Source organism: Buteo buteo, chromosome 1 (genome assembly GCF_964188355.1).
Source record: "Buteo buteo chromosome 1, bButBut1.hap1.1, whole genome shotgun sequence".
Taxonomy (NCBI): domain Eukaryota; kingdom Metazoa; phylum Chordata; class Aves; order Accipitriformes; family Accipitridae; genus Buteo; species Buteo buteo.
Window position 1 is genome coordinate 81,725,687 of NC_134171.1, and position 144,179 is coordinate 81,869,865.

The following is a 144,179-nucleotide window of genomic DNA, read 5'->3' on the forward strand; positions in this document are numbered from 1 at the left end:
TGTTGTGGTGGAGCAGCAAGAATGAATTACCTCTTTCTTTCCCAAAATAATACCATAATTTGTTAGATAATTGCTCCTTAAACTGCAAGGGGAGCGGAGAGAAGGATATATATTACTCCCCAACGGCCAAGTTACAGACCTTTCCTTCCAGCACATTTTGGTTTCCTCCCTTCGTTCTATTTTTTTCCAAAAATAGCCCCACTAGGTTTGGACTGGGAGAATGGAAAAAGGCTTAAAGAACCTCAGCAGAAGAGCGACGCAGCAGGGACCAGTCCCTCCGCACCAGCAGCATTGCCTCGTCTCTGGGGTTGGCTTCTTCGCTCGCCAGAGCGGAATTGGGCATTTTTGGCACATTCCTCATTGCAACGCATACTCGGCAAGTCAAGGGGGAATTCGTTCCATTTTATGGAAATCATAAACCAACACAAATCACGTCGGGTTGTCCAGAGATCATCTGGAGCTGGTAGATGGGTCTGCTGAAGTTCACGTCGGAGAAGAGTACTACACAGTCTTCTCGTAAGGAGTTCCTCGAGCTGCTGTAGAGCAGTGCTGTGCAAAATGTGTTACTCATCGAAATAAGTCACCTCCCCTGAACTCATGTTGTGAATGGGCACTGGAGAACGGCACCACAGCTGATGTACAACGGGGTGACAGCACTTCTGCTGTCTGCAGTACTGGGGGCGAGAGAAGCTATATGATGATCGCTGGTGAAGGATAACCCTGGTGAGTCACAGCGGAAAAAAAAATACAGTAAATGATTCTTCATGCTTCCACAGAAAGGGGAAATGGGAGCGCTACCGGAGTCTCTAGATCAACAAACATCTATATTTGCAACAGTTTGCAATGCAGTGGAGGCAGCAGCAAGCTTTTCTGAGCGAGGCAGTTGGATGAATTGGACCTGCTTTTAGTATAGTATTTGTGAGGATTTACAAATACAGATTGGCTTGCTTATCAGCAGGGAGGTCACACGAACAGCGTTCGTGAAAACAGACCAAATGAGAAACAGCTCCCATACATTGCTAAGGTGTTACAGGTGCAAGCACAAATCACAACGGGGCTGAGCAGAACATAAACCTTCTCCGGTGCTTCAGTCTCTCCTGCTGCACTCAGGCGTGGCGTGGTAAAAAGCTCTTCTCTTCCTAAGCTCCAGTCCTACCCCCACTCGCTTCCCAGGAGCTTTCTGCTGACTTCAGGCCAAAGCTGAACCCAGGAAGGGTTCTGTAAGGAAAATTGTGGGAAAGAGCCCAGAAGGCTTTACGGCTACACAAAGACACGCTTCTCTCTCACACAACGTGAGCCCTTGTCTCGGTGTCACGGTGAGCTGATAACTCGGGAAATGGTGACACACATCAGACTGTGGATTAAGCAGAACAAACTCAATTTTGCTTTGATAGTATCTTGATAACAGTACTTAAAAGACCAGAGTTTATATTTTTATAGTTGAGTAAGCACTTAAGACATAAAATAGTAACGTAATTAGAGAGATGTGGAACAGCTCTGAAGTTAGATGTTAATGAATGTATGTTAGTTTAACAGATATTTCAACATTAGCTTGTATCAACACACCCTCTGAAACTAATACATCCGAAGCCTTACAGGAACAAAAACACACTAGGATGTCAAAGTTATTTTACAAAGGAATAAGAGTTTAAGGTAAAGGTCACTCATTACAAAACTGGTATGCACTGATTTGCCTTTATCATTTGCAGAAGTGTGTCCAACCATACACAGGGGAGCATAATAGCAGCTGAACAGAAACTGTGTAGCTGGAGAAAGTCAGCAGTCAGGGAACCTGGTTCATATTTTTTTATTTTGCTTGTAGGACTTTGCATCATTTTTGCTGTTGATGTTTTTTCAAATCAGTGCTTCATGCTTAAGTGGACTACTAGCAGCATATTCTCCACTGTCATCTGGGAAATAAGAATAACCCGTGACAAGGCAGGCACTTTCAGTAGAAGACATGAATGCCTTAACTGAGTTGTGATGCGTGAAACTCGGCTCCGAGTGTATCTATATTTCATCCCTACATTTCTGAGTATATAAAACTTCTAACACATTTTGAGTCAGAGCCAAAATATTCAGATTAAAAACCCTAACAACTTACTGAGACATCAAAAAAACCCAAACAGACTTTTCTTAATGAAATATATTTTTGAATACTCTAAAAAGAACACGTTCTGCTATGCCTTTATGTTTCTTGCACTTTTGATGTGAGTGTAATTACGTTCTGCATATCTTGAGGAGCTGCTAGAAAATTAGAGACTAATCTATAACTCTTATAAGTTGTCATAGTTCCTCTGAAATCAATGGATGTTTTGACAATTTACACCAGCTGATGAACTGCTCTGTGTATTTAATAAAAGACACACTGTTGTTTAATTACAGGGAAGTTCATAAGATGTCTCCACAGCTCAAGGAAAAGCTGGTCCTTTCAGCAATAGTCATTTTTTGTTCTTTTAAACTCATCATGAACTTAATTGTCAAAAGCCATCTTTCTGTCAATAAAGACCATAAAGGCGTCTTTAGCTGGAAGAGACAGTTACATGTATCGTAGTCAGCTTTATTTTGAAGCGCGGCCTTCGTGCTGCAAGGTAGTTTTTGAAAGGAGAAGTAGGGAGTACCTATTAAAGTGTCATCAGAACACTGTAATAACAGGTGAGAAAACCGGGAGCAATCAGAGAAAACAAAAACTCAGCATAACAACAGAACATCAATCCAAATGTTTCAATGAAAGTTTTCAAATAGTCTAGAAGTGTAAACTAGGGAGATACCGTATATTACACGTATTAATTTCTGAAAGCGTTTGCTTGCTCTGTATCATGTTTCTAAGCACAGAATTACAGGAATTGTGTTTTTGCACCTCATCATGTGCTGTGAAAATAAATACATTAAAAATAAGTGCGCAGACATTATCGTGATAGTATAGTACTTAGAATAGATAACTATGAGCATTAGAGTCTGGATTTAAGCATCTAAATAGGAGACAGATGCTGAATTTTCAGCAGTTGCCTTTCATGTAAATGCAGATGCCCCTTTAAAAACAGAATCTGATTCAAAGTCTTGTTAACTTTCACAGTGCTAAGCAGAGGTCTATGTGCAAGCACTAGGTTTAGAAAAGTAAAGCATTTGTATGTCTTGTAATGTGTGTAAACTCCAAGAAAATTTGGACAGAACAAAGCAACACTCATTTCCACTAGGGAGTTTGAAGTAAAAAAACCCACCATGAAAACAAATCAACAAAAAAAACTCCAACAAACCCAGAGTTATAAACCCAAAAAGCCATGTTTTGAAAGGCAATACTAGTTTGGGGCAAAGTACTGGTAGGTTTCATCTATAACTTTTAAACTACTGAGATAGGAGGGCTAGGCAGTGGTGATCGCCCACCCACATGGGGGGGAAATAAATCACACAGCTATTAACTAATGCAGAATTTCCACTAGCTAATGCAAAATCTGTGCTGCAGGTAAGATTCAGAAAACCACACATCCTGTGACAAGGATTTCAACATAAAAGTGGCACCTCAATACAGTGTTTTGTTACTAGAATTTCCCTTTTTTTACTGTTTTTCCCCACCCATGCTTCTTTTCTGTTTCTTGCTGTCCTATTTCCTTTCATGTATATTTTTCCCTAAAGCAGAGCATGAGAATAATATCAAGATTGGAAGGACATTCTAGGTAACTCAAGTGCCTTTGTGCCCGAGCAAGAAGCGTTCAGTTCTCGCTACTACCCAAAGGAGAGGGAAGTGAAAAATCAAATTGTACTACCTTTTTCCCCAAGGGTTGGTGTGCTCTTTTTGTTACATGAAGAGAGTTGGAGCAATTCTGCCAACTGATTTCTACACATTTCTAATAAGGGCAGACCCTGGCATAGTAAGTCTCCTGATCCTCCACTTAAAATGAATTGCTAACAAAGCAAACAGATATTGAGGCAGCATGAATCAACAGCCATGCTTCTTCATGTTGAATTCATCTAGCGTAGCATGCTCTTAAGCCAAGGATTTAAGTTCAAAGAGTGACTTCAGCATCTGAATTAAAACACGCTCTCGACGGTACGCGTAACCACTTGGCCGCCGGCCCGCCCCGGGAACATCTGCGGCAGCGGCTTCAAAGGGGCAGCCGGCTGCTCCCACCACATCTGGCGGCAGCCAAGAGCCATCCTGCGGCACACGCGCACCCCGCGGCCAAACCCTTCCACCCACGGGGACGTCTGCGGCGCTTGAAGTACAGCTAGGAGTCAAGTACACCAGTAGGAAGAGGGACAAAACAACTGGACTTGTTGTAGCAGCAGATTACTAATAGGAAGCTCTCGCACTTTTTGGTGGGTTTTGACCACTGGCACCAGAAGTCTTCCTCCTGTTGGGAAGAAACTCTCTCACTTGGTTCGGAGGTTTTAGTTTACAGCCCGACTTAAGTTCTGGTGTTCGCACGGGATGCAAGGAGGCACCCGCTCACCGCTTAGTTGTGGTGGGAACCCCACACCCAAACTTCGCAACGGTCTTTGGGAAACAAATCTCAAATCCAGAGCCAGCCATAGGTGCGAGGCGTTTGTTAAAGACCCCCAGCGAGTGCTTTGTAATTAGAAATTGCAGGAAATGACTCCGACATACTTTGATTTTTAATTCTCCCTCAGTTTCTAATTTAGCCAGAAAGAATAAATTAGTCCCCAGTTAGGAATAGCTACCATCTTTGAAACTTGGATATTCACAGAGAGCAAATAGCTCTTCCTGTAGAAGGTCCCAGCTGAAGGATGTAAATGGTAAACTGCATGGAAACCATTTATTTACACTATTTTGGAAACACGAAAGGTTGAGCTGACCCTCCTATGATTCAAATCTGAGTTTACAGCGTCATTCATCATCTCAGAATGGGTTTGTTCCAGTCTCCTTGAACAAAACTATTTTCTCCTCACATTTGCTGCACAGAATTGGCTGAATTTCAATTCCAAGGTGTATTGTACAAAGAACAGTTTTGGAGTGAAAGGTGTCAAGCTGGCAAAAATTGAAAATTAGATTGGTATAAAATCTAATTTTTTTAATATAGAAAGTGTTTAGCTTTTCCTCTGTAATACAATTTAAAGTCGCATCACAATCGTGTTTCTTGGCTATGGAGGTAGGTTTCATCTCTAGGTGGATGAGATAAAGGATTTTAATACGAAATTATGCAACAAATAGGTGGAATTTGTATCGTGTACAGTAGGAAAATACTTTGCACCTCTGAGCGCCGCACGTTTACTCGTATCCCCCCAGAGGTGGTGTCAGGGAGATCGTTTGTAACCAACTTGCTGGGTGACCTCTGCCTGATTTTGGCCATGCATTAAACCCCACCTTTTGTTGTAGCGGGTGATCTTATCGGTGACCTAACAAGAGTAGGAACCAACAAGTCTTCTAGTATTGCAATTTTCTTGAGCCTTCTTTGGCATCTGGGGATGGGGGGGGGGGGCTGGGGGCTCGAGCATTCTCCTGCTGGAAAACGACTCCTTCAACTTTTCCTTTTTCCCAGGCTTTCGGCTGCAGACTCCAGGTGTAAAATCAGAAGCTGAAAGTGGCATTTTTCCTCCCGCATTTTGGGCGGGCGGGCAGGAGGGGAGGTGGTCCAACTGCACAATGACAGATTATGCAAATCCTCCCGGGAGCATCTAATCAATCACGGCGGTGGGAGAGGAATGCGGCTCGTCTCCGAATTAGCGTCCTCGCGTGAAGCATCCCCCCTTGGTTGGAATGACATCAGAGCGGCTCCGAGTCCTTGAAAGTCTGGGGGTTGATTAGGGGGAGGAATTGGCCGCTTCTGCCAATCACCACCCTGCAAAGCCGCCTCGATACTCCCGTAGATATGAGGGAGAGGGAGGCTGACTACAGCAAACGGGAGGCACGGCGGCAGCGCCGGCAGTAGTAACGGGAGCAGCTGGCATTCGGGCGATTCAATAGTTCGCGCAGCCTTTTTTGCCGTCGCCTGCCTCGCTCCCCGGTGTAATCCCCGCGGCCAAGGAGGAAGCTGCGTTTTTTAACGGCGTGCTGAACAGAGGTTTGAATCCTTCCAGCTGGCTGCTTGTTTGGAAAAGGACAGTCTGTGTATAAATGAGATGCGACTGTGCCGGTAGAGTTCAGTTACTGGGGCTGGAGCAAGAGGAACCTTCCCGGGATGCCGCTCAGACAGCTGCTTTCAATTGAAAACTCTCCCTAGTTTACCTGGAGCCATCTGAAGAGATTTGAATAGCAGATGTCTCTTTCCTGCACCCTAGGAAGAGAAATCCTTCTCTAGGTAAGCTATTGTTCAGCTTCTGCGCCTATTGCTACGCTAAACCTATACTTCTGGCTATATATTCGTACGACTGTATAGACGGTGCCTGTACTCAGAGGCAGGAAAACAGTTCCTGGCCAGGTATAAATACCCACAGGGCACGTGAAATGCTTTGCCTAGAACCTAATTATGTATAGCAAGTACTTCAGAAAGCTGCCTGGAGCCTGGCATTCAAAGGATTATTTGAAAGTTTGAGATAGTCTTTGCCATGTTTGCATGCAAGTGCCCTTGATGTAAACGGATGCGCGCCCTCCGAGGGGAAACAGTTGTCTGACTAAATGTACGAAAGACCACAGAAGTTAGAGCATGGGAAGTTATGTGAGGAAAAAGGGGGATAAGGTTGCAATTCTTCTTTAGTCTACTCCATATACTTGGCTTTTATTTGCTACCATCTAGCCAAGTTAAGCAAAACTAGTGGATTAAAATGACAATGCAAAAGCTTTCCATGGCTATAAAGTAAACAGGCACTATTTAAAGTAAGAGTAATTGTCCTGTGAGGAAGCCAAGACCTGCAGATCTGCTCTCTTCCAGCAGTTTGATATCCAAACATCACTCGGCAACATTTGGTTTTTTTAAAACAGTATGATCATTCGTAGCGTGGAAGCAAGGATTGTTTCAGGTAGGAAGAGGTAAACTGAAGAAATCAGTGTTTGCTCTCCAGACGACTACCGAGTCGGAGCACAGCAGCAGCCCCGCGTTTTTATCTTACAGCTGACATACTGGCTCCAAGTCATTACTGCTGGGAATAAACACTCAAAGGAGAAATGTTTAGAGGTGAATAAGTCTCCTCCTACAAGCACTACACTAATGTAACCGCACATACATACAAAACCCACACTCATTAAGTCCTCTTTCCCCCAAGGAATGTACCATGTAATTTTTTACTAACTTCTGCAGCTCTTAATCACATTGATTGGACCCTCCCTCCCTGTGAATAAATGCTGCAGGATCTGGCCTACCCCCGGTAGCAGGTTATTCTGCCTTTTCTACCTGAATGTTACCAGAGCAAAAGATAAAACCAGAAATAAGTCAGTTTCTTCAGCAGTTTTCAGTTATGATCCTACAGCTATAGGATTTTCAGCTTGTGTAAGAATAGCAGAATCTCCTCGTTCGTAAAGTTTAAACAGTTGGCAACATCGCCAGGTGCTTCACTGTCTTGCCCCACCATGTCTGTATACTTTGATCAGGCACATTTTACCATCGGCCAAGCTGCACTGTGTGACTCGCTTTCTAAAATGCTGCTCTAAAGAAGGGGGGGGGGGGGAAGGAATGCCAAGTTGCATTTAACTAAGGAAATTCTTGGCTTCCAGTTTTCTTCTGAACCTTATCAATTCAAGTAATATGATCTGCTCAATTAGATTAGATGTTCCTAATGGCATTGCTCTGTGCAGAAGTTTAAGATTGTGTATTAGGTTTTGTGCTATTTCCTCAGAACATGGCCACGTTTTTTTGATTCATAATAAATGCCTGATGTCTGAAAGCCTCAAATGAAAGGAGGAGTATCTTAATGTCCTGTTGACACCACTGTTTTCTGGGAGGCTGGAGAAATGCTCCTCTAACTTTCATTTTACTGGAGTAAATCAAATCCAAAGGGTTAGATTTAAGCACAGAGCAGGATGCTTGAGTGACTGATCACTTGCACTCACACACACACATATATGCCCCCACCTATACTTCCATTGCAGTCTGAACACCCTGTTCACTCACATTATAAAGTTCTGGAAGTCCTATTAAAACTTTATGGACGTTAAGAGGTTGTGATATCTGCTATATTGCTCTTTGTCATGACACTGATTAAACTTAGCTGATGTGGCAGCATGCAGGGAATCATAAGCTTTTTCCAGAGTTCAACTATCATTCAGTATGAGTGGGAGAAAAATATGCTAATAGTAAAGATTTTCTTTTTTTTTTTTTTTTTTGAAGGCTTACAGTACAGGAATTCTCAGAGGTGTAATGAGATACTTTAAGGAAAACATGGCCACATATTGCAAACCCAGGGCAATACTGATCAAAGAAAATGCTGATGAGTTACTAGTAGTTGTGACTGAGTTTTCAGTTAGATAAACAAAAAATTACATTTAACTATATGCCACCAGGAAAAGTTTTGTTTGTCATTTTATTTTTTCTACAAGCAGTAAGGGAAAGAATATCATGACCTCTTACAAAAAAAAAAAAATAAAAGAGACCATTTCTGTTCCAAATCTTTCTGATTTAGCCCACAATCAATTTTGATTTGACTGCCTCTATCACCATAGGGCTGGCTGAGCTTCAGCTGCATGTATACACTGATGTTTGCTTCCATCAAGTGTTTGCTTTGCAAAGCTTTCATAATGCCTCCGTTTCTTAGGTGCATGAAGAAACTGCTTTCCATACCTGCAAAATGGGTTTTTCTTAACAAAGCAAACCCTGGGCTAAGAGCAGCAAAGCATTTCCAGCTAGGGCCTGGGTGGCTCAAGGAAAGGATAATTCGGAATTGTGCGGAAAGCTGCAATTTCCCCAGCCTGTGGAATCATTTCAGGAACAGGGTACTGAGCTTAAAACGAGCCAAGGGCTCTCCACACTTTCCAAGGTGAGGGGAGCCTGGGTCTGAAACCGTTTGCAAGGATTAAGGAGTACAGTGTAAGGTGGCAGTTTAGCAGATCCCTTATTCTCAGGCCTGGGATGCAGCTGAGGACCACTAAAGCAGGCTGAGGGGCTGGACTATGGGAGAGGGAGGGTCTCAGTGCTGGAAATTGCTTGGAGCATTAAGTTAAAAGTGTCCTATCTCATATTTTGAGAAAGGCTGAAGAATGCTCATATCACAGCAACAAGTCTGCTTCTCCCATTGAGATGGTAAAGCTATGCCCCTCAAGAAGTGTAAGCCACCCAGAAGAGTGCTGGATACAAATACAGAATTCATTTTCCATCTATGGCAACATTTAAATTAGAAAAATTGTTTGAGCTATTAAAAAAAAAAGAAATCAGTTGCTGGAAGAAAATGAAAACCATGCACATCAATCCAAAACATTTATTACAATGACTGTCAGTAATAATTACAATGAAATCACAGATTCTTCTGAAATTAACAGTCGCTACAGAAAACTAATACTATTTGTTCTAAATAGTAATGCCACCAGAATCACATGGCAACAGCACAACAGTGTAGAAACCATGTCAGTGTTTGATGAAGAAAACACATTGGCACATTGGCAGAAGTAATATATTGTGATGATATAATTTAAACACAATTCTGAAAGGAGCAGAAAAGTATTTAAACCTGTTTCCTCCCCTCTGGCTACAGGAAGGGTCACAATCGCTTTCCCCAAGTGCGGGCAAGTGGAGCAAACTAATCCTCCCTCCTCTGCTGCAAGGATGCGTTTTGCAGAGCCAGAGCAAATACAGAAGTACAAGCCAGGGCAGGGTGGGCTTCTTTCATGAGAAAAGAAGCAAAAAGCAAGGAGTTCCCTCTTCTTCCTTGGCAGCTGATGAAATAATTGAACTGTACTCGTCTTACTTAGCCTGGCCAAGGGAAAACCTGCTGAATCTCTGGTTTTCTTTTCACGACCTAGGGACGTCTTGGTTTTCCCTGCTTCAGCATGTCACCTGGAGGCTACCATGCAAGTTCCTGTTCTTCCCCAAAACGTGCTAAGACAAGGTATTCCATAGCACAGCCCCAAAACAGACAGCATCATGCAGACAGCAGTTTAAAATCTGTACACGTATAGCTGCTGATGCATTTGTCCCAGACCGTGGTACAGCTAAACTTAGAGAGTGCATGCTTTCGCACCCAAGGCTGCTGTTGCAGAATTTCAGCTAGGACAATCTTCCAAGTTCAGAGTTAGTCCATACGTGGCGATGGGATGAGAAGAGCATCTGCCAGCCTGTCACGGCCCACAAAAGCACCGAGAAACACGTGCCCAGCTAATGCTCAGGGCTGATGCATCTACAGCTATAGAGTTTTACTAATGGCTGGGTTTTAATCTCCCATACGTATATATCATTATCAGACACACAGCAGACAGAATAATGCGAACAGGCTCTTCCCTGAGCAGAACTGCGCACGAAACTTATCCTCCTGAAGGACTATCCACTGCTACTTATTTCAACCCACACTCTGCCAGGCTTCCACTGAAAGGATTGCACTTAGCTTTTAGTGTATAAATAAGTGTTCTGATAAATAATTAATAGTAGCTGCTGGCCATAAAAGAAGCGACTGTTTGGAAAGTTAAAACAGTCTGTCATGAAATATGCACCCACCTCTATGTTCTAGTTTCAGGGAACATTTTATCCCACATCCTTTCCTTTTGCATGGGACCATATTTTGCAAGGAGAAGGCCAGAGCTCAAGTTCCAGGGCCACAGGGTATTCTTTGAATTTATTCTCTGGCACTGGGATATTTATCACCCCCTAAACCACCGGAGGGGAGGGCAGGTGGTCAGTGAGTCACAGAGAAATTTTTGGAATGAGAGGAAGGCGCAGTAGCATTTAGGCTTCTGGGTAAGAGACAGAAAGTACACTTAGTGGTCACTTCTGATTTTAAAGTTCTCATACGTTTGGTTTGGGTTTTTTTTAATTTAAACAAAAGCAGGGCCATCTCCCTTAATACTTTTGCCAGACTACATGCACTCTACCTACCTAAATAGCTGGTATAATGGACTAGGCCATTTTTATTCATTACTAGTCAGTAAACTGTATTTGTTGTGCCATTTTAAATGGTTTCGCTATTCTGCCCTCCTACAATTGCACTGTTGAGGGTGGAACCACACATGCACACATCGTGTGCACTCCTTTCCTGCACAGGGCACTCTACAAGCCAGTAACTACTGTTAGCAACTGAGGTTTGTTTTGAATTGATAGAGCGACCATTCCTCCTTCTTAAGGTCTATCTCATTCGTAACTGAAAAGCACTGATTCTGGAACTACATCTTCTAACACAACATCAACTGCGTCTTGTCTCCCCATACCTTATTATTTCCAAATTACCTGCAGGAGCACATGTTACTATAATTTATACTTGAAAAAAAAAAAAAAATCACAATTAAAGATCAAGAGACCTCTGTGGTACATACTGTCCGCACGACAGGCGGAGCGAGCAGTGCACGCCTCAAAACACTTGACACTCTCAGACTCCCATAAGACTAACTCTTCATCAGCTTTGGAGCAAGCTCCACGTGCCAGCATGAATCAGCAGCAGTCATTCTGCATCTTCAGATTTTTTTTAACTAAAAGTACCTCTGAAAAGGCTTTCTCCTCCATGGAAAATATTTACATTCAGGCAGAAAATTAAATATCTATGAATGCACTGTCTAAAACAGACCTTTATGGATTACAACGTATCATTGTGTCAACTAATGAGACATCATTTTGTTGGCTTGTAAGCCCTTTCCAAAAACCAGAAAGTCAGGCTGGATTTCCTCTTCCAGGATGCATCCTGGAGATGCATATTAGAAAACCTAGTACAGTTGTGCCCCCAGTGCACAGGAGAGAATAGGAGTGTAAAGAAAAGTAACTAGTTCCAGCCTGGTGCAGGGGCAGTATGTTCAGAAAGATTTTGACAACAAGTTGGTTTGTTTCTTTGGGGTTTTTTTTTGTTTCTTTTTTTTGTTTTGTTTTGGTTTTTTTTTTTTTTTTTTTATTCTACCCCTCATTTCCAAAAATAAGTTAATGCCTCAGTAGTTCAATAAGCAGAGATTTTTCACGAAAGCAACAGGTTAATCAAAGCCTCGCTCTTCTATCACATAGCTCTAATGGTATTAGTTCTAGTTCCAGTCTCTGAGCTCACCGTGACTCAACAAAAAAAAATCCCTTGAATTCCCAAGTAGAACCCTTACCCTACTAGTGGCGTTTCTAAATTGAACTTTATCTAGACAAAACAAAGAATAGATCTTTTGAAAGGAAACATTTGTTTATATTTTGAACCAAAAGGAAAACAGTACCTACAGGTCACAGATGACACACCAGAAATCTTAAAAGAGATCTTGCACTTGACTGACAAAGTGGCTTTTCTCAGAGAAACCCCATAAAACAGTGATAGAAATAAACAGAAAGAAATTTAACCAGGGTATGAAAAATAAGAAGAAAAAGGAAGCAAGCACTGCAAATACATTTGACTGCACATGAAAGTATGAATTTTGCACTGGCTTTCTTAAATGCACTGTTTGCAGTATCCATTCTATATACATTTGAACCAAACATGAATCATCTTAGAACATTTTACAGCTAATGCCCATGTAAAGGTAGAAAAGGGTATTATTTCCACAACGCAGACAGGAAAACTGAAGTACTGAAAAAAATCAGTGGCCTCCAGAGGGCAATACATGATGTTGGTGGCAGAAAGAGACAGAACTGAAAGTTTCGGCTCCCTGACTTATCCTCTCACCACTAGGCATTTTTCCTCTTGATAGGCAAACAATACCCATCCAATCATTTCAAGATAAAAAGAAGTTGAATTTATATTAATATCTTCCATAAAACTTCATTGGACTATCTTGTCTGCTTGGCAGTTTCCAAAATACTTAAATACATTCAAGTGAGATATCATCTCTTGGGTATTGTAGTATTTTTAGTACATGATGAAGTTTCTCCGTCTAGATTAGTTTTACTGACAACGTGTCCAGCCATAGGTGGTTGCCACAAAAAGCTAACCTTTCCAGTTTTAAAGAACTGGTAATAAGACCCAGAATTTTCTGAAGGACTGCCTGGAACCTGGTCTAGGACTAAGACTCTAACTTATGCAATTTAAATATAGATGAAAGACAGGAGAGAGATTCTAAACTTAACTTCCTGCCCCCAAACTGTCACATAATAAAGCAGTGATAAATGCAAGTATTTCATGAGCAAGGTGGAAGCGACTGAATTTTCCTCTAGAACAATGTCGATTGGAAGTCCAAGCAGCACACACACACACACACAAAAAGAGGCATGTGGAGGGTCACCCTGTCTTCATTCTCTTTGTTCACCTCAGTTCACTTGAAAGCCTCTACATGCCATTAGCACTATTTGCTGGCTAAGACCTGCCAGGCTGTCACCAGTGCTGATGGCTTAGATGATGCTCTAGCCCACACGCCTACTCTGATCGGAGGTTGCTGGGACCAAACTCACTCACCGTGTATTCTACCCATTTTTCTACCAAATCCTCTCAATAACAACAAAACCCTTCAGCCAACGAGGATGAAGATGGGGACAGGGGACTCCAGTAGAATTTACTTAAAGAATAAATATAGGGAAGCTGCTATAATGAGAGCTAATGTACCCAGAGCTTGGAAACAGTCTCTGGCTGGCTGGAACCTGGCTTGAGTAAACTCAGAATAAACCTCTGTTTAAATTTCATGCGGTAAATGTGCTCTTCTAAGGATTTAGGTACAAAATCTTTGTTATCTGGATTTAACTAGACTTCCTTTGCAGTAGTAATAGATCATGACTATGTGACAGCAGTAGTCTCTCTGAAATAAGTTAGTGGCCTCCTTTTAAGTCCTAGCACAGATGTGACCGCATCAGACTTTCTCACAACTAGTCCCTGTGACAGGATATAGACACCACAAAACATGTTATTCAGTGAAATATCTTGTCATTGATATAAGGGTGGAGACATTTTAATTATCTTGTATGGTGGCTAACATTTTTAGGTCCCATAAAAGCAATAGGAAAACAGAAAGTGTGGGAAACTGTTAGCTACTACAAAAAAAAACGACCAAAAAAGTAGAAAGACCAAAGAGTTTAGCTTCTAATAAGCTATTCCAGAGCCTGTGACTATGTCTTGTAGGCAAAGGGCCTTTTCATTAAAAAGAGCGCTTATACACTTTTTTCGTGTGTGAGAAATCTCCAAAAAGTAAAGTTTCAATAGCTATCCAGCAAATCTGTAATCCTTGGTAAATTTTCAAAACAGATAAAGAAAATCTGCAGTTATTTAGATGCTAATAGAACTATAAAAAGATTTAATTTTTTTTTATGCCTTAGCTTTCATATATCATCAAACAAGATGTACAGAGTTCGACTATTGCGTTGATTGACTTTAAGGAGTTATAGTCAGGCAGCCATTATATTGCACAAATGTTGTCTCTCAACTGAATTCACAACACAAATCATTCTATTGAAACTGGATAGCTAATTGACAGCCTTATAAAAGTAGAAAACAGTACCGGAATAGATGGACTGTAATAAAACATCTGATACAGCATCTCACAAAAGTTTTATTTGAAAAGTTAAATGAATTCAAATTGGCTTCCATTGAAGCATTAAACTATGAATTGAAAAGTGATGAAGAGCCATTAACCAAGTGAGATCAGAAGATTTGTTGCATCAGGTCAGGAGGAATGTTTTGCAGGCTGCCTCAGGAAAACATGTGAAGCCTGCTTTTATTCACCAGCTTCATACAAAAGGGGGCAATCATAAGATGTTCATTACACCTGCACTCTCCATTAATCCCACTGGGAATGCAAAGCATCAGCCCTAAGGACTCGATCCTGTAGGTCACGCACAACTTTGTGCTGTGGCATCTCTGCTCTGTTTTCAGCCATAACTTTCTGCATTGACATTTTGGCTCTGTCATCACAGCTTAAGCAATAAGCTTCTGACACTCAGATCATCTCTGAAAACCTTCTTTTCATCCTTGGTAGTTCAGTCACTTTCCTACAGATGTCATGGTGGCTGTAAAGACACAGACCTGTTGAAGGGCATTATGCAAGAACGAGTGGCTATTGCTTCCAGCTCAGCCACGGGTCTACCAAATGGCCTCAAAAAAGTCAGGCCTGTACCCAAGAGTAATGCTATTTAGCTTTTTGGAATTTTCGGTCAGTTACTGGTAGAAAGTGATACATCTTAGTACCACCACTCAGGCAAGATGGACACATTTATTGGAAACGGCATCGAGAAGATACTTTTTTGTTTTAAATTTATTTGAAGTCTGGCCACAAAACTAAGATGTTTTGTCTGATGACATCAAAATGTTATGTATATTTTGATAAAGTGATGTTTTTTGATATCACCACGCAACATTTTTGCAACATATGGAGCTGCACAAAAGGTTAATGTGGTCATTAACACCTACCCGTTGCAATGGTGACTAGAGCCACTCTGTCAAGAAACAAGAAATATATATATAGGTTCTGTCTTTGTCCATGGCCCTCGTAAGACTATACTTAAATTATCACTGATTTCTAGGAGCTTCTACACATGACACTCAAGGAAAAATAAGCAGTCAGTGATTTCTGAGGAAATATTACAACTACTTACATTAAAAAATGCTGACATGATAGAGACTGATCAGTTGTGACAATTGGAAGAAATGTCACTGAAACCTCACAGATGGGACATTCATGTGCATTTCTGGGTGGTCCGAATGACCGTGGGACTGTTAGAAATTAACTCCTTTTTCTTCTGACCCATTGAAGCTGAACATCAGGCAACATTCACCAGAAGTGTGGTCTGGTTAAGTCTTATAAGAAATTTCTACTACAAGTTAAGCAATGTGAAGTCTTGCATATGTGCTGGAGAATCAAAGGAGGCAACAATTCCATGAGGGAGGATTTGCAGAAAGAGCAATACCTTCCTTATAGACTCATTAGTTCACATTTGTAAAAGCATCCCACTGATTCGTGTAGAATATCTGGGGGGGAGGGGTCTCATTAGCAGAGGTTATAATTACCTGCCTAAAAGCATCAATAAGAAAAAAAACACTTGGTGAGTCAGCAGCTTCAGATCACATGAATTAATGAGAACGAAATATATCTGCTTACATGCTGTTACCACAGTACATCTATTGTACGTGTTCAAGAAAGTGGGACTTGCGGCGAGTCAGTGGTGGCTATTTGCATACCTTCAGAAGCATTTAAGGAATAGAAATTGTTGCAAGGCTTTCTCTAATCGCAGTTCCCCTACTCACTCAAAAGGCAAGTAAAACACTGAAAATAAAGAAAACCACTCCATTAATATACTTCAAATCACACTTGACAATACTAACCATTATAAAAACAGATCAACCTTGGTGGTCCTGGAGCAAGACAAACTGTTAGCTTTGCACAAATCTGTCTGCAGCAATCAGATGTTATCAGTTTATTAAGAGGAAAGAGTTTACAGACTTCCTAGGTACCTTTACACCACGTTTCCCAACTATCTTATATACATAGTGGGGGGGGGGGTGTGCATATGTGAACACGCGTCTGAGAATATGTACGCGTGTAAAACCGATCTCCAGATATGCCTTTTGCCACCTTTCCACCAGGGAGCCTTTTTTTTTTTCTTCAAAGCTCCAAGTTCTGAAATCATCTGGAAAAGTTTAAAGCCAAAGAGATTGAAGTAAAAAGAGTCAAATAGCTAGCTTCCAAGTATTGTTTCATTCACAAGATTGTGCCAGCTTCCATTGAGTGCACAAGTTGAGGTATTTCAAACACTTTGCTTTATATTCATTGATTATCGACTTCAACTTCTGCATCATTTAGCTTTCTGGAATCACACAAGATTATACGGGCACTATAGACTGATCAAATTGCTGAAAATACTGAAAAATTGGTGTTTTAACTTACAGATGATTACGCATTGAAAACAAACGAAAGAGGTGAAAGTGCTGAGCAGCCTCTCCGCTCAAATTATAAGAGAGAGTTAGAACAAAGTTAGAAGACCTGCGACAGCTTTTACCAGCTGAGAAGCTGTCCTTATCCTAGGTAAAAAAGAGATTTCTAAAACTTTTTGGTAAGCTATGAGCAGCTGGCATCAACATCCCTCATGAGCGAAGCCACATTTATAAACACAAAACACACTGCAACCCTGTTAAGCTTGAAAAAGACAAAAGTTACTTTCAAGAAGCACCTAAGTTTCCTGAGCTCAGTAAAAAAGTCTCTTGGAAACTTTTCTGAGAAAAAGAGCTGGTTTTTCCTCTCCAGTGAATAGAAACCCTGAACTTTTGCTAATGGTCAACAGGAGTCATTTTTCACTCAAATCAGGTTGCTTGTTTCTGTATTGAATGAGCAGTCATATGTAAGGAGTAGCAAGTAGGTATCATGGATCATTGGGCTGCTAATAAATAGCAGGAGTCATACAAGCTTAGAAGGGAAGGAGAAAAGGAAAGAGTTTACATTAATTTTTTAGCCTAAAGGGAAGTTTCATATATAGAAAATAAAGACTTTCTGATTTATGCTGGAATAAGATGAGAGGAAACCTCTGGCCTGCCTCCAGATGAATTACCCGTCCTATTCCACACAACCTTGGACTCCAATGCAGACAGGAGACTAGAAACAACTGTATTGCCGTGATACGAGCACCCTGCTCCTCTCCTCATCAATGTGCTCTTAACCTGCTGCAGATGTGAAGTCTATTAGCTCAATCCATAGGCTGGATAAACGCAACCGCTTGCTTAACATCAGTGCCTCCGCTTTCCATGATGCTGAACTAGATCACGGATCCTTAGCCGACTTACAGGGAGACGCAAGGAAAGGACAAGAGCTTACAACAGCCCCGCGAGGCCGCGCTCCCCTGCCCTTTGGTCAGCCCACGCACCACGTACTCACCACTAACCTCTTGCCGGAGCCAAACTGCTCGCTCATCATCTCTTTCTCCTGGTAGATAATGGAAGACAGCAACTCTCACTCTTAGTGGAGTTTTCCCTATTTATCCAGGCAATGACTTCATTATTTCAGCTCTCCCTCGTTAGCAATTAACAGCTACCTTCCCATTATGTAACTGCCTGCTGCAACACCTGTATTCCCCCCACTGATTAGTTACACCTAATTTGGTCAAGATGCTTGGTAAATCACCAAGCCTTGTGAGAAGGTCTGCACATAGGAACTGGACCATGAGAGAATCAGCTTTAATTCCTGATGCAATGTTAACACATGGTATTAATAAGAGGCTGTTTCTCTTCAGTATTGTGCTATCGGTTTTAAATAGTTGAGTCCTAATCTCCCAATCAATCATCTTCAAAATCAGTATGCTTTAATCATCAATCAAACGCATTTTTATGGGGAAGCAAGAAGTATTATTTAGCAAAGAGGCAGCAGTTTTTAAGCCTCTGTTTTTCTTTGGCTGCCTGAATTAAAGAAAAATTACAGTTCCTGCAGACAGCTATGGCATCACAACAGAGTTATATTGCAGAGTTCTGCTCTATCTGGGGAAAGGCCCCATGTGTGGGAAGTCAGCTGAACGTGAGATTGAGGATCTAGTGAAGGACTAACTCTGGATGAACGTAATCTTGATTCCGTGATCAAATGTACCCAGCTTTCGGCTTTACCCCTAAAGAGTCAATGAATAGCGACCAGTGACCACAGGAACACAGGACCTCAAAGACTAGTTTCTGAAATGAAACTACATTAGTAATGCTAATTATGAAATACGGCCTATTTCCGTGTTTTTCAAATTAATATAGCACAGAAATACTCCAAAGATATTTGAATTTTGGAGCGAATATAAAGCTGTTGAACTTTAAGGGGGAGAGTTTCAAAGGCACAAACGGCACTTAACTTCCAATTATGCCTTGGAAAATGTCCCACTAATGGCTAATATAGCTGATTTATTTTCATGAACTTTAATTACTTCACACTTTTTTTTTTTTTTCTGAACAGTATAATCAGTTCAACAGAGCGGTTCAAACACAATGCGCAAACTAAGAAGATGAGCTCCAATGCCAGGTTTCCACATGCAAGTTTAAATTCCTTATCAATTCTAATATTTAGACATCTAGATAAGTGTGAATAATTGCAGTTGTTATAACACCTGCATATAAAAGATATACTAGTTTACGTTAAATCTGATTACTAATATTTTAACTGGAAAAGGTTTTACCAATGTTATTTGGATCAAATAACTTGGGATGAAAACCATGCTTTTGTTTTGGCTAGTGTAAAGTCAGGGACTTCTCATATTTTAGTAATACACGCAATAGTAGCAGCAAAGATCTGGCTCATGAAATGTATTATTTTGACAGCTTGCAGTACCACTGCCTCGGACATCCTCACAGAACAGTAAGGAAAAAATGTGCAATTTTAGGTCTCCTTGCATGCTGTTCCCTTGTGCTCCAGGTGTAGGCTGAGCTATTTGGTAAGCATTCAGTGTGAGTTAGTGGCGGGTTTCTTAGAGCAGAAGTCCTGTTTTTCAATTATTTTAACACATAAGAGTCTTAATTAGGGTGTTTCACCCGCCTTGGGGATTTCCGAGACCCTTCTGGAAAGAGCCTGCCTGCAGGCAGGGCTGTCTGCTCTCTGAGTGGAGGTGAGAGCAGGGGCTGCCTGCTAAAAAGCAAGAAAATATTGCCCTCTAGTGCTGAAAGCAAGCAGAGGATGCAGAGCCCAAGGGGGGGGGGGTTAATTATTGTTTCCAAGATACCTGCCTCTCTCACGCTAACAAAACCAAGGCTTGCTGCAATGAGTTGTTTTGTGGGCAGATTACCCACCCAGCGAGGCTGCCCTTCCCACGGAGAGCAATTCTCCGGAGCTGATAAACCCTCAGCGTCAGGCTGAGTGACTCATCAACGTCACCAAAACTGGAGCGCAGCCTGGCGGAGGATGCTTCGCTTGATCCAGTTTTATCTTTTGATAAAATCTTAACTGGAGGTTTAATAAGAAGCGAGATCCCAGCAAGCAGACAGAGCTGCAGAAGAAGGGAAGCACCAAAGGGGGGCAAATACTCTGACAATTATCAGGTTGATTTTAATTTCCTAGCGATAGCTGTGATTTCTTTTTTAATTTCTTCCCTCATAAGACATTACTAAATACAGAATGCTTTTCTCATTTCTGTTCACTTCTGTCCGAGGATAAACTACCCACCTTGCTCGCCTTTTGGCCAACTGCTGTGTGACACACAGCAGGGTCACTGATGGAGTAGCCCACAATACGGGGGTACAAAGTCTCCTAGCAAGCTTCCAACTGAGAAAAGTAAAGCACATAAAAATCTGAACCTGGCAAAGTCACAAATGCCTTCAGAAACAACTCCCTCTCTCTAAATTGAGAGCAGCAACAAGCATCTCACAAGCAAGTAGACCTATTAAGTCACAATTACTTCAGCATTCTGTTCATTGCTTGATAAGCTCCCCAAAGCAGTGGAGTACTCTAATACTGGAAGAGTGGTATACAAGGCATTTGAAACAAAATTAAAGCTTTTCACTTGCGTTTTTATGATCCTGAACTGACAAAATCAAGAGGTTCCTTAGAACTGTATACCAGAGTCATAAAATATACTAGACAAATTTCTTCAATACATTTCTTACAAGCATTTTCCAGGTTTAGGTGCAAAGCTTAAGATGAATGAAGAATTTTCAGAATTAAACTCAAAAGTGTAATTTGAGCTAATGGAGGAGGACACATCAACTGACAAGTGTCTTCCTGGAAAGAGTGTTTCTTCCTTGCAGTTCAAAAATCATCCGTTGTTTAGTCTCATATTGTTCCAATAGGTAAACAATATAAATAATTCAGAAAGGTATTAATTCCTATTTAAATCCATAGAGCAGCATGGGCTATTTATTCGGTTAGTTTTAACTGCCTCCGAGCCACACGCTTTAGTGTTATCTCTGGTAATTTTTCATGGATTTAGGTAGAAGTACCCGGAATTGCACAAGGGCTTCAGAGCCGGCCAGGCAGTCGGATTTAAGCACGTAGCACTCCTGCCATACAGCGCAGCCGGGGCAGACCAAAGCCCCAGTCCTTTAGCTGGAGGCATCACGACCCTTAGGCCCACCTGCGTGCCCACCCAGCAACTCCCTTGTGCTCCTTTTCATGCTCCGTACCACCTCCCTTTCATCCCTGGTGGAGGCAGAGGCATGCACGGCCGCACTCCGCAGTTTTAGTAGCGTACTCATTCGCTTGGAAACTCCATGCACAACCTTCATCATTCCAGACAGTCCTTAAACGGACTGTAAAGTACTAGTCCAGAATGGAAACTGGAAGGACAAGTCCTACAAATCTTTCCTCAAAGTCCTCTCATGCCTTTCACTTTGGTTTCACAGTCCAGCACAGAATTTGTTACCCCTTTCAAAATAGTTATGGAGTTTGAGTTTGACATGGAACATGGCCCGATATTTAACAAACATTTATTTGGTCCTAATTTTTTCCTGCAATCTTCAGTCATTCCCATTTGCAGTAGCAATGAATCATTTTAGATAAGAAATGTCCATAATTGGAGAGATACATGTGCTCAAAAAGTTATGTTTAGACTTTATTTTTATACCCAAAGAACATGGGAGAGCTGTTTAACACGGCTTATCTTCATCCATCAAGAAAGCAAGTGACAGTGAGTGCTCCTTGAACTGTTCTTAAACTTCCCTCGACTCAAATTACCAGTATCAATCACTGTCTTTATTAACATGTGTTTTTCATTGCTTTATGGATTTTATTTACTCTTCTTTTACTTCTCGTTGCAGATAATGTTAAGAGTCCTCTTCATTGACTATTGGCAGCTGCTGCATTCTGAGAAAGCCTCTTTCAATTTAGCTTTCCGAATCCTTTGACTTCCCGCTCCAACAGCTTTATAACCTCCCCGACAGCTTCATAAATGCACTGCAATGGTCACATGAACATCTTGGGAGGGGAATCGGCACCTCTGCATCTCCTCATTCCGATGGCACTTTAGGAAAGAGCACCAAAAAAGCAGCAAGTCCAACAGAAGTTGGAAGTCCTGCGAAAGATGAATCTAATCGTGAAGCTCCGCAGAAGTTTCAGAACGCTGGTCATTCTCCTCGCGACCTTCTGCTTGGCAAGTATTGTCATTTCTGCCTATTACCTTTACACCGGCTACAAGCAAGAAATGGCCCTCGTGGAAAGCACCGGAAAAACCGAGTGTGAAGACCTCAAGCTTCTACCATATAGGTCCGCGGAGCTGAAAACGGCTAAGCCAATTGATCCATCTAAAACTGATCCCACTGTCCTCCTGTTTGTGGAAAGCCAGTACTCCCAGCTGGGGCAAGACATCATAGCCATCCTCGAGTCCAGCAGGTTTCAGTACCACATGGTCATTGCACCAGCTAAGGGGGATATCCCCCCCCTCACAGACAACGGAAGAGGAAAATACACCATTATTATATATGAGAATATTTTAAAGTATGTATCCATGGACTCATGGAATAGAGAGCTTCTGGAAAAATACTGTGTGGAATACAGTGTTAGCATAATTGGTTTTCATAAAGCCAATGAGAACAGCTCCCCAAGTACAAAACTGAAAGGACTGCCATTACACCTTTACAATAACGTAGCCCTCAAAGACTGTGTGGTCAACCCTCAGTCTCCCCTGCTGCACATCACCAAAGCACCGAGGGTTGAGAAAGGTCCACTGCCTGGCGAAGACTGGACGGTTTTCCAGTTTAACCATTCCACCTATCAACCCGTGCTTTTAACCGAACTGCAGACCTCCAGACTGCCCCCCGTGGCATTGCCAAAGGCTGCTTTGTATGCCACCGTCATCCAAGACTTGGGGCTTCACGACGGGATTCAGAGAGTCCTTTTTGGAAACAACCTGACCTTCTGGTTGCACAAACTGATCTTTATTGATGCCATTTCTTTCCTGTCGGGGAAGAAGCTCACGCTGTCCTTGGATAGGTACATTCTGGTTGACATAGATGACATCTTCGTTGGGAAGGAGGGAACAAGGATGAACGTCAACGATGTGAAGGTAAGACAAGAATTGGGGGATACCATCCCAGATAGATGTATGTGCAAACGGGTATTTAAAGAGAGACAAAGCTTGAAAAAGCTTTCCTAGTAAAGGCTGCAGGTGTATAGCTAGCAGATATAGAAACCATAACCTGAGATTACTTTAAAAGTCTGTTTACCCACATACATCCAGAAACGCATTCTCGTATGTGTATATACATTGATACATAGGCATGGCCTCATACGGTAATGCATAAAGTGAACGTACTGGCTGCCTCTTGCTTATCTAGGTTCTGTTCAAGGGCTTCACCCAGAGCACCTGGGTAACAAAAGAGACTTTTTATACCACACATAATGGAGATCTTTCTTTAAACTAAATAAAAGGATCTCTGTGTCTGGAACAAGTTTGCTGCTGAGATATCTGAATTTTTAGATGACACCACACGTTTTACACTGGATTACTTTGGTTTTCCCTATGCACATACAGACATACACATGTACGTATGTGACATATATATATAAAATACCATTCATAGGCATTTTCTGTATACTTTCACTATTTCTGAAAAGTAGACAGAACAAGAGAAGATGGGTGCCTTTTTAAATCTCACATAACTATCACTATATTTAAAAAGGACAGAAAAAGCAAAAGGGAACAAAAACCTGAAAAAGTTATAGTCACATTTTGATTTAAAGAATTAGCAGGATAATTTTCATTAGCAGACTAGCAGATAATCATTTAAAGTTACCAGTGACACGATAGAAGCATAGCCTACACTTCAGCAAATGACATAACCATCTGATACCGTGAAAAGCCCACAGACTATTCTTCGGGGGCTCTTTTAAACTTATTTTCATAGTCTGTAGTATCCAGGGACACCATTAGATTTGTTCAGAGTAATTTTCAAAGATGTGTGCAACTTGGAAAGAATAGACAGAACTCAATAGCATGACAGTTATTTCCTTGCAATTTTCCACATGTGGGAATCATCAAATTCAGAGATTAATTGAAGTTCCTAAGCATGCAACATCACATTCTCAAGCCTTTATTCTAGCAGGTTTTTTCCTGTAAATAGCCCAATACTTTCATGAGCAATAAGCAAGCCTTTTGGTTTTAAATGCAGATTTCTATTTTGTTTCTAAATTCTTACTTCCATTTCTACACATCTGCATTCATCCGCCTCCTCATCCAGATCATTAAGAGAGGTATCAAAATACCCAGCAAAAGCGGTAGTCTCGTATACAGTGAAAACAATTTTGCACATCAGAACAGTTTGGGTAATTCTATTAGCCAAACCAGGCATATGAATGCTCATCAGGGCTGATTTCTAGCACCAGGCACTCCAAGTGCCTAGGGTCTTGAGATCTGAGCACTGCGCACAAGCTCAGCGATCAAGAGCTCTCTCTCCGGAAATATATGGTAAAATGCTCTGAGAAGGGGCTTGTGTTTAAGAGGAAATTAACTGAAAAGGCAATTGTGGAACAAGTTTTGCAGCAATAGCTTTCCGCCTGAGCATTTTTGAGAGCGTCTTTTTCTGATGTGGTTTGCTCCACTAAGGAAGTCTATTATTCTACGTTGGTTAAAAAGCCCCTATTACTATAAGAAGAGTGTCCACACAGAGTCACTTGGAAATTCAAATCATACTTTCTGACTGGAATAATCTCACTAGGCAGAAAAAAACCCAAGTCACCTCCTTTATTATCCAGCAATTGACAACATTACTATGCAAACCTTTCCACCTGTGCTTGGCAGAGCAGCCATGCTTCATTGCTCATTATAGGAGACACGGCAGAAAACTCCAGATCCAGGGGCTTGAGTAGGGCCTGGACAGCAGAACTGTAGCTGTTAAAGGCGTTCAGCATCACTTTTATATGCTGCACACATTTACCCATCTGAAAAGCGAGCAGTCCATGCTGCTGAATATCTTGAAAATAACAAGAGAAAGCATCTTCTAGGATTCAGACATGGGTTTTTAAAATTATTTTTTTAAAGGCATGTGTGGTGAGTCTTCTTTTCATGGATTATGTTTGAGTCAAGGTATGAAGGGAAGCTTTCATTCTTCCCACATTTCTCCAGTGCTAAATTAGCAGCCCACTTCCATCGCAAAACCACCGATAGTGACACTCACGGGATAAATCCCCTCTTCACCTCAAACAAGAAATCACGGCACAAACACTGACCACACGGAGAAATCTTTTGCCGGCACAGGCTCAGAACCAAGCTTCCCATCAAGCGCTCTTTTGGGGACAATAAAAAGTTTATCTGCCTTTTAGATGATGTTCACACGTAAATCCACTCTGCAACTCGACCATCCATTGATATTCTGTCCTTAACATTGTGGGTTTCATTTCAAATCAGTTACCCAATACAGGTTTGTTCCTCGGGGTATTTCAGAAACACTTGCTACTACAAATCAGTCCGTTCGTATAGACCGGACATTCCCAGAATACATTAACATTCAAAACAGGATGCTTGCTAATGAACATAACACCGAAATCAGAGTGTACTTTGGTTAGTTTACAGTAAAGGATGATTGCAGCCAGTTAGAGAACTATCTCCCAAGTCACTTGGGGAAGGGGGCAATTAAGAACCAGCGGACCTGCCTTCACCCCTTAAGGCAGAGCAGCTTCTTTGCTTGAAAGGCAAAAATAGCAAAGGGAGACGATATTTAAGAGGCTGATATTTAAGTGATGTCAAAGCATTGCCATGCATTTTTAAGCAGCGGCTGTGGCCAGCTGCTCAGGGAGGGCTGCCTTTTCACGGCAGGTGAGAGGCTGTTTCTGACACGTGGAGGCACCGCGAGATTTAGGGGCAGGTTGTGCTTGTCCTGTAAGAGTACGATAAGGGTGGAAGTGTGAATGGCTCTGATAGCTAGAGGGATTAGCACAGGCTCTGTATGTTGTTCGACAAAAACTTGCAGAATTTGGGCCATCTCCTTTCTTTCCTGAACTGCATACTACAGGTGTATTTAGCACCAAAAAACACACAACCCCTCCCCCCTCAAAAAAAAAAAAAAAAAAAAAAACAAATTAAAAAAAACCCCACAGTCCACATTTATATTGTCATGCACCCATGCACCTTAAAACTCATTCCATCTTGTCCCCTGCAATGCAAGTTTAAAACATCAGCATCACCAATATAAAAGAAAATATTTATTTATACAGTGCTTTCAAAACCAAAACAAGAGAAACATATAAAGCAGTGCTTGTAATTAAACAATTTCTCATCACAGTACAATCCACTGCATTATGCCGCATCACTACTTCTCCAATTCCTTCAGTTCTTAGCATTTCTTGCTGCAAACAGTGCAGGTTCACTTCGCAGAGTTATACAGACTCTCCATTAGGCTCTCCTAAGGTGCCACGCACACCCACGTCCCTCGGGAATACTTTCATACACAGCAGATTCCCAGGTGTATGCAAGAAAACTGCAAATGAACAGCTACACACCTCCTAAAGCGTATGAAAAACACAACCAAGTAACATCACTCTGTTCAACCTCTTAGGCATTTCCTTCCAGTGACAAACATATAACTGCCAACCCAAAGGACACACGACTAGAAATGAGTCTTCTGATAACAGTATTTGTATGTAACAATAAAAAGACAAGTAAGACTGTTCCTGTGTAATTATCAGACGTTTTTATCCCCCCACAAAGCCATTTCTCGATTAGGTGCTTCAGGAATATATATAGTTTTTTAAAGGGGGGCATCAGCTAGAGAAACAGAGATTAGAGAAGAGTGTTATTACAGGCTCTGTTTACCACAAAAGATCTCCTAGTGCCTTGTATTATAGAAGTTGTACAAGGTCATATCTGGCTAAGTAATTAAACAGGAACTCAGCAGAGCCACAGAAAGCTATTTTCCCAAGCTTTGCGGAGATCTATCTTGAGCATAGCAAGCCTCTGCAAATGAATTTCTCCCTTTCCCTCCTGCCAATATATTATCTCACTGCTTGATTTTTAGAAGACAAAAGACTCAAGAATTCATCAGTTAATTTGCAGAATTACTGAATTCATGTACTTGCAAATTATATTGGTTTCTAGCCACACAACAAGTCCAGGATCGCTGGCACCATTGATTTAGCAAAAAAACCCTAGAAACATCTGGTTATGCTGTGTCTGGGATTGCCATACATAAAGAATACAAAACTTCTACCTTTAAAGTTGCCTTTTAACTGAGCACAAACAGAGCTGCATTACCCAAACAGGTAGTAAGAACTTGGTAAAGTCTTGTTTTTTGTTTTTTGGGGTTTTTTTTTTCCTGCTATAGCGTGAGCTAGTACAATGGTTACTCCAGGAAGAGCTCAATGCAGCAACCAGCACCTTTCACAAATACACTTTCTATTGTTAATTCAAAAAACCCTGCAAGATCACAGTACAAACTAAGGCTCTTAAACAAAACCCCATTAACCTTCCACTTTCTGCCCTCCTCATAATTCTAGGACTTGTACTACAGCACAGCTTCCTTTCTATAGCCTCTTCCAGGTGGACTCTCTCAGGAGCCACCTGCTTCCCTCTCTTCCACTGCTCTCCCAGCTGGAGCTGGTAATCACAGAGAAATTGCCCGTCCCAGCACCATCGTATCACAAAGCCCCTTTCTCCAACAGCTACACTTCCCTTTTCTGTATTCCCTCTAATTGCTGCCAGAAGGGCAGGAGCATCCTTGTGCTTTCTGAGAGACTATAAAATGATGGAGCAATGCTTGGGAATGTCCTTTGTGTTACTGTTGACTGCAGTCCGTCCTTCTCCTCGCAGTACTGCATAGCCTGTCTCCATTCTCCCCACTTCTTCCACTCTGAGCTTTAGTCCACTTACTTCAGTGGAAATAAGAATTACATTAGTTTCTGACACCTCCTCAATTCCACAAGTCTGCACTTTGTCTTTGACCTTCACCATCATTAAAAAGCCTTGAACACTTAAAGGCTGTGATTTCTTGCTCACTTTAGTGTTTTAAAGACAAGAATTCATGTTGGAGTTGCATCTTTTCTGATAATTCCAAATTAAAGAGTACTGGCTCAGCAGGAGGCTGAGCTCAATAACTGAATCTCTCCAGCACATGCTTTTTCTGATCTTTCTGCAAGGACAATTACTTTCAGGTGGAATAATTGGAGATGTCTGGGCCACATCACCAGGCATGGCAGAATGATAGTAGAAAACTGCAGGTAGGCACAGGGTGGGTCCGTGCCGCTGCGTGCAAACCCTCCTCCCTCTCCATGCAAACTCTAAATGCCCTTTGAAAGAAGGAATTTAATAAACTGGTGTAGTCCAATGCTCGTTCCTACTTCAGTTCTGCTGCAATACCTTACCTCTCCTGCTGTTTGGAGTTGGTGGTACAGATCTGTGCCAGGCATGTGGTTAAGGAAGCTCTATTTAACAGACAAGAACACATTTCTGCACCCCTTCACAGAATTTGGCATCTAGTGTCACAGAATATGCCCAGCCTTCCGTAGAAACTGGCCAGCAGTTGTCAAGACCAGAATTAAGAGTTAGGGAGGATTACAGTGGACACTTGGATTTCTAACTCAGGTTTCTGAAGAGTTTCTCTGGATGTTCTATTCTCTTCTACCCATCCTGCACTCACACCCAACTGTAGGGAAGATTATGATGGAAGTTACAGCAACCCAATACCTCAATCTGCATCCGGTTATTTCCAAATGTACTCAATATCAGTCCTCAAAATCCCGGGGCTTGAGCAAAATTCGAAACTCCTGCTGCTATAAATAGGCACTAGAAACAAATCTTTTTTTATTGTTCATTCATCTGCGGCTTTTTCCTTCAGCAGAAGCTGCAAAGAGCAATCACTTCTTTGCTGATAATGTGAGATACAATAGTCATCCCTATAGCCTTTTTATAATAATAAACTCCTGCCTGTAAAGTAACCACACCAATGGGCAATACAGGGAGAAACTAAAAACGGAATAATGTATGAGCGTAGGAAGCTAGAGGAGACAGCCGAGCATTAGTCATTATAGGCTGTGTTGCCCCCATGTCACCTTTTAAAGCACTTCAGAGTGGCAGTGAAGAACACAATGAAGTGAAATTCTGGAGTTCCCACTTTTGGATGGTCTTAAAGACTTTAAAAATGAATTTAAAAAGCAGCTGAGAAGGCATTATAAGAAAAATTTAATAATCAGACAGTCTTTTTAAAAATGGGAGTGTCTACTCCATTCTGCTTCAGCAGAGATGACAGTTCCCTCAGTATTTCCCTTGTTGAGGTCTCTTGAATCACCCAATTCTTTCTGCAATAATTTGAGCGTTGAATACTGCTCAAGTGCCTTGTCAAGACACATCACGCGAAACATTTCATACTTTTTTTGTTTCAATAAAGCCTGTTCTTTCATTCAGAATTTCAGTACTGATGTAGTTAAAAAACACAATTCCTTTGCCATCAGCAAAACATTTATTTTTCTCCTTGGCGGCCTGACGGATTGACTGGCTATCTGAGTACCCTGCCTGAATTATAATAGATGTGGGATTCTCTCATCTGCCAGGTTTCCCACTGAAGATGTGGTAGGTCTTGACAGTGTTTTATAGTCTTGCCAGAAAACACATTCTGGTGGCTCTAATTTTCTAGCTCTTCCATTTCATTAGTTTAGACAATTATGTTCCTTCCGTGTTTCCCACATATTAATAGGGTACCTCTATCACATGGTCTAAGCAAGATTTTCCTGAATGTTTGAAAACTCAGTGAATGTTCTCTTGTCCCAGAGAGCAGATTGGGTTTCTATCTGTAGGCTTATAAGACTCCAAGCAGTGCAATTTGATATTGTTTGTACAAGCACCACAGAATTATCACAAATCTGAATGGGTTTTTTCCCCAAGAAAAAATTTTAATCTTTCACAAAGCAAGCAAATTAATTTTAAAAAAAAAAAAAAAGAGAAAAATCATCCTTCATTCTTCCAGCTTTTTAACTGTAAGAAATCAATAGAACTTAATTTGAAAAAAAGATTAACAATTCTGAAATTTTAAAGAACAGCATGATACCTTTTAAAATATAGAAAGGCCAGGGTTTTTTAGTAATTGGTCTAGTTCAGAAATATCTAGTGCTCACAGCCTATGCTCAGCGTCGTTGTCTTGTGACACATTCCTTTGTCTACACTTCCACTGCTTCCCTGGATTTATACTGATTTCTCGAATCCCTTCTCCAAAATAATTCCGAATCACAGGTTGTATCATACTGGAGTATATTTCCAGGATATGCTTGGTACTCTATTTAATTTAACTTCATTTAATTTAATTTAATTTAAATCATTTTCATAACATTTAGGGAATCCATAGGAGCCAAAAAACACGGCTGCTTTATATCAACCTCTCAAGAGGCCTACATTAACCTGAGTTTTGAAACAATGCATATTAGCTAAAAAGGAGCAATAACAATTGCTTCCTGTATAGCGAAGTAACACTCTATGAAATGATCAAATACCTTTCTAGAAAGGCTAGCCAATGCAGACTTAAAGAGCAGTCATAATTATTGCCTTAGAAGCACTTGATACAGCAATAAACACATTACCATGAATGCCATATATAATGCAGTTACTTTAGTAGCAGTGTTACTTAAGTAACTTTAAATATGCCTTTGTCATCCAAATGTGAGCAGAAGAAACAACACTTAGAGCAAAAGCTCAATTTAATATCATTGGCATTATTCAAATGATTTGAAAATGGCAATACTCAGAAAAAGGGTGAATAGATGGAAGATGGACAAAGAGAAGAGATAAGAGAAAATTGCAAAGAGAAAAGAAGAACTTTGAAACTTAAAATATTTAGCAATAATTAACTAGGCATTTTCTGCCCACCTCTGTATCATAATGTAGTATGAAAACAAATCTTCGCCTATGCCTGGTTTCAAATTCTTACAGATATATCTCTATATATATACATATACCTACATACGCATACGCTCACACAAATTAAATCTTATGATCTTCTTTGTCTCTTTTATGAATATGGCCATAGACCCCTTCAGTTAATGCTTTTACTTCTAATGTTACACGTCTCCACCTGTCTTCTTTCCATACAGGCAGAGTAATGTAAGGGCTTTTAGGTAAAAGTTACCAAATTCCAGCTTACGCAGAGGGCAGAATAAGAGTCTAGCAAGAGCTGCACCTCAAACACTGGGCTTGGTGTCCCTCTACAGTGCAAAATTACTTTCTCATAGATGGACACTGTCTGTTAATTATCATTCCTGAAGGTAAACATCACATACCAGCATGCAGAAGTTCAAAACTGGTAAATCATAAGCAGATTATGATACCGGATAATAGGATAACATTCAAGCTAAACCTCCTGCTTCATTTCAGAAAAAAATGCCTTTGGTCAAAATCTAGGATGTGACCATTGCCTCTAGTGAGCTGTGCATTCATCTGTGGGAAGATTTAGGGTTCCCCCAAAGGGCTGGACAATTTTCAGAAGGGTTTCCTTTTCCTCTGGACATATACAGGGTCCAAATACTTTTACAGAGACATAAGAACAAATGACCTTCTGACTCCATTGTTCAACATGAGTCATGCATAGCTTGGAACAGTTAGAATGAGTCATATATTGCTTTCAGCAGAGTTTGTCGAGAGTAGTGCTTTGCATACAAACACACTGATGCATCTGGAGAAATTCACTTCGCAAGAAACTATTTTATTTAGGAAATTTCATATGGTCTGTGTCTAGCTACTTTAATAAATAAACAAAAAAAAATGAATGACTTCATTGAACATTTGAAACCGTGACAGTTTGATAAAGTTATTTCACCACTGAAGGGGCTGTCTGTCCATCAGACTTTCTTGGGGTTTTTTGCAACGATCATAAGCACACACACAAAGAATCAAATTTGATGAGAAAATAATCCTGTCTTTTACGTTTATGTCACCAGATAATATTCTGGTGACTGGCCAAGCAAAAGAAGATAAAATTGCGCAGAGCATTCACGGTTTGCTGTGGAAGTACGAGCTGTAATAAACACTAAACGATGCATTGTGGCTTTCCATCAGACGCCGACTAGTTAGACCCGATGGTCAGTTTTCGACCTATGACTATTGGCATGGCAACTCTCCGACCCTTTGTGGAGACACAAATCAAGGCTCTCCAGTTTAAAACCAAGAGCGCCAATGGCAAGCGATGGGTAAACCCTTCATTATTTGCTAGTGTTTAAAGGGTGTCTCGGGAGGATCTGGTAGGTACACATTTGGGAGGTTTGGGCACCGAATGGTGTCTATCAGTCTCTTGCTTTATTCCAGACCCTGTGGCGATGCAGTATCACTAGGGCTTTCAAAGGAGGATGGTAAGAATCTGCAGATGATTGACTCTCCATATTCCAACCTCCTGAATAAGGCCAACACCTGCATACACCAGGTCAGCACTGCACCAGCAGTGCTGAGCGCTGATCCATTCACCTGCGTTGTCAGCTTCCAGTACCTATTATATTTTCAGCTGATTCTAAGGGGGGCTTGTTTGTCATTGCCAAGATATATAGCAGGCTGAACCAGAAATTTGTAGGAGATTGCCTTGTTCTCCATTGCTACGGCCCATACTACAGGCGCATGCCACTGCCAGCGCCCCAGGAGGAGAGGCAGCCTGCACTGTGCTCAGCGAGCAGGGCAGCGCGTGCAGCCAGAAGTATAAAGCTCTTTTTCAATTGCTTCAGTTGTTTCCAGACTAGGGTTGATTGGGAATATTTGTGCTGAAGTTATTTGGGGCTAGCAGTTTGCAGCACCCATGAAACTTCACCCATGCTCACGTGAACTTACAAAACAGTGAAAACGCGGACACCATAGTGCCGGGAAGTTCCTGAAAAAATCTTCTTTTTCCATAGACTCCCAGAGCTCCCTTGCTTAGGAATTTTATGAGATGGCTTTATTTTTTTTGCCGTGTGCCGCATGCATGCCTGGAAGCACCTGCTGGGGGATAGATGGTAATGTGTCTCCAAGGCAGCCCCCCACTTTGCTACACAGGGCACCCCGACCCCGTTAGCAGAGATCACTGTTCGCTGCCCCGCTCCTTTGAACCCCCTCACAGAGCGACTCTCACTTCTTTTCAGGCGTTTTTGCTGCCAGCACAAATTACTCGTGCGCCAGATCGGGAGAGCTCCTGTTTATTTATTGTCGCACACCCGCTAGCACCAGCAAGGTTCTCCAGTAAATCCCCCTGCTTCTTCATTGCCAGCCTATTCTCAGTGCAGTAGCAGGATGCCAACATCGGTTTTAGCTTACCTTTCACTTTCGTTCCGTGGCCTTTAATGTCTTATCCATACATTTATTAGCACTGCCATCTACGCGTCCCTTTTACGGCTCCTGTTCTGAATGCACATCGGTACCCTTTCCAAGTGATGTACGTGGATGTAGCATAGCTTTGTATCCTACCGTAATAATTTTCTGCAGGCACAAACACAATTACTACATAAATACAGGAGGTGAGAGGAATAAAACTTTGTTCCTTATGGGCCAAATGCACAAAGCAATGTTTCTACAGAGATTTTCTTAGAGATAAGAAGCAAAAGTAATTTGAGGACTACTGCCCACAGAGCACCGTCACCCACAGAGAGGAAGCCACACGTTAAATTTTTATGTTGATGGCAAACTTTTATTCTGGAAACAGTGTCCTAATAAAATAATACTTCTCCTTACAATTAGCTTTCTACCTGTGCCAGAATATACAGTGGTCCTAAAATCAAGGTTTCTAACTGTTTATGAGACTCACCTGCATAGGACCTTACAGTATAAGTGTCTTTCCATTTATTAAAATCATATTTTTTTCACATTCTTGTTTTTACTATTGAATACGGCATTGTAAAAAAAAACCTCTCTAGTTCTACAACACTTACATAAAAATGATTTTTGATTGCTATTAATTCATTTCTCAAAAAAAAGTACAAAAGAAATTTTTGGTCTCATGGGAAATTATAATGGTATAAAGTAAGACTAGTGATTTAAAAGGACCATTTCATGTGGACAAAATTCTAAATTTTTAATGGAAATATTAAATATGATAAATCATAATTTCAAGTTACAATATTTTATACAGAATATTTCATAAAGGTTAAGAATTTCTCTCAAGTAATGTCAGAATGAAAACAAAACAAAACTTTTTTTTAACCTTAATAGAATTCATTTTCAAAATTAACAAGAAAATGAAAGGATAAGTTATTCGTAATTTCCTGCAAACCAGTGTATTAGTAAAAACACTCTGGAGCTTTCTGAACAGTGTTTTTGTTCATTAGGATTTGATTTATTGCAACACATTGCATGTGTTAAAGTTTTCTGATTTAAAACTCCAGCATTTACCATTGATTAGTACAGCATACGATAAAAAGCTTTTGCATTTCCAGTTAAGGTTGGCACAGAAAGACTACTAAGGCAACGTGATGTCCTTCTTAAGAGCGACTTTGCCTGTTTAGAGTCCAGAGTTTGCCTCACCCAGGCCTGTCACCCCAGTCCATACTGCCCACAAGTGTTGTTCTGTGGGTAGCTTAAAGTATACTTGGATACACCTTGGGAAGAAAAGTAGTCAACAAGTTGAAATTCTTGAAGTTGAGTGAAACTCTTATTTTTATTTGTTTTTAATTTGTTTTTTGTGAGACAGGGTCTCCTAAATCCTGGATTCCTTTAAATAAAATAAAAAAAAAAAATCCCCTTTTTTGTTTAATTAGCAGTAAGATTTACAACAAGCTTGCAAAGGTTAGACTAGCCTGTTCCTTTCTGAGGCCATTAAGTTTGAGCGGGAAAACCGTTATCCCACCTCTGGCTCATTTTAGAAAACCAGAACCAGTGACCGGCTGTTTTAACTTTCACCTGAAAGAAACTAATGCCTCCCCATCCCCAAACATACTCTATTAGCAAAACACCACCTCACTGTTAATCTTTGATAAGATGTTTTCTTGAGGAAATAAAGCCACAGATGATTTTCTTTTCCCCTTCAAGAGCACAAATTATAAATACCATTCACCAAGCCATGACAGTTTCTCTAAATTTCTGTGAGCCTTACTCTTTTCTACATTTGTGTTATTTCTTCATATTACCAGCACTCCTTTAATCTGCTGTTCACATTCTCATCCAGACAGCCCCCAAACCGAAGTGGGATCTATGGTATGATATACACTCAGCTTCTCTAGCACATGACATCCACGCTATTTTTAACACTTCTGATTGGAGAAGGCTGAATTAGTTATCTGAGAGAGTTTTCTTTTTTTGATTGATGTAGTCATTTAATTGGCATTTTTGCATTATTTTTTTTTTAAATCACAAATTAAATATATTTCCCAATACTTTCTGACCAAGGTATGGTGAAATGCAAAGATTTAGAGAGTAGGATTCTAAGTTTTCCTTCCTTCCAACCTGTTTAGCCATTTATCCTTGGACTAAATGGGTGAAAAATCCTTCCAAAATGGCAAAGTGGCAAGGCAGGGGAAAATGAAGTTTATATTCTTGTTACTCTATCAACTTGGACTGCTCCAGTGAAAGTTTCCCATGGCAAAATGTTGATTTATTAAATGCAGAATGTTCCACTAGAATGTGATTTAAAGAAAATTATTATCTGCCAGCTCATCTGCTCTGGCAGGCTGAAGGAAAAGTAGGCAGTTTGAAGAATATTAAAAAAAAATTTCCAAAAGATCATAATTAAATGTAGCTTTGGAATTGCTGATCTTCCAGAAATTAAAAAATGCAAATAATTCACACTCTGCTGAGAGACTTTTTTAATATGAGAATATCCCAGGAAATGGGTATGTCAGGTTTTTACTGCCTCTTCATTTTATGTAAAAGCCAGAATTATTAATGTAACTTTTACGTTACAGATTAAACCCAAAATAGCAACATTTAAGCATTTTCTAAAAGTTGTCTCAATATAGTACTTGAACTGCCTCGATTGAATCAGATTGAATCAAAGTCACGGGATTCAAGGCCCTATGCTTTTCACCCCAAAACATCAGACCTTCAAGTAAAGGCTGTATAAAGAACGGTTGAATTCACGTTTTTGACAGCATCCCGTATTTGCTCGCCTTCCCCAAAACTCATGAAATATTGGCTCTTAAAGCTGTCAGTGATTCTTGAAAGCACAAGTGCTTTTTTGGTTGAGGTCCAATTGTTTTAACAGGGTAGATCTCAATCTAATTTTCCATTCCCTGGGTTTTTTAACTCCTCGGAAGTCTGCAGGTCCGTACGTTAGCCTGCTCGCTGATAGTGTAGATACAAAGCCCAGAGCAGGATCGGTTTAGTTAATGGAAGTTTTGATATTGAGATCAATATCGAGGGGGGTTGGCCTCAAAAATATTCTCTGGAAGAGCAGCTCTGAGCGTGATCTCAGGGCTGTGGGGTGCCTGGGTGCTTCCCCCACCCTCTCTCCTATAGCCATAGGCACAGATAAAATACCTAGAAGCAAAGACGAGGGGCCAGACCCCCTACCTCTGCCTGGTTTGGTGCCGTGAACGTGCCAGGAGAAAAGAAAGACAGGAATCCTCGACGGGAAAGGGGCTGTAAGATGCCACGGGCGGCAGGTTGTACCAGGGCAAAAGCAACGTGGTGAAGAACAGAAGGACAAGGGATGAGGATCAAAGCAGACACCGGATCAGGGCTACGCTCTCTCTGTTTTCCAGTCGTATTTAATCCCCAAGGGCTGTAAAGACTGACGACCTCCTTTGTAATAATATTTACTGTGGGTTTTTCAACAAATTAGCACAAATGTCTGGAAATTGGTTGAATATACATGGATAAATAAGCATTAATCTATATGTATCTATAATTAATAGAGACTAAATACTCTATAATCTTATTAATTTAGGAAATCTTTAACAGAGCTCCAGGCATAAGTGTGAGCTGCTGAGGCTATGCTCTACATGGTTAATAATAATAATGCATTTCTTTTTTAAAAAATAGGTTCAGCTGCAGAATGTGAATTCTTTAATAAAAAAGCTCTGCGTGTGTCTTCCTAGTAACATATTCCAAGATTTATGTGCATCATAAACAAATATGTCTGTGGTATTATAAAGTGTAATTCCACTGTATTTGTTATTAGGAAAGGGAATAAGGTTTCCCATATGCTTTCACTATTATTTCTCTTGTAACTGGGAACATGCTGCCAGTACGTTATCAGGAAATAAAAGCTACCCATCACTGCTGTAAATATTGCAAGGTGGGTGTTACAGAGCAGCTCTGTATTAAAGACCAGAGGGGATTTACTCTCAGCCTTCAGGCAGCAGGTACCTTTCAAAGCTCAGCAGCAAAAGGCAAAGCCTCAGCCTGGTGACACCTTGTCATTTGTTTGCTTAATATAAGGAAACATTTTGAGTCGACGGTACACACATTGATTTCAGGAGTTTAGGATGACACCAAAGGGAGGTTTAGGCATTTTCAGCATCTCGGCTGGGACTTGGATGTGAAATTACCTGTGGTGAATGTACTCTTTGTCTCTCCTTTCAAGATTGCGTGAGGGCTGGGGTAAGAAGAAACTCCCTTCTCTTCCCTCCTGTGTTGATAGTTGATACTACAGTGGACTAAGCCATAGGGGAAAAGAAACTGTCTTTAGAAAAGGGCGTTTATTACTCTTTTACGGTTATTGTCATGGTTTACGCTGGGGGCATGGCCAACAAGCCCCTGTATGTTGCACTGGGCATTCTCCGAAGGCAATAAATACAAAGTCCGTCCATCGACATGAGGGTACAACAGGGCAGCGCGGTGCTGGCCAGGCTAGAGTAAAATCGCTTGAAACTGTTTAACTGACTAAATACGTTGGGGGGAAAAATTTTGGCCGAATCATGTACTTTCATAAGTACTTGTCCTCGCTCTCCCGCGTTGCTATGTTGGGCGATATTCAGTGCTATGCCAGTATAAGAGGACCAGCTTGTAAATGTGAAAAGCTACGGTTCGTCACAGTATATATAGACACAGGTATGTGTCTGTAGATCTACATGTACGCAAAAGGCTGGAAAGAGGTCACTGCAGGACAGTTAAAACCAGTCTTCTAATATTCTTCTGACATTAAACTGATCAAATCCAGCTGATATTTGTCATATGGAAATATCCTGGGTTTAATAACCTCAGTGGCTGGTTGCTGGTGCTATAGCCTCAGACGGCAAAGGTTTGAGGTGTGTTAAACGCCAGCAGAGGAGAGAGGGGGCAAAGAAGGCGGAATGCAGAGCCCATTCCTTGAGGAATAAGGAAGATTTCCCACAGTGGAAAAATACCGCCTATCTTTTAGCTATTTCTCATCTTACAGTTGCAAATTCTTTTCAGGATTTCAATGTGCACCTTGTCAAACAACCTCATTTGGGTAGCAGAGCATTAGCCAAGTAAAACCTATCAGAACAATCCAGTATTTATGATTTTTAAACAGCTATTCCCATATAAAATCAAACTATGGCACTCCCCTACAGCTAGGAGAGTAATAGAACCTCTCACTTCAGAAATGAGCAGAAATTTAGTGTTACACCTATAAGTAAAAGGTTGATACTTTGGTGAACATGGTTTTCTCAATTTAATGATCCTAAGTTACATGGATTCATACTTTACACCGCAAGTAGCTACACAGTTTTCAACAGGAATATTTAGAGAGAAAAGTACTACCTATAATGACTAAGATCAAAAGCAATTAGATTTAAAAGTTAACTGGCTCAGTAATCCACTTTCTGCCTGCCACCAAAATGCATGTGAATGGCTTTGAACAAGGAATATTTTTTAAGCAAAAACCAAAACAAACATCCCCCCCAACCTTCCTGTGCATCTTTTGTTTTCTGAGATAATACTATGCAAGCATTTAAGATGCTGGTGAGCTTAGCTTTCTTCACTGATCCTAAGTGCTAGAAACTTATTCACCATAAAGATTGACAGCTGATGTTCTCATATTTGTGCGAACAGAGAAAAACCAAAAATTTCCACTATTGTGAGACTTATGAAAGGATCACAAATATTAGAAACACTGATTTTTACTGTATTATTATTGTCATCAGACATTATTACGCTTGGAAGACATAACCTTCTTCTAGGGTGTGGGCTGAATCTTTCACCAAAAATTATTCCCTGTGGAAGGCTCTATATACCACGGGAATGTGTTCCATACAAATGACAAGTTGTGGAAAAGTATAAGAAATTTCAAAATTATGTTCCCATTCTCTTCCAAGCAGCCAAGAAAACATGTCGTAAAACACATCAGTAAACACTCTCTGATTAAAAAATGCTTGCTAGAAATGTTTACTCTCCCTTCCAAATAATTCACTTTGTGTACTTACGGCACAGCACAGCATTCGCCCTGTGTAATTTACAAAATCCGGGATGAGGAGCTTGAAGAGAGCACCAGCATACCTTTCTAACAGGAAATACTTCACAGATGCACGATGCTTGGGGAAATTCAGTGCATTCCAATACCAAAAAAAGGTTGTTCGTCAGAAGCAGTTTTAGAAGCCCTGGGGATAAGTCGTCCCTGTCAGGAATGATTTAGCAGTATCTAGAAAGGGATGAGCTCCATCAGACGGCAGGGAATTCACCCAAAACCTCTTTTTCTCTCTCGTGGCTGAAATTCCCTGCCAGATCTCCCACTGATGGGGCGAGGGAGCAGCTACTGTCCTTGCTCAGGGTCTTTTCCAGAGCCTTTTCCAGACCGACAAGCCAGCCGGTCCTCTTCCCTTTCTGAGGGGGCTTGGGACAGGCTGGCTTGCCGCCAGCTCCTAGACAAGTTTAAGCTGGGAAGGTCAGAGGGGACCGTTGGGTTAATTTGGCGTGACAGCCTAAAGAACACAGGGCATAGAAACTCAGCCAGCAATCTGGGCATCCAGCTTCATCTGTCACAACCAGCAGAAGCCTGGACTTACCTGCCGCCCCTGGATCTGCCTTGGGTTGTGGTGCCAGGTAGAAGGGCTCCCTGTTATCAGAAGTTTCCTTCCTAGGAAGGCACTGGAAGGGCTGAAAGGCTTCATACATTTCGACAAATACGTCGTACCACTTCAATTTCTCAAGGGTGCAGGTTTGAGGGTTTTTTCCAAGTCTCTAATCCCGAGTGATCTGAAGGGCAGTACTTCAGTTTTGTTCCGAGTATAATTTCCCCACTTTTTAGAAAGGTGTGGTGATACTTTTTAACCATACATCTATGACCTGAAGCATTTCCTCTGGCTCTTAGAGAGATTTGTTCTCAATTTTACCTAAAATTACTTAGTTTTACGACAAACTAACCTACCAGAACTTCTGAAATGGTTGATTTCAAATTTGTCAGCCTCATTTGGTGATCTGGCTTGACTTTACTGGAGAACATACTGGCCTTTGATGTTTCTATTCAAGAGAATTGAGTAGAAACTTACCATGGGCATTGCCGTTTAACTTTGCAGCTTCCAGCTTCCTTCTCCGGGCAACTTACTATGCTGTCTTCAAGCTGGGAAGCATAATAAAGCAGTGGTAAGCAGGAGGATTTTCTTGGATGGAGGGATTTTGAACATGTCCTCGAGGACAAGACAGGCTTTATCTCCCCCTACTTTAAACTTGAAGGACATAGGGGTGGCAGAAGCAGTCTGACCTCTGGTAAAAGAGATGAGTGCGGTGTAAAGCACGAACATTTGCCTGGCAATTCCTTTTTCATTTTGCAGAAACTTCCAATTCCAGTTAACAAACACGATCAAAACACTGAAGTGAGGTCCCTAGATAATGCAAGACAGCATCACGAAGAAGGAAAAAGGGTCAAAAAAGTTAAGCTCTGCTAGACAAATATCAAACATCTCAAAAATATTAAAAACCAACATTAATCCTACTGATTTTTAAAGCACATCCTTACCTGTCAAGATTTTGCAAACTCCAGTTTTCAGAATAACTGATGAAAACGTGGAAGTCTCCACAGCTCCACCAGGGAAAGCTGGGTGATAGGAATTTCCTAGCAAGCCATCCTTTTATTCAAGAACAAAGAAAAATGTTGCACTGGCATAGACTTCTGCGAGCCTACTTAATTTTAGGGACTCAAGTTCTAGCACAGTTACACTTTTTACAGACTGCAGCCAGATGTCTAATTGCAATCCACTGAGGATAAAAAGGAACCTATAAACGTAGACAGATCAATTAAATACAGTTTGGGCTTTCTGTAAAACAGAAGCATTCCTAGATCATTGGAAGGAAGTGCAAAGGAGACTGTGTGGTATGGGTACGTTACCTGTAACTCGGCTGAGAAATATTCCACAATAATTTAAAAGACAGCCCTTTCTCAATCTTAAGGCATTTTTTACTTTGCCCAGAAAGAATGCCAGAAAACAGTTTTATCGCTTTGCTGCAAGGTACGCTCTCACTTACAGTACAACTAAGTGTGACTTTTTCTACCTGTTCAGGATCGACCTTCCTCTCCCCCCTGCACAGTGAAATAGATGGGCAAGGCTAGGCAGGGAAAGGACAACGACCGCCATCTGCCTTCTTGCTTCCACCCATCTCCAAAGCTTCTGGGGGCACCTCAGCACAACCATCAGTGTTTCTGGATTCCGCAGGGAGCTGGGGTTTTGTAGCTGCTGGCAGAAGGCAGAAGTGCTGTGCCTGCCCCGGCAGCCGCTCTGTGCTGCCCAGGGAACTGGTTGAGTCACCGTCCCCGGAGGTATTTGAAAGACGTGTAGACGAGGCATTTAGGGACATGGTTTGGAGGTGGACTTGGCAGCGTTAGGTTAATGGTTGGACTCGATGATCTTCAGGGTCTTTTCCAACCTAAATGATTCTATGATGCTTCTCGGTACGCCATTAACTTAGACTCCCTGGTTTCTGATTTTCACAGGGAGGGTGGGCAATGGACAGACTTGCAAGTGGGAAAAAAATAACAGACCACAGATAAAGCTGGTGTACAGGTGCTAGAAGCGATGTGAAAGGTATATGGAAATCATCTGAATGAATGATTTGAGATTCCCATTACATACTTTAGAAAGGGTTATAAAGAAAAACAGCAATTAATGCTAAGAAAGACAACAAAGTTGGAAAAGTCTGCACACTGAGTATATGAGTTTAAAAGTACCTGTTTACAGACAAGAAAATGCTGAGGAGAGCCATGTTTCTGCTCTGTCCTTCTGCATTTGGATATTTTGGACGTTCCCATTTTTTACCACTGACAGCAGGAACAGAGGAATTAGTAACTGCTGTGGTTTCCTTGTTCCCCCTCCCAGGCCAAAAGCTTTAGAAGCTCTTCATTTAAACATATGGAGGTACCCTCTTAAAGCCACTAGTTATATCCATCATCACCCAAACACGCCCATTCTGAAAACCGAAGGACAGACCTGAATTTTTAATATATCACCTCTGTTCCAATCTCTCCTTTATGATTGAAAGTGTGTTTAAAAAAAAAGCTTAATTGCACCACAAAACGTATACATCAGTTAGTTTTTAAGCAATAAATTTGAAGTAGAAATTTGAGATTGCTGGTAGGAGTTCAGAATTTTGAGATAAATGTCCATGATGAGAATTTTAAGGAATTTTTATTTTTATGACAAGGTTACCCAAGTAAATGATTTCCAAGGGCAGTAAAGGAGCAGAAAACCACTCTGATTAAACCTTAGTACATCCAAATCCATAAATTAAAGAAGATAAAGAAGGTAGCCTCCATTAGTCTAGCCGATAAATAATTTATAACAACTGAGTGCCCACCTATAACAGCTTGGGGGGTTGTGTAGTTGGGGATTTTTTGCTTAAAGAAGCAATTCTGAACAAACAAGAAACTAAAGGAAGAAAGATAGCATATGCAACTAAAAGAAAATGCAGTTGGTAATGTTACTTGTCCTTTACTATATATTTGTATTGTACCAAAGAAGGGGAGACTTTGATCTTTTTTTGGCATGGCCCAAACATTACTTGAGAAGAATTTTAAATACCAGTCTCTGTATTTTACTATTAGTGATATGCAGCACAATGACTGACACCAATACAGTTTGCTGCAACAGGATCACGATTGCCGAACATGAATTTTTTATTAATATACTATTTTAAATCTTGACGTTGTCCCTTTAAAGCCTCGAGATGCTTTTCCTGTTCATTACTTATTTTAGGGGGTTTTTTGGTGATTGAACAGAGCTGGATGATGGTTCTGCCTCTGCCCTTCTGGCCTCTCTCATGCGAGCGCTCCAACAGAATTACAGACGGACAAACCCTACCTGCTTCACATAGATGTGGATACAGGGCGAGATGCAAGAAGCATCCTTCCTTGTACTGGCCAAGTAGAATTGCAGCCATAGGGAACAAAGGAGCTGGGGCTTTTTGCTCTTTAGAGACCACACAGCCTCTGACAGGAGCAGAAAACAGCAGAAAACAGCGTAAGGCTCTACTTGGTGCTCCCCAGGCAGCAGCCAGCAGAATTATCAGACTGCAAAGAGAAACAGCCTTCATCTCCGTGAAGGGTTGGGGCATTCGCCTTGGCAGGGGAAAGGCTCTCACGGCACACCACCCAGTGGGGCTGGCTGCCTCCGTGCTGGGGGAAACAGGGACCAGCTCCTTCTCCAAACTGCCATTCCAAGCCTGCATTGGGTGAGAATCCAGGAGAAACCAGCTTAGCACTGGGGCAGCATCCTGCAGCTGAGACCTGCCATGAACTCCAAAGTCTGAGGTGGGAGGGTGTGGGAGCCCAGTTCAGAGGTAGATCCAGACACAAGACAAATAAACCATTACGTCCAAGGCGGGGAAGGAACCGGCAGAGAAAGTTGCAGACTCAACCTGTTTCTCAGACGAGCATCTCTTAATGAGGGGCCGCCTTTACTGACTCTGCCTGGAGGCAACAAAACCATTGCAGCTGAACAGATTAGAAGAGGGAGATAGTGGGGAAATCTCACATTTCAGCATATTTTCCAGCATGGTCTGCAACAACAGGAGGGGGAAAGGTTGATGGACATTACGTAGATTCTTCCGTTCCTTCCCAGAAAGCTGAGCCGTTACTACAGCTGCTAAATTCTGGCTCAAATGCTGATATTGCTGTCACATTACAAACAAGGAAGAAGGGGCCATGCCCTTGCAAGGACACCGTACCTGACTTGTAATCTCATTCAGAGAGCAAAATACTTACCACAGTTTTCCACTGAGTGGGCAGGTGGCCTGGGAGAAGATGCGAGAGCTCTATAAATGAGACTAAGTGTTCCTGATCTTCTTGTTTGTTTTAAAAACTGCACCAAAAATCCTTCATCTACAGCTGGCAGATTACCTCCTCCCGATTCCGAAGCCTGCATAGCCTTCCTTCGAGAGACTTCTTTTGCTGAAAATGCTTAAGATTTGAAAAATTAGAGTTGATAAGAAATAAGCCCTAAGCCCTTTCACTACCCTGCTGAAAGAGCCACCGGTTTCTGTCCCTGCTGCATGCAACCTGCAGGGAGGGAGCTTGGTCAGCAGCCACAGGGAATCACCGCCCGATCTCACCTTCAGCATCTGCTGTTTTATCCCTTTCCAGGATTTGTCAGCAAGATTCGGTTAGTATTCCTAAAAAAAATCCTTCAGAATCAGTCGTGATTTATATTAAAGACCCTCAGTGATTTCCCAAATAGGCTGTAAATCTTTTCAGCGGTTAACACTGACACGGAGGAGCAATCACGGCTGGTGGGTAACCGCTGCAGCGATACCCTGCTCCAGTGGTACCGGGAGCAGGGTCTGTGGCTGCTCGCTGCCTAATGCCTTTGACCTTCCCCAGCCAGGTAACGCTGGAGAATTGGAAGCAATTGCATTTACTGATCTATGTGGTCCTGGTTAAAATAGACCCTGCTTTTGATTAATGCTCTTTATTTTTAATTTATACTTTCTGCCCTGATAGACTGTCCCCTTGCTCTTCACTTGAGCTTTTACTTGTTAGATCTTCTAACAAGTACAAGATGGATAGCTATGATTCCTTCTTCCAAGAAGAGAGACTGAACAATTGCCACGGCCATTTGTTTGCCTGCACCCACACATGTGCACTTGGCCAAGGTGCTCTCTCACTGCCGGGATACTTGTGTCACTATCGTAGCATCATCTCCCCTATAATACTTAACCAAAAACCACCCTCTGAGTTCTCAAGTGATATTATTAGCCAGTTAGTCAAGAGCAGCTAGTAAATTTGGTGCAATATCCCCCCATTCAACTCATTCAGCTAAATCTGGCTGAACTTTTACTGGAACAGATGCATTCCTCTGTGCTGAATTAAATGCAGTTAGACTCCCAACGGTTTTCTGACTTTAGGACAGAGTTACGAAATAGCAGCAGAAGTAGATCTGATAAATCGGGTATTCCACTCATAAAGGAAAAATAAATTCTTCTGTTTGCAATAAACATATTACATATGAGTGCAAAACATGACTTTTTTCTCACTTCAAATAAACCCACATATCCTCTCAGACCTCACACTAAGACAGCTACTCGAGGGAAATGCTGAACAGACTCAAGTAATAGCTCTATAATAAAAAATAGATCTGCAGACAGAGCTGGCTGTGTTCAGCACCATCAGAGACCTTCCTATTAATTATTTATATGGCACTACAGATTAGCATAGTACTTCACCGAAATAAATACAAAAAGAAGCGAAGTCCCATATCTCAGGAAGGCAGGGCAATGGCCAAAGCCCTGCTCGCCTCCCTGGACGTGGCGAACGGTCCGCAGCCAGCGCTGGGTATTACACCGTTTGTATAACGCACTGGGGGAAAAGTGTCTGAAGAGGGAATGTAAATCCGCGAGGGTTGACAGTTGCCCATTGATCCGGGACCCGGTTAACAGCTATTCAAATCAGTTTTGGCATAGGGTAAATAGTATGAGTGATTTCAAAATCCCATTAAGGATTTGACTAACTTTAGACCCTAAACTCCTTTCTAGCCAGTAAGTCAATAATGTGAATTCTTTATAATTCCTACACTATAGTATCAAAGAATTTTCTGTTAAAATTCTGTTATAAGCACGTGAAGTGGGCCGAAATCCTCACCACACAGAAATCAATCACTCAGCTTCACTGGATTTATAAATTCTTCACTGAACTGTGTTTCAAGAAGGGCAGCTACAGCCGGTTTGATTGTCCCCCTTACAGCAGAAACCTGCGCTCCAAACCAAAAGCTGAAACTAAGGAACCTGGAGTCCTGGTCTTGCAGTGACCCTGCCAGTGATGTCAGGCGAGGCAGCGCTCTTTTTTAAATTCAGTTTTCCTATCAGAAAAACAGTGACTAGCCATTTCACACTGTCCTTATGATGGTTACTGTGAATATTACTATTTCATGGTAGTCCTATGAAGACTGCATTGGCTTTGAAGATTGCCAAGACCACATCAGGCATTGTCAGATTTTTTTTCCTAGCATAGATTTCAGGGAAGGAGCAAGACTGGGAAGAGGCAATCAAAAATCACATCCTGACAGCAGCTGCTTGCAGTGGAAAGAAACATTGCAGAAAGTATTCTTTGCTTTTTTTCTCTACAAATTTTCAGCTGGAAATCAAGAGCAAAACTAGTACTTTGTAGTCCTCCAACTTTCCACAGACCACCAGGAAATTGCTGTACAGAACAGCTTCGGAATGAACCTCCAGGCTATATAACTGCAAAAGCATTAAGGACAGATGTTAGGGACAAAAATGAATAAATGCATTAAAAGACTTCTTGCTATTAATAAGTATGTACCATAGAAGCCTGAGAAAACCATCTTGAAGTGGAAAATACAGGGAAAATTTTCATCAAATCTTAAAATAATTTTAGTTGGAAGGAACTTCTGGAGGTGATCTCGTCTAAGCCCCTGCTCAAAGCAAAGGTAACTTCAAAGTTAGATCAGATCATATCTCAAAGGGCAGAGATCCCCCAGCCTCTCTGGGCAACCTGTCCCACGCAAAAATCCTGTTTACTAGGCAGTGTATATAAAAATCATGTATAGAATGCGTTAATGTAAAGAATGTCTACATCTATATATTTGCACATATTTTATATCTACAGTACATATAAAAAAATAGTAATATGTATATAGTGAGCATATATATATATATATAATGCACACACACACAAAAGAAAAAAAAAAACACCTGCAGCAGTGGAATCACTACCCAGCACTAGGATCCATTCCCAAATGTATGACTTTGAGTAATGGCAAGTTAGCCCATTTTTGACAAGCTTCTCAGTCATATTCCTCAGATGGTGATGGGGCAACGTAACCTTGGCCATGTAACCCTGGGATGCCAGACACTGGTACATCCTCCCGCACCAGAAGCGCTTCCTAAAATGAGTCTGTGGAAATAAAATAATTCATGATGACAGCAAATTATAGATACACTCAAAAGCAGAAATATCTAACTTCCCCTTCTTCCCTTGATCTCCTTCCAAACTGCGTGAAGAACTAGATCCTTTCTCATCCGCCCTCCACATTGTGCAGTCCTCATGGACAGGCTATGTAGTAACTTGGGATTGTGTTTCCTTGGGCAGGTCTACCTAGTGGAGTAGTAGTAGTAGTAGTCGTCGTCGTCGTGGTGGAGGCTAAGGACCCTGGGCACCGTGACTACAGAGATCCCTGCCTCAGAGACAGGAACCCTCCAAGACCTTGAGTTTTTGATGGTTCCCAAAATTCACATTCGCAATATTGCCTCTGGAAGGCCACATGTATGACCGGGAGCCTAAATAAAACATCGGGCTTCCTGTTCCACATCGGCGTAATGTTCAGTCCTGCAAATCTTGGGTCCCTCCTAGGCTTCTCCTGATGCTCTCAGACATGTTCAGCACCTTCTGGGAAGGTCCCTGAAACACCTGCAGAAGTCAGGAATTTAGTTCAGTTTTGCAGAAATAATGTTTAGAGCTGTTATAAGGACATTTTGACAATTTGTTTTCATGCTAAACGAAGTCTATGTTTCACAAACTGTTAGGATTTTCCTCCAAAATCAGAGCTTAAGTTTTCACCAGCTGTTCTCATAGACACCGGTCTCTTCTTTCCCAAACACCCCTCCTGCCTTTAACACTATTACCTGCGATGTGAGCAGCTTCTCAAAAGAGGCACACGAACCAATGTTTGTTAGCCTGCCTTTAAGATGGTGACCAGGGATAAAATGCTAGATGAAGGACAAGGATCTGTGTATTAATTCCTGTAATGAATCCTTTTTAGTTTGACTAACGTTTCCGCTCTGTATTTTCAAAGAAAGGTATCACCAATCCCCTTCACGTGCATTTGCACACACACAAACACACGGTTGCCTATACCTCTGTCTCACTACAAACAGCTTGATCACATTTGCCTCACTTTCCCCGATAAGAAATATTAGTTTTTGTTGGCTCAATTAATCTGGCATCTGTCCTCTGCACCCTATAAATCATTGCACATGCAAAGAAGGGCTCATGCTTTAGCAGTTTTATTGATCCACACAGACCTTTGGGTTAGGAGTAAAGCCTCTTTAATTACTTTGGCTGACTTTCAGGTTTGGTTTTTTTTTTCCCCAATGTCTTGGGAAGACTAGTACCACGTTTTAACGTTGTTATCACTTAGCTTAGATTTGGAGTTTTGGTCCCCAGAGAAACACCTTCTACCTCAGCCTGGCTTGCCCATGCTTGGCATCAAAATCAGAAAAAGTCATTCTTTTACCTTCTCTAAGGATTTGATAACCTCTACACTTTCCTTAGCCAGAGGTGTTTTGACCTTTAATTAAAAGGAAAATTTGTTGTCTTCCATTCAGAAGGCAGCAAATAATGAACTCATTAAAATGAGGTTAGTGTTCAGGCCTTAGAGCAGTAAGAGCCGAAGTCTCATTAGCAGCTAACAATCCAGAACATAGCACATAAATAAACCTAATATGGCAGAGCAAAATGCCTTGGTGCATTAAATTTGAGCAGAATCAAATGTTTACAGTCAATGATGTCTGGGGCATGAAGTTTTAATGTACTTAATAAAGGAAAGCAAATTACTTCCTATTAGGCATGAAATGTTACTGCAGAAATTGCCCCAAAAAGTTTATTATGTAAATGGAGGATAGAGTTATAATTAACAAGGACATAGCAGGAAAATATCACTTCTTCTTAATAGATGCACCAATTACGAAGAATAAAGACACAGCAGCTTCAAATCTACAAAAGGTAATTATATGGATTAATGTAAAAGACTGCTGAATGTAAACGCAATATAAAGAAGAAACTGTATCTTGTGCATGTCACAGAGAGAAGCCTCACTGACAAAGCAAAGAATCAATAAAATGAAACCTGGGAGTTTTGAGAGATTCCAGGCAAATATTTGAAATTTGAAATTTGTATTTGAAAGACCAGCTTGGATTACCTTAAAACGAAAAAACAAACAAACAACAAAAAAAACCCAGCACACTTGCTTAGCCTGGCAATGAGGCATGCCTGTTTGTCCATGTGCAGGTGTGCTCCACGCTTCTTTCCTTGGAGAACGATAGTTATTTAGCATCATCTATTTAACTGTCCAAAAATAAAACAACACTGAGTTCCAGCTGTTGCTTTACCACACCCCTATGAGTTCAATGGGGAATGCTAATTGTATTTTCACATGCAAGTAGATTTCCTCCACTTACAGTTCTTTTAAGCCCCAGTACTCAGAGGAAAAAAAAAAAAAAAAAAAAAAGGTAATCCCACTGACTCTGAGGAAAAGACACACACTGGCAGATAGAACTTAAATACTCTGGTCAGATGAAATATCCAGGAGAAAAATCTTCTCTACAAAACAAGATTTGCCATGCTTTTTTTTTTTTTTTTAAATCCACATTCCTCTATATGAATTTGCCTTCTGCTGAAGTTGTGGGCAGTGCCTACCATTTCTCCCTGGGTAAAGGGAGCAAAGTCCCCAGGTCACCATGCAATGGGGACTGGGATGGGACGGGGACGGGACTGGGACGGGTAAGCCCACGGGGAAGGAGGGTTGCCAAGAGAAGCTGGGGACACCATGGCAGAACCAGGCAGAGCGTGAATAGCTGCGTTTGCACCTAGTGTTGGGTAGGATCTCCAGCTGTTAAAATTCAGTAGCCCTTCTCCATCCTGCAAAACCCTGCGAAATAAAATAGATACCTCCCGCCTCGTGGGGATGCCAGGGATGCAAAGCTCCTCCATCCAGGAGCTGGAGAGCCGGAGGGCTGCCCCAGCGGCGGTGTTTGCAGCTATCCTGGGCAAACACGCGGGGGGTCACCCACCCACCCACCCACCCAGGAGAGGGCCAGAAGGGTGACGGAAGAAAGTCGTCTGCCCTCCTGCCACGGCCCTTCTCTAGGCTGCCTGCTGTTAAGGTCTGTACCTACAGGACACAAAAGTTCTCCTTATTTGCCGTGCAAAATTACCAGTGAAGGCAGTACGAGTCACTGGCAATTTTGTTTGAATATATATTTATTAAAAATAAGACAGGCCCTAATCACCTAAACAGAAATCGGGTTTTTATATTAATGATGTGGAAGACGTTAACCCCACATCTACAAACAGGCAAGTAGTGACAAAATAAGTTTGGACTGACTTAGCTGACAATATCTTCTTAGTGTTAAAATTAGGTGGGGTCACGAAAATGAAGTTTAGCTGCATATTATTTAAATTAATATGCATATATGGAAATTGCAAGTTAAAAAAAAGTCTTTAGGACCAAGCCAAATCCAGTTTGAATGACAGATTTGCCCTTTAGACAGAGAAAAACGCTTGACACACTGCAGGTTACAGGATTTACATCTTAATCCTCGCTCTGTGTTTTTAATGAGACCTCACTGGGCTGGAAGGCTTCTGCCTATCCTGCAGTGCTGTCATCTTATTGAGACATGAGTGTGAGGGGAAATCAGAGGGAAAAACTGAAGTGATATAATGATGTTTGTTTCCTGTACCTTCTTACGCTATATGTTAAGTGATAATCATTTCTCAAGATGTTCTTTCCTCAAAGGAAAATTGAATTGATTTTGCTCAGCCCATCAGTCTTTCTCAACATATATAAAATGCTCTAGATAGCTTGGAAAATTATGTTCTAAAATATAATGACTCAGATTCTATGCTTGTGACTTTAATGGTGTCAATTTAGTGTCAGTTTTTACCAACTGGGGATTTTCCTCAGTGTCTTAGCTAACAGTGGTGTCGATCTCTAAGGTTTTACATTTTAGTGAACATTTAGTTGTTATATATTATGTAAATATAGTCTCACATGTGAAATTGTCACAGGATTGAAATAACCAACTTATTAAATGTCTGGCAAGGTAGGCTGGAAACCATACTGCTATCTTAATATTGAATGCTAAAGCACAAGATTTACTGTCATTAGACTATTTTATTTCCTTTAGCGAAGAAAGGAATTTGCTTGGTAACTGTTGTAGCCGATAACCACTACCTTTGTTTTACATCTTCCTTAACACCCAATAAATGTTTCTATTTCAAAAATGAAGGCAGATGCACACTGCCTGACAATCTTCTGTATTACACTCCCGAGCTGCCTGGCATCCGAATAATGCCTCTGTAGAAGACGGCTGTTAGGAATTGATGCTTCCAAAGAGGTTTGCGCTCCAACATGCACGGCGCCCAAATATCGGTGTAATTAGGAGGGAGGCAGTAACTTTAAGAAGTTAATGTCCTACAGCAAATGCTGACGGTAGCTGACAGCACCTCCCAACCCATCGCAGTGCGAAGGAAATAGGACATCGTGAGACCACAAAAACCTGACCTGCTTAGTTCAGCTTTGCTCTGGACTAGGATTGCACAGGCCATCGGTCTGCATCTCAGCTGCTTAAAACCTGGTTTCATCATTTACGCTGGACTGGCGATACTTTCGGTTTATGGTCACAAGTAGAGCTGCTTGCTGTTGTTGTTGTTTTAAATTAGACCAGTGGGTTGAGCAAAAAGGTGAAACTATTTTCCTGTAATGTTAAGTGAAATTACTAATGACCATAAAAAATGTAATTTTTTCAAATGAAAGGAAACATTAGCTGGACTCGGACTGCATGTAAAACACTGCATTCATTTTGTCTTTGAACTGTGCAAGAACATGAACATTCGATCAATAGAAATGTTATTAATAGATAATGGGGAAAGTTCTCAAGAGCCGCATAATGGAGACACAGAAAATTGATGAAAATAGAGCTTGTAACCCATTCAACATTGGCAAGACCAATAGGGAGATAAGTGCACTACCCATTTCACATATGTAGCACGTCCAAATTACATGGGCTGGTGATTGAAAGTGGACAGGTATCTGTGCAGCGAGGACTATCTTTAGAAGCAGGGCAGAGTTAACAACTAACAGTAGATGTAGATAGCTCATGCAGGCTGAACCATCTTTTTTCTTTCTGTAGTGGCTGGAAATACGTCCAAGAAAAAACAGATAGGTGACCAAGACTACACCTATTTCTTCTATAAGCATTACACTTTTCCTCCATTTCATTTAGATCGGTCTTATCTTTTGCTTGGAGGAGAGAATAAAAATAAACAGGGGTTTAATTTCTGACATGGACACTACTTCTACCATAGGTCAAACTTGGAGTTTTGCTCATTCACACTGAATTTGGTATTCAGACACAATCAAAATTGTTTCTGCAGGTAAGTAAATCCCAACGCCTCCACATCTGGATGGCAAGTAGTATTCCTAATTTTACTTTGGGTTTTAAGCACATCTCATCAAGCTCCATTAATAACCCCAAGCATGGGTGACTTAGTGATTTAGTATATTGCTGCCTCTGAATGGCTGGATTCGAGCCCTGACACACATCACTGCAAACAAAGTATACCAAATTACAGAACCATCACTTACTTAGGTACTATTACTACCATTGCTAGACCATCAAACTCTGATGGAACAAATTAAGTTCACTGTAATAGCCTTATAAAAAAGAATGAGCCCGAAATAAAACGTGAAATATTTAACAGGATCTTCTTTTTTGTATCTCCTCAGATGGACACAACTTTTAAAATGAGGCATTCCAAAAATTAATATTCATTTTTCTAAATGCATGTTAATTTCTTATTTATTTCAGGCTTTACTAGAGACTCAAAATTTACTGCGCACTCAGGTTGCAAATTTTACCTTCAACCTTGGATTTTCAGGAAAATTTTACCACACAGGTAAGAAGGAACTTCATGCTCTCAGGTAGCTGCAGTTAAATAGGTGACAGGATTTTAAACCTAGCTCTAAACATGCCCTTTTTAAGTAACACGTTGACTCAGTGGAGCAGTGGGAAATACGTGCTCCACCATTTTAGCATCCAGTGTCTAATTCAGCGTCCAAAGGGGCAAAGGTACGCTACGGATGAGCTTCTCAGGAACACGTAGATGCCCTTGGTGCTTTTCTGAAAGTTGTGTGGTAGTAAATCTTAAGGTTATAAAGGAGGCAAAGTAGCTGCTAAGTGATCTATAATTTCACAGAAGACATACTAAGGTTTTTCCACTATGATAGGTATGATGAAATATAAAAGATTGGAAAAATCATGGCTTACAACCTCTGAAGAGGCAGAAGTGTTTGAATGGGATGCACAAGCTTTTGTTATGACCGTAAAAGTAATCTATCTTAGTGGTCTGCAAATCAGGAGGGATGATAAAAGGAAAACAAGATGAAAAGCAATTTGTATTGAAACCCTACCACTTTCACACTCTGTGCAGTAACAAGTTGCACACTTGGAAGATTAGGCACTTTTACATCTGCTCCTCCTCCTCCTGACTCTTTCTCCCTTTTGCTCCATTTCTTCACAGCACAATGCCCCTTTTTTTTTTTTTTTTTTCCCCCCTCCTCCTTTGCCTTCTCCTTAACACTTTGCTGCACCTCCCCTCAGGCTTCCCTCTGCTGCCACTGAGCCACGCTGCTCCCTAATACGGCTAAGGCTAAAAAAAAAAGACATATCCAGCAACTCCCTTCAAAAGGAGACACCTCCTGTCCTCCTTTCCAAAGCCCACACCCTTCCCACCTCTGAAGGCCAGCTCCAAAATCCTCAGCAGCCATTCAGCCACATTTAGTGACACTCACCGAGCGATGCTAGGGAAGCCGAGAAGCTTATCTGGAGCAGAGGAGGCATTACAAGCAGCAAGAGGGTGGAAGGGTAAGTTTAAAAGCTATGAACGATGCGGTCCCGGCTGTCACGGAAAAAGTAAGGCAGGTCACTTGTGGAGCAAGGCAGGTCACCCCTCTCGGCGTCGGCGTAGCGGTACTCCCCTTTTCATCGCTGGTATTTGAACACCAGACAAATGGGTTTACCCAGAGCCTGCGTGTCCGTCCCACCACCCGTTAGGAGAGCACAGAGGTCCCTGGGAGAAGGGGAAATGGGGAAGCATTTGAGGGATGAGTAGAGGGAAGGCAATCAAAATTATGTATTTGTATCACCGTCACTTTCAAAGTCCGGGCCGGTTTCCCCTCGTGCAGGCACATAATGCTAAGTAACTGCTGGCCAGGAAACCTTACAGGCTAAAGATATAGGCTGGAGAGCCGGAGAAAAATGAGAGGGAGAGAGAGATGGAATTACTTGCCTGGAGTCATATAACAAGCCAGTGGCAGACCTGTGATTAGAGAGCAACTTCGGAGACAGAACTTCAGTATTCTCCTCACTTCATCTTGACCTGCCTGGGTAGTTATTCCTTCTGGAGATTAATTGGACACACACGTAATACAGCAAAATAAAGAAAAATAGCCCAAGGCTCTGAGCCACTCTACAGTAGGATGCTGCTGGTCGTGGCCATCTACAGAGTAAAGCTGATATCAGTCATTCTAGTGTCCACTGCAGAGAAAGGTAATTCAAGGAGGGGAGGAGGTGGAGAAAGAGATAATTTATTATAAATACTCCGACGTACCCAACAGTGGCTGGCACAAAACATGCAGCCTTTCTACAAAAATCAAACCCCTTACCTGCCAATACATTTTTATTTCATTCATCCCAATGGCCTCCATATTGTTGTCACAGGTTTTCTTGCCCGGCTGATATAATGCTGACCGATTTCAGATTTGCTGCTGCTGTAGAGAGAGAAAATAGGAGAATGCGCATGTGTGCCGGTCCTCCTAAGGCTCTCAAGGCTTACAAAAATAGCACAGAACTACTTAATGAGTTGAAGCATGTCATTGCCTCCATTAAGGGACTTGCCGCTGCCTGTACTCAGCGATGCATCTGAGTTTTTAAGTGAACACTTCATTTACAGGTTGGTGGTAGCGTTTTGTCATATCAGCTTAGTGGAAAGGTCTCAAAGTATTCTCCATGCAATATACACTTTACTGACTCATTATAAATAAAACATGGAAAGGTATTCTTTAATTACTGTAAATGTGGCTTGTTTACCCAGAAAGGCTTTTAGTGTCAGATATTCAACATGTTTTATTAGCGCGCTGCAACTGCTCTGCCTTATTGACTTCCTTAATGTGTGATTTTGCTCTCCTTTCCAAAACTTGGATCATTTTAAAACTACAGGAGGGAGATGAGCGTGGGAATGTGTTGGCAGATTAAAGTTATACATTTTCATCAAAAGATGTTGCTGACATCTGTACTACGAATACCAATTCCAGTTGGTATGCCTGCGCACAAGTACAATAGCTGACACATCAGCCTCACTGCTCATCATCTCACCACCACCACCATTCCCTTCTGTGGCACTGGTAAACTAGGCACCGTAGACATAACATTATTAGCAAAAAAAAATTACTAGAGCCTATTAGTTATGCAGTTTTAGCAAACGCTTCCACTTTGTTCATGCTGTGGCAATAGAAATTAAGATGTTCTCAGGATTTGCATTTAAGATTTATACGATCATTGAGAGCAAATTCAAACCTAGCTGGAGTTTTGAGCTCAAGAGACCTCTAAGTTATGGTTGTAGTTTTAAAATATGGGATTATTTATTATGCACAAACAAACTTTGAATTATGACTTACCTGTGTAAAGTGCATACTGCATCTCAAAACAGATGTATGTTCACCTCCTTGATTGTAGGTCTACTGCATTTTTCAGATTTCACATTAATTTTAAAGAGAGAAAGTTACATAAAGAATGTTGATTGTACAAGAAATTAAAACCTCAGAATCCCTTGTTTTGCCTCCAATACTCTGAATAAAGGATCGGGCAAAAATATTTAAACAATATAAACACTCACCAAACACTCCATTAAACCTTTGCGTAAGATTTTTTGGCAAAAAATGTTACTTAAGAATTTATAAAATCAAGCAACACTCTTTTTAAAGGCTTGTAAAGAAAATTATCCTCAAAAGCAACACCACCACCAAATGTTAAACTTCCAACCTTTCTGTTTCAGCTCTGCCATTACAGGGTGGGCTTTATCTTGTTTTATTTTTGTGATGTTAAAAAAAGTGCAAAGTTTGATTAGTTGTATCTAAATTTACAAGGAAGTTAGTAGGAAAAAAATAGGACTTTAAAATAGTTTTTAATAATGAAATTATTTCAAGAACCATACTCTACTTCAAATGTTAATAAGGCACTAAATTATACTCTGACCTAAATCTTACGTCAAATGATTGTAGTTCTTTATATATTTCAAATACCCATTTTTTTCTTTTTCATCCCTACCTTCAGTTTTCTACATCTGGGTTACCAGAGATCTTCAATGGTTTCACAAACTCCTATCCCTTTCTATTCTGTCCTGTTTTGAAAGCCTATGTTAAGTTTCTTTTCCCAATCACATTTCCCTTGCACGTGCCTGGGTGACTGCAAGCGAACCGCACGCCCCAAAAAACAAGAGAGCGGTCATTCGACAGATGCAGCACACATAAGTTTTGCACAAAGGAGCAGCCATCGGTCCTTTCTTTTCAACAAGGAGTTACCTAGAAAACAAGGTTGTTTTCTTCTTCCAGCAGCACTCCCATCAGCGGGAGCAACTTGCTTAGAACTCGCAGAGTGCTGCAAAGAGGGGAGTAAAGTGATTCAGTGACACCAGGAAAAAGTTTCAAAGTAATGCTCTCCTTGTGTAGTAGCATTCTTCAAAAAACACTGCAGAAGTGAAAAATAAAAATAAAGAGCTGAAGTGCACGCACTGAACAGCCATCTCCGTATGTTCCTGCGTCATGCCACAAAAGCAAACAGTGACATCCACGGAGCATTTTCTTCCAATGAGTTTTGCAAAACATTGAAAAGCTTGTAAGAAGATAAGATATCTGGGTTTGCATCAGTCGACTGATTCTGACAATTATTTCTTTGACTGAAGCTAAATAAAAGCACTTAAATGGCAAAGGAACAAGTAGGAAGGCTGTTAATAAACCAAATACATTGAGTAATTTGAAAGTGAAGTTACTGAAATGTAACTCTGTCTTTCCAATTTGCAAAAGCACTGCAGACATATGTCTGCAGATGGTGGAAGCAGCATTGTACCATTTCTCAAATGGAAAGTTTTCTTTGTTATAACCACACATGCTTGCTTCTGCCTGAAGCAGACACTCTTCACTAACACAGGAGTTTTTATTGTTTTTACTTCAAGATTGAACCTGGCAGAAATTAAATACTGAACCATAGGAAACAACATTTGGAACCCCTTAGCCATTACAGCTTCATGTTTTCCACCTAATTATATTTTGAGACTATTGCAAACTTGTTTCACACTTTACCAGAGATTATCAGATTTCAATTTACCGAGGCTAATAATGAGGTAGCTACAATGGAGAGGGTGGTGTTGGCAAGACTGGCACACATGTGATACCACTTTGACCAGCTAGACAGTGCAGTACCTGGCAGGACCAAAGCTGGTGGGTACAAGTCCACCCAACCTCCACCCTTATGGGGAGCCTGAACTTCTAAATACTCCTAGTGCGTTACATAGCACAACAATCAGCCCAGGAAAACTAATTCTTCTTCGAATTACTGTCAGTTAACACTGCGCCAGGAATAGAAAGGGATAGCTACCATCCATGGTAATGCACCTCACTCTTTTTGCGATATGGTAGAGCCTGTCTGCAGCGCAGTGCGACAGCCAGGCCAGGGACATCAGGTTTTATGGCAGCCTCTTCTGTGTTTGAAAAAAACTATTATAGGCATTTCCTACTGTTGGTTTTCTATTACCTTTTTCTTTCTTTCTTTCTTTCTTTCGAAGGGACTGAAGAGGAAGATGAAGGTGATGACCTGCTGTTGAGATCTGTGGATGAGTTTTGGTGGTTTCCCCATATGTGGAGTCATATGCAGCCTCACCTCTTCCACAATGAGTCGTCACTGGTGGAGCAGATGATCCTCAACAAAGAATTTGCAATAGTGAGTAAAAGTTACCAAAAGGTTCACTAGGGTACCTTTGCGTATTATAGCTATGCTTTCCAAACTGTTTTTATGTTTATCTATTTTATACATATATATATATTTACATAGAAATGCAAATAAGGCAGCAAGATTGGAAACTCAGCCCCCAAAAAAGCCTTTCTGACTCAAACTTGGGCTGAATTTTGTCTTAGCCTTTTTTTCTGACATACGCTTTCTGGAGAGGTAGTAGCCCTTCACCCAAGCAACCTTGTGAGACCACAGAGACCAGAAGCAGTGAAATCTCAGCAGGTATCAGCTGGCCTTTTAAGCTTTAGGAAGGGGTTTATACAGAGGTTATCAGCTTCCTGAAGTCTGGTGCGAACATCCTCAATAGGGGAGGGAGAAAGTTGCAGTGAACCCTAAATGTTGTGTATGGTTTGTGAGAAATCTTGAAGTTAATGAAGCAAATAAGTGAAGCTGCTGGATTTCACTGTGCTTTTTTTAGATGACCTGCTTGAAAATATGCTTTTTACACAGGTGACCTGTTGCTAATATTTATAGATAATGATGTTTCATTTTTGTTGTTAACTTACAAGAGCTATCCTCCTAGCATTGTCCAGAGCTCGGAGTACTTGTTCTCCAAGGTCAGGTGGAAAACCTTTTAGAGTCCTTTCAGGGTAATTCTACTTGCTTATTGATCATGACAAAGACAACCTGAATTCTGTAAATGCTCACTTTGGAAAAGACACTGTGTGGTCCATAGAAATGCCAAGCAACCAAAGCCACTCAAAAGAGCAGAGTGACACGGTGGGGCTTTCTCTGCTGCTCAGGGAAGGCAAATCTCAGCCCTCCGCAGCTCCGAAAGGCCAGCCAGCAGCTGCCCCTTCCTCCCAGCCCTCGCATCAGCCAAGGTGCATCAGGGAACGGGCAGAGGCAGATGCCTGAACAAGCAGTTGGAAGCGATTTATTCCCTTGTTTACAAAAATATTTTCCCCACAACCTTTAAAGAAAATTCATTAAAAATGGCTTAGCTGTTAACTCTTCTTGCCAGACTTCCCCCCCTTCCCATCTCCTGCTTGGCAGGGTGTTAGTACAGAAGCATGTTGAATGACTTCTTTTCCTTTCTACAGTTCTGCTTTACTGTCAGCCTTCATTCCTGGCATGGCCTGTGTGTGCCTTTTGTGGAGGCTGGCCCAGAGACCCAAATATAGTTGAGATTTTAAATGCAAGAGTAATTTTTTTAAGTAATCTGTATCTCAAAAATACACGGTCCATTCATCTTTAAACCTGTGGGGAAATTCTCCTAGTGTTTTCAGGAAACATGAAGTCCTCGAGGTTGAACAACCTTTAGGAGTAAAATCTATAGCATAGCCTGAAAACAGGGCTTGTAATAGAATCTGGTTTCAACTTCAGCTACAGAAAGATAAAGCCTATGTCCCTATCATTACTGAAGTGTAGAGACTCCTTAGGGTGCCTATAAATAAGAAGCTGATGTCAGTGAAAGGCTGCTGTTATTACAGTTTTATTTCCTGCTAACATTTGGACAGGGGTTGTACCAACCTCTTAACCTTGAATCTATATGAGCTGTACAATTTACTTATGAGAACATTTCTTTTCAAAAGGCTTCCCGTGAAATCCTCTCTGTGGGAGAAATTTATCTTCCCGATATGACAACCTTCCTCATAGCTATCAGAGAGGTCCCAGCCATGACTTCAGAGCAGTTTTGTATCCTCTCCTGCTTTCTCATCCTCAGCATCATGTCTTGTTTTTGGAAAGAAACTCCCTGTTCGACAGCTGCATTTCTATAAGTCCTCCAAAGTTAAAGCAAACCCCTTTTCATTATTCTTTGACTTCACAAGTGGATCCAAATTTAAATTAGAGATCTGGAACAACACATAGAAAATCTGCTCCATGTTATACATGTTTTATTTGTGCTTTAATGTCTTTATTTAGTATTATACTCAGGGGAACACAGCTTGATGCTGATGCCATTTTCTCTCACATTTCCCATTTTAAGCTGCAAGTAGAGATGACACTTTGTGTCACTTTCTGCAAAGAAAGCTGCAGTAATTATTTGGAAGCATGATCACATTCATTCTTCACCTACTGTGGTATTTCTTCATTCATTTTTTTAAACATGGGTAGGAAGGCAATGGGGTCTTCAAGGTGGGAGAGCCCATCATTATGCCTGAGAAGAACATTCAAAGTTGTTTTAAGATCCCAAATACCACCACAAAAATTCTGTTCATTAAGACCTGTTGGCTCCTCCTGGTTTTATCATTTTAGAAGAAAGCTAAACTAGATCACACTGTCTGGAAACCTGCACACAAATCCCATCACAGTCAGCTGTTTCTCCATGAAGCGTGTATCAGGTTTGGGACTGAGGTTTTCACTAGGGAAAAGGTTTCATGAAAGGAATGTCCTTCTCTTGAGTATTGTGGATTAAAGTCAAGCTTAATAAACACAAGGCAGTACACCTGAAACAGTATTTCATGGATATTACTGCATGGAGCTATAAATGTACACAAGCATAAGTTTTATTGGCTCTTGTACTTACACTGTATGCATAATCTTTGGTTTGCAGGAGCTCACGTACACATACAGTCTAGTGAACACAGGCAAGAAATACAGGTGTTACAGCTGGCAACTAAATAAGAGCTCGTTCTGTTTTACTCTGATATATCCATATCTCATATGATGCTCTATAAAGTGGGGGCTTACAATTGCAGCCTGCCTCAAATGGCTGTATCACAAAATAGATGTAGAAATAGGATATCTAAACAGTTTTGTATACTTACAACTAATGGCTAATGAGGTATCTAACTGCCTTGATTTCAGCGCAGATATGTATACCTCTCTACCTGGGCCTTAGTAAAATCAACAGTGTTTAAAGGACTCCCTTACATGTGAATTGCTTGTGAATCAGGAGACTGCCTTTAACAACAGCCCTCCAAATTATTATATTTTATGTGTCACTGAGATATTTATCATTTCTACTGTTTCATGCCTCGCTGGTGAGAGGAAGAGAATTTCTCACATCTTTCAGAAATGTTATTGCCCCACTGCTCTGGATCTGGCAGGCAGCATGGGAAGCTTTGCCTGGCAAAATCCTTGTCCACATGTGCCTGAGCCTTGGGCCCCACAGCTGCCTCCATCCATAGCCCCATTCCCACAGCCCTCCCTGCCAAATCTCTTCTCAAGCACTCCCGATACCCTCCACCTCAGAGGAACAAGAGCCAGAGATTTAACTCTGGTAAAGTAAGTTGCAGACTACCCAGAACTTTGCTATCCCAGTGTTGTCTTATTTACGTGAATATGGATGGTATGCTTCAGAGCCTGGCTAAGGAAATGGCAAATGACAATTAATTTTGATTATCAGTTGTGTTTGACTTAATCATATTTTGTGGGGTTTTTTTTCTATCAGAGGATCCCAAAATCCATTAAAGACACTAATGGATTAAGCCTTGGATTAAATTTTACAAACTGATAATATCTCAAGTATTATTCTCCTTCTTTATAGGCAATGCAATTGATACACAAAGAGGTAAACAAATTGCGCAGGCAGAAGTCTGATAGTACATATTCCAAAAATAAAAGGAACCAAGTTTTCACTGCCATCCTCTAATCACAAGATATCGTTCCTCCCCCCCGCCTTTTGTACATACTTATCTGACAAAAACAAGAAATATGTATTTAAGTCAAAGCCTGTAGCTCTGTTTTGTCCCTTGATTTGTTTGCTCAGTGATTATCTTCTGTGCTCATTTGTGAGCACATGTGCCAAAAAGCACGGTAGAGATAGGGCAAAAACTACCATCGACTGTTAAAAGGTAGCTGTGATCTGATATGAAGACGTGAGAGACACACATATACAAAACAAACAAATCAATTCAGAGATACACATATACAAAGCAAACAAATCAATTCCGAGCCTGCCTAACACTCCTTGGCTTCAATCTCCTGTTTATAAACCAACTACAGCTGCACATTAGCGCTTCCTCTGCCTAAAACTTTTGAGCTGCCCAAACCACAAAGAAACCATGAGCTTTTAATATACCAATTAAATACCAAGAACATGAAGACCAGTGACCACACATCGAAGGCAAAGTATCTACATGTGATGAAAAGAGAGTCTAATTTGTCCCATTATTAATATCTGTAGTTAACGTTGGGAAGGAGAGATGCCTACTAGACATTGCCTCTAAAACTGTTCTGTAAATGGTCTGCATACATAGGATAACATTGTCTTGTGCAGACAGGATGAGATTTATTCTGCCTAACTTTAAGGTCCTTCCAAAATAGTCCATCTTCTTTAGTGCTTTTGTCCGTATCAGGCGTGTGCTTTGACAGCGCATCTCTGAGACTGCCTCTAATTTCTCAGCTCTATTTAGTACCACACACATGCAGAGTCTATGCATTTCCTAGTCATGTCTAGCTTCCTCAGTGCTGGACTGCCTTTCTTCATTTCACATCCTCCGAAACTTAAGATCTTGAATCCCAACCTCATCTCCGCCTCTTGGTAGTCCACTAGAGCGAGAATCATGCTTAGAGCAGGAGTCACGGTGATGTCTGGGAGACTCCTCTGTACGACTGGTGAAAAGCTGGCTTTTCCCATGCCCCTATCAATCCTGGATCTGATGCCAACACCAAAAAACCCACTTTGTTAAGACCCCTCGTACTCTCTGCTTGGCACATTGTATAGCCACGTGGTGAGGAAGCACGCCACGGAGATGAAAAAACAATGGTGAGAGCAAATACCAACACGCAGAGCCCCTATATCTCAGTAACAATCACCTCTCGTTTGCCAAACAGTCTTGTCTAGCTAGAGAGCTTTTAAACAGATTCTCGAAGGTTAGAATTGAACTAAAAGTAATTGAAGGCTGAAATATTTATGCAATAAAAATTATCTAGAAATGTAACCCTTGAGAACAAAAATCATGTGTCCATAAAGGATGAAATGCAACACAACATTTTTGTCACTGCAGACAAGCAAGAAAGTAGCAAATTCGTTTACCAGATAAGAGAAATCTAAGTATTTTAAACTGGTATAGTAACATATAATCTTACAGGAAATCTCACCAATGTGCAGCAATGTTAGAAATGTATCGCAGTACTAAAAACATGCAAAGCTTATATAAATCTTTTAACTTTGGAAGGTAACATCTTAAAAAGTACTACGTTTACTCTATCACCTACCGTTGCACAAAGTCAAAAGGTTTAGCAAACTTATCTGAGGTTTTATTGTTAACTTTTTCATCTAGAAAAGTCTTTACACCAAAGGGAATCATGCAGTTCAACTGACTGTGTGAAGAGATCTACAGTAGACATTAGATTTAATAAATTAAAATAAAAGGTTGCCTTTTTATTCTTTCTCTGACAATAGCCAATACTAGATGTTTCTGTAAAACAAAACACCCGTGATCTTTAAGAACCAGAATGCCAGTTATGTTATAACAGTTTTAGGTTTTGTTTCATTTTATTTCTTACTGCATTTTAACAATGACATGTAATATTTGGCGCATCACAAACTGGGGGTTTTCTGTTGGACAAGATCCTGCTACTATAAATAGTCAATCTTCCATACGACGTTTTTTATTCAAGTTTCCAACGTCTGCTCACAGAAAAAACTGCTATAGGAATGCCAAGTTACTTGTTGAGAGCATACCTCCTTCTGGAGAGCGGTGCTCATTCCGCATTACCTGCCCTTCCCTTAGCTGACGGTTTTTTTGCGCATGCAGAATAAGTACGCGCAGCACATGCTGACTCATGGCAAGCACAGCTCATTTCTGCACAAATAGGAAGGTCAAAAGAGGTCAGGAGTTTCAAGCAAATCTTCTCTTGCTCGAACGAAGCTGATAATTGAGAGAGATAAGCAGCCTTGGCAATTTGCTTCAGCCTTTCCGATCACCCGCAGAAGTACCTGTCCTACGTGTGGGCTCTGGGCAAGGTAACTTTGGAGGGTGCGCAGACCAGCCGGGCTGCGTCGGCAGAACTACGAGTTCCCAATTTCCATTGCTTTGGCGCGGGTGCGTCACCACGAGTGGGAGACGGAGATTCCCTGCGCTCTGCCGCACAAAGCGGCTGCCGCTGGCCAGATGTGCTGGCCGCACGCGGGCATCAGAGAGAGGGTTCTTCTGAGCTGGGTGTAGACTGGTCCGCATACCAACCTGCTCACTGGTGCCCAGAGGACATGAGGTGTGCCTCTGGAGAACGTCTTTTAGTCTGGTCTAGCCCTTAAAACAAGGCAGGGTGCGCGCTCCCAGACCGCTCGCTCCATGATGCAAACCAATGCATGGGAAGTAGCATCAACTCGGGGAATTTTCTGCCAAAAACGCAATGACTGTTTTAATCACCTTCCCCCATCTCACGGGTTATAACAGTGATTCTCCTTTAATATTGAACTCATCCACTGCTGCAGCTTCAGCTTACACTGTCATTTAAATTAGAATTGAAAGTCTCTCAACGCACAAGTAAAATAAGAATACAAATTTAACCTGTTCAAATTAATGGCTCTGGGGTCCCAGCTTAAGCATGCAATGGCACGTAATGTTGCTGTTCTCAGTGCCAAAAAGGTCCAGAAATTTTCCAAACTAGACACACACATGCACAAAATTTGTGAACAAATTTTGAAATGAAAAAAAAAAATCAATTGAAGTCTTGAATGTAAAGATAACCTAATAAAATCTTGTAGGATAATGTTCCTTTGAGTGCAGAAGGAAATATACTCACTACAGGCATCTCCCATTTTGCCCAATAGCTTAGATTCAAATGTATACTCCTCCTTTAAGACATTAGTTCTCAATCCCAGACAAAATTTAATAACAAAATGAGAGGAAAAAAGGAAACAGAGCAACAGAGATCACTACAAGAGGACATACAATATTTAATTTGCCCAAGTAAGCTGAACATAGAACTGACCAAAGAAAATCTGGTTATTTGTTAGTCGTTTCTTAAAGTCATATTGGGTATCTGAGTGACTGACATGTATTTGTGTGATGAACTGTATAGTAGCTTTTTATATTGAGAACTCATGAAAAGCTGCCTTATTTTATTTGTGAATGGCAGATTACCATTTCACCATTCTGTTGCTATGGCAATACCAGCAGCAACTAGTAAGTAGCTAAACAGGATTTTGCATGTATTCATCCGGATACCTACTTTCGGACATATCATTCGGAGCAGTATTCATTATGTAGCTCAGGACACATTTGCCTTACATTTATGTGTCTGTATGCTCCCTAACACAGGTTTGGTGAAGGTTTGTAGATTCAAGTTAATACAGTATATTTAAGTTAACACAGCATATTTGACAGCTTAAGCATCGTAAACTACTCAGGCAGAGTAATAAATGGCCAGATTTTTCACAAACCTTTAGACGTAGCTTTTTCCTTTATACGTGTTCATGGCAAAAAAAGATAGAGAAAAGAGCAATGTAACACTTCTCATTATAGAGCTGCTCCTCATTTTACGCTTAAACTGACTCAAGCCTTTCAGGCAGGTAACAATATTAATAAGCAGAAATTACATTTTGCTCTAGTAAATTACAAAAGTAGTGAGTTTGGGTTTCTTTTTTTCAAGATCAGCCAGTAACCTAGGATCTTTACTGATAACGAATGGATAATTTTAAGTGGTTACATTATATGGTGTATGAACAAGTGTTCCCTTCAGATTTAACCTAATTTTTATCAATGAACCAAAAACCTTTCTTTGCAAAGTACTTGAAGATGCCCAGCAGAACCTGCTGTTCCTGGAATTAAAGTAATCAACAGTTCTTGGATAATGTGGGCAAGAGAAAGGACAAAAAGGCATAAAAAAAAAATTGTCTTGCATTTTAGCCATTTCCTTCTGAACATCAATTTTAAATGAACAGAAAACAGCTGATGTATCCTGTAGTACTGGGAACAAAATTAATTCAGTAAAGACCCAGAGCGTGGGAAGGGATCCGGCGAGACCCCCACCGGTGGGACACCCTTGCAAACTGGAGATGCCATGGAAGCGTTGAAGGGGGCTTTTACTGGACCTGCTGGAAACGAGCCTCAGCAGGAGAAGAGGCAGAGCACAGCTTTTCTTTCTGCCAGTGGCTGACGATAAACGCTGGACGCGTTTCTGAATGGTCCCTCCGACCAATGAAACTAATTACCTCCTTTTCACATGTACAGCTTACGCTTCGTATGATTTGCTCTCTTTTAAATATATCCCGGCCTACGGATGTGGTTATCAGGCCTCGTCGTCAGACGGGGTTTGCAGACATCCCATGCTAAGCTGGAAGCGGGAGGGATGAGGAGCGGAACGAAGGCAGGAGAGCGTCAGGAGTGGAGGGAACATGCCCAGCACACTTGCAGTTAAGCTTCTACCTTAATTCCTTCTGCCTGCACATTAGCTACCTCACTGGGCCATCAGAAGATATTTTCAGGACAACCTATAGGTTATATTCCTGTAAATGCACATATTTCCTCATGGAAACTGAGCTGAATAAATATTTATGAAATGAAAAAGATGTCCGTCGAAGTCCAGCTTTTTCTGCTACTACCTTAATACCGTGGAAAATATAAGCAGATTCAGAAGCTAGGGGGGATTTTTTTTTTTCCTAAATCAGGAAGGAATCTTGCTCTTATTCCAGAAATAGGAAATAAAAATCCCACATATGTCACAACAACAATTTTTTCCATCTGTTTACTGCTCTAATGCTGTTTGATAGCTTAGTAAATAAGCAGCATCAGCTTATCGGATTACCTTTAAAAAGAACCAAACAGGTAGGATGCACATTAAAATACACACAATCTGTAATGAACAGGCAGGCAAATCTATTCCGTGTAACAGTAACGCAACATAATCCAAGAGGATTATTTATCACTCTGCAGTTACCAAACTGTAATTCCAGTTCCCCTCATCTCTTCCCTGTTTTTAGCTTGTGCTACATGCAAATAGATACGAGTCGGTCCAAGGACAACAGCTTCTCTGATGCTGCTGTCTGCAGGAAAAATAAGCTGTGAATAATTACATGTTCTTTTCCCGTTCCTAAATATATTCCTCCCTCTGCTGTGTTGCAGGAGCACGGCATACCGACCGGCATGGGGTACGCAGTGGCTCCGCACCACTCCGGAGTCTACCCGGTTCACATCCAGCTGTACGAGGCCTGGAAGAAGGTCTGGCGCATCCGAGTGACCAGCACAGAAGAATACCCACACCTGAAGCCTGCACGGTACAGACGGGGCTTCATCCACAATGGCATCATGGTACACTGCATTTCCATGCTTCATAGCGATAGTACTTTAAGCGTCTCAAAAGTATGCTATTTTTACCGAATGCTTCAAGTTTTACAGCAATCATTAAAATTCTCTGTGATCGAGGCTTTGTAAGGGTGCCAAAATAGTGCATTTGTTATGCAGCCAGTTTAAAAAAAAAAAAAAAAAGTCACACAAACTCAGGCAACTGCAAATGTAATCCTCAGAAACTAAACGTACTTGTAGTCCCATCAACTATCAACTGAGTTATAAATGCGTACTTTGAAATTCATTAAACTGCCTAAGACCTATGTTTCAAGCTCGGGTTCATCTTTATGCATGAAAGGATTAGAAATCCACCACCTGGGAAGGTGAGCAGGTGTAAGTAATCTCCTTCAGCAAGGACGATGCTTCTCTGAGGCCAAGGTTTCGTTCCGAGCTTTGCTGCTGAAACTCTCGGAGCCAGGGACCGGACACGTGCCCGACTCTTCCAGACCATGTATTTGTGTGAGGAGAGAGAAGGTTCCTCACATGCATACTTGAACCGCATGAAGGGCAGGAGAACTTATAAAATTATTTGGCCTGTCTAACCAGGCAGCTGCGACCCTATAGATAGGTGAAACACCAAAATTGAATACGCATAAGTGAAGTTAAAAATATTTTAAGGGCAGGTCCCAGGATGCTTTCAGGTCCCAGCTGATTTGAATATTGCCTACGCATATGAAGTCAAAACTGTGATCCCCTACACAAGACAAAAGCAACGTCTTAATCAAAACTAAGAAGTTACTGCACAGAGTCCAATTACTATTGAAACAGACTCCAATTCAGCACTGCATTGACACATGTATTAAAACCCTCTGCTGAATGTAGGTTTTATTTGTTGTTTTAATTGAGTAAAAGTGAAAACATGACCGGAGGGAAACAAAAGGCTTTCCCCAGGTGAATTATATCTCCGCATGGATTAGGCAGTACCCATAAGCCCTGACAGTTGTTGTCCTTACTTTACCAGAGCCCTTCGATTGTACTTAGCTAATAACGTAACTAAACTATCTAGTGGTCCGAGATGAGTTTGTTTTCCCTCTCCTGCTAGCTGGCGTGTTTCTGACACGCAGCCCCTTGATTTATGGTGGGACAGGGAGCTGACCTCGGGCTGGTCTCCTGTGAGCATCCCACCGGTCCGTAAACATTTCGCCAACAGGCACCAGGGGCTCGGTATGGTTTTCAGGACTGAGGAAAGTAGGAAGCAACAGGTCTTTTGTGGTCCGCAGCCTTGAATACAAATTCAGTTCAGCATCTCAAGAACAGCGAGATTAATTGCCTGAGATAGAGGAGATGGCCAGGAAGCACTGTTTATCTGCTAATAAACCAACCTTGCTAAGGGAAGAGAGGTTTGGCTTTTTGTTTTCTTCCTCTCCCAAATGCCAGGAAACGAACACTTCCTATGAGTGTACGAGCTGAATAAAACGGTCTGCACGAAAGCTCAGGGCATGTGCGTAGCAGCTTTTCAGAGCTGGCATCTGGAAATCTCCACATCTGCAGGACCGTGCTTGCTTACCACAAGACTACGGAAGGCACAAAGGAGCCCATAAATAAAACACACCAGAGTGCAGAGGCAGAAAGGGTTACAGTTTTGTTTACTTTGAGTTACTGGAGGGATTCGGGTGGCTGCGCCAGGGTAAGTTTGCAGAAAGAAGTTAATGTCACAACAGTGCTGTTATTTTGTTCTCAGGTGCTCCCTCGACAGACCTGTGGCCTTTTCACTCATACTATTTTTTACAAGGAATATCCTGGGGGCCCTCAGGAGCTGGACAAAAGTATCCGAGGAGGTGAACTCTTCCTCACCATTCTCCTGAATCCCGTAGGTACCTTCTTTTGCTATTTTTTTGACACTCTGACTAATGGGGAGGAGGGAGGAAGGGAGGAAGGGAAGGAGATCAGTTTTCTTCGATCTTGTCTAAGAAATAAAAATCAAGACCACTTGCTCAGAGGTAACAAGCAGTTTAAGAGGAAAGGAGCAAAATGTCTTCTGCTAATTTCTAACTACAACTGTATGCAACAAGTTACTGGAAAATGCATTCGTTTGAGCTCCATACTGTTTCCCAACCTGAAGCCTGGTCCCCGTGAGAGAAGAGTGTGCTGACTTGTCTAACTGAAACGGAAAGAAACCAGTGAGGGTAGAGAAAACTGTGTGATCTTATTCCACTTTTCCTTTTTTCCATAAGCTTGGCCCCTCAGGCACTCCTGATATAGCTCAATGGAAACCCCAGGGCTCCGACCTGATGTCATTCCCCCACCACTGGCTCTTGAAAACAGGTTTTGTGCAGCTAAAAATTACCCTAAGCAGTACACAGCCTTCTAATGAACATTTTCGCTTTGCTTAGTGCTGCATTTCTTTTTCCCTGTCAGCATTACACGAACCTTAAACTATATATACGTATGTATGTGTGCACATGTAAACAACCTACATATGTATAAGCACACATATATATGGTTTAGTCAAAAGTGCCACAGACTTTAAGGATTTGCAGAGCTATTACACAATTTTGTCTCTCAACTACTAAAGCGGCGTAAACTGCGCTATGCTAATATACACATACACACACGCACGTATGAAAAGACAATGTAGGTGGGTGCAGAGGAGTGATTGGGTTTACCAAGGATCAAGGAGGAAAGCTACCTGACTGCAAATGCTATATTTTGGAGTCACAGTTTTCTTGCCTGTGTACAACAGTCTGGTGCCATTTAAGACAGCAGCCTAGAGGTGGAAGGAAGGAGGACAAGAACAAAAAAAACAAACAAACAAAAAAATATCAATTATTTTTTTGCCATTGTCCTCTCTTCTTCCTGTTCCACCCAAACAAGCTATACTACTCACAAGATAAATGTCTCATGTCTCGTCAGGTGGCCTAATTTCCAGTGGTTTTAAATTACAGTACTCATTGACTTCTCTGCAGAGGTAAAGAAACTTCAGGTGGAGCTAAGTCTCAAATCCAGGTCACTTTAATTATTTAAAGACCTAAATATAGATTTTAGTATTATATAATTAGATGCTTGTAGGTGAAAATTTTGGTTAGGGAGCTAAGTTGGTGTCCGAGTGAAAGAATCAGTGGGTTTAAAGAAATGGGACATTTCTATTAGGAGTTTTTCTGTACCATACATGTGACACCTAAATTGAGAATAAAAAATATCCCTGTTCTTTACCCTGTCTCTCCATTACCTGCAGTTCTCTCAGGCTGGCTTTTCTTCCCATGGTTTCCTTAAGTGTAACTTGGCTCATCACTGTCTTGGGATGCTACTGGAATTTATCCTTAGCTTTATCGTACTTTGATCAATAACCTGTGCATCTTTCACTTACCTGAAGATTTCCTCAGCTTTAGGCAGTGCAGCAGTCTGTGGCAATGTTCTTACTCCAGAAGAGATGCTCAGAATAGCCCAAATTCCTCAGTTGATCACCATGTCCAAGCCTGTGAGCGTGCTCGGGCCACCCTGACTTCCTCCCCTACAACTCCCTTTTTCCCTAGTTGCAGGTTTTTCTTTCTTACTGACAGCAAATAAGCAAGAAGGAACAAGCTCACGGGTGCTTATTAGAAATTTCAGCCTTTGGATCTTTTAAACGATTGCGTCCCAACGTTCTTTCCAAAGACAGGCTGAGGCTATGGGGAAGAGTAGCTCTTCAATTCGTCTAAAAATTATTTTAAAGGCTATTATTGAATTTCGAATGGAATCAGATAGGCTTATGCCACTATTTATTACACTCTCCGTAATTCATTAGCCTGGACTTTCCAGGCAGCTCCCAAGCAGGACCAGCCTCGGAGGTGCCGGAGCATCTTCCACCTGGGAGCTCTAACACCCCCAGCTGCTTGCCCCAGCCCTGCAGGACATTTCCCCAAGCCGGGTCCAATTGCTTCCCCACGAAACGGCCAAATGTCTCCCTAGACAGGTCCTGCAGCACAGGCGGGTGCTCTTGGTGCCTTGCTGAGCGTGACACAAAGAATTCTTGAGAGAAACTGTGCCACCGTCCGTCTTTTAGGTTTCAGGAGTGATGCAGCAGAGGCAGGACCTTTCCTAGGAAGGCAATACGTAATGGCAGGCAAAGCATTCCAGATTTAATCGTGCATCTGTCATGTTCAGGACTGAGAAGACCATCTTCCAACAAAAAGCTGGGGGGGAGTGAAGATTTTCTTTGATTTTCTTCTGTACATGAAGTCATTGTTTTGACCAAGCTATGTTCCATTAACTTGAGAGTCCAATATATATTATTGGGTGGTATTTGAAAACAACAGCTTTTCTATACTGTTAATGTTTGATTCCCCCCCTCCCACTTTCATGATTTTCTGTCTTTACCTCATCAAAACTGATATTTTACTGAGCTAAGCGACACAAGTGAAATACTGACACGCACTTCCCTAACTCCGAGTTAAGTATGAATCTGTTCCAATATAAGTGCTTATTCAGACAGGAAGAAATATAATTTAATCATCTGTGAGCTGAAGTAAGATATACCACAAAACCCCACCATCATTCAAGTCAGGTTGGTACACTACCCTATGAAATATGCACTGACAACAGTAAAAGCAAAATCTAGCCTTATCTCAGAAGGAAACTGGTGTGAGTAGGAAACAAAGTCATCTATATTCATACACCCTTTTTTCTTTTTTTAAATACCAAGTTTGGACAGCACACAAATGAACAAATGGGAAGAGCTTTCTCTTATTCAGTGTAAGAGAAGGTGTAATGTTTTGGTGGTTAATTTGAAAAAGTTTATAGATTAATATCCAAAAATCTATGGTAGCTTCTGAAAAGGATCAATAGAGAGACTATTCAACTGGCCAATCGCAAATTCAGTTGAATTAAAAAAAAAACCATGCTTTGAATGTGTGTTCTCCAATCTGGCAGCAGTGCAAACTGGAATAGCAACAAGGGACTTCCCGTCTTATATCCTAGAGGATTTTCAAACACATCCACTAACTTATAAGCTTCTTTAGTATTTGAATATCACCCCGTGCAGTTCAGGGCTTTACCACGAGCACAATTCAGGGGTTTACCGCAAGCAGTCCAGTGTAAACCAGCGTGTGCTCTCCAAATGGATTATGGAAAAGAACAACTGTTTGGAATGTAAAGGCTTTTTCAAAATCATAATTTAAAATTTTGTAGTTGTTATTGAGTCATAGTGAATGAGATGCCTAATGTAGTCTGTGGACAGAAACCATATCCATACAATAAAATCCTAACCAGAATGCACCATCCACCCCAGCACGTAGGCTGCTTTAAACATCATTCCAGCTATCCTGCTTCAAGTTTTGCAGGAAAGGGATTGCCTGTACCGTTGTTTATTTTTGCATTATTGACATTGCTTAAGAATATTTTTCTTTTACTCTTTAAAAACACTGGCCAGACTCTTTCCTGGTGCGGAGGAGATTCACAGAAGCAGAGTAGCTCCTATAAATTCCACTGCCACGTGGTTGCACAAGTCTGCTCGCCAGGCTCTGGTCTCAAGCGGGTGTGCGCAATTGCCACCAGCATTAGCGTGAGTTATGTGCGCACAGCAAGGGGAAAGGGAAACCCCTCCGCAAGGGCAGTGTGCTCTTCTGGAGGGTGAAGGTGGTATAAAACTATTTCTGCTTGCAGAAAGTGAACGTATGCATGTGCACTCTCACAGCCCTGCCAGGCTACCATGACAACTGAAGTTACATACAAATTATGTGTGTTATTACCATAAAAGATCATATTCCAGAGTCCAAGACTGGGTTAGAAATCTCCTTATGCAGCTAGTTATCTGCCTTGCACTGCACAGTGTCATTCACTACCCCCACCTGGTTCAAAAAGCACAGGGGCAACAAAAAAAAAAAAAATACAAAACAAAAAAAGGAATATCTGGTTTCACAGAGCCCTTTCTACAACTACAGCAGACGATCGTTTTGTTACCATTTTATGAGGTGCCTTCTTGATCATCAAGTAGGCTAAAAGTTAGGAGAGGTTTTCTGAGCAAGTTTGTGGTTGTTGCCCGTCTCATTTCTGTGGGGTTTTTTTGTTCTCTTTGCCAGTTTCTACATTGGTATGTTTCTGTACATGAGCCTAACAATAGCTGGGCAACAATTCCAAGTTAGATGTGATCTATAACAACATTTTAGCTTTAGATGATTGAAAATCTAGATGCTTTCCCCGTAAAAACAAACCAACCCATAAATAGTTGCTAATATACTTTTTCACCCAAAAATAAAATGAGCTGTGCAGTTCAATGACATCTACCCAAAGCAGCTACACTAAGGGCTGGTCTCCCACACATTGCACAAGTGCCTGTTTGCTCCTGGCTTCTCTTTCGGAGGCAGCCACCTAGTTTCCTCCAAATCAAACCCTGGACCTGGGTTTTGAGGATGGTTTACTTTAGGCAGCTGTCTCAAAAACCAGTCCGGACAAGGATGCATTGGCTTTGGCTCTCTGCCAACCTCCAACACCATTCCCAGCAGATTTTCAGTCCTCATATCCTCCCACCCTTTTGCTCTATGTCCTTCAGCTTGCAACACACATTACCGGTGTCATACATCCCTCTAAAGCAACAACATAGTTCTTGCACTATTTCAGACACTTAGAAAACAGACAATAAGCGTTCTATTTTTGAGCCATATCTGCAGAAACGCGATGTGGTGGGAGCGATGCAGGCACGAGCTTGCTCCCTGAGCGGATACGGAGGAGCAGCCCACTCCACGTCCCATAGCCCCCCACACACAGAGCATCGCTGCTGTGAGGGGTCTTCTACCACCACACAGAAACGACCAAAGCTGTTGGAGCACTAAAACCAAACAACTTCTCTCACTTTCAGTTTGCCTTGTTGAAGAGACATGTAGGTGAATCTATCGCTTATTAAGAAGTAGACTAGCAACACCAGCTAAAAAAGTACAAAGATGTACTGCACCGTTTGGCACCTCTTTCCCTTCACCACCCAGCACCAGCCTCCTTGCTGGATTTACCAGCATCCTTGCTTCATCTCACTAGTCCAACTGTTGCCCCTTTGCACTAACATTGAATATAACATTGAAATAACATAGTGAATATATTATTCACTGCTTAGGGAGGACAAGAGTGCAGCTGAGAATAGTTCAGTTCGTGTCCACAGTTAAAGGCAAGGCTTCCAGAAGTGAAAAGCCATATTTTACGCTCCGGTAAATAGAATTACTACAGGTTTCCCACACACACACACTTCAAGACAGTCTTTTTTAGACTGTTTCAAATTTTAGAAATGATCACAGTGCCTTGATTAAAATCAGCACAACACCACCTTTTGCCGTGGATTACAGCTCTTTAGCTGTCTAAAAGCAAACTAAATGTCAGCTATTTCTGGCCTTCTAGCTTAAGATGTCAGGGGCAAAGAAACAGAAACCCGAAAGTCTGTGAATAAGTGGTGAAGAGACACAGATGCACGATAAGTGGATGAATAAACTTGAGCATGAAGAGCATCCCAAGCACAACAGAACCAAAGTCAACATCAATGCCAGCTTCCAGGAGGACTACCGCCTGCTTTTCAACCCTATAACCGCTGACTAATGCTCTTTCTGCATCGACACATTGAGCAGATCAATCACATCTAACTGAAACAGCCCCCAGCAGAGTTAAAAAACAAGCAGTAGATCACGGTTCTTTTCATTGCGCGGGCACGGCATCCGCACTACGATTCTGCTTTGTTCCGGAAAATGCCTCGCCTGGATGATGTAGACCAGGGTTTCCAGGCACAAAACAGCAACTGGATTTGTAGTTGTGTTTTTAACAGGATTTCAGCAGCGAAGATGGGTTGTAAAAGAAAGCACAGAGAAGTTCATGTTTCCTTAGGCTGTTACGACATTCATTTATAATCTTTCATCCCATCCCCCCAAACAAGTGGAAGTAGGAACACAACCTAAATAATCAAGTTTTGATTAAATATTTTTTTCAATTAGCTTGATTACTGAAGCACATTTCAAGAATAATTAAATGTGGGGAAGCAAATTTACTAAATAGCAATCATGTATCAGATAGGAAGAATTTATTTACGACTAATTTAGGGTCGGACTGCAATTCTCAATGGTAATGGCGAGCAGTAACATTGACATTGCAGTACACTGACTGCAACACTATTTCTTCTGTGAGTATAAATTCCATGTACTTCACATGTGAGAAGCTTACAAAGTGGCCTCAGCAGGGAGCAGGTGCGAGATAATGAAGTTTTTGCATGAGGTAAGGAACCTGCAACTAAATCTTGAAAAAGGCCAGAACTGAATATCTGCTAGCCTTTCCTAACTTTAACACATGCCACCAGTGAAGGCAACTGGCAAATTCTCTTTTTTCCCCTCCTGAGCCCTGACAAGCAAGTGGTTTGCAGAAACCCCATCCATTACTCAGGCTGGAGTTAGCAATTTCAGCAAGTGTATTACAAATAAATATTAAGCTCATATACCAAAAATGTTTGCACTTCCATGAAGCAATACCACATAGATGGTTAAATTAGAAAATGCCCAAGTGACATTGCATTAGGATAAAGAGTTTGCAGAGAGATTGTCAAGGGAATCTTCAGATGGATTTTTTTTTTTTTTTAATGGTTTCTACTGAATACTCTGTGGCTCAGAGAGATATTTTCACTTTCTAATTTATGAAACCTAAAGATGAGTCATGTCTGGCAGAGATGATTTAGTAGGATGCAGAGGAGGGATAAATTCCACCAAGACAGAAAGAAATCAAACCAACTTTCTTTTGAGTTTTAATGAGGGTTACAAGAATCCCAGCCAGATCTTTCCAGGATCCAGCTAATGCAGAAGGCTGCTCAAGTCCAGAGTTAGGGGTACTTATTCTTTGCATAAACACTCCAAGGCAAAGCTCATTAAAGTTATCTGAAAAAGTCTCAGCAAACAGGATTTGAAATAAACCTAAATAGTGCAACTCTTTTGAAAGGTATCAATCTAGCTCCTCTCTCAAGGGTTTCATTCTTTTGGAGACTTAGAACAATAACAAGGAGCTTCAGATGTATTTACAAATAAGAAATACACCTACAGTTTGGGACAGAAAATGAGACATTACTGTGCTCTTGGAGTTTTTCTTTACTATTTGTTACAAGAAAAGCAATGAAACATTCAACCAAAAGATTTTTTTCTCCCTTGCCAGACCAAAGCTAGATGTTCAAGCAGTGTTATGTTATCATCATCATCAATGTTATTTACTTTGTGGTTTGACAAACAAGATCAAAAACCAGTTATTTACTAAATCCCAATTAGGACAGAACTCCTAGAAGTCATAGCATCAGCAATTACATGTCAGTGGTGAAAATAAAACAGCAAAACCAACTACAATCAGTAGAAATAAGCAAGGGAAGAGAAAAAAAAAAAGACATCTAAAACTTCAAACAATCAAAAATGTAAAGAAAGTTTTACAAAACTTTTTTTGTGCCTAATCTAATTTTGATAGTAAAATAAGACTTTTCGCAAGACTAAGATTCTTACCACTGTGCTGTGACAGCATGTATATCTCTATTAACTGTAGTTAGATCTTAAAACAAGAAAGTACATTACTACTCAAGAAAGTATGTTGCTACTCAAGGCATATCTTCACAGCCAGGAATTTAATGCCAGAGAGCATCAGACAAGAAGAATACCATGTCCTTAATCTGAATATAACACTATCCAGCTACATAAATGTGATAGAAAATTCTCTGGTTCTGACCAGCATTGTAGCAACCCCATCCCTTGTGGAAAAAATATTTAGGTTTTCTGCAGGTGTACAGCATTCCACTGCTTCAACAGAAAAAACAAAGTCAACCTAAGGCTTTTTTTAAATTTATTTACTTCTTAAACCATTTCAAACAGCAACATTTCCTTTTCTCTCTTCCTAAACCTCCCCCATTCTTTACAACCTTTTTGCAGTGCTTTGAGGTGCTTTCAAAGTTGGTTTGGTTTTTTTAAATGTTTGTTTCATTGAGTTAAATAACTATAAAAAAAATCTATGGCATTTCAAGGAGTTCAACATTTCAGTCATTTTCAGCATTTTTTTTATTCTACTTCTCATTAGTTACTTAGCTTAATTGTGCTTTAGAATAACTTTATCCATTCCCAGAACATAGCTGTAAAATCCCCCTTCCTCTTTGTTCACTTCACCAATGATGCGCCATATTCCTTTTCTTTGCCCCAGTTCCTTTTTTTTTAATACCTTCCCATCAAACATTAACCAACTTCACATGCACTGCTGTCTTTGACATACTCGGTAGAGAAAGACAGGTTAACTGGCATTAAAATCAACCTGCATTAAGTGACCTTCTTTCTTTTGAAGCAGGGCTTTGGTGTGAAAGCTGTGACGTGCCAGTCACGTGCCAATGTATTTTTCTAAGGCACACTCATGGGCACACCATCTGCTATCATGAGCAAACATGGAGCATGAGGTGGAGCAAGCAAATGGGATGAAAAGAGCAAATCCCTTGCTTTGCTTCAAAATGTAAACCATGAAAATTTATAATTTAAAAAAACCTCACATTCATAACATACAGTTCCCAAACTGATATACTCTTCAGCAGCAAAAAGCAGGTTTCTCATAAGAAAAGTTAGGGAACTCAGTTGGAGTTTAAATTTAAGGAGGATTTTCCACCTCCAAATGTCAGGCTCAAAACTAAGTGGGTTCAGTCCGTGTTCTCTGACCGTTGCCCTTCATTCAGTCTCCTGAGAAATGCTCTGACATATTTAAAGCATGCTTTTACAAATTGTTCTATATATCACATCTTCAGCATCCACAAGGTCTTCCAGTATCTGTTTTCTAGTTCGTCTCCTTTACTCCCCTGCTTCACAGACGATAAAGAACAGTCATAAACGTTTAACAGCCAAGATAAGCTAATAAATACAGCCCTAAATATTATCGCCCCTACAAACAAGAGCAAGAGAGTCATTTCTCCAAAAAAAAAAAAAAAACCACAAAAAAAAACCCCCAACTCTTTAAACCAGAGAGCTTTTTATTAAGCCAGCAAGTGACAGCACAAAAGGCACCTCAGTCGAACACTAAAGCAAAAATCAGTGCGTCAGGCTTTGAGAAGAACCAGCAAGAGCCACTGAGTAGTCAGTTAATTGGATTTACTTGCCAGTCCGGTGCATGTTTTTCTCATTATCTGTTCACCTCGAAAAGCTAACGGATAACCCTTAACACTGCCACCCCCTTTCCTGCAGCGCCCTTCCTATTTTCTGCTCTAGCCCCATTGCAGCTCTGCAGCCACCAACCCCTTCCGAGACACAATGTCAAGTCAACGCTGAAACCAAAGTAGTTGTAGACCTTCCTGTGCACGCAATGGCAAAGCTTCTTGTGAAGTATGACCCAAATGTTGGCCACATTCAAGCAGCGGAAAAAGCTTGCAGAAAATGAAACCTAATATGAGGCCCCCACCATCTCAAGATATTCCCATGTCTGTCCTGGTCACAGCTGAACACAGTGAGTTAAGATTTTTCTGTAGCCTGAACCGAGAAGGTCAGATATCCCTAGAGAGGTGGTTAAATTGAAGATCTCTACCAAGGATCAGCTTGTTACTTACATCCAGTGTCTTAATTCACAAGATGCTTCTCATTTCCTATTCTTCCTTCCTTTACCTCCTTGTTACACGCATGAACTTGGCTGGGCTAACTCTTCCTCTCCCCTTCTTCTCACAGGGTGTTTTAATTCAGTCTCCCACTGTCTTCTTTTCATAGTTCCACCATAAAGAACTTGCACATACCATTCCTGCATTTTATTTTTATATATTTTTTTTTTCTTAAAAGTCTCTTTACTCTAGATTTATACCCACATCACTACATAGTATCTAGAGACACATGCATACCATGCACAAAACGTTTTTTGTCCGGAAAGGCAACAAAATAATATATATTTGCAACTGACTGATCAAGCCATTTTTGAAGTTAAAATAAAGAAACATAGCAGAAAAAGGGAAAAGATAAACTTGTTTAAACTCTTCTTCTTATTTCAGTCAAACATCCCTAAGCAGCTTTAACCTGAGATGAAATGTGGCATATGAATTTCAGGAAGATTAGCTTCTTTTGCAGGAATTTGGTTGTCAAGAGTGAAATCAGACTTCTGATTGAAAGGTAACTTTGAACTCAACTCAGGAGAAGCTACAGACAGTCCATAATAAGGTACATTATTATTCTAACTTTGAACAAGGCGTGATCACACGTTGCAGAAATAGGCAAATTCTTTGTAAGTGTCATAGGATGCTTTTAATTTTGAAGGCCACTTAAATGCATTTACATTTTTAAATTCTCACCGTAACTAAAGGGTTATTGTTCATTTCCAGTCTGTTAGATCTAGATTCTGCATGTCCCGCAAGTGCCATACTTCGAACATTTTGTTCTTGTTTCCTGCTCTCGCTCATCACAAAAACAGATGAGAATCACACGTTATTGCTGTAGAATATTAAAAGTAAATGCAGAGAGGGGTTAATTTATACCTTCCACAAGAGATTTGGGAGTGTTATTATGAAACATCTGGAGTGTTAATAATATTTTTCTTTTTATTTGCTTTGTTTCTCTGAGCATAGCTGTAGAAAGAATAAAAAATAACCTTGGGCATTGTAAGAAATACGCTGCAATCCAAAAATAATTCATAATGCAGTCCTACTAAGGGGCCTGTGAACAGAGCATCTCAGCATATTTCAGGAACGGGAAGAAGAAAGCAAGCGACCTCCCCACTACAAAAATGTCAATACCCCTTGAGCCATAATTAGCAGGCTACTGCCTACAGGGACAGGCGTGCCCTTCTCCAACACAACAAGAGGGATACGGTCATTCTACCAAATCAAAAAGGGAATTCTGTTATTAACCAGGTATGTCAGAATTTGTCTTAATGGTCAAAACCATACCAAATCAAATGGAAAAAAAAAAAGGGGGGGAGAGCTGGGCCTTATGATTCGTTGCATAGGAGCGCATTAACCTGCCAGGACAACATAAAGAACCATTTTACCGCATTAAGGGAATGTTAGAGCGAAGCACAAGAGGGTGGCCAGACACTCGTCCCTGTAGGGAGGACCATGGGGTTGCCGTCCCAGGGGCATCCCGGCCAGCACTGCCCGGGCAGGCAGCGTAACGGCAAGACGTAGTCATTAGCTTTGGCCCGAGGAGATGGCAGTACCTCTTCTTTACTTAGAAAAATATTTACATCCTGCGCACGTTCGGCATCGTAAACACTCCTGTTTTCTTCCTGCCACGGCACACATTAAGGTTCAATACAACCGGCGTACATTTGTTTTGAAAGATAGCACGCTACAAAAGTGCCTGGATCTACAGCACAATCGCCCCTTCCCCTAAAGATATTTCCTTTTGCAACTAGAAATCCTGTAAGCACTGATAACATGATATTATAATACAAACATAAAAGTTGAAGCCACTTTTATCTTCCAACTCCAGGTGTATGATTAAATCCACTCCAACCTTGCTCAGGCTCTTGAATCTTTTTTCCCCTTTGTAAATCATTCTTTTTTCATTCCTCCCACATGGCTACCCCAGCTGCAAAGAGCTGGTGTAGGAAAATATTATCCCATGGAAGCTCAAGCCTTCAGCAGCATATTTAGAAAATAATTAGCTTGAAACTCAGAGCATGAAGAAAGCATTTCAAGGATAACACATCTCCTTCCTTTCTTTCTTATACTGAGCTGATACTCCACACCATGCGTTTTGGTACTTTATCAGAATTACTTCCCAGCAAGTTAGGTGATGGCAGAAACAGTAACAAATGACTGTGTGTCAACAAGAGGGTTATTGGGTAAAGAGAAAAAGAATCCGTTACCTTCAAGCACACACCATACGATAATTTATTAAAGTGTCAGGAGCAAGCCTTTAAGGTAAAAACGAGCTGACGCAGAATTCTCTGATTTTCGAAAATGAATCCTTAATAGAAGTAAATGGACAAGAACAAAATTTCCTTGCTGTGTTCGCCATTCAAAATTAATTGGAAAGTGGCTGATTTGAGAATATTATATCCTCTAGTGAACTGAAAACGCTGTATTTTTTTCCTCTGAAACCAAGAGTGGAGAATTAAATTAACTCCCAGGTTTGTTTGCTCAGAGTAGGCCACCAAAATGGATTAATTAATCATCATTTATGAATATTCTATAACATAGAGCAGTCAGCTCTTCATAAAACTGCTAGAATAGCAACATGACAGTAGAACAGTTATAAAAACAAATGATAAATTTCCTGCATCTCCAATCTATATCAACTTGCCTGACATTTCTTTCTTTGCAGTTTGAAAGAAAGTATCCTGATGAAAACTCTTATTCAGTGCTTATAAGGGGGGGTCAGTTTAAACAGGCTGATTTACGGTTGTCCTACAACTCTGTGCTCTGCAAGGTCCTGGGCAGTAATTTCCAGAGGGAATGTCAATATTGCTCTGAGAGACTTTACCTTCCTCTACCTGGAGACTATGAAGTGCCACATTAATGATAATAGACATAATTCATTCCATCGTTCGAAACACAGTTAGAACCAGATCTTATTTAAGCATATCTATAAAGTGAAATGTCAAAGAAACAGTCATTTATGGACTCTTATCCAAGCTAATAATAATTTTGACCATTATTTGCCATTAACAGATACGTGAGCACATTTCTCCCAAATTTCAGCCAGCTCAGAGGATTATGTTTTAACTCATTAATTGGAAGGGTCAATAGAGAGAAAAATGACTGAAGATCGAGTTAAAAAACAAAACAAAACAAAACAAAACAAACACCCCAGCACTGCCTCAGGGTCAGGCTACTATTGAATTTACTGAAGTCCTATTGAAGCAAATAGGGCAGCTTGCATCTTTGGCTGCTGTATTGAACTGTGATCCGTGAAATATCATGCTTCCTCTATGGGTATTAACATCAACGGCCCCCCAAGCGATACGTTCTGCACCTGCAGTGCTAAAGCAAATGTTTTGTTTCTTAAGGTGCCCACTCTGCCAACCTTAAAGTCCACGTTTACTTCAGGACTAGTTTCATCCTGCCTAGAAATATTGTCTTCTCTAGAACCTGCCCGAGTAGCCAGGGGACATCTCCAAGCTGTGAGATGACAAAATTTAATCCCAGGTCATTGCAGGTGAGAGAAATTTGATGGAGCATTCCCAGGTGACCCGCAGCACGTACGCAGAGAAACTCGAGTCAAGCACACAGCTTGGCTCAAATGCAGCATTCATAAATATTCATTACCACTGTTATTAGCTGTTTGGCAGCCTGGCCACTGCTGGCTCCCCTGGTTGAATGCCGTCTAGTTGTTTACACAGATTCCTGAGTGGCAGAGTCTCCTCCTCTTCTCCAGGAATCGTAGGGATGCAGGTACGACGTGTGTAGAGCAAACTCTCCCAGTTATATCGCCTCGTATCCTCTGCGGTCTACCTACCTGAGGTTTAATATTTCTTCAAACATAAGCATCATATTTAGATTTCTTCAAAGTAATGAGAGCGCTGTTAATTTCCATTAAAATAAAAGTCAAAACGGAAGACATTTTCTGTTTTCCACTCACACAAGTAAGAGGCCCCATAAGAAATTTTGGAAATTCTGGAAAAGTAATTAGTTTTGCTGCAAAGATATTTAATCTATGCTAAAAAGTGATCCCTCCTGGATTATCTGCAATATCTACATGCTACTAAAACACGTCATTATTTAATTAGACATCAGGCATTTATGAACTAGTGTGCACAAATAAGAGAGCCAAGCTGACCCTTCCCTAGAAATAAGGCCAAGCAGTGGGAAAACTTCGTGAGGGGAGAAGCAGCAAAGCCTGCAGGCTGGTTGATGGTCACGGCTCCAGCCTGAGCACCCAGCTATCACCCGTCTCGTCCCCATACACATGTGCAACGGGGAGCAAAATATTTTCACCCACATCCAACGCAGCACTTCATTTAACCAGTGGGTTTTCGTGTCGCTCACAACTCTCGCCTGGATGCCCCTTGTCCTCCATAGCCCTGCTCCGTGTTGCAAAGCAGAGTTTGTGACCTATCTGGCCGTGCACGGTCCCTCTCACCTGGGCAACGTCAGCTAAGAAATAAAACAGCTCCTGCCCAAACAGCTGTCCGCGGGGGCTGCTGAAGACAAATCAAGGTACCTAAGCTGATGGCAGTTTCTTAAGCTGCAACGTTCAACCCTTAAACGTGGGGCTTTGCTCTGTCCCCAGCCCGTGCCAGCCCACTCTCCTGCATGAAGAACAGGACCGACCCATAGCTTTTACCCCACCTCCTTGTGGCTGCTGGGCAGAACTAATTAGCACCAGCCCCATGATCCCCATGGAGAGCTTTAGATCCAGCATTTGCCTGGAGCTGCGATTCGGCAAAATGATGCAGCACCAAGGATCAGGCAGTCTGCTGCACAGGACATACTGGTCCTAAAGAGGAAACAGCTGTAAGATTTCTTGTAAGTGCCCAGTGTCCCCCCTCTTCCAGCTGGTGTATCTGCTCCTTCCTGGAGCTTAGAAACTATATTTTAGGGTAACATATTTCCATAGAACCACTTAGGTTGGAAATGACACTTAAGAGCATTAAGTCCAACCATAAACCTAACGCTGTCAAGTCCACCACTAAACCACGTCCCTAAGTGCCACATCTGCACATCTTCTAAACACCTCCAGGGATGGTGGCTCCACCGCTTGCCTGGGCAGCCTGTTCCAATGCTTGGCAACCCTTCCCGTGAAGAAATATTTCCTAATACCCAGTCTAAACCTCCCCTGGTGCAACTTGAGACTGTTTCCTCTCATCCTATCACTTGTTAATTGGGAAAAGAGACCGACCCCCACCTCACTACAAGCTCCTTTCAGGTAGTCGTAGAAGGTGATAAGGTCTCCCCTCGGCCTCCTTTTCTCCAGGCTAAACAACCCCAGTTTCCCTCAGCCGCTTCTCACAAGACTTGTCCTCTAGACCCTTCAACCAGCTTCGTTGCTCTTCTTCAGACACGCTCCAGCACCTCAATGTCTTTCTTGTGGTGAGGGGCCCAAATGATCAGTGCTGTCATTATTTCACTCCCACAGACCCAAAAGCAAAAATCTTACTTTACCTACATATACATGGGAAGCACAGCATATTATTTAGAATTATTTTTGCATTTCTCCATGCTGTGATAAATACAAGGCTTGTAAGACAGCGCTGCCTACGGCATACCACTCAAAGGTGCTGCAGAGGATGTTGGACTAATGCTGGCCCGTGGTGGTCATTCACCCATCAGCTCAGGCCAGCCCTCCTGCTACAACAGCAGTACTGTCAGAACAATAATTGTGACCTTAAAACAGTAAGGGAGAACTATCATTATTTCAGTGCAGTAACAGAGGAAGCTTCACAATTTTCTATAGATGCAGCCAGAGCGGGATGTAATTTGGTATCGTAAACCGATGCCAAGGAATACTCACATTATTCATTGGCAGAAAATTATTGAAGCTGAACTGATTTTTATCTGCAGAGGATTATGACTAAAGAGGTTGACAGCCTCGACCGGTATTTTGTAGTTGCTTGATAGAAGTTAACAAGGAGCACGCAACATATATCATCAAGGAAATGGGTTATTGATAGCTATCTCCGTATACAAACTCCTTTGATCATCTTTGAAAACTGAACACCAAAACCATCTGAGACTTCTCAGAGCTGTTTCTTTGATGATACATTTATTATTCTGTCAGAAATGGTTGGTGTACAAATCTGACTTAAGACAATAGTACACAAATCTGTTTTCGTCTTGTTCATTTGTGTAATTTGAAGTTGGGTTTATTCTTGAGTCTGAACTGAATAGATTTTTTTTTTAGAGGAAGTTTATAGTCTAAAGACATCTTTTCAATGAGAAAACACAGATGGCAATGAAACAAATTCCTATATCATGAATTTGGCTTAAAAATGAAAATATTTGCTTATAACAGGAGGATTAAATTGCTCTAGACTTCTGCAAAGACTTCATGGGGTCCACGGATGTAACCGGTAGCACTGCATTTGCACAGAATTCATTAAACTTTGGCCACAATTAGATGTACTGCTGATCACTTATACAAGTGTGACAAATGAACAGACATAAAAAAATCCATTTAGTTTTTCCACTCTAATGCAGTTATGCACTGATTGCATAAAGTCATCAACAGCAGCAGTTATTTTTTCACAGGCTCTGAAAGCATGCCCTAATAGTAAAAAAAAAAAAACCCACAAACTTTTTTTTTTTTTAATTGCAGGCTTTTAAAAAAAACAAAACAAAACAAAGCAAACAAACAAACCAAGAACCTAATGGAGTGGAACCTCCCAAGTAGCTTTCTTCATCTAGGACCCCACGTGTCAGGGGTATCAAAGATGTACACAACATGGGAAACACTTGCTGCGTTGGAATGTGGTCATGATTTAGCCTTTATTTTAGAAGTGAGACTTGGGTAGATATTAGAAAATAAAAATAAAGAACAAACATAGCGACTTTATTCTCATAGGGAAAGGAACAACGCACAGGATTTTTCTGTCAATAATAAAGAATTCATTTAATCATACCAACTAAATAATGGAGAAGTAGAAAGCGTTCCCGGGTAAATGAGAAACCATTTTGCTCTTCGAATAGGGCACGTTAAAACAACATAGATACACTCCAGCATTTGTATAGCGGTCCCAAGGCCACGTACCACCAGTGATTGACAGCAGCTTCCCCTCCCATGGCTGGGAGCACTTTGGGTGGAATACAGACACTGTAATGAATATGGGCATGGGAAATAAAATGCCATTCGACATTTTTGTTTCCCCTTCAATCTAAGACAAAAATGTTTCTTTCCAAACACTGCCTTTGTTGCTTTCTTTAGAGATATCATGTTTGGAAAATATTTGATTATCCTGTCAAGAATGCTAAAATATAAAAAGATGTGCAGAGTGGAAATAGAGTAAAAGTAAAAAAAGCGATTTTCAAGCATATAAATGATTTTGCTACAGTAGCAGAAGGGTCATGAATATGAATAGTGCTGAATTCTAGAGAAACAATTTGTCATTATTAAAATTAGTGCTTTGTCAACACAAAAATCTCACTCCCAGCTTCCTTTTTGTGCTACTGCACAAACAGCTGCATTAAGGGCCCGAGTGTTCTGGGATTCATTATCAGTGAATGGGGCTCTGGCTCATAAGGTACAAGAAAAGTCTGTAATCCATAATAGGAGGCTGTCAGGATGTGAAATATATTAAACACTTGAAACTGAAAGAGGTATTTCTGTGGTCAGCCTAGCATAGAGCTACTTGGTATTAGTAAATGGACACTTGACAGTTTTGCATTTCTCAGCCATGACATCCCATTTACACATTCAGAAATACAACATACTGCCATCTAGATCCAATTATGAGAGTTTGCTCTTGGAGCAACTGTACAGCATTTTCTGAGCACAATGGAAAAAGATGGAATAGCAAAATTCGTTTTTTCTGGGAAACACTCATGCAAGAGAGGAGCAGAGAAGAGCAGTAAATACGCTACCACATTTCTACAAGAACAGGATGCCTGCACCATATATTTCCCAACATGTCTTTGTTCTGCACAAGGTTGAGCTATACCCCTGGTTTCTTTTGCATGCATTAATTCCTCCCTTCTTGCAAATTGTGTTTAAGAGGCACAGAAGCAAGAAAAAAAAAGCTGCTAAAGACAGTGAAGTTCTTCTTAGAGGAGCAGGATTCGCACGTGAGACCTATCTCTGTTGCTGGGCTTTCCAGCAACGGGGCAGGGCCAAAGGACGAGCAGGAGGAAAGGACCTGAAAGGGAACATTGATCCTATTTAATTATTGAATGGCTGAGAGGGCGAGGTGGAGCACATTTATACATAACTTTTGTAACTGATTTTTTAATTCAAGTGCTAGACGGATGGATAGGCATATTTTGAAATATCAACATAAAGGCATCAGCCAATATTTGATTCCCAGTATTGGATAGCCATCCTTGAGACTGGCCAGGTACGCCAGTGAGATTGGTTGGGTTACGCTTCAGCTGGAAGCTGGAGCATTCTACAGTCCTTTTGCCAGGAATTTCTGTTCTAGCATGTAGGCGTATTTTATTCTCAAGGAGAAACCAGCAGCTCTGTGCTAATTTTGTAATTGTTTTAATTCACTAGGATAGACGGCAAGGACATTGGTGGCTATGGAGCACGGGCTCCTGGGGAACACAGAGGAAGCAGCCTTATTTAATATCAGCTCCTGTACAAACCAACACAACTGCAGATTTCACACAGGCTGGAGGGATTCACACCAGCTGAGGGTAGGACTTACCCTCAGTCATCCAAAGGCGCAGCTTTGAAGTGAAACATCAAACACTCCTGCACTCAAAGCTGCATGTACAGAATAAACTAAATCCTGCAGTAAACAAACGCGCACGCACAAAGGAGAGAGTTTTAAAAGCAAATATGTCCTGGGTTTGGAAGTCACTTTTACCCTTTGACCTTCAGGATATTTGTGTTCCTGGCAGTCACATACAGTAAGGAATTTAAGCCTCTGAAAGTAGAGCTAAGTGGCTGACGGGATCTTCATAGCTACCTGGCCATTGCCAGCATGATGCGGGTCACCCAGCCAGCCTGAACATCCTACCATAGTTCAAGACTTCTTGCAAACTTCTCTTTAAAGCTATGACCACACTGCAGGATCTACAGTGGTTTGCAGTTCTCGGGGATGATCCTCCCCAAAAAAAGACAAATATGAATTCCAGTCTTAGAGCAGACTAGCCTCCTAGCGCGCTCCAGAGACAGGTAGCTAACCTTCGTCCAAAACCGAGTGCTTTTAGCTAAGACTGTACTGAGTTTGGCACTTACAGGAGGAAATAAACCTCTATATTCTGCACTAACAGGTACATAGGCTGTGCATCTGGAGAAAGTGCACTAACTCTGAGCAGACAATGCAGTTTTGGGGCACTGCAAGCAGATCTAGCATGATTTATATGCCAATAATTTTGAATCAAGCCCTTTTTTCCTCTACTAGCTAATCTAGATTTCACTTTATGTATACAACACAAGCACGCTTATACGAACATTACATATAAAGAATATGGTATATATCTATAATTTCTGGACATAACTGATTTTAAAAAGCCCCGGAAACAAGAGCCAGATAGTGAAATGGCCTGGTGGTCCTGTTACTAGTTTACAATCAACCTCATATCGTAGGCGTGACTAGTTCAGGTTTGTTAATATGTCACTAACCAAATATTATGGTTTAGGAGCAGAGAAGCTGGTAAATAGCCAGATGTAGGATATAGCTTCTGTTGGATTCTGTCAGGTGGAGGAAGTGTAAAATACCCTTTCTTTCCCCTTGCCCACACAGCCTAATGGAAATAATATGATTTATCAACCGGAATGGCATATTAACTGCACAGGTGGTCTGAGAAATTTAGGACCACTGTTCTCCCACCTCTTTCTTTTGAGCAGAGAAATTGCAGACCATTGTGGACACCTCTGAAATGTTAATACAGGGCAGACAACAGAAACGAGGAGAAAGAAGCCCATTACAATAGTAAAATCAGAATTTCCACAGCCTGTGGGCCACAGCTCTCTATTCATTCCCACTTAATATAGATATAAATAAGATGCTCCTGGAAGTGCTGTGTGGGTCACCCTAGGGAGGGCAGACCAGCCCAGCAGCAGGCTCCCCTGCGGGAGATTAATTCTTTGCAAATCACACCATCCCTCTGTGCCACAGTTTTGTCGCCAGCAAAATGTAAATCTCAGAATTCTCTTTTTTGTGCAAGTCTTTGAAAGCCATAGCTAAAATCTGTGGGTGTTTCTTACAATAAAATCAGGGGGTAAAAACTAATTAAAAATAGTGTTTCTGTAACAGAAGGACCCCGACTGCAGAAAAGGGGAAAGTGATTTTGAGAAAAACGTATTACAGGGTATGAAAGGGAGGCAGCGACTGAGATCTGGATCAGAGGGTGGATGGCGGAAAGAGAGAAGAAAGAAAAAAGAAAGTTTTCCTACCCACACCTTCAGCATTCTTTCCCCTTAGCACCTCTCAAAACACGAGCGATCACAGTGACGGAGGCAGAGGGAGAGATAAATTGCCAAAGCTAATAAGATACTGCACCAGTACAAACCACAGCATCATTTGAACACTGCTGCCCTGCAGAGCGTCTGTGTTCTGGCACCAAGGGGGGAACACGACCAGCGCCCAAGTAACACACAACCGACCTCCTTTCCCGTAGCACGTTGGCTATAGTTTGTATTCTGACAGCAAGGGATTTTACTCAGTGCCTCTCCGCACATTTGTGTAACACACATTGCTTATGCTAGTTTAACCTTAAGAGTAATGCAATGCAGCCAGAGCCCTTTCCCCAGCCTCAGGAATTTGAAACAATTTATTGCCTTTGTACCGCACCGTTGCGCAGAGCGGCATCTCGCCTCCCTCGTAAAAGCATTATCCCTACCTTGATGAAGTGCTGCCTGCTGGTTAGCATCAGTCTGTGTGCTGTAGCTTACTTTTTGTCATAGAAAGTATGGGAAAAAAAGCTCCTTCTCTTCTATTCACCAGTTTTGCTCAGAGCACTACAGGAGGGGACAGTCTTGGTTTTCACTGGTTCCCTTACTCTTGCCCTCGAGGCTGGTTCTAAAGCCTTTTTGGGTCCACCAAAGCAGCACGGCAAAGCAGTGCCACAGCGTTGTGTATCCCAGCACCAGCCTCAAGACATGCAGCAGCATTATGCTAGCTCAGCACATTTCTAGACTACTGCATTTTCTATGGATTTACGCATCGGCATGAAAACAAACTTTTGTGTCCATCCACGCTGTAAACACGAACAGTTAATACCCATCTCCTTTTGTCTCAACTGATTTGGAGATAGATGGCAAAGAATTAGATATGGTTTTATCCCATGTACAATGCATCATATCTGGGGGTTTTTCCACTACAAACAAGATCAATGGAGCAAAAGAAGTCAAGAGAGACGTTCAAGATCTTTTGACTCCATAAACAGTGATCAATTGGATGTTTGGGATTGGACTGCAGCCTAATAAAACTCTTAAAGTAAGCTAATATCCATCTCCTGTAAGTACCTTTTTACATTAAAAAAACAATTCATTCAAATTCAAGTGTAAAAAAAGCAAAAAAAGCAAGTAGGTTTACTTGCATACTTCATTTGCTGCAATAATATTAAATGTCATTGACAGACCCTTTACCACTTATCAAAAAAAACCTTCAGAAACAAGATGATATCCTCTATCAATATTTCCTATAAGTGTTTTCCTTTTCATCATTTTAAAATAGTTTGCAGAAAGCACTTGTCACATTTTGAGGAGTTGAACTCTAAACTAAAAAGGAAATGTTTGTCTTGGGGTATTTGGGGGTGGGGGAGAAGGTCAGGAGACTGGAAACCCAAAGATGATGATTCATTACCTCATTTATAAGTTTCTAGGGTACTACATATGGGCAAAGTTCAGGGCAATTTTAGTGTTCACTCCAGTTACATCAAACGCTTTCAGTCATAAAATACATAGGCACTGGAACCCCCAAAGTCAAGCTGACAGAATAAAGATCTTGTACAGTTGCCAATCCTTGCTCAACAGAGGCTCAGAACAGAATAAAAGCGAAGAATAAATTACCTTTTGTGGAATAAAGTGGGCACAGCGCAAACATACTGCAGATGGGCCATAAGGGACACTTTCTCCGAAGCTCCATCCATCTTCACCTTATAGAAGTACTAAAAGCCTTATCAATAATTTAACAAACTAATGGACATGTTTTTAAACATTGTGGGCTGATGCTTAAAGAAGCACCACGTTGGCAGAGCAAGATGGTGAAAGTGGAAAGCTTGTGGCTTTTTATTATGTGGTTATGTTGAAAGTCAGGACAGCATGGTGTGCTACAGACACGGTATTTTTGTCCGCAACACTTTCTTCTGCTAGAGCTCGAGCCTGAGACCGCAAAGCAGCGACGTCCTGAAGGGCAAACTTCATCTTCAGGTGGTAGCAGTGGTTTGTTTTGGCAAGATCTGCACAGTCAGCAGGACTGAGCCACGTAGATCAGGGATAACAACCTTCCCGAGACACCAGGGCATTTCGCAGCTGTTCGAGGCGTGAAGGTCCCAAGTTCTGAGACTCAGCACTTCCCACCACTTCAGCTGCTGGGCAACCTTCTTGCCACCCAGCTGAGACACATTTTTCCAGGGCTCTAACTCAGTGCCCAGAATGCCAGGACAGCCTACCTGGTTTCCCAGCCATAACCTACCCCCAGCAAGGACAGCATATACCTTTATATCTCCAGCGTATCTAACATACACTTCAGGCTTCAACATACTGCAGCCTAAACATTGTCCCCCCTGTCTGGGTTGTGCCTGGCATCACTCAAACTGCATCCGGCTTCCCTTGAGACACAGGGGGGGAAAAAAAAAAGCAGCTTACTGACCTGAGCACGCACTCGGCGTGCTGGAGACCCAGATGTCCTGCTACAGCTCTCAAAGAAGGAAGGTGCACATGCTGCTTCTCCTACAGCCCCTTCTCTGCTGCCTTTATAAGCTCACACCCAGCTCTGCTGTCCTTTCCCATTCCTTATCATCCAAAAAGAGACTCACCTGGACATGGATCTCTAGCTGCAAAGCAAGCGATTTACCTGGGAATCAGGTGTCCTCACTGCTGATGACTACCCTTTTCAGAGTCAGGTGCTTCAGACCCCAAAATATGGGTCGCTCATACCCCAACCCCTGCCTGCAGACCTGCATCCTAGCTGGGTAACGCAGGAAATACAAGTGGCTGAGCAGGCGGGCTATTGCTCCTGCCAGTCTTCAGGCACCAAACCCTCCCAAGACTTTACGAACCAGCTACCCAACTGAAATCGGGCACAAAAAGGCCAGGAGACAGGGCGCTGAGCCTGGGTCCATTTGTGAACCCAGCCCAACCTGAAGGAGAATGGATCGCTGCCCGTGGTCTTCACAAAGCCGATGCTTTATTTTCCATTTTCTGGAAGTTTCCTGCATTATGGCAGGACAGCAACCTGCTAAACTTCCCACCACCATCTCCTGGAGTTTCCTGTAACCAACATTATGCCTCTAATTCTTTCCTTCACGTCAAGGCCCCCTTGAAGCACGATATCCTTAAGCCTGACATGCCGTCCTGTTTAATTGCTGTGGTCACGTTAGTTAATTCGTACTTTTTGCAACCTGCCGTGTGTTATTGATTGTCAACTTTGGAGATGGTGCTGAAAAAGAAGAAAAATATATGCTGTTCAGTTACCGCTAGTATGTTATATCTTGATAACAGTGTAATTAAATTCCACGGTCATTGCGCATCCTATCTTAGGCCAACATACTGAGTAAAACAGTCAAGTACCAACACTCAGTTTGATAAAATCTTCATAAAACTAAATAATGACAATCTACAGATAAACCAAGCCTTTGCAGCCACAGAGCTGGGTTTAATCACCTCATGTAAAAAAAATACTGGGAAATACATTCTTCACATTATTCTTACAAATTGTCTTTATCCCTCTGAAAGAAATTATGAGATCTGCACAGCAGTGGCCATGTAAAGGGGAGCCGCAGTAAGGGTGATAAAAAGGCAGAAGTTATATTGGCTTTAAGGAGAAAACAATGACAGTGATATTTAGCTGAGATATCAACATTCAGCAAAGCTTGAATTTTTTCTGTTTCAGAACTTATTCACCCCCTTACAGCCACGCCGTTTTAAACAAACTAGCCAACCCTGCATTCCGAGGAGGCAGCGTATTAGTCAGATTTGCACGTTAATTCCATAAAGAGCAGCCCTGAAATTAAGCTTTGCCTACACGTCTGAGGAGTGGAGAGCTGGGGATCCTAACCGAGGGTCACATACGCCAGCACCTCCCAGACGCCTGTCCGGGGATACGGAACAGTGAAGTAAACAGGAGGCATGCATAAATGTTTATGTTGTTTGTAAAAAGAAGTCAAAACAGAAGAAGAAACACAAATCTCAGAAAGCATCTCCTGAATGCCAGTCCCTGGGGAGGCCGTGAGCGATACATCCCTTCAGATAAGCAGGGGGAATTTAAAGAAATGGCGCATACGTGACAAGTTTGGAGATTTGACCCTCACAGAGGGCCTCGGAGGTGTGACTAGTTTAACATTTTCGTCGTCTTTTGGGTTTGGGTGGGGGAGAGCGGGTTCGGCAAATCTGCCGGGAGCCCCCGTGCCTGCCCCTCTAGCCAGACACTGCCATCTCCCGTTGTCCTGCAACTGAAAGGTTTCTCTCGCCTCCCAGATCAGCATCTTCATGACCCATCTGTCTAATTATGGGAACGACCGCCTGGGCTTATACACCTTTGCGAACCTGGCCAACTTCGTTAAGAGCTCGACTAACCTGAAACTGCAGACGCTGCCCCCCGTCCAGCTGGCTCAGAAGTACTTCGAGCTCTTCCCGGAGCAGACGGACCCTCTTTGGCAGGTAACGTCACATCCTCTTCCTCCTCCGATTACCACCCGCTCGTGGAAATAAGGATCTTTTCCTGTAAAAAACAATAAGACTAAAAATCCCACTTCAGATACATGGTTTCTTCCTGGATGCCGCCTTAGATTATTTAAATTTTCTTGAGAGACCCCTGCTTTCGACTAGAAATGGCTTAGCTTCCATTCACCCCAAATCAGGCATGGAAAAAGTACCTAACTGCCATTTATGTGAGAGAAAGCTTCCCTTCCCATCCCTCCTGCCTTGTAGTTTTCCTGATGCACCGCGTCGTGTTAACTAATAGTGTCGCGCTATCGGTAAGATGCCCACGGCCAGCTGATAGCAAGAGCTACCTCGAGGCAAACGATGCAGATTCATTGCACCCCCTTAATGAGGAATCACTGATGTTGGATCACGGCAGCTACAAGGAGGATTTCCCACCATCTGAACCCCCTTCAATGACACAGCGAGGAAAAGGGAGGGCAAGAAGGGTCAGCGCAGCAAATGCAGAATGGGCAGCTCTTTTAAGAAGAGAAAAAGGTTTCTGCACAGACTGGCGATTTTCTGTCTCTGTTTCAAATGCACAATAGTGCCGCTTGTAATCTCTACACTGTAATTTCCTAATCATTGTTACACATACCTTATTCAGAATATGATGTGCCACGCTGTGCTTTTAGCTATAAATCCAGAGTGACACCACGGAGATCTGTGGACTTATTTTGGGCTTACGCTGGCAAAAAGGAGCAAAATATTTCCCTATTATTTTTGGCCCAGATGCAAAAGAAGTATAAATCTATAATATTTCCATTGAGTTTAGTGGAGCTGCAGTGATTCACATCAGTTAATGATTTTTTCCATTATATTTTGTTAACTTTATTCACTAGCAAGCTGTATCTTCTATTACCAGCTAATACTATGCAAAAGCGGTATCTATATGATAACTGCTTTAAAGAGCAGTCAGTCCTAACCTTTTCTGTGGGGTCTTTTGTTCACACATTTTTATTTTGCATTCATAGGTAGTAGAAAGATAAGGAGATGAATAATATCCCACATTTCTATTTTGTCCTTCCTTCTGGGTTCTTATGCAAATTAAAATTGGCACTAAGTCCTATGCATCTGAAACCATTTTGTCACCTAAGAAAGTAATGCCTTGAAGCTATTCAAACAGAGGTTTCCATTTTAACCTCAAATGAAAACTTGATTAAATCAATGTTTTAATCTTTTTTTTCTTCTTTTTCTTGTCTTTTTTTCCTAATGACTGAACTTAATCCTCGGTCATGCAAAACCATTATATAGACATTGAATTTTAGTCAGAGGGACCACATACGTGCCTACCTACGCGCCTATGGACTCTGAGTTTCTTAAATGAGCCTGACTAACAGAGAGAAGGAAATGCAGTCATCTCACAAGGTGTGGATTTTGACACCAATCCTTCCAGGATTTGCACGACTGTGTAGCATTACTGACTTCACTGGGACCCCTGGAAGGATTGGTCCTGAGGGATACCCAGCAGTTTGGTCCCTGTGTACCTGAATGCTTCCATGGATCCATACCGGAGTGCTCAATATCTGTCAAGAGTAAACTCTTATGAGGAAATGTGGGATTTTACTACTTAGCGTAAGGCTCTGGCATTAGCGCGTAACATTTAGATCCTGCAAAGACTCGCGTGCATGCGAACATTTAGGATAGCCTCAGCGTGATGTACACAACCACCTTTTCTTCTTCAGAATCCGTGTGATGATAAACGACACAGGGATATTTGGTCCAGAGACAAAACTTGTGACCACCTACCCAAATTTCTCGTGATAGGACCCCAGAAAACAGGTAAGAAGTAATGAATTTGTAACCGAAGCTAGCTCCCCCAGTTTTGTATCTGTGTATTTGTGTCCTGCAAACTGAAGCCAGCTCCCTGCTATAGGGGTGGTACACTGCCCATCCTTACGGGATTCGGGTAGCAACTCCTTCACTGCCAACAGAAAGGGGTAACTGTTTGTATAGTAAAATTGCATTCGTTCACAACAACAAACCCCATGCTGTCAGGCAGCCCTATGTTAAGATTGTTATTAAGTTCTCTGACAAGTTATTTCAACATCGTTTGAGAACCTAATTGACAATAAATGTATTTACCACCTTGCAGGCCTCTGAGGGTCTCGGGGCATTTTTTTAATTAAGCCACATATTCCCACTCCGAAGATAGCTATTACTGTTGTGGACATATTACAAAAAGTGGATGCTGAGGCAGGGAAATAAATGACTAATCCAAGATCATATAGAAATTCTGTGACAGTGACAGAGACAGCAGGTCTTGATTCCTAGTCCAATGATAGCTTGCATAGCATGAAATCATCGAAGAGCAAGTTTAAAGATACATTCTCCAAAATTTCGTTTACCACCATACATAATTTCCCGTTGTTTTTGTCAAACAAATAACAAAAAAGTACTGTTACTGGGATTTTAAAGCATACTTATGACATACGGGTTTGTTAGCATTGAAATAGATGATTTATTCCTCAATAGCAGAGCCCCAGGAAAAATACACAAAGGATGAAAGTGCGGTTCTGGGAGCAACAAAAGCATAATCCCACAGTTAGGGCTTTTGAAAAGTTTTGTGCAACATAAATAGTTTGAAAACAAACATGTTCAGGCCAAATTCCCTCACTGGTTAAATACACAGTCAAGCAAGCAATGTCATCAACAGCAATATCACGCTTGCATCGGAGAGCAGAATTCAGTTTGGAAATGGGAAAAGTTCAATGAGCAGAGAAGTCTGCACTTATTCCCCCCTCCCTCTGAAATCCCCTTGTGCTTACATAGGCCTTTCATCAACAGGCAACTTTCTTATAAAAGGTAATCTAATTTTCCTGTATATCTCAGCGTGCATTGATTTAAAGTACTTTCTTTAATGAATAAAGTCAAAGAGGTTTTTTTCTGTTTCCTAATGGCATCTCTTTTTGTTGTTGTAGGAACAACAGCTCTTTATTTATTTCTTCTGATGCATCCTTCCATTATCAGCAATCTCCCTAGTCCAAAAACTTTTGAAGAAGTTCAGTTCTTCAATGGAAACAACTATCACAAGGGAATTGACTGGTAAGAAGAATAAAAAAAAGAAGTATCCATTATTAATACATGGTAAATCACAACGGAACAGTTATAGAAGCATGTATGACATCGATGTAATTACTCGATGAATTCGTTATGCTTGGCGTTATCAGACAGAAAAAGAAACTAATTTGTAATGATGGGACATTTAATCAAGTTCTTAATTTTTTTAGATATTACAATAACAATTTTCTTATTTTTTTCACAAATGAATACAATAGCCAACTTAGTTATGATGTCTGTCTTCCCGCTGAATAGCATCTCTGTCTTTTCATAACTGTATCTATACTGAATTATACTCTTTTTCTTCAAAAGCGGCTTTTCATGAAGTAAGATTCGATTCTTCTCTTCATGAGAGAAAAAACCCACTGTAAAGCATTTCAGCTGGTATTCCTATCACAATTTTAAATATTGCTTTTACTATTTTTGCTTAAGAAAGGCATTTTTTGTAAGACTTTCATTTCCACAGGGAACAGCTGTTCTCATCCTTGTGTGAAAACTGAAATATAAGACAAACACCACACTACACAGAAACGGATTAATCTTGAGCGGTTTCCCTTGCCCACGTACGGCATGGAGAGCGTGCGGAGCAAACGAGGCTGACCGATAAAAGCAGGTTGGCCCCGCAGCTGCGAGAACAGCTTCTCAGTTCAAAGGGTCACGAAAAATAAAGGGAAAGAAATGTTTGGCATTTGTTTTCCCATACTGCATAAAGGAAGAGATCACCTGTAGAGTAAATGGTGTAACACCCTCGGAGAAGAAGGAGCGGAGATGGGGACCGTCTCTCCTCTGCAGTCCTTGGCACAACACGTGGAGGAAGAGGATGGCCTCTTGGAGACCTCATCTGCCACGCTTCACCCAAATGGGTCTGCAGGTTCAAAAGTCAGTAGGGTTCTGTGTGCACAGTGAAGCCCCACATACTTCCTTTCTACAGAAAGGACACGAAAAACAGTTAGTGCCACCAAAACTGGAAGTTCCTGGAGTGCTCAGCAAAACTAAAGGGACCGAAAAATGCCTCCAAAACAATTTCATCTTTTGCTTCGTTTGAATTCTTCACCCTTTCAGTTGAACCTTCTGTTTTACTTACTTTTACTTCCAATCAGTTTTAAGTGGAAAACACCATTCAATGCCAAAATGCAAATCTTGCATTCTGAAAATGTCTAAAAGAAAAGATTTGTTGGTTCCAAAATGAAATATTTCAACAATATTAAAATTAAATAGTTGACATTTTGAAGCTTTTCCCATTTTTTTTCTGCAGCTAAAACTGAACTCACTCCAAACTAGTGAAAGATATCCCTTTGACATTGAACTTGTTAGCAAAATTCCCATCCATCAAAGGAAAAAGCTGATTACCTGACTTCATGGAGGCTTTAGCTATTACCAGCGCCATGTAAGAGCCAAGATGTGTTCCACCTCTTCCAGTTCCAGAGTGAGCCAAGAAATTCCATTTTGCTTCTTGAGAATTATGTCTGAAAATTCACCTTTTCACCTACCGTGAAATGGGAAGCACGGGGGTATGACCCACTTGTGAAACTGCTAATTCTAACGAGTTTCTTCACCTTGCAGGTACATGGATTTCTTCCCCACTCCTTCTAATGTCACCACCGACCTCCTCTTTGAGAAAAGTGCCAACTACTTCCATTCCGAGGAAGCCCCTAAACGAGCTGCTTCCCTCATCCCCAAGGCCAAGATCATCACCATCCTCATCGACCCATCTGATCGGGCCTATTCCTGGTACCAGGTATGGACCTTGCCCTTGAGAAAAGGACAGTGAAATCAATGGCAGGGATGATGGCCAGCATCAGTGGGAATTTGCGTCCTTGAGCAAGAATGGGATTTATTGCAAGGCTTTTGCGCTGTGTAGAAGCGGAAGGATGCTGAATGCCAGCTTTTGCAGTTGGCACCTGTGACACCAGTGTCATAAACGATGAAACTTCTCAGCGCTGAGCTGCCACCAGCTGTAAACAAACAGTTTAATCTCAATTACAGCTGACACTGCATAGAGGAAAAGCAGTGCTCCTCGCCCAGGGAGATACACGGGGGAAAATGAGCATGGCCTAACTAGAAAATCAGAGCTCTTGATGCTGAAAATCTGGTACCTCATCCCATCCTCCAGCATGTAAGCTGAGCAATATGCGGTGGTGTATAAATGTATGCAGTGTCTTCTGAAGTTTCCAATGAGTTACAGAGCTGTGTCTGGAGAGTTGGGGTTGGTTTTTTTCCTCTCCTTGGAAACAAAAGAAAGCCTGTTGTTTTTCCGAGGAAACTCTAGGATGCTCTTTCTCGCCTTTTACTAAGCCCACACCTTTCCGTAACAAAGTCTGCACCGTTTAAAAAAAGCTATTTTTAAAGAGACATTTAAGCATGCATGTAAAACATGGTGTAGTCATACAGATAAAGGAAATACTAAAAGCAGTGTTAAAACAGAGACAAATTTATCATGTCGCAATAAGCATAAAATACACCATTTCTGATACTGTTATTATGAGTTCTGCAAGGAACGAAACATGGCCTAGGGCTGCAATTTGCACCCTTTTTGATATCTCATTTGCACCTTTATAACTGCTGATGCGAGATGCAAAGCAGTAAAAAAAAAAATTGTGCCTACTTTGGCAGAATTTGTTTCCTCAGCTCTCTTCCCACCTGTCCCTGGAGGGCCCTTGACTGAATGGTGGCCCCGTCCTGCTTCCTTACCTGTCCCCCACTCCTACCCAGCAGAACTGGGGCTGGTGGGGAGCCAAGGGGCTGCTGGGGGCTGCAGCTGGGCTGGCCATGCCAGCACAGCCCCCCCGACAGCTCTCGGGAGGCTTACAGCTTAATCTTCAGCATCCTTGTGATACGTGTCTAAATATCTCCCTTTAGCATCAGCGATCCCATGAGGACCCCGCTGCCCTGAAATTCAATTTTTACGAAGTCATTACATCCAGCCATTGGGCACCCTCGGAGATAAGGACTCTCCAGAAGAGATGCCTGACACCCGGATGGTATGCTGTCCATATTGAAAGATGGTTAACTCATTACCCTGCTTCACAGGTAATTCCCAACCTGTTGTTTCACCGAGCTCATCGACTCAGAAAGTCCCCAAATCAGTATGGCCTCACGATTAGAGGTGACGGGATATTTCCCACCAGAACTCTTAGCTGTTAGGAAATGCAGATTTGACAAGATCAGGATATTTGGCAGAAGTGTGTTGATTTTTCTGTCTTCTGATGGAAAAGATGCAACAGGAAAATGCCATGAACTGTGGCCACATGGGCTTGATGGGGGACTTTGGGGTTTCCTTCCAGGATCAGCCAAGGTTGTCAAGGCTTCTGGGTCCCAAGAAACAAGCAGCTGCAGCATGAGACGTTGTGGGAAGGTTTGACAAATTCATTAAGAAAATGCCAGGGCTTTTTCTAAAAAGAAATTTCATTCCGCTTCCCACTCACTCCCTTTCATAGAAAATTTCACATTTGTTTGATCCTGATATGGAATTAGCCTTCTTCAGTGTTCGAGCAGAAATTCCTTCTTTTGCCCCATCTTTCTTCAGATGTTTTACTGAATTGTCTTTTATAATCTTTCCCATGAAAAATTTACATAAACACATAGACCTAAAGAAAATTCCCATTGCTAAAAAAATCGTTTACAGATATGAACCGAAAGCAAGCATTTTAGTACTACAAAATATACGCCTGGCCACTCTTTACCTGTGGACATGGTCCATGGCACAGTTCATATGTCTACCTACTGTAAGAAAAAGTTGTAAAAGAGTATTTAATGAGTAAGCACAATGAACAAGTATCTCCAGAGATTGCTCTATGTGGGACAGAATTTTGCTGAAAGGCGGTAGAACTGAGTGTTGCCTATTTAGTCAGGGACCTGGAAAAAAAAAAAAAAAAAAGAAAGAAATAGAAGCTCTGTCTTTTTGCAATCCTCATTTTTCTTTTTATACAGTCTCAGCTGTACTACAAAGAGGAGAAGCAGGTCAATCCTATTTCCAGGAGAAAGGAGAAAGTCTCAGTTAGTCATTTACTTTCTTCTTTCATCCCTGGCCTTTCTACTCTTTCATAAATGGGGAAGGAGTGCTGCCTAAAGCAGCTGAGCTTGCAGCAAGGGCCGTCCCCAGGCAGGATTGTCCTAGGAGCAAACGGGACACGTCTCCTCACCGGCCGCCACATCCCGACTTATTCCTCCAAAGGACAAGGGGCTGTCCCGGCAAATTCGGAGCACGCAGAGGGTGCCGACCACCCCGTGCCCTGTTACCTGTGCCCCTTCTCCGCCCTCACCTGGGGCTGCTGCCCCCTCTCGTAAATATTTCTCTCCTCCTGCCGTAGCGAAGAGCACGTGCAGCCCTCTTATTAAACATTCAGGGACACATTGACACATTTCTTGTAAAACCGGTAACCACTCATGTTTCATAGTTACAGTGATTAATTTTACAAGATACACAACAAAATGCACTCATTCTTAATAAGGTGCACACAGAGAGTGCACTCACGGTGCTTACTAATGGGCACTCAGTAATATGCATTCACTCGGCCTGTGCACTCAAAAACTTAATAATTCATAATAAGCCCTCACAATAAATATAAAACACATCTGCCCAGAATAGTTATTAGTAATACTGCTTGGTACTCCCGTAGACTTTTGATACATTGTCTTAACATTTGCCAGAGGTCAATGTACCTCTACATGACATCAATCTTTAATTAAAAACAAAACAAAAAAAAACCCTTTCCTAACAATTTTGCAAGCCTATATGGTTGATAGGCTGGTGGCGAGTTTCAAATAAATTGCCACGACATCACTTTTGAGCATGTAACTGTATAGTTTCTGAACATTTAATTCTAGGATATTTATATATGAGCTTTTTGTTCTTTTTCTTATTCCATGCCAGGTTTTCTATGGACACGTTGTAAACCTCAACAATATTTTTACATTCCTTCCTTACATCTTTTTCTCAGAATTCTCTGACGCTCAGGTTTGGCTTGTGAGATTTAACACTTGCATTTGAACAATGTGCACACACAGAGTGACAAGGTGCCCGCCTATACAATTTCAACATAATAAAGTAAAAGGCAAATCTAGAAAGAAGTTCATCCGTATGATTATTAGCACTGTACAAAGTCACATGCTAATTTAAATCCATGTTGTCACAGAAGGGAAATAATGTCATTCTTTCATTAACCTTAGTCCTGTTTCTAAATGGCTAGCATATTTACCCCTACAGTTGCTTATTATTGATGGACAGCAGCTAAGAAGTGACCCAGCTACTGTGATGGATGAAGTGCAGAAGTTTCTTGGAGTGTCTCCTCACTATAATTACTCTGAAGCTCTAACGTGAGTCTGTTCCTTTATTATCTATTTGCCCTATGGGATCACGGTGTACATCCCCTCCTACCAAGATCACTTGATCATTAATTACAAACAAAGAAAAACCACATTACAACAATGATAATTTTGCAGAGTCTGGGGTTTTCTTAAAGTCAGTTTAACGCCCATCCAGTTTGCCCTTAACTTGCATACATATAATACATTACAGAATTTAACTGCATGATTGCATGCCTTTCCACATGCAAACTCTACTTTGCACAACATACAGAACAAATGACTGCTCAGTATTTTGTATTAGATGAAGAACAAAGGTCCAGATTCATGTAAAAAATGTCTGCTAAGTTTGAGAGTTCGATCGGAGATGTCCAGGACTTGTTTTCTCAGGGTACCTAGTTTTGCTTTCATCGCCGCACTGTTTAAAATGTACGTTCGTTTGATGTGAGTTGTGCATGTAAGAGTTCAGCGCACGTTTGCACATCAGACTGTTGAACCTTACGACAGTCTCCAGAAGCTGAAGACCACTTAGTGTCAGGCGTGAAAAGTTTGGTTTAAATGTTCTTATCACATTCAGATAGGAGTCTAATGACAGAGAGTGGATTAGAAGCACTCAGTATGACAAGGTTCGTCTGGTTGCATGGTTTCTTTGATTGTTTGCTTTTAACGTGGACCAAATATATCATTCCCTAATCCCATTTTCATATATGGTTGAGCCGATTCTACTGACCTTTTACCTGGTGGTAGCCAGGCACATGGCACAGCAGAATTCAATCTGTACGCTTGGTAAAATTACAAGTTACTAATAGTAGATCCCTAACCTGGAAGTGCCGGCCTTAAGCGCAGCACCTGGAGCTTGGGGAGAAGCTCGTATTTGCCTACGAAGCACAAAACCCTCAGGCTGAGCAGCCCGAGTGTTCACGGCATGGCGTGTCGGTGCCCAAACTGCAGGTGCTCTGCAGGAGCCCACGTCAAGGTGCCCTGAACTTAGGGAAAGCCCTCTGATTGACTGCCCGCAGCCTTGCGTTGGGATCTAGCAAAGGCAGCTGTGATGACTCCGGATCACGTTTCTCATCCTCGTTACCCGGAGGGTGAGGCTTTCCCCATGAAAGGGGATTAATGGGCTGTGCGGCACTCTCTCTTCCACATTTCTCAATTCCCCGCAGGAAGGCAGAGTCTCTGCAGGGGCGGGAGTGGGCTGAACTTCTCTCTCCCCTCTTAGTCGGGCAGAAAATTGTAAGAGGCTTTTGCACTGAGCCTCTCCGTATGGGGAGCATCATCTCATTCCAGCCAGAAGCGCTGGGCTGGGAGAGCCCTGGGATGTCCACGGGCTGCGGCGGAGGTTTTTCCAAGTCAGTGTGCAAGCAGAGAGCACAAGCCTGTGCGTGGGGTGGGAAGCAGAAAAGCCTGTACCTCAAATTCCCTGCAGGCTGGTACCACAAAAATTGGGGGAAAATGAGACCACGGACTTTCCACCTACCCTACACCGCCTCCTCTCTGCCTGTGATTATTGTTTAATGTTTCCTCTGCTGGGACGGTTATGGTTATTCATATAATATAAAGCGAGAGCTGAGTGCTTGTTGTTCTTTAGGTCTTAAGAATGTTTCTCTGCCAAAATCTTTTTCTGGAGGAAAAATTTTGGATTTCGGAATGTAATTTTTTAAGTCATCGCTTTCCGAAGCGGATGAAATAGAGGAGGAGTTTGAATACACAGCTGAACTACTGATGTTTGAACAACTGCTGCCGCACATCTGCAGTGCCTTCTGCTAGGTTTTCAAAAATACACTCCCACACACATCTATCTTCCTTTCTGTAACTAAATTAAAGTCAGTGGAGTCACACACCAGGAAAAAATTTGGCCTCTCATATTTGTTTGGACAGGAAAAAGGGATTGTAAACAGATCTATAAAATTATGCAATCACTGTTTAGAGGCATCAAGAATGCAAATGTGCTGTGGAAACACACACTTCTGTACGGATTTAGGATGGAAGAGAAAAATGCATTAAACAATGTAGTCGCTTTATGGTAGGACTGTCAAAGTAAAAAAGATTGCATGGAATCATTCCTAGTCATTACTGCCTAATAACTGTATACCACACATTTTTAACGTTGTCACAAAGCAGCCTAAGGACCCAGTCCTGCAAACACTCGTGAGCAACAAGTTCATCACCCTGAGTAATTATGTGGATGTCTTATAGGAAAGTAAAATCAAGCCAGGCATAAGGCAGGTACTAATCAGAGCCATGGAAAGGGAGCAGAGGGGAGACAGAGGCAGGGCTCGGGCATCTGGAGAGAAGCGCACATCATGCAGGGTTAGTAAGAGCCACAGCTGAGACGGGCAACTAGGTCGTTGCTTCTTACACACGATGCTGACGAGGACCTAGATCCCGACTAGACATAAGGAAGACATTTTTTACAACGAGGGGGGTGAAACACTGGCACCGGTTGCCCAGCGAGGTGGTCGATGCCCCATCCCTGGAACCACTCAAGGTCAGGTTGGAGGGGGCTCTGAGCAACCGGATCTAGTGGAAGATGTCCCTGCTCGCTGCAGGGGGGTTGGACTAGGTGACCTTTAACGGTCCCTTCCGACCCAAACTTTTCTGTGACTCTATGACCTGCACTTTTTATGAGAGTAGTGAAAACAAAGGGGGGAAATCAACTAATGTTGCAAGGCTTTTACACATAATGCCATCAACAGAAAGGCTTTGGGATCCCTGCACAAAGTGCTAGGAGAGGGAAACCAGTCAGTGGTCTTGAGGAAGCTCCCACTACGGCACTGAAGAGATGTTTCCTACCTCTTTCGTTTCCTACCATTCGTTTTCACAGGCAGTAACCAAGGCCTTAAATTTTTTAAGTATCTGAACTTAATGAACAGAAACCTAAGACACATGGGACTAAAGTCACAAAAGACCTTTCCTTTTAATCACAGCATGGCCCTACTGAAGCTCCACTGACTGCTAGGAAGATGTATTTCATGCCCAACACCCTCAGAAGACTCCCAGTCCGGGGTAGCATGGGCCAGTGGTTCCCTTCTTCCTTTGTTTTTCTCCACGGGCAGCAAAGGAGGGAGGCAGGACAGAGCACGGCTCTGCCAAAGGGCTGCCAAAATGCCGCTGCCTCCAGCCCAGCACATCATGCCACGCTCTGCCCGCAGCGGCAGCTCCGCATCCAGCCTCGCCGGGGAGATTTCCCTCATTTTCCCTCAGGTGAACAACAGGACGGAAAGGAAAACACAGGATTAGGGGAGCAGGCTTAAGTAAATGTTTTCTCTTGGAGTGCTGCTACGTTCTGTCAGGGAGAAAGACCCTTACGGTGGTGTTGCTTAGTCCTGCCCTCGCAGCCACCTTCCTCGCCTCTAGCGTCGGGCACCGACTCCCGCGAGGTGGGGTGGGCGTACGGGCGTCCAGCTTCAACCCTGCGTCTCCCACAGGCTTACTCTGCAAGGGAAGAAAAGGCAACCGGGCGTGGAGGAAAGGGTTCTGCTGAGTGCTTTTAAAAGCTCACTTTTAACTACAGCCTTAAGGCCATCACTGTTTTTAAATAAATACTGCCATTGCGCCCAATTACGTTTTCAGGAGTCCTGAGAGCTTCATAATACCTGAACACAATGGGTTGAATTCAGCCGGAGCTGTCTTACCCTCTTTTCCCCTACCCAAATTTGCACATTCTCTTAATAATGTTCAATATGCTCCTCCTGAGGCAGAAATATTGTTTGGGGCACAGTTTTGCAGTTTTCCTTTTAGCCAGCACACTATATTGCTGCTTCTCTTGGGAAATTAGTGCGAGCCAGCTAAAGTACTTCACCATGCAATGAGCAGATGGAAAAGGCCAAAGTAGCAATGAATCCATCATCGATATATCCATTTAATCAATGATTTATTTATTTTTAATTGATACAGCTACTGAGACAATTTCGGAAACAAGGGTCAGGCCTGCAATAATAGGCTGGGCAAGAAAAAAAATATGAAGAAGGTTCACCCTTCTCCAGAAATTAGTTCACTTATGTACGGCAGCAAATTGCAGGTACACCTGTGTCGTACGGATAGACCCAGGGCAAAAAGGTAGTCTGTAACTAATTAACTCCATGTTCCAGCCAATTATACTTCATCCTTTTCAAACATCTGCTGAATAGCAGAAACGTGAACCTTTGCGATGTTTTATGCATGCTGCAAGTCCCATAGCAATAAATCCAAAACTTAACACTGCGTGTTGTTCATTCCTTAGCGAGTACGTGCTTTAAAGCCTTAATCTAAAATTCCTATACCTTTGAATTTTAGACATCAAAATCAAATTGCGTATTTCAGATAAGACTGCTAAGACAGTGTTTATGCTATAATGCCATCTTTGGAATGAAAGTGATATTTAGATCTAATGATATGGAACAACCAACTTCTCAGGTGCAGTTAAATTATCCACAACCAACCAGCGGTTCTTTCGGTAGACCTGCACGCCGCTTATTTCACTCAAAAATGAACATAAAACATTTCAATATTCTATTTCTCATTGTTTTGTAGTCCTGCAACAATCACACGCTTTTCTGTATAAATAGACTTAGGGATTGAGTCTATACCTGTTGAAGTCAGCAAATAAATCCGCTTGCCCTTTTTAACCCCTCTCACCTTGACAGTGCTGACCTACAATAGCATCAGCTCCAGCTGGCCGTACGGAGAGCTCTCCTTCACCACAGGTGATAATGTCCTTGAGACTATAGCGCATCTAATTCCAGGAAAAGAGCTGATTAGTCATTTTTTCAACAAAACATTCTTTGTTCAAGTGTCAATTGATCAAAACATTAGCATCCCACAAGGATACAAGGAGCAGTTTGACATGAATAAAATCCCTGACCAAAACCAGACAATAAAATATGAGTCACAGTCTGGAGTGGGGCTGTGTGAAATCCTTGAGACTGAGGCTCAGGACCTTGACTGGCATCCTATAGATCAATGCTTAAAACTTGTACCCTATATTGCTGGACAAGTAGAATAAAAATTAGCTAGTGTAGGCAAAGCAAAATGTGAAAAACTTTTTGCCTTGAGCCACTCCCAAGGCAAATTTGTGGAAAAAAATAAATTCCCAGAGCTTTCGCAAGAGGGGAAAGCTGTTTCCCACTCTGTCCTCAGTATTTCAGTCATTTAGAGAGATATGTGCAGCAATGATTTTTGACTAACACTGATGTCTTAGTAGCTGGGAGATTCTTCTGTAGTGAGGTCTTTCAAAAAATATAATCTTCCATAGGTTTGACCCTCAGAAAGGCTTTTGGTGCCAGTTATTGGAAGGAGGGAAAACAAAGTGCCTGGGAAAAAGCAAAGGTCGAAAATACCCACCAATGGACCAAGAGGTAAGGGCTTTCCAGAGATTTAAGTTAACATTTTTTTATATTGATGTTGTGTTTGACTCCTAAAATAAACACACTGATTTATCCTTTTTTTTTTTTTTTAAATTGGCTTGAGAATTTTAAAAATCAGAAACTTTTAATGAGCTTTGAATGACGGGATATTAATTGCCCCCTCTTAAGAGCCCTTCTCTGGGAGCAGTGCATAGCTCCTGGGCAGGAACGCCTGCAGAAATCTGCTGTTGGGTGGGTTTCCTTCTTTGACTGTTGTTTTTGGTTTTTTTTTTCACCCTTCTCAGTCTCGAGCGTTTCTGTCAAGCTACTACAGAGACCACAACGTGGAGTTGTCCAAGCTGCTGCACAGGCTGGGGCAGCCCCTGCCCTCCTGGCTGAGACAGGAGCTGCAGAAGGTCAGGTAGCACCCAAGGGTGGAGGACCCAAGGAAGGACGATTTCCTTCACCGTCAGACCCCTTGCTTCTCCGACTCACTTGTGATCATCAGTAGAGGACCTCATGAATAACGCTTTTTCTATCAAAAAAAAAAAAAAACCAACAAAAAAAAAAAAAAACCAAAACACAAAAGAATAAAAAAACCCAAACCCGACAACTGTTTATATGCACGCACTGACAGTTACTAGCATCGACCCCTTTTGTCAGCTTCCAGGAAATAATACAGAGCTACGTGGCATTACTCTTTATCCAGACCGGGATTCGTGCATAGCCTAGTTCCTCTGTTCATCAGGAAGTACCAGAAACTGTGTGCAGGACGGATTGACTTCAGTGTACATGACAAATTGCAGTCTGTCAGGACACGAGCAAAGGATGGGAACATCTCTCGCTGGACGGTGAGGTTGGTCATCCGCTAGCGTTTTCCACATTCGGTTTTGCTGTTTTTTCGCCCAACCCCGCAAGTTTTCCTATCGTTTTATAGGGGGATATTCGGCACTTTGCAGTCGGGATCCCTAATGGTTATGATATGTGTAGCATTAATGCACCATCATTGCTTTCTCCCTAGAAAGAGGTGGGCTAAATTCTCGCCTAACTTGCTTCCCTGGGGTTCCTGTAATAACTGATGGCAGTCTGTGCTCTTTCTTCTGTTGAGTTGGGTTTTTTTTCCCTTCACAACAAGATATAACCTGATTTACTGGCGTCATGTGGGTTGTTGAGGTGCAAGGCAGTGAGGCGGCCCTCCTCCCAGGTCTCGGTGAAATCCATTACCTGTCTTTTGGCCGTGGCTACTTTGCCACCCTGATAAGGTTTTTCATCGCATCTGTTGGGTTCCTACAGCAGCTGTGACAGAGCTCTGAGATGTGAAATCATATCAAAAATTTTGTCATAATGCCATAGGACTCCTTAAAACACTACCAAAGCCTTTTAAAATCTAAGCAGGCTGTGCAAGCAGTCTACTGACAATAACCTAATATCAACAACTTTGTTTCTATATGGAAAGCAATATTTTTGCTCTGAAGCCTTCAAAGTAAGAAATTGGGTTAGTCATTTAGGGTCTCATTCTGCAAGCTATTACAGAAAAGAAACTTTAATGACCAAAGGTATTTGTTAAGGTTTGAAAACAAACTACAGTCTGTGGAATAAACTCTTTCTTTTAATGAAGTTGAAAGGACAAGCGCATCCACTAAATATCACATATACGTATATGATGGATGTGTTTTTATGCCTGCATATCTACCTACTGTATATCTAGATCAGACAGACACTTAGTTTTAAATGTCTGCTTTTTGTGCCCATAAGCAAATGAAAGGGTGGTTTACCAAAAACATGATATTGTTATGAACTGTGCTTTCTTCTTAGATCTGTGTGGGCAAGGTCGACAAGGCTGGGCAGAAACTCGCTGGGAAATTTAAGCTGAGGGAACAAATACCATTTAGGCATTTTAGCCCAGTAACACTTTTTCTCAAGAAAACAAAAGCTGCCAAAAGCTTTGCTACATGTTCTTTATGCAGCACGAAACGGAGTAGGTTTTAGCTTTCAAACTTCCCCGTCTTAGTTCCCAGGCACAAGCTATTTCAGGTGCTGCAGAGGCTTTGTGCTTTCCCCTCCGCACGAATTTGATCCTTACCTCCTAGCTCCGGAGACAGAACTGGACGTTGGGGTTGCACCATGAATTCAGATTAGCGAGAGCTAGCCTCGGGGAGCACAAATCAGTGCACATCATGGACTATGGTATTCAAGAGCACTTAAACGAATTAATTTAGGCTTCAAACCAGTTGATACATGTAGATAGCTATCTCAGCATTTCCAAACTCCTAAATCCTGAGACTGTCCGCCAAGATCATGACACTAACTTATTTCGGATTGACAAGTCCAGTGCTTCCCAGAGCTATCCTGGTGCCACCCGTCTTGCTCCCAGCTCGGCAGCGGCACCACCCTCCCGCCACACTGCTTCTTCTCACCCGGCCTCCATCACTTCTCCTCCACCACTGCCCATCTGAACGTGCCTGGCGGCTCCTTCCCTCTGCAGCGTTCCAGCCCTTTTCTCAGTCCCAGCACGGCCCTGGTGGAGGTCCCTCATCCGCGCGAGGAGCCGGCACTGCCCTCCTTGGTCCCGCACGTCCAGCCCACGGGGTTTGCACAGAGGAGAGGCTGAGGTGCGACCAGCACCCAGTCCCCGCACGGCCCCTTGGGATCCTGCTCTCCGCCTCGGCCCCCGCTCCTTCTGCAGGAACACCCACAGGAGGGGTGGGAAGAGGACAAGGACGGGTTACCCCCTGCCCAGCCCCACCAGTGCTGCACCAGCCCACTCGCAGAAGGATGCACACGAACGTACGGGAAAGCCCGAAAGCCCAGTCTCGTGTTTGCTTTTAAATATTGAAATGGGATTCATTTCACATAAGTGAGACATCTACTTTATTTTATAGGTGATGAAGGGAAATAGCGCTTCTAGGACACCATTCATCTCATCACAAAGCAGACTTCTTAAATGAGTGAGATTAATCTTGCCTCTTCCTCTCTATTGATCGTAAAAGGACAATAGACAACTCGTTCAGGGGAAGAGCTTGGCTGTATAGGTCTAAAATTAGGTGAGCTGAAAAGGAGATGGTGTTTTATCTCACAGCTATAGCTGTTGAAGAGGAGAGGGAGCTGGGAGGGTCTCAGGGAAGGGTTTGATTTTGGTTTGGTTTCCTGAAGTAATTTTTCTAGTTCTTATATTTCAACCAGGAGGACTCTTCAAAATGAGCTAGGGCAAACTAAATGCCAAATAAAACAAACCTTATGTGGGTGTTTGGGCTTGTTTGTTTGGGGTTTTTTTTTGCAGGGGGTGAAGGGGAAATCAGTGACATACTTTCTTGGAAATTCACACTCTCTTAACTTTTAGCATTGATAATGCCAAAGATGACTAGTCTGATGAGAGTTTTGCATAAGTAAGGCTTGGTCAGAGAAGAATACCTAAATCAACCATTTGATAAAATTTTAGCTGTTAATATACATTAGAATTGGCTCATCATTAATTAAAAGATGACTTCATAACTTCTTGATTAAAAGCTAAGTAAACATGAAATTGGCTTCAGGAGGTTTTCAAGGAAATGAGACAAATACCGTAAAATCTGGAAAAGTATTTCTTGTTCTTACCTTTTCAGTTAGGGGAAAAAAAAAAAAAATCTTTCCAACTCTCAGCTCTGTAATAGCATCATGTCCTTAAAACACACTGGATATTTTTATACTTCATTGTTATTTTTTAAGTTTGAATGGGCATCACATTTGCGAGAGATCTCATGTTCCATTGAAAACTGACATTTGAATTGACTTCATTATGTGTCATATAAAGATGAAATAACACTATTTCAAAGTTTCATTCCTTCCACTTGTAATAGGACCCATCAACACAGAATATCTCTGGACCACCGTATTATAGAGGAGCCTTTGTGAACTAGCTGTAAACGATCTTGATTTCTTTTACGCCTTTCATATCGCTGACCACGTAATTGTTGGGATTCTTAAAGACCAGCAAAACAAATGCAATAAAAATGAAACATTTATTCATGGCAAGGGGGCTGTAGCTGGGAAAGATAATGCTGGCCCTTCTTTCCTATTCATAAGCTACAGGAATCATCTCCACAATACCTCCATGTGGCGCAGGCTGTAAATCGATAGGAGTTTTACATGCTGGAGGGCTGCAGCTGCAGTTTGCTCCCATTCCCCTGGAAATATGGATTCCTGCAGAGGTTTGAAGGAGCCTGGCTGCACTGAAGACCTGACCTACTACCCGTGGAGACCGGTGGGAGTCTTCCTATTAATTCCAGCAGACCCCAGTTGGCCCCCAAGAGCCGGTTTCATAAGGCACACTCTGCGTGGTTCAAGCACCACGTAGCCCTATCGCTGCTGGAAATCCGTCGCTAATTTGATTTCTATCACCGAGCGGCGATTTTGCCCCCCCCACACCTCTCTTGGTCAGTGCTCTGCCACGGTTGGAGCTTCAAGCTGTCGCCCACCTCCAGCCCCCCGCAGGGCTGCAGCACTCCTGCTCTCGCCGTGCCACGCAGGTCCCGCTCCGCTCCATCCTCCCGCCTCGCTGGCTACGAGAAATGGAGAACCCGACGGGCCAGACGCAGGCATCAGGGTCTATGGCAGCGTATTTGATGATTAAAGCAGGGCTTTGGCCCTCAGACAACCAAGCTTGTATAATCGAGGTTGTCTTCGAGCGAGAAGCAATCAGAACGGAATCCAAAACCTTCTAAATTATGCATTGACCTCTCAAGGTCTAAAATAAAGTTGCCGGATTAACTGCTCATAGATGTTTTCTAATAAAACAAATTTTCTCTCTGATAGGGAATCAGACTGCCGAGTGTCCCCAAAACAAATTAAGATGGCGGAATTATAAATTCTTAGGGGAGGAAAATGTTGCGTAATGAAAGCGCTGATGGGTCCAGACTCTCTGATGTGATAATAAAGCAGTGGGGACGTGCCCTGAATACAAAAGCAGAAGCTGAATATCTTCTCCTCTTTCTTCCCCCTCCTCCTTTTCCTTGCCCTTCGTGTTAAATTTTGAGCCAGCGTAGCGCATCTGAAAAGCACGCGACGGGCAGAGCTCGTGAGACGGGGGAACATTATTCATCTCCAGAATGATTGGCCGAGAATAAATTGGGTGCAGGGTGCTCATTTCCCCTAAGCTGGGCCACCTTAAAATTAGACATCAAGTCCAAACTAGTCATTTAGTTCCCATCAGTAGCAAATTATGTTTATAATGGGTTTAAAATTGATGTTTATAATAGGTGTGTGAGCATGTGACAGCTGTGTAAAACAGGTACAACACAGGTATATAAATCAGCAGAGACTAAGTGTCTAATTTTATTGTAGTTAAGTAAGATTAAGTTTGCCACTGGTGTCAGGAGAAGCTCTCTTTGCACATGCGATTTAGCTTTGCCATTTTAGCTCTTGGATTGCAGTGCCATCTCTCTCTTACCAGTGGATACTCTCTTTGAGAAAGAGCTGAAATCTCACGTGATCACCTCACTATATTTATCCTCATCGATATCAGATCATGAAATCTAGCTTTAATAGTCAGTCTGCCCATCGTTACATTGGTTCATACAGCTCTGCTTACATCTGCCAGGAATTGTTGCTTCGGAGACTTTTTTTATTTAAGTGTATGTTCTTCGGATAGGAATTTCCCTGCCAGACAACATTTCTTACATTGTCTTTATCTTCTCTTTTTTCCTTCCAGTTCATCCTTTTAGCGTGACTGCAAAGGCGTGGACCTGTCTATGGATTCGATTCCTCCATCACTATCCTATCTAGAAAAGCTACCAAAAATAAACAAGGATTTGCAAGCGACACAGATTCTGAAATGTTCAGTGCTCCAGTGACTGGATAACTTTTATAAGACTTATTATCATTTCTGTAGTATTTCAAAACAAAAGACAGCCTCTTGATAGAGCTGAGGAAAAACTTCACTGTCTTGCCCAAGCTCTTTTTTTTTTTTTCTTTTTCTTTCCCTTCTTACGTGACGACAGCAAATCCAGTTGAACAAATACTTGGTGTTGAAGAAAAAGGAATCAAAATAAATTTTGATCACTCAAAGTATTTTTGTTGTGGGGGGTGGTGAGGGAGGTCAAAGTCTGTATTTGCTGGAATTGTTTTAAAAAATTGATGTGCACACACCTTATTATTGGTTCTTCTCACTGCCGCAGAATAAACACTTCTGATGGTGTATTACAGAGAGCGCTTTTCTTCTTTCCTTAAATCCTCTTTCCCATTTTCTGAGCCAAAATCTGCTCTTCAATAACCTCTGCCATATATTTCAAGTCGTGCACTGACTCAGCTTCTTCTGCTTCGGCAACTGCTCAAGGCTTTCCCCCGTCCTCGACACGGCGGCCCCGACGCCGTGGGATTTACAGCGCCGGCTGCACCGACGCTAGAAGTGCCATCGACCTCATCCTCTGCCTCCCTCCTCCTCCTCCTCCTCCTCCTCCTCCCAGGCAGGGAACATTAATTCAGGCAAGTCTGACACTTCTGTGTCTGTTACGCCGCGTAACGTGCATTTACGGGCCTGCCTTTTGAAAGTATTTCCCGCCTGCGCTTAACGAGAGGTGTGGATATTTGGACAGCCCTACGTAAGCTCTTTCTCTAATTATCACACCGGGCTTTTTCTCCGCCCTGTTTGAGGAATCTTAAAAGGACCTAATTTCAGCTGATGCAAATTGCCTTGAAGGTAGCTTAAACCCTGTGCTCGGAATTACGAGATACTAACATTTTTTTTCCCCTAAGATACCATAATGCTTTCACTTTTTATTTCAAAATATTCATTTGTTTTACAGATCTGTGTCAGAAGGAGGTTAAATCATATCAGAGTCAAGGATTCTTAGTATAAACCTTACACAGTAGCAAATTACACCTCACTAGAGCTTTTACAGTTAAACAAATCAGAAATGACATTACAGACATCTTAATACCAGTTTTGCCTTCTTTCCGGATCTGCTTGACGCTTTCAGACAAGGGGGACGTGGCAGGTAAAATTTTCAAAATAATTTAGGACTTCAAGTCTTTTTTCAAAAAAAAATTACTTGTAAGCCCTTAAAAAATAAAAAGCAATCGGCTTTCTATCATAATTATTTGTTATCAAGTGAGTGAGTTAGGCACCCTTAAAAGCCCTCACAGACATTTGCCTGTGTGCTGCTTTGGGTCCCAAATGCCTTTATGCAGCTATATGAAGAGATTACTGGAAAAAAAAAAAAAATACAAAACAGCCAGTTTTTTCCTGTCACTCACAGATCCCTGTCCCTTCTTGGTCACCTCTTGTATTTCCTTCGTACTCCCTGGGTAGGAAAGGAAGCCATGTGGAAATCACGGCTGAAACCCGCCAATGAACCTGAATGGGTTTTGCCTAAAACAGAAATCTTTCCATGCTCAGGCGAGTTTCCTGCCTGAATCTTATTTAGTAAAAGGATAGCGGAGTTTTTCCAAAGATTTACCACTTCTATTAAGTTCATTAAGGTTTGCGTTTTCCCTTCTAGCTTCTGGAATCAGACTGTTCCCCCCCAGACTACCAGAAACCTAGAAGCAGTAAATAAACTTCTGAGCTAATCTGTTTGTGAAGAGGGCTTTTTCTATATGCAGTTTGTGAGAGGAGAGGAAGACTGCTTTTTCATGCATGTAAATATCCAAATTCCAGTTAGAAATTGATTTATAGAATTACAGAAATTAATTCTACATGTCATTTATACTCATATTTCCATTCATGAAGAATTAAAGACTTCCTAGGGAAACCAGATTGATATTTGCATTTCGGTCAGCTGCAGCTGTTGGGTGGGGAGAAAAACATTTAAAATATCTAAATAAACCCATATCTGCCACTTCGGGTTTACAAAGCCGTTTGTCCTGATACAGCTAACTCTAACCAAACATGGGCTACTTTTATAGCAGTCCTATTTCTTTGGGAATAGGAATGTGACATGTTAATACACAAACCTGTTTTCATCACAGAAGGTCAACTAGGTTTATGAGCTGGTAGTTAGAATCATCCCTTTTTTTTTTTCTTTTTTTTTCAGAGGTTATTTTCAGCCAGAGGAAGGTCAGCAGTGGGTGGAGTGGGATTCCTTAATCTAACTTGTAATTCCATAAAATCTATGGGGGTTGAAAAATGTGCTTTATAATTTGGGAGATAATTGCATGCCATTCAACTGACTTTGTACTTGCTACTTTTCTAACTCTGGTGTATGCTCTGCTGTCTTGCAGAACTTATCTGTAAGACACATTCCCTGGTGGGTAATTTAACTTCCCTTCATAGCATGATTTGAACTACAAGAAAAAGCTGGATATATGAGGGGATGAGTTTTCACAGAACTTACTGTGAGGCAGATATTTATTTACAGATTTTTTTCTTTAATACTCTTTTGTTTCACTGCATTTGCCTTGGCCAGGGAATCATCTCAGTATTAATTCGCATGCCCTCCAAAGACACACAATTCCCATTAGCACCAATGACAATTAAATATTCTCATGAAGGAGAGAATAATCCCACCAACAGAAAATGTTATTTAATGACATTGTAGTTACAGCACATCTTCCTGCAGAGCTTTGTGTAATCACACCAAGTAAGCAAAGAAAAATTGTTCTGCAACGTGAAGCATTTAAAATTTCATAAGCAATCTGGTAAAAAAAAAAAAAAAAAAAAGGCAAAAATCACTTTTTGGGTACCACATCATGGCTAGGGACTGGAATAACCCCAGTGATTTTATTGATATGAAATTCCTCATGCACTATGTAGCTGGAGGGACGTTCAGATCGAGATCCAAAGCCAAACTTGCTATTGCTCAGGTTCATTTCTGGGCAGGGAATCTGTGCCTTCCAGCAGCCTGAGGCACATCTAAGATGGCACACCACAAATGTGGTTTAACAGGTCTTACATTTAGTGCCCTGGCTGTATTTGGCAATCTGTGTCTTTGTTATCGAGTGATTCCCCCTCCATACAATACCCAGATGTAAAAGTCACCGGAGCGGTTGCTTAATGGTCATGTCTAAATCCATGGACTGAAGGTGGATCCCCTTCTGTGAGGGTTGGGAAGGAGATTAAGAGCCTACCAAGTCTCGGAGAGTTATCACATCTACTATTGCATGAGATTTCTATGCTGCACCTGGCAATAAAATACAATATGAACTGAAGCAAGGGCTTTTTATACAGGAAAATAAAAATATGTCTTGAAATAGTCTTCACTTACATTTGTTTATTGTGTGGATATACAGGGCTCATGAATTTTTTATTTAAGGAGAAAGTTTCCAGTCTTAGATAGTTGTTGTTTTCTCTCCTCCTAAAAGGCCTTCTTCCTTGCCATACTGTACCCTGCTTCCTCGCCATTTCTTCCCACCTACCCACCCTCCTTGGGGCTACCTCTCATCATCAAGATCTATTACTTTACCTGTAAATGTCAATACCAGCTGAATTTCTTTCTGTACTAATTTCTTCTGCTCCTAGCTTTCACAGAGGAAAAAAACGCACATCTCCCAAGTAAGCATCATCTTTCATTTTCTAAACCATACTCGCTTTAATTACTTTTAAATATCCTAGTTAATTAGGACCACATGTACTAGGAGCGTGCTGAGGTTTTCTTTGATGTTGCTAGCTTTTCTGAATTATTTCCACACTTTTCCGATTGTTCAGATGCCCGGTATCAATTCAGGGAAGCTGCTCAGTTTTGAAGCAAGGCAGAGTTGGATGGCACCGTGTGTAAATATGCCATCATTAAGTTGGGAGCTGCAGTTAAATTACCAATTGTCTTCTTAAGCAGGAAGAACAATTTTATGGATCCTGGTCCATCCTCTGCAGACTTCAGCTATTTCCAGTAACTGCCACACAGAACAAAATAAAATTTGTCAGCTGCTCGGAAGGGGAGAGACTTGAGCCTGGAGACTTAATTCCCTTCAATCTTCTTAAAAGATATGATCCAATACTTCAAGATAAAAACATTGCCAGCTTAGGAAGATACAGGGAAGCAATCCAAAGCAGCTGGAACAATCAGAATGGACAAGCACCTTAGCGCAACAGTAAAAGTCATTTTTCCAAGGGTCAGAGGCACAGCCAGGAAGCCACTTCTTTTCTCTCCCTCCATGTTAGAAGATCTGGCTGAAGAAGAAATATTTCAAGGCTTGCCTGGATGACTGTAGGAAACTATAGTGTAAGTGCTATAACACAGACCATGTTGTTGTGGTCTTTCTAAAGCCCATTTCATGAGAAGCAAGGGGGTTTTTTCCCTCATGTGGGACAAGCCGAGACACAAAATTTTGACAGACGTGTTTTATATCGGTAACATCTTGCAACAGTGTTTTTGGTCCGGCGTGGGAAACATCTGTATAACGGAGAATTTTTACGACCACGGGAGCCTGCTTGGCAGCTGAAGGTTTTAGTGCGGATCCTAAATCACCGTTTCTGTAGTGCTGCAGACTTCTTTTCCAGAATAGCTCTATATTTTCGTAAACCCCAAGCACTTTTACTGAAGTCTTAGCACGTTCATGTAACAGAGCCAACCACTAACCAGGCAACAAGGTGAATTGTGCAGAGAGAAAGCGTCCAAAAAAATCACAGAATCACACACTAATAACCACATCCACTCCGGCCCCGCAGGAGAGATGTGCATGGCAGCCAAGCAGTGATCCCACAGGAAAAAGAGGATCAGGGCTGAACCCACCCTCCCACTGCAACCGGTGAGAGAAAGCTGTGCACACTCTTTAAACCCCAAAATGGACGTGTTCACATGCCGGGCTGGCACAGAGGACCCCCCCAAGCCCAGAGCTGCTGTAGCTGGTCCTCTGCTCCAGCATCACTGGTGATTTTTGCAGGTTGAGTCAACAAATGGGCTTAGAACAGAAGCAGAAATCAGAAGAATGCTCTGAAGGTGATTTTGTAAATCAGAGAAAAAAAAAAAAAGCTTATTTTAAAGGGAAATCCTCAAAGAAGATAATTGTGTATGCTTTTGTGTTTATAAAATTTACACAAAGACCTCACTGGCTTTACAGCTCTGACTCATCTGAAAACTAGAGCTATTAGAAATTGTCAGAAAACTACATGCTGTGAAATTTATCATCCTTCTCTCTGCAGTCAATCGCTGATACACCTGCACATGGGCCCGTCAGTGCTATTTTTGTGCCAGTCATTATGCTGCTCCTTTGTAAAAGAGAAATTAATTTTTGTCCTCCTTCAGAAAGACCACCCCGGAGAATTCAGCTCAGGGGAGAACTAAGCAAAGCATTTACCAACGACCCACTCTTTGCTCTCTATTTCCACATCTTCCAATAAGACATCATTTGACAAAATACGGAGTACTAAAGTAGAAATATCCTTTGCAGCCTTGTCTTTCCCATGGACCTATTTAATACTGGCGCATTAAACACATTTTTATTTTACTCATTAAACAAGAAGAAATCTGGACACTTAACAGTGACACCATAAAGACATTATAAAATTTGGTAACGTGCAATAAAACTACTTTCATAAATGCCCAACCTTAAGTACATCCATTTTCTGGTTTTCTTCCAATGATAAGTTTTGCACTCTTGCACCTTCAATTACAAAGCTCAGAGCCAATATAAAATGACTCGTTTGTCCACAGATAATTCCATTTCATTTTGGCTGCCTTTTTCATTTGCCACCTGTTGATTAACTATCTTAATAATTTATTCCTTCATAGCTTTGTTGTTTTTCCAAGACAAGTTGAATTCTGGGGCAGACAGCCATCCTTCTTCTGTGTAATAAAAGGGCAAAGGAAAACGCTAGAGTTTTGTGAGTCTGGATTACAGGAATCTTTCCCACGACACTGTCCTACCTGCAGAGGCTGAGCACTGCAGGAGAATATCTTCTCACACCTGAGTAGGAAAGCTAGGAGCTCCAGTTTGGACTAGGCACTTCCTTTGCTGCTTTGCTAATAATCGTCACCATAGTTAGAGATGTGTTAATGAAGAGGAAACCTTAATGCCAGCAAGACGTTTTTGAAAACCGTAATGAATAAGAAATGACTAACACACACTGAAACAGAAAGCACTTCTTGGAGAGAGGATTTTGTCTATGGTAAAGAAAAAAAGTCTTGAAACCTAGCAAACCGTCACAAGAAAACCAAGTTGCCATGTTAAAGGCAGCTGACAGACCTGGTACGTGTGGCATTTCCCAAATAAAAAACCATATTCAAATCTATCCTCACAGCAAACAGGCTTCACAAACTTTGTTAGAGGGTTAAGCTTGTGTCTAATTTAAGAGGCAAGTGCAATGTATTATTTTAGCAAGCGAGAGCAGGAGAAAATTGGTGGCAGCATGAAGTACGAGTCCTCAACAAAGTGAATTTAGTGGCAGACAAATTAGCCGTCATACCTTAAGAGGTACTTTTACAGGGACTAGATCAGAGGAGCAATTGCCGTGTTTAAACACTCCATATTATTAAATGCCTTAGCAGTATGGTTGGAGGAGGGAGCTGGTTCCAGACACGAGCCAGCCTGCTGGAAGCAAAACCAGCTGGGCAGAGTTTCACCAGGGACTTCCATTGCTGTGGGAGCTCCCGGGGTCCACCACGAGCATCACCCACGGAGCCGCAGGTGACAACCCTGGAGGTCCTGACCCATCTGACAGCTTGCCAGAGGGTTTTTTTGGTTGTAGACTTCCTAGGAAAGCCAAAGCTGGTTTTCACCAGCAAGCTCTACTCCTTCCAATGTGAAGCCTACGCTATGTATGCCTCGCTGTAATTAGCTCGATGAATCGCACCATCACTCACCAGCTTCCCAAAATAATCAAAGCCCGTGGGAATCCAAATCTGATTTCAGAAATACTTCTCTGAAGCTGGAATCATTCAGGGTATAAAAGCGTAATCCTATTACAGTGGCAGAGTTTAAACGCTCTCCCTTAGCCGCCAGAGCAAAGATGACAGCCAGCGCAACGACCGGATGGATTCCTGCAGCACAGCGGTCGGACCGGGCTGGAAATGCTTTTGAGGAGCCTCCCGAAAACTTGGAGGAGCCTTCTGAAAACCCAGCTGCGTGGCTGTGGGTACAGCTAAGGCAGAAGAGGACAGCGTCCAGATCTGCACTTCTAGCACCGCAGGAAGGAGAAAATAAGGATCAAAGGGAAAAGCTGCATTAATCTCAAAAATCCCAAATCACCGCTCCAGGAATAAGAAGCGTAACGCCCTAAAATCCTTTGGCTGATCCCAAGAAGCCAGGATGACTCAAGGGTCTTGAGTCATAGACCGCGTAGGAAAATCCACTCTGCTGAATAGAGTTGCATGGAATAAAACTGAAATAAGGTGATTAGAACTGAAAATAACTGCATGTACTTGGAAAACTTTAGTTTTCTCAACTGCCTCAGCTGAAAGTTATTAGATACGTTAGACACGAATAACACAGACCTCAAAGTCGGATATTGTGCCTGGAAGCAGCTGCTGACTCAAAATGTAACAATATCTATAATGCCAAAAGTATATTTTCTTTGCTTTGTCTCCTCGCAGCATTTTGTGTTGGTGGGTAGCGCAAGAACCACGTTTTAATCACATAATTAACTTAACGTACTAGAACACTATCTAGCATATAGCTCTGACAAAAATCATTCTAAAGTACTTGACCTGAACTACTTATTATGCTGCATTAGCTATTATTTTTCTGAAGACAGCATTCTAAACACTTTAGCATGAGTTTGTGAAATAACTCAGTAAAATCTCTCACTTAAAACTGCGGGCTTTTTCCCATACATTCATGTACTTTGAATAGTGGCTGGACAAAAACACTGTAAATGGTGCATTTACAAGACACACAAATTGGATAACTTCTTACCAACTTCGTCTGCATTTAATGCCTTGGATTTCATAGCATCACACAGGCATTATGTAGCATGGGTCGTAATCAATATTTCCCATAACACACTGAATTTAGGCACCAGGCAAAACTTTTCCTTGCTGTGACTCTGACCGTAATGGAGCCACACAATACAGAAATTTGGCCCGGTACTTCTGAAACTGTAATTTTCTTGTCCACTGAGGCATCCCACATTCAGCAGAAATACCAAATGCTTTCTGTTTCTCCCACGCCGGCAAAGAGACTTCTCCATAATACACTGCTGATTTGGACACAGCAGTTCTTTCACTTGTCCAAAGATTTTTTTTTCTTATCCCCACACCAATTTTTATGCTTTACGCAGAGTCCAGCGGATCTGCCCTCCTCTCCCGGGCACCCAGCTCTCAGAAAAGGGTCAAGTGCTGCCGCTTCTTCCATCTCTGCTAGCAAAGCTGCTTTCACAGTGAAAAAAAGGTCAAAACCAAACTCATCACTAATCATAAAACGCTACTATTAAAAGAAAAAGGGGAGGTGGGGAAAGCTTTGCCAAGATATGAGCTAGAATTTAGCCAAATTTAGCTAGAAATTAGCACGGTATTCAACTTTTTCTTTCTTTGCACCTCTAAATATCTTGCAAATGTTTAACAGCAGATTTCCAGATTTGACTTTTTTTTAGACTTGTGATGAATATTTCTTTACGCAAGGGAAGAATGGAAACCGGGATAAATATATGTATTTTTGCTCCCAGAAAACAAAAATAGGGAGCCAAAAACAAAGATAGCCCTTTGTGTGTGTGCGTGCGCGTGTGTGTGTGTGAACAGCTGCAGGCATGCCAAACTTTTGAAAAGCTGGTTTCCCTTGAGGTACCTAAAAACCTACTAGTCAAATCTGAGAATTTCAGCCATTATCATTTGAGAGAGGCGTGCCTAAAGCAGACCAAGGACTAGAGGGGAATAAAAAAAAAAAAAAAAAGAAAAAGGAAAAAAAAGAAAACTGAAGAACATCTATGCCTCCTGACATGTGAGGAGACAACATGCAAGAAGTTTTGATCGCGTCCCTATTATTGTATAGCATTACCTTCCGATATCGTCATACTAAGCAACATGAAATAGATGGGATTTACATTTACAGAAAGAAAATGAGGAAACGGGACTTGATTAAGATTAGTACAATGGCAATATGCTATATGTTAAAAGGATCTGCCAGAGGAAAACTTGAGCCCCCAGCTGGCACGGAGCCCTGCAGAGGTGACCACGGTCCCAGGGTCTGGCCGGGGCTCAGCCACCCACCCCGCAACGGGGACCGTGACCAGCAAAGACTGCCAGATCACCACCAGTTTCCCCAGCAAGGGTAACCGGGTGGTCCCGGCTCTGCTGCCCCAGCACCCTGCCAGCCTCCAGGTCTCCCCGGTCCGTGCCAGTTCCCCCTTAATTTCTGAGCCCTGGGGTGCACCTGCACTTAGAAGTCTAAAGAGGATTTTGAATCACTTTGGAAGGCGGGCACCATCTGGGACAGGTCTCCGGGGAACCTCATCCAACCTTTCGGCGATGCAGATGGGACCGTTTTCTTGTCAGATTTCACAATATTAGACTAAAAGTTCACCCACCAGGAGCCCCATAGGTGCCGAGTTTTAGAGGTTAAAAATAAGATCTCTCCAGATGCAAAGTTCCCCCGTGTGTCAGCCTTAATTTCACTACCAGCCTAGCAGCAAAGGAGGCACTTTTAATTAAGTGCAAGACAAGTATGGGAGACTGAGATCAAGAAACAAGGAGGAATAGGATTATTATAATCCAATGAGACATAATTAAATGCAGAAATCAAAGGCTCTTAGTGGCACAGAACTTGTTAGAGCCTTGAAGTGGGTATTTGCACTTTAATCTGACATGCTGCAGCTTCTTCAAAAAACAAAGCTTTTTCAGAAGGAATGAAACGATGACAGAGACGTTCATAAATCATTTAGAAAAAAAAAGCTAAAAATCCATAAAACAACATTACAGCAGTAGCCTGTTCCTCAAACAAAACCAAACCAAAAAACAACCCCTGGCAGCACCGATGATGACATTATTTTGAAATCTGTGTTCCTAATTGTGTCATAATAATAATCTCAATGTATCAGTATGAGATACCAGAAGGAAAGTAGCATAAATTTGCCTAAATGCATCCATCTCTAGTTACCAGTCACCCTGAGCGACTGGCCTGGCAGACTTCATGAAATACAGGCTCCCGGACCTCATCCAAAATTTGCTTTGAGTCAGTAGGGTCTTCCCGAGCAGGATCAGACCCACTCCCACACCACTTCTGGCCCAACTCTACCCTCTCGCAGACCCGGTCGGACATCGCCGCGAAAACACTTACAGCCCTGCACGCCTCGAGCCTCCCATCCTACCCTGCCTTCGCCTCCTGCACATGCTTTTAGGATTTGCGGTCAGTGTTGAAATTAATGAATACGTGGGCCAAAATGGATCGTAACAAAAATGTGAATGTCTTGAAAAAGGTAGTTTCTAACTTTATGTTTTTCTGGGTAGAAACAGCCCCCGGGATACTTCAGCTGCTTTTATTCCCTGATAACACAAGCAATTTATTTTTAGCAGCTGAAGCAGTCAGATTGGGGAATACAACGGGGCTGTGAAAGAGCAACACTTTGCACCAGGAACGGCAACGATAAAGTTTCAAGGGGACTCTATGATGGGAGATGATGTAATTTCCAGTAGGCTTCTCTGTAGGCCTGTTGGGCTCAAACCATCTTAACGAAATTATATATATTTCTTATCCTTTTTTGGAGGGGAGTAGGGGTGGTTAAGGCTTAAGCTGGATAGCTGTTCCTGTCCCACCAAAAGCTGTCCCGCGCACAGAATGCAAAGCAGACGAGAGTTACTTCGTTCAGATGCGCGAGGAGGATTCTCCCACAAGGGAAAAAATGCTTGTCATTCTACGGGACTAAGCAAAGCTTTAATTTTTAATAGCCGCCTTGTCACTTAAAATGCAATGGCTTAAATTCTCCTTTCTCTCACGGACATGATGCTATGGACATCATTATCATACATACGTGTGTATACTTGCTTTTTCCATTGTGCATTTCCAAAACCGCATGAAGTGGCCCCGAGTCCCTCGAGCCAGTGATCCCACCCTCCTTCACCTCCCCTGCCTCGGGTGAAGTCCTAGGCAGGGGTGGTGCAACCAAGAGTTTTGTTTCTGCAAAGAGATTCCAGGGACTGCCTGGGAAGCGGAGAATTTGGGACATAAAGTAGTAGGAAACTCTACACTCATAAATTTGCAGATACATTTTGGGTCTGAGCTCCAACTTCTGTTGCTTTTTCTTGGGGGTTTTTTTGGCATAATGGTCTTAAATCACTTATTTGGCTCCTTTGCGATGTCTCTCTCCCACACTGAGGCTGTCATCCCAGGAGAGCAGGAGTTTCCCAGTGATGCCCCAAGACAGGGCAGGCGAGCACCGGCTCTTCTTCCCCCCAGACCCCAAATTGGTGATCGCCTCTGCACTGATCAGGCATCCCTAGCCCCCGCTAACTCCACACATGCATCCCTTTCTCCTGAAAGGTGATCTGGCTCTTTAACGTACATACTTGTCCTCTTCTTTTTTTTTTTTTTCCTCTTTAAAGCCACACCTGACCGTTTCCAGCTGGCGCTCAGAGTTGTTCCATACAGGGATGGAGGGTGATTTAAAACAGGGTTGCTGTGTGCCCGTCTGTGTCCGCGGGGAGAAAGGTTGAAATGAATATGAGAAGAGTAATCAACAGTAATTCTTCAGGAGTCTATCATTAAATTTGTCATTAAACAGAGTCTGCAGCTACCTGCCTGCCCAGCCACCAGCAGCAGCAAGCTGTGCGCGCCGTGTAATGGCATTTTGATAGACTGTCTTTCCCACAGCCTTGCTGAGATTGGACTGCATAATTTACACCACCAGCACAGCATTGCCTCACTGTTATTTGAGCAGCGAGACCCTTGTCCTGGTGTGATTAGACTATGATGAATTGGATGCCTGCCCGCAGAGTCAGGGTACGCCGATTGCCAAGTGCCTGGGACGCGGCACAGAGCTCGCTGTCCCCAGCTAAACAGCCTGGGGGGCTGTGCTGATTCATCCTACCTCACCTACAGTGTGAAAAAGCAGCCACCCTTTTTATTTTGTATTTAAAGCGTGAAAAAAAGCAAGGGGGGGGATTATAATGAACACGGAGCATTATTCAGAACTTATTTGCGACCCCAGCAGAGGATGGGTGTATCTTGGGGGTGTGAAACCTCTCTGGAAATTTCCACAGGATCCAAAAAAGAGCACCGTGGTTTCTCCCAAGCCCTATCCCCAACACGCACCTCTTCCCACAGCCAGACCTCTCCGGGATCTGCAGAAGAGGGGAGGTCCCCGAGCCGGCTGAGCTCCCTGCACCCCAACACCTCATCCCCTCTGCCTCCCTCGCCGCACACATAACCGCTCGCTTCGGAGGCGCTCACCACCATCACTCAAAGTAAGATTTCGGCACGGGATATTCACGAGAGGAGAGAACAATGCAGATTTTAAAAGCGAATGCCAGGAAACCACACGATCTCCAGGCAGGCTGCGCAGAGCACGTGCTGAAAGGGGTTTTACCCAGGTGGTAACCCACGGACATACCCACGCTCACAAATGCCACACAACAGATTCGCCAGGACCTCCATTTTGAAGGTTAAAACCGATTTGGGGAAGGCTTTTTAGGTTTTAGTTGATTGCAGACTATACTCTGCAAGGGTGATGATTTTGACAGATGGAGTGCACTTCCTCACCCCTGGCTGGTTCCAGCTTTTGCTTTTAATCCCAAAGTTCAACTGAGTCAAACAAAGTGATTCATTCAGCTTCATTGGCGGCCACTCATTCACCCAGATTTCCGAATTCCTCCTAACACTTCACCGTTTTCAGTGTACACATGTAAAAACCAAAATGAGGTGATTTCACCAGGTATTAGAAAACCACGCACTTGATCGACAGGTTTGTTATTAAAGGCTCACAGAAAACACTGCTGGCAGCCCCTACTTGCAACCTATGGAAGTGTAGAAACCTCTTTTTTTCCCCAGCAGACGTGATTTTTCTTTTACCGACGCCTTTCCACTCGCACCCCCCAGCCGCGTGCCACCCTCCTGGCAGGAATTCACAGCTTGGTAAGGCTCATTTTTATTTTTTCATACCTAACCCTAACCATCAGGGAACACTTACGGGAGCAATATCAATTATGTTATAAATGGGGTGGCCGGGCAAGACCTGGCTGCAGCTCCCCTTGCCCAAACCTGAAACCCATCGTATGTACTGCTGCTTCCTTAGGTGATGGATGTGGCTCACTCCGGACAGAAACACACGCTGGTCAGAGATCTCCCGTTGCCAGGGGATGATGCCATGAAGCCCACTGACTTGTCACAGACACAGTTATTTTTTCTGAGCATAATTTTCTCCATAGGGGCAAAAACTTTAGGAGATGTAACTTGGTGAACGGCCACACAGCCGTACGTGTTTCCATTAGGAACTTGTCAGTGACAGGCAATATTTCACGGGAACTAGGAACCAGTGCACGAAGCTTTGGCTCTTTTTTTTCCTAAGACCTCGCTAGGCAAGTCACTCGCTACTCTGAGTTTCATCTCCTCTCTAACCTGATTTACTATTTGTATTGCTGCAAAGCTACGATCCCCAGACATGAACTCCTTTTTGACAGGTAAAGACCAAACTCGCATCCGAGAGAGATGGCCTCTTTTCCAAAGAGCGCCTGGTTTCAGAACTTGGCTTGTTAATTTGGGGACACGTGGAGCAGGCTGCTTGTGCACCCCAGGCAGTACAGGTAATTCAAAGGATAAGACAGGGTCGAGGTTTTCTCTCTTCTCCCAAAGCAGTTATTTAAAAGAAAAACAAACAAAAATGCTCAATTTAACAAAACAGCTGAGAAAACATTAACAAAATAATCAAGTTATGACCTCCATATACATACGCATCATCGGATCATTTTTTGTTTCCAACACACGCACTAGAACGGCAGAAAAAGGAGGTAACTTTAACTGTAGCTGGTTTTGTAAAAAGACGCTATAGCATGCTCTGAATCTTGAAAGATCGCATGGTAATTCTTTGCTGACAAGCAAGGGGCGTATCTGAAGAACAAGCTTTGTTTTATAGATGTCCTTTAGCAAGCTCACTCGTTTTCTTTCCCTTCTCCGAAGAAGAGCAGACATGAAGGACCTGATGCCGCACTCACACGCTGCTCCCATCCCTGCTTTCCCCCACGAACGTCTCACCCAAGAGCAAGGAGAAGCGGCTGGTGCCCGACTCAAATGGGAACAGCACTGAGATTTCGGGATGCTGTGTTTGCTTAGAGCAATGCAACGCTTCGGTGTCAACCCTATCCCCACCCCCACCCCCAAAATTAACTATAATAACCAAGATTTATTAAAGATACCAAGCTCGGAATATTCCACTTCTTTCATTTATGTCCTTCACTTATCACAGAGCTTCTCCGAAACTCGAGAGGTGCTTGCTGATGGAAACAATTCAAGCTTCTGCAGCGTAATTCAGGAGATAAACCGGAGACGAGTGCCCTTGAGCGGGCGGCCTTCCTGCTCGCCTAATTCTGCAATATGCTGAGCACACCCGGCGAGCCCGCGCTTCGAGAGCCTCTGCATTTTGAGTGGGAAAAATTGTGCCAAATAAAGGTCTCGAGTGTTTGCAGAAATAAGGTTAGATCCTGGCGCTACAGAAGTCGGTGGTACACAGCTCCCACTTTCCATAGCAATGACAAGTAATTCAATTCATTTTTTCAATAATTCAATACTAAACCAAATATTGATTAGATTAATAGAAGAATTTCAGGAGTTGTCTTTTCAGGTCGGGGGTTTGATTTTTTTCTCTTTTGGCATTCTTTCCCTTTTTATCTGTCATCCTAGCTTTCTCTCCTCCCAAGACAGAAAAAGAGGACAAAAATATATTAGATTCTCCCACTCTCTAAAAAAAAAAATAGAAGACCCAACATCCCCAAGCTCTTGCCAGCTTTTCTCATCATCTCAGAAGAGAGAAATAGAAAAGAAAAACAGGGCATTTCTTTCCTTTTAACAGGCTCACAGACAGAACAGTAATACACAAAAATTTATCGTCATCCCTTTCTTAACAGCTGGTAATCAATATACCTGAAGAAGTGTTTCATATTGATCTCTAAGCTCTTGTATCCTTGTGCTGGCGTCAACACTATATACAAGGATCCTGGGTGGTGTATAAACAGAAAATAAAAGGCAATATGTCTGTTGTGATATATTGATTAACTAGCTATAAAACCATTTTGGAAGAGTTATCCGTAGGTGCCTGTCTTTTATTGATGTCGAAGGCACGGTACTTTGGTTGGAAGCACCTTTGATACTTACAGCAATCTGATATTTAGGGAAGACGGAGCTCTATGAATAAATACCATGGCTCATTTTAGCTGACTGAATATCGAACAAATTTTTCTTCTGCAAGCTTTGTTTGGAGCGTGAGATATAGTCTGTCTCCAATTGTGGAAAATCTCTTCTCCCCACAAAATAATACTGACAGGTTTGCACTTAAGTACTTGGCTGATCTGTGACTATAGATGTGCACTGGATTTTTATTTTTTTTTCTCCTTCAAAATATATAAGACTATGCTCACACCAGAACACTTGGAAATGGGCACACACATCTCCTGTGCCCCAGAAGACACAGCCAAAACACCAGCGCAGCATGGACTGGTCCAAGAAAATCCACATGGTTACATGCATCACCAAGTATTGCTTCTACTGAGCAATATCATTATCCTAAAATAAATATCCACCCACGTGGCACAAGCGATTCAACTCTGAACGTAACGCCGATCAAAAAGCTTTGCTCCTTTTCAAAACTAGAGGATGACAACTCAGTTAGTTAAACTCTCATCGTTTAAGAGGATGCCTGCAGCAAACCGTAGAAGCTACAGCTTTGTCGCAATATGTCGGAAAAGCCATGGAGTAACAACGGGGTGGAAGTTTCTCCTGCTGCTCCCATTACAATAAATGGGGAGACAACCCCAGGGCTGCACAGACACGCAGGAGTGGGCAGAAAGGGAGACACCACTCCATGAATTCAGGTATTTAAAGCTGCTTCTCGCACAGGGCTGGCCACAGCCCTTTCCCATTAGAAATGAGAAACCAGCAGGAATTCACCCACGACTATCAGGAAATACAAAGGGCAAAAATGCCCTCAGAAGAGGACTTTTCCTCCACTCCCGTTTCCTGGGCTTACATCTTTATAAAACTAGTTCAGTTTGCTAGCAAGGTGGACATCTTCTTATACAGAAGGGTCTTAACTCTTCTGTCTCCACCTTTAAGAGCGTAAATACTCTCAGTAGCAAAGAACTGTGCCTTCTTTCCTAACTGAATGTACTTGGGTTCAAGTGCATTTCCTTCCCCCCTCCTTTTTTTACATGAGCCGAGTATTTTAGCTATATTTCATGTAAGGTAAGCGAGGTAGCAGTAAGGAAGGCAGAAAAGCAGAGCTAAAAAGCCACATACAACTTCCACTCTCACTAACTCTACCGGGCATCCAGGTTAAGAAGCTCCACGGTGCCACCTTGCCCATTTATTTTGCAGCTGCAAGAGGCACCAGAGAATCGAACCATTTTCCTCCAGTCTCACCAAGCATCGTGGTGTCGCAACCGAGGCACAAACGCGAAGCCTTCCTCCCCTTAGAGAGCAGGCACGTCCCTGGGACTAGAGCTTAACGCTGTTATAACTTCTGGGTACGCGCAGCTCTTCACCAAAAGGAGGGGAGAATTGTTGGCAGTGATAGCTTAACCTAAAACCAGTATTCAGATATTAATTAATCCACATGTTCTAGATTCACATATGCATTGTACCTCTCTCATTCCTGCTTAGAGATGCTAATGGTTTCTTCTTCCTCCAGCAGCAGATTATACCAAAGGAAAGCCATCAGTAGCAACTCTGAAGGCCCCTAAGCACACCAGGAGCCACGTTCACACATGCAGTAGCCTCACTCCTATCAGTAAAGCACCTAGACTTACATGAACCTACCCGCTCTTTAATGAGCCCCTTAATATTATTCTTGTTAAATCCCTGCTATGCCTTTTGCTGCGTGACCTGCCTCAGTTTCCCCATAAGAACCCTGGGTATGCAGATCCAGGCTCCTAACTTCCAAAAGAGATTTGCTCTTCCTAAACTAGCCACCATCTCCTTCAGAAACAGCCCTCTTTCAAATAAGAGCTATATATTACACACACTCCCCTCCCCATACTATACATATAAATAAAAAAACAAAAAAAAGCCCAAAACCAAAAAACAAATATGTCAGTCCGTCCGCCGTGTCCCATTCCCCCCCTTCCCCCCCAAAAAAAAGCTCTTACCTTTCCACCAACCAGCTCTGGTGCAGACAACAAACTTTCCCCATTCAGCCCAGGGAATTAATTACCTGGGTAGCATTCCCAGGATTATAAATGCTTTCAGGTGCTGCTATCAGCTAGCTTTCTCCTGTTGTAAGCACATGTGTTTTTTCACCTATGTTGACCTGTGAGAGAAGGGGGCAAAAAGTACCCAGGGGACTATCAGAAAGCTACTAAGTATGGCATTTATATACTTTATATATATATACACATTACAAGGGAGCAGGGGAGAGCAGCCATGTGCACAGTTTATGGCCTAAAATCTTGTTATGGGCAGGCTCCGTGTATTCTCCGGGTGTGAAATGTGGTGGTTTATGGACTTTCACGACAGGGTTCACCCACCTCCAGCTTCCAAAACCTCCTCTGCCATCCTCCCTGAAAGCCATTGCCATGCAGCTATAGATTGATTGTCAGTATGCAAATCTGGGAAGCTGAAAGCGTAGACTAGTTTGATGTTAAAACCCAGTGAAGTAACAAAGGCAGAGAAGTAATTACAGGCCAGGCTGTGTTACTCTTTCCCATAAAGAATACAAGAAAAAAAAAAATCCAGTGTGTTGCACAAGAGGGAGACAGGATTTAGGTCCAGCCTGTGCAGAAGCCCAAAGCCGTGCCTATGAGGGGACGCACCGGAGAAGGGCTCCGTGCAGCATGGCTAACCAGCGATGTGGAATTCAACAGAGCTCCCGGTACATATTCAGTATGGCATTTATGGTGCGAAATAGCACAACGGAGCTTACTGGGTTTATTGAGTGCAGCATTCATTGTACTCATTGATTTCCTGGGTTTATATGGGACTCCTAGTAACAATTTATTTCCAGCCCTTACATATTAACATATCCAGAATTGCCTTGCGTGGGGTTTCGGCACTGCAGGGGTGGGAAAGACAATGCCACTCACACTTAGAGCGGCGCGAAAGAAACCAATAATACCGATATAACAAATAGCTTAACGTGGAACCGATACCCAGCGCAGAACAAAAAAAATCTTAAAATGTCACCGAGCCTCTTCGCGTGCAACTGAAGAATCAGAAACCCGGCACCGAAAGGGGCCTCGGCAGCTCGCCAGGCACCCGTCGGCTACAGCAGCGGGACCACCGACGCGGTGGGTTTCGCTAGCAGGTGTCAGCCCAACCTCACTTTTGTAAGCCCTCCGCAAAGGATGTTTAGCAGCATCCCCAGGCAGCCTCTTCCCTGTCTTACTACCCCCCCACACCTCCTTCAGCAAGTTCTCCCTAAGAGCCCACTGGGAAATCGGAGGGGTGACGGGAGGGTGGGCTGCAGGGGAGCCCGGGGGCAGCTGCCACTTTGCCCACCCATGTCCTGAGGACCTCCGAGGGGGGATTGCGTGGCTGCTAGCCCTCCACTCCACCCTCTCCAGGTTCTCGATAAATTAAGCTCATGACTCCTCCCTGTTCTCCAGCATCCGTGGAAAATGGCTGATTTTTGCCCATTTTATTACAGCCTTTTATGTCATGTTACCCCTTCCAGCTTTCCTCTCTCTCCCTGCCCTTTGCTCCTTCCCTGATAAAAATCAACTACTGTTCTTCAAGCTTCCCTTCACAGTCTTTTCTAAACTTGATTTCCCAGGCACCCCACATTGGCTGTCCCATCAGTTTGTCCTCAATTAATACCAAACTCAGGCTTCACTTTTCAAGAGAGCGATCTTCGTGCTATAGGCTGCACACATGTATGATCAGTGGTCCAGGCACCCCAACTTGGTTTTTTTTTTAACAGATATCGCTGCCACATCCCTCGGCAGCAACGTTGTTCGTGGCCATTCTTAAGGTAATTTAGTGCCGACAGGCAGCCAAGACATTGAATTAAAGCTGGAAAAGATTTATCGCTGGCCATTAGGTTAAGCAGAGCATGATACCCTGTAGAAGTAGTTTGGTCTAGTGAATAGGTGCTGTGAAGAAGACAAGAAAACCAGCCCCAGCACTGATTTCCAAGTCACTTCATATTTTGCTCCTCGTTGCACGTCTGCCTAGGATTTCTGGGGACAGGAGCTTTCTCCGATATGAGTTTTACAGGGCCTGAGTAACAGGGTCACAGACTCCATCGCCCAAGGTAGAAAACTATTAATGAGAAGACTGCAGTCTTACAATCCTTAATATATACAACATTTTTGCAAAATGTCACCGACAACAATGCGAATACCAGCTTTACAGGGTAGGTATAATCCAAACAGAAATGCCCGTCGCCTTAGTTACTATTACTGGGAGAATATCCTTCCTTACCCTGTCAGATCGGCAATAGTATCCGCTATATTCTTTATTACAGCTGGGGCCCGTGGTGTGACACATGGTGGAGGTTACCCAGCACTTCTCTTTAGAAAATTGCTTTCAATCTTGCCGGGCTTTAACATTAGGAACAGAAACTTTCCACAAAAGATATTTGTCCAAAACACTTTTGCAGTGGGGAAAGAGGGATGTTTGAACTAAAACGCCATAGTCATCCCCCTACCAAAGCTATCCATTGCTTTTGCAATTCTTCGTTCAGATAAAAGGGTAGATGTCCCTGCTCACACAACCCACAGCTGTGGTTTGGGCTGTGGGTTACACAAAGCAAAGTTCTCTGAAAAATGAAATCCCTATTCGATACTCAAAAGGGATCGACTCGTTTCAACTCTTGATTTCTTATCAATTCATCGTGAATAATAACAGTCATTGTCAAACAAACGCAGTCAGTGTATACAGCAAGTATCGCTTGCGAGGGAGTTCACGTACTGTTGTGATGCTTCAGTCTCTGCGGCGTAGTGTCATGTATTTGAGTACGTACGCCACAAATTCTAGCAACTTCACACTCGCTTACGGGTCTCTGTAACGGGTCTCTGCACTCGCTTACAGTGCCCTTCTGAGCACCGAGTAAGGCAGGACACAACGCGCGCAATGAAATCTTTAATTACATAACTGCTACCTAGGATATATAAGTAGGGACACCAAACTGTACTTGCTCAATCAATCTTAATGCTGAATTTCTTCACTTCTCACGTTGGACTCGGTAGCTTCCATTATTTTTGAATGTACAGCACATATATGCAGAATAAACAAATATATAAATTGAACGTTTAGCACACTAATTACCAAAAATTTCTGTAACTTCAGAAGTGCATTTCTGGTTTTACAAGATTTCCGATTATGGAAGACTGCTGGATTTCCACCTTTTCCTCTCACTATAAATGGTACAGCATTCTGTAGCCCGGCCGTGATCTTCAGGCCATGCTCCCAGCCACCGCGCTGGCCCAGCAACCTCCAGCAGGAAGCTCCCAAGTGGAAGCACGGACCTAGGAATGGGCAATCAGAAACATTACTGACCTGGATTTGGGGAAATACAAGAATGTGGGGCAGCGACGCTCTCAGTCGTCCTACCCAATTCGTGTCCAGCCATTGCACTTGCTGCTCTGACTGAAAAAAAGCACTGAGCCAATTCATACATTTCAACTCATTCTGGAATATTGTCCTCGCGCTGTTAGTTTGCATTGAAAATTGCACTGAGCGATGGGAAGCATACATTACCATTAGGCATCTGACACACCTCCGATTATCCCAAAGGTGCCAAACAGCTTCTGCCTTTCACACCTTCCCCTTCATTTAAAAGGGAATTTGATAAATTGCAAGCAGGTGCAAACCAACCAACTAGCACGTACTGGATGATGAAGCAAAGGCCTTGATAAATCCAGTTCCTCTGGGCCAGGCAATATCTGCCGAGTTATAAAACTCAGAAAAAAACCACTGAGGATAGTTTCAAAACAAATATCAGGACCAGGGTCCCCGTGACTATCCAGGGCAGCAATTCCATCCTAAACACAGAGGAAAGAACATCAGGTAATAATAATAATCTGTTTAAACCTGGCATTTCTAAGGCAGCTGGCAATACCGTAGTCCTTGAGACTACATAAAAGCATACTCAGGTACTTATCTGAGCTGCCCCTGCAAAGCTCAGGGCAAAACAACCTCCTGGGGAACAGCACAGGCGTGTGTGCAAGGGCGAGCGGCACCCATCACCACCCAGCTGCACCCCCAGGCCAGGAGACCCAACCCCAAGACCTTGGAGGACATCCATCGCCACTGAGTACAGGCAGAGCCCAAAAGTACCGTATTTCCATTTTGCGGACGGGGAAATGGACAGTACGAGGGGAAAAGTCACACCAGAGGTCAAGGAAATCAGTGTCCTGCAGTCTTAATTCAGTATGCCAACTGCCTTGATACCTGAACACACAGTTTGTGCTCCTCGAGCGCTTTCCACGGGAAGAGGTATTGCTGCTTCAACGGGGAAACAGTACAGGAACAAGGAACTTCACTTCCAGCAGAGAAAATTCATTTCCCAGAAATCACCATGGTACAAACACATGTCCAAAACAATGAGAAACTAGTGCTGGGAAAGAGTCCGCACGAACATGAAAGAAGCAAATAAGCTAACTTTAATGCATTTATTCCTCTAAGTCCAGCCAGACTTGCAGTTTTCACCCACACAGAGCACAAAGCAACGGGTGTTTTCATCCCAACTAAACTCTCCTTAATATCTCCACACTGCTTTAAACCTTCCCCCTTGAAGCAGGTCTCCGGACTTGCTGGATTCTCAGCAGGGGTCATTATCTCGTACATCAAAATGGTCCTTTTCTGTCTTACACCTTCCTCCCACCTCCTGCTGCTCTCCCTGCCGGTAAATGCTCTCAGCAGTGTGCCACGTTCCCGGTAGCAGGACTGGGTGCTGATAACAAAACTGGCGTGATGCAGTTGTTTGGTCTGTTATAGCAAGCTGAAGGGCCAAACCGAATCCCCGGTGCTGGGAGAAGCATCCCGGGCACGGAGGGAGGAACGGCTCAGAAGCGAGTCCTTTAGAGATGCAGGAGGTGACTCTGCATCCGCGCCTTTGCGGCTCTTACTCCCTTTAATTTCTTCTCCATCAAAACCAGTACAAACAGAGAAGCGTTTCTCCCACTATGCTATCTATGCTGTACGGTATAGAAAGATTCAGCGTATAATCAACAAGTGTTAAATGACTAATAGCCTGGAGAGTCAAATAAGGTCAAAAAGGTGACTGAAGGGTTGCTGGCACTTCGTGCTACCTACCATTCAAAAGCACCGACCCACCTAGAATACGCATATACTCCAGGCTGCATAGCCGCTACAGACTTAGAACATCTGTTAATCATTTATATATTACTTATACATATGTTAATATCAAGTTTCATCATAAGGTTAATAGCAACAATCTGTTCTTGCTTTGAGACTGTGTGGATGTGCTCAGCAAAATCAACTTGAAGGGCAGGAAAAATGTGCCCAAACATTTCCTACTGCAAGATTGCTCTCTTTGTAGGAAGGTCAATTCTCCGGGGTGATGCTAGGGAAGATAGCTATCTTTTTTATGCCCTTTAAAAAAATTCTACGAGTAGGAAGGCCGTAAAATCTTGAAACTTATTTAACGAAAGGCTATTCCCGGATGATATGGCATTAAATTGGGGAACTTCAGGATAGTTAATGAATGTTAATATATATCCTGAGGACTACAAATGTATCTATGTACTTATTATCTACCCACAAATAAAGCAGCAAAATCTTGCCTTGTTTCACTGGTGGTTTGTGGTTAATAAATAAATATATAACTCAGAGTGCTTATGAGGGTAAGAGCTAGCTCTTATCGCAAAACATTTGCACAGGGAATCACATATCATGAGTTCAATGCACTCATTTCCTAAAGCGTTGCATCTGAAAATTCCTGATCAGTTCAAGCAATCCCAGTTAGTAGAGTAGAGCATCTCCTCAAGTTTAGTACTGACTTACCACAAGCTTGGGCTTGGTTTAATTTGGAGGATCACATCCAGCTGTAACAAACCGCAGCTATTAACATACTCTTTGCATCAGGCTCATTCATTTAGGTTCTGCCCTTTCCCATGCAAATACAGCGGAAATGGGCAGCAGACGCTGGGGTCTTCTTTCTTACCTCCAGCGCTGAGCAGTGCTTCCTGGGCCGCAGCTTTCTTGGCTATAAAATGGATATATGGCTTCAAAGTACTTGGAAAAAAATTCTAGAAGTTCAGAGGATTATTGTGGATATGAGCTGCAATCCAAAGAAGAGTCTTGGATAATATGCAGCATGGACTCTCCTCTCCCCACACAGCTTACAGTGCCAAGGATAGTGACTATTTCAGGAAAAAAATGGGGAAAACAGCCCCTCTTCACTAGTACTTCTAGGGAGGATCTGTAGCAAGGGGAAGAGGTGTGGCGAGGCGCTGACCACAGCCTCCCTCTCCTCTCTGTGTGTGTGCAAGAGACTTTTAGGTGCACATATCCTAAATGATTGGCACAAGAACACACCACCAAGAGCGAGGGTTCGCAGGGACGAGAGGCCGGCTGCCTAGTACATAGCCGAGAGCAGGGAAGAGACGGGACTCTCCGCTCCACACCGAAGTGCTGCTCTGAGAACGTAAGGAGAAGAAAAAAAAAAAAAACAGTCGTTCAATGTTTAAGGCATAAATGAAAGTTAAATTTAAGCTGTTCTTATCTGCTGACTCACAACAGACTCCCGTGTGCACAAGCCTTGATCCCTGGCCTGTCACCGATGCGCTGTAAGAACAGGCGACTGACAGACCATTTTCCCTGGCAAAAAGAGATTGCAGAAGGTCACGCCAGGGCTTCTCCTGGGAGCTTTCCAGCAGCGGTTGGGGAAGTCACTGAACTAGGAAATCTGCTGGTGTTTAGATCATTGCCAGGAGCAGAATACTGATGAGCGGCTCCCGGGGCCTGATGGCAGGCTCTTCCCGCCGGCGGCATCCCATCGTGTCGCATAAAGCCGCAGAAGTGGGTCCTGCTGGCCTTCCCCTGACCTGTCTCCATCAATTTTGTAGAAGCTACTTTGCACTTACACTGATTCATTTCGGAATCAGGCCCCATTTTGGGGGTCGGCATTTCCCTCCGCAGGTAGCAAACACCGTTGCGCCAGACGGGCAGAGATTAAGACCTACTTTCCACAGACACCGCACAAGGTGCAAGGCAGCAGAAAATCTCACCCTCGGAGTTTATCACGGTTAAATGCTTAGAATTAAATTCTTGAATATACATTTATTTTTTTTTAATTCCTTAAGCTCAAAGCTGTCAAAAAGTGTATGACATTGCAATGCCTGGAATGCTTCTAAGCTGCCAAAGAGAGACCCTGACTTTATTTTTTTATGTATTAATTATGTGCTGCCAGGTAGGAGGCTTTGCTCTTGTAGGGCCACCTGCTAGTCTCATTATAAAATGACTTGTACTGAGTCAAAAAATGTGATAAACTATCCAGTGACTCCTTACAGGTATAGAGAGAGTGTTTATATAGACGGTGTCAGGATGTGGTGATCCTCATTCTGCTCTCTTTACTCACCTCCGTGACAGGCAGCGATCAGCAGTTTATCAGTATGATGACACTGTGATTTTAAACGCACACCATCCTCAGCAATCCCAAAATTAGCAGATGGCATTTCCAATATCTGCGATACGTGTGCCACGCCGCCTGCTTTGGTTTGCTGTATCCCTGCAACCCTAGCCCTCACCCCTAACCCTAAAAGAGCAGGATTCTCTGCTCCAGCAGTGGGGAAGGACAAGGACACCCCAGCAGCATCTCTCCCCAACCTCTTCCTGAGCAGCGCTCAGCTATTGCCCACACAGCATCGATGTTGCCAGGATGGCAGGTTGGAGGGAAATCCCTGCTGGGTCCTACCCGTGGTTTTCCTACGCCGCAGGCTGTTGCAGCAGGGCGAGCCCCCCCCCCCCCCCCCCGGTTTTGGGGGTGAGCCCATTGCCCCTTCCCTACCCAGGGAGGGCAGATCGCCTGAGATCAGCGGAGCAAGGTGGGAGGAAAAGAGGACCCCCATACACGGCCCCCTGAAATCCTGCTAACACTTACCCCCAAATACGCACACAGATTCCATTTTTTAGTGATACTGCAATGCCTTTCGTCAACAGCCCCAAGGAGAGATCGGTCGGGGCCATTTCTCTTTACTGCGAGTTGGTTGCCCCCGCATCTCCCCCTGCGAGCCTCGGACAGCCCTTACGCACCCGGAGCGGAGGAGTCGGCAGGGAAGACCCCCGCCGCAGCCCCCCGTCTTGCCCTGGTAAGGAGTTTGTCCAAAGAAGCGTAAATAACAGGGGCTTTCAGCAGTGCTGGTTAAACAGACCGAGTCTCTGAGTCATCTGTATGAAGCTGTCATCAGTACATCACCCTCTCCGCCTCAACTTCTGGCTTTTGCAGGCTTAGCACACACACATAATCTGCTATTAAAGCACCTCTTGTCTTCCAGTAGAGTTAGCCAAAACTAAAATGAGCATTTACGACACTCCTCTTCCTAAAATTGCCCAGTGAGAACTTCATTGGGTTTATTTGCTGTCTGATCCAGCAGAAATTTAAGAGGGGCTCTGAAAACAAAGTCACCTTTGTGGTATTTGTCAGCAGAGTTTTATTACTGTTTCGATCCCGATGACTGTTGAGATAAAAGGAGGAGCTCTTTCAAATCATACAATGGATGTAATTTAATAAGCGGACAACAAAACTGCCATGAGCAAAGAACTCTTATTGTTCCTTGCCCCCCCCCCCCATTCCTCTGCGGTCGAATTATTAGTTTCACGTCCCTTACAACATCCCGTATTAATTGTCCTCTGCAGCAATGGTGCCTACAGAGCAAACACAGGGTGCTGGGGAGATGCCCCATCCCCTCATCCCCTGCTGTGGGCCGATGGTCTTCTGCCCATGAGACTCCATCGGAGCTTCCCCCCTCAACACTTCATGGGGAGCAAAGTTTTCAACGGGCACATTTTCTCCTGAGGGTCGCTGGGTCTTCAACCTGAGCGGTTTGACTTGGGTCATACATTTTCAAACTGACCTTTTTTTCTATGCAGTCAGCCATATAAGTTTTATCTCCATTTTCCAAAGCAAGACACTTAGGTTTTTAAGGACATGCTTAGCTTAAAGCAAGAGAATATGTGACAGTGGAATATTCCTGACCTTAAATTTTGGGCCGATGGTTAAATGTCTACCTGAATCATGATCTCTTATGGAAAATACAGATATTTTCTGAAAAAGAATTGGGGTTTGCACATTTATTTTCCTTGTAATTAATTCTCTCTCTTCCTTTATTTATCTTTGTAATACAAAATTACAGTGTCTGGCGTCCTCCTCTGAGAAGAAAGTCATGACCTGGTTTTTTAGCATCATCTGAAATCTCCCGCTCTCAGAAATGAAAAATAAAACCCATTTTAGACTTCTTATTAACAGGAAGAAATGTGCTAACAGTTTAGCAGTACATGTGAATTATTAGAGCGATAGCACGAAGACAAGCACTGAGAGATTTATAGCTGAAACAGAACCGTCCACACAGCCCCGGGGCTCCCTTTTTCGATCCTGATCCCAACACCATCTGCCTTTGCCAACGCTTGGGAGAATAGCTTAGCATCAGCTATATTCATCACTATTCTGCCACCTCATAAAACACTTCCTTAAAAAAGAGGTTTCTGAATTCCTAACTGGGTTTCCTTAGTTTGGGGGATTTCATAACCCTGATTTAAATTATTCAGAGCTGCCTTTTTTTCCCCCGAAGTCTCCACCAACAGATCCAACCACAGGAAAGTCCCGTATACATTTCATAGTAACACTTCAGCAGGGGAAAAGTTAGGAAGGTCTCACCATAACTAAACTATGTTCCAGCAAATCAATGACTAAAAAACTTTAACTCTTGAGGAGGAGCAAAGGTATCTTGTGACAGATAAGAGCTGGCTACTGCTATTTAAAGGTAATAGTAGAAGACCCTTGCATCCATGCAGCGTAGCTGCTGGGCACATAAATATTACAAGACATGGCTAAATTGTTCCCTGAATAAAACTAGTTACCTCGGCTTCTGGCAAACAGATGTACTATTGTCCCTTCCACTGACAAATGCGTCGTTTCTTACCTATTTTGTCATGTCCAGGTTGTCAAACAACCCTTACCTGAGGGGCAAATCTACCCACTACCCCACGTCACCAGACCGGGGTACTCAGTAATCCTTGGTAAACCACTCCTCCAGCACACACACAGGAGAGAAGAAACATTACTCTTTTGTCAAATTGGCTTTAAAGCCGCTTGAAAACCACCGACCAGTCAGAGTCACTGGGGGAGAGGCTGAGCAGCGCCCATTCCCCCCTGGTTTGGTTGATGAGCGGGATCTACTGCAGCAATTAGTGGTGATTAGCAGGCACACCAGCAACAAGCTTGCAAGGGGCTCGGGGGGGAGGTCCCCCCAAGCCCGAGAGCCGCTGGGACAGACGAAAAGGGCTTTCAGATGGAAGCTGATGCCAAATCTGCTCTTCCCCCTTCTGCGGGGCCAGGCTTCCCCCCCAGCGTCCGCGCCTGCAGCTCTGCTGACTTCGGCGTATGCTAATTGCATCCTATTGGGCCCACAGATGATCATCGTTCAATGTAATTTGCAGCTAGGCCAATTTTTAAATTATTTTGGGAACTATAATACTTTGTTCTGTAAATGTTTACCCGCTAAATATCAGATGTGTTAGTTTCCCAGAGTATTGCAAGAGAAATCTGCATATGAATGAAAGGGAAATAGATGCGGTCTCTGGTATACAGATGCACACAAAATTGCAAAAGCTTTGGATCCAGACACTTGGAAGACATCATGTCGTTTCTCTGATTTATCTTGTGTTGTTCTAGCTGCAGAAAATAAAACCTTTAAAAATTTCATAATTTTTGATGTCCAGCTTTTATGAATTCCAAGGAACATTTGTGGGAACATTTCCCACTCAGCTTCTAATTTAATGGAGGTTATTTGAAACATGTTGAATGTTTTTCCCTTTTACAGATAAAACAGCCCCTCCAGGAGGACGTGGAAATAAACAGCAAGTGAGGGAGCCAAAGTTGAAAACTTCAGTCACCAGGTAAAGATGAAGATATGATTGTTGCACGCCACAATTTTTTCTGTAGAGTGAAGACTTCTGCAACAGATATAAGTGCATGAGAAATAGGAAAGCAGTTATTGTTTCATGTAAGGGGTTTTAGTGACCGCACCAATAAAATTACTCTCCCGGCAGAAAGTGGTCTTACACTGAGGCACATAACTGGTCCCAGTGCAGTTTGGGTCATCAGATGAGATGCCCAATCCTTGTTTGAACTCCTCCATTAATTTAAGATACGTCTTGAACTTCTTTTTGAGGCGAAGCGGGCTCTCCTTTGCCTCCTTTGCTCCCGTAGCTTTTGTTTGCCATCTTCGTTAAGATGATTCATAGCAAGGGATGAATTGGAACTAAACTGAGGCTATCTGCAGGATAACTGAAGGCTTTACAGAGCCATGAAATCCCTAAGGGGAGCAGCACCAGGCGGTCAGAATTACAGGCCGGCCAGCAGATTTAACACGCTTTGCTCCTTCACTATGTTTATAGAGGAAATGCCTGCAGGTACAAAACCTGTGGCCTCGCCAGGTCCCAGTCATCCCGAGGATTGTACGAGCTTCAGCCGGCACAAAGCAGGAGAGTCCCCTGAGCAGACAAAGCACTGCTCTGTTTTAGTCATTAGTACAGAGGCAATTTCAATCCTATGCTCTCAAAAAGACAGGACTTCTACTGTGTCCATGGGAAAAGAGGTCCCGCTCTAAAGGAAAAAGATGGACTTGGGACCGTCGTTGGGGGGGGAGGAATGCAAGTCCATGGTCTGAAGGGACACACCAGCTGTGTGTTTTGAAACAAGTGAAATAACAGCTGGGAAATATTATTGCTGCCAGGCTGAAGCACCAGGGCCGTCGCTCTCTGCCGCGGCAGGATGGGACCCCACGCACAGGGTCTCGGGGCTGATGGGTGCTCAGGCGGGGGAAGGAGTTTCAGCAGTGGGCTGACAGCAGCCTCATGCCGGACAGAAATTTTGAGACTCACCAGGCAGGACTTGCCTTGCTTTTGCTTAAAGGCCTCTCAAGGTCAAGAACTACCGAGCAAATGCCTATTTTTTTTCTTGAAAGTAGACCTCGGCGAACTGATGACCAGCCTGGGACCTCCCCGCTCCCCTGGGACCACGCAGCAGTACCCGAATAACAACCACGGGGAGGACCTAGGTTGTCTCCTGCAAGAGGAGACAGGATTTACGGCTGCCCACGATCCTCTTTTACCCAGTCCTTTCGGAAAAGTCAGCGGGGCCACGGCTCTGCCCCCGCCGGGAGTTAGGGTCTTCATGGAGGGTTCTCCCGGGGGACCCTGGGCTACCTAGCAAGGCAGAGCATGGCGTTTATTCCAATGTATTGCCTTTCACAGCCAATGAGGAGAAATACTGGTTGTTGTTTTGCAGGGGATTAATGTTTGAAAGGAGTTAATGCTACAGCAGGCGACCTGCTTGTAAAGGACCATAGGAAATCTTCCTAGGTTTAGGCAATGCTTGTGCTTGCTTTCTTTTCACTCTTCTTCTAACTATTAGGGTGCTAAATCTAGACAGATGGTCATTCCCCCAAAAGCCTGAAGGAATTATATCAACACATTTTCCACAGAACGAAGAAATAAACCCCAATGAAATGAACCCACTGCGATTTCAGTAGCCCACAACAGTATCAGTTAACCCTGCCAAGGGCCCCCAAAGCTTCTGCAGCGTCTGATCGGTTCATCCGCCGTGGGACATCTTCATAGCAAGGGTCGGACAACAGCAGAAAACCAGCAGACGGTTTCAAAAAGCAGCGGTTCCTCTGGGCCACGGCAGCCAGAACAACGCTGGGTGAGATACCTAGAGGTACACAGAGACCGCAGGGGTCCCGCAACCCCCACAGAATTAAAAACATCAAGGGGTTTTAGGGCTCACGGCCGCCCGCTTCGTCCCTGTCACCAGGGCAGGAGAGGCAGGGAGCGGGGGGATCTCCCTTCACCATTTCTTGCCAAATTTCCCTCTGTAAACCCACAGGTTTTCTGTCGATTACCGGGCGAGGCCGAACTCTCCATAACCCAAGTTCAGGCCTCAGGTGGCAAGCGCCTCTCTAGGCCAGAACTGGGTGAATCAGGCTTTTGGGCAAACGATTATCTTATTTAGGATTGTGTTTGGGGTTTTTTTTACGCATGACTAATTTGCAAAAGGCTTTCATTCCCCAATTCCCACAAATTACTCGATGACAAGGGGATTTGTCTCCCTCGGCACGTCCGTAGTCTATGGACGGAGAGGTTTCTGCAGGCGCCGCCATCTCAGCTCGCACCGCACGATCCCTCCTCCCCGGCTCTGTCATTTTCTAGACGGTGACTCACAAATTGACAAGACAAACTAACGTAACTTCGTATTTACGGGGAGAATTTAAATCCTGCGTAGCTACTGGTGTGATTTATTATAAAGGCCTCCCTCATGAGAATGTGCTTTGGACAATGAATAAACAAGGTTATTCATACTTTCCACCAGCAAAGTTACGACAATTTTGTCAAAATGTGTGGTTTCAAGCACGCTTTCTGTAGTGCCAACCTAAGCCTACTCAGTATTACACTTCTTTGGGATTGCATTCAAATGTAAAGATTGATTCTGATTTAATCTTCATGGCACACAGGCAATGTAAAGGGAAAAAAAGAATAACCTATGTTAAGCTCTTATTATCACTAGATTTGAATATGTTCTTTATATAAGTAGTGAGCAATGAAGGAACATTTTAACAGAAATGTTTGCATCTGCTACACTGGGAACCAACAGCAATTAATTCTGCAAATATTTATACATTTTATTTTGCAATTACTATGTGTTTTGTAATTATTTGTTAACTAATAATGTCTGTAAATATTTATTTGTAGAGATAATTATTTGGCTATTCATTAGGAAAAAAAATATAATGTTACTTTTCTCCATTTGTGCAGCCACTCTCAAAAAAGATAAAGGCATCTCTTTTCAGAGCTGGAATAACGGAGGCAGCTGCTTCCCCTTTTTTGTCAGGTCTCAGCCCTGGGTCTGGTCAG

At 42.4% G+C, this 144,179-nt stretch overlaps 1 protein-coding gene across 1 annotated transcript; it reads left to right on the top strand.

The window, feature by feature from the left end:
- Positions 1–21,878: 21,878 nt before the first annotated feature.
- NDST4 (N-deacetylase and N-sulfotransferase 4) lies at positions 21,879–107,590 on the top strand. Its single transcript, XM_075025968.1, has 13 exons — positions 21,879–22,859; positions 52,653–52,740; positions 57,682–57,836; positions 66,866–67,051; positions 68,769–68,897; positions 93,187–93,369; positions 95,097–95,193; positions 96,333–96,456; positions 98,035–98,209; positions 99,331–99,501; positions 101,678–101,787; positions 107,012–107,114; positions 107,408–107,590. Exons 1-13 carry the CDS (start codon positions 21,879–21,881, stop codon positions 107,525–107,527), a joined length of 2,622 nt encoding a protein of 873 aa, XP_074882069.1. The 3' UTR covers positions 107,528–107,590.
- Positions 107,591–144,179: the final 36,589 nt, after the last annotated feature.

Bases quoted from the DNA above. Each gene is read 5' to 3' on its own strand.
- NDST4 (XM_075025968.1), top strand. From the start codon at position 21,879: ATGAATCTAATCGTGAAGCTCCGCAGAAGTTTCAGAACGCTGGTCATT. The intron at 22,860-52,652 runs GTAAGACAAGAA...TATTTATTTCAG, and splicing joins TGAACGTCAACGATGTGAAG to GCTTTACTAGAGACTCAAAA. The intron at 68,898-93,186 runs GTAGGTACCTTC...CTCGCCTCCCAG, and splicing joins TCACCATTCTCCTGAATCCC to ATCAGCATCTTCATGACCCA.